Raw genomic sequence first — 144,179 nt, 5'->3', positions numbered from 1 at the left:
CGGGTGCTATTTGTGGCTTACGACCGGGATAGATCATAGGCTATTAATATGCTTTGATTTGAAGATATATTGTATATGAAACATTCTTAATCATTTTGTGACTATGTGAACATGATCACTACACTTGTTTTAGCCGTAGTAATTCTTTGTTTGTTAAATACCCATTCGCATTTTACTACTTTCATGCCGTTGTGCACCTTGTTGTTAAACTTTGGCATTATTGTCTTGTGATTATTATTGCATGCGTGGACATGTTGAGCGGATTATTTTGGGTATTGGCATGAGGTTTTTGTTGTGCGAGTGTCATTTATGTTGTGGCACGAGGTCTTTGTCGTGCGACTGTGATTTATATTACGGAACGAGGTCTTTGCCGTGTGAGTATGATTTATATGGCACGAGGTCTTTTCCGTATGAGTGTGATTTATATTATGGTACGAGGTCTTTGCTGTACAAGCCTGATTTATATAGTGGCACGATGTCTTTGCCGTACAAATGTGATTTATATTGAGACATGAGGTCTTTGTCGTGCGAGTGTGATTTTTATTGTGGTACGAGGTCTTCGCCATGTGAGTGTGATTTATGTTATGGCACGAGGCCTTTGCCGTGCGAGTGTGATTGACAATGTGGGCACGAGGTACCATATGTGTGCGTTTCAATTTAATGACTTGTTGTTGATGCGAAGCCTTTTTTCGCATTGAATTGTTATCACCTGTTCTGATGAAATTATTGTTGATGTTTTTTCTACTATACTTTCTTTTGCCAATCTTTTACATATTGCACAAGTTATTTTGACTAGTGAGTATTATATGACTTGAACCTCATTACTACTTCACCGAGTTTAGTCTTGATACTTACTGGGTACCGATCGTGGTGTACTCATACTATACTTTAGCACATTTTTATGTAGATTCGGGTATTGGAGGCAGCGGACCTAGGCAATGAGAGATTTCTTTGACTGCGAGGATTCAAGGTAGGCTGCATTGACCGTCGCAGTCCCTTAGAGACCCATCCTTACTTTGATACTGTCATTTTTATATCTGAACAATATTGTATCTCAAAATATTCTTATGTAATTAGTTAGAGATCATGCGTGACTCTGTACTGCCCATTTCTGGGGAGGTGTCATAGTATTGCAAATTTTGACTTATATTGATTCTATTTCCACTTTTATATTAAACTCTATTTTGTTATATCATGTTTTGTTGATTAAAATGTTGTTAAGTGATCGACTTACCTAGTTTTAGTGACTAAGTGCCATCACGACCCATATGGTGGGATTTGGGTCAAGACATACTTGAAAAGGGGATCATCGAGGATAGATTGGCCTAGCTACTTCCAGATTTCTATGGTCCTCTAGAGACCACAGGTTGGACGTGCTTCATGCCCACTCTATGTGATGCTAATGAGGCCTCGTGAGTTTTATACCAATATTGAGCGTAGAAACGTCGACAAACCAAAGCTCACCATAAGGGGCAAAACAATAAGATTTGGGCCTGAGCAGATCAATGATGTTTATGGGCTTCTGAATTATCCACTTGAGTCGATGCGAGAAAAGATACATGCTCCAGCGGATATTGGCTAGTGTCTAAACTTTATCCCGCAGGCAAGCGCGTGAAGTGCAACAAGAGGAAGGGCTTAAAATCCATTGATTTCACAACTGAGGCTAACATGTGGATGTACATCATCTGTAGCAGAATCTCACCTTGTGGGAATGTCTCTGATGTTCCATATGTTAGGGCCCTGATGATAGCATGCATATTTTATGGCATTCTTGTGAATGTCAGTTATTACATCATTCAAGAGTTTAAAGAGTACTTGCCACAAGACAGTCCAGGCTTGATGTTCCTTGTTTTAAAAACATAGTTGTTCCTGCGGGCGAATATTAATGTGCACATCACCTATCGTAGGATACCGACCGACAAACCCTCGCATCTATTGAAAGTGACAGGAGAGGGTAGTGTAGTAAAGAGTATGAAGAGAAAAATCACAAAAGTTGCCAGAAAAGAGTACTCCAAGGCTACACAACCCGAGGGACCATTTGGGTTGCTTAACTCCTACCTTGACTCCATTCGTGACTTAGTGTAACAACTCCCTATTGAAACCTCGCAAGCCCAGCCCATGCTTGACTACTGTACCAAAGAGGAAATGAAAACATACTTGGAAGCTCGGATGAAACAGATGAAGTCGCATTAGAAATTAGCAGCTTTTGTTAGCAAGCTTGAGGCATCATATGGGAAGATGGCTAAGGCACATGTCAATATTCAGGCAGACTTCATAGCATAGTAAAAGAAAAACAAAAAGACGAGCAGGGGAGATGGTTGGATTTGCTAAAGAACTATGATATTACTATTAAGTACCATCCCGGGAAAGTCAATGTGGTGGCCGATGCCTTGAGTAGGAAGAAGGTGAGTATGGGTAGCCTTGCATTCATTCCTGTTGGTGAGAGACCGCTTGCAGTTAATGTTCAGGCCTTGGCCAACCAGTTCGTTAGATTAGATATTTCGAAGCCCAATCGGGTTCTAGCTTGTGCGATTTCTCGGTCTTCCTTATTTGATCGCATCAGAGAGTGCCAGTATGATGATCCTCATTTTCTTGTCCTCAACGATACGGTTCAGCATGGTGATGCCAGGGATGTTACTATTAGGGATGATGGGGTGTTAAGGATGCAGGGTCGGATTTGTGTGCCCAATGTAGATGGGTTACGTGAGTTGATTCTTGAGAAGGCCCATAGTTCGCGGTATTCCATTTATCAGGGATGCCGCGAAGATGTACCAAAACTTGAGGTAGCACTATCAGTGGAAAAGAATGAAGAAGGATATAGTGGGGTTTGTAGCTTGGTGCCTAAATTACCAGCAGGTGAAGTATGGGAAATAGAGACCGGGCGGATTGCTTCAGAGGATGGAGATTCCAAAGTGGAAATATGAGCGTATCACCATGGATTTTGTAGTTGGGCTCCCATGGACTTCGAGGAAGTTCATTGCTATTTGGGTGATTATGGATCAGCTGACCAAGTCCGCGCACTTCATTCCAACTAGGACTACTTATTCTTCGGAGCGGTTGGCTGCTATTTACATCCGCGAGATTGTTCGCCTTCACGGTGTGCCGGTGTCCATTATTTCAGATCGGGGCACACAATTTACTTCGCAGTTTTGGAGGGCAGTGCAGCGTGCGTTGGGGACTCGGGTGGAGATGAGTACAGCATTTCACCCTCAGACGGACGGACAGTCAGAGCACAATATTCAGATATTGGAGGATATACTACGCGCGTGTGTCATTGATTTCGGGGGTTCTTGGGATCTGTTTCTACCGCTTGCGGAGTTTGCCTACATCAACAACTACCAGTTGAGCATTCAGATGGCTCCGTTTGAGGCTTTGTATGGTAGACGGTGTCGATCTCCGTTGGGTTGGTTTGAGCCCGACGAGGCTAGGCTATTGGGTACTGACTTGGTTCAGGATGCTTTGGACAAGGTTTAATTGATTCAAGAATGTCTTCGCACGGCACAACCAAGACAGAAGAGTTACGCCGAGAGGAAGGTTCGTGGTGTTGCTTTTATGGTTGGTGAGAAGGTACTGCTCAAGGTGTCACCCATGAAAAGGTGTTATGAGGTTCGGGGAAGAAGGGCAAGTTGACCCCTCGGTATATTAGGCCGTTTGAGGTACTTCAGAGGATTGGAGAGGTGGCTTACAAGCTTGCCTTGCCACCTAGGTTTATCCAGTATTTCATGTATCTATGCTTCGTAAGTATGTCGTCGATCCGTCTTATGTTTTGGATTTCATCATGATTCAGTTGGATGGTGATTTGTCTTATGACATTGAGCTGGTGGCCATTTTGGATCGGCAAGTTCGAAAGTTGAGGTCAAAGGACATAGCTTCAGTGATGGTGCAGTGGAGAGGTCAGCCAGTTGAGGAGGGATGCGGAGCAGATATCAATGCCTATTTGAGACTCCAGGTACGTTTCTAGACCCGTTCGAGGACGAACGTTTGTTTAAGAGAGGGAGAATGTAACGACCCGGCCGGTAGTTTCTAGAGTTTTAGCCCTGTTCCCCTATTTACTGCTCCTTTTAATGCTTTGCAGTTGTTATGTGACTTGCCGGGGTAGTTTGTTTGGGACTGGAGAGGTTTCGGAATGAATTGAGACACTCAGTCTCAAGGAAGAAAACTTAAGTTGGAAAGGTTAACGTGATGTGGACTTATATGTAGACGACTCCGGAATGGAGTTTTGATGGTTTTGTTAGCTCCGTTGGGTGATTTTGGACTTAGGACCGTGTCCGGATTGTGATTTGGAGGTCCGTAGTGGAATTAGTCTTGAAATGGCAAAAGTTGGAATTTGTCCTGTGGTTTCATTTGTAACTTGTGTGCAAACTTTGAGGTCAATCGGACGTGGTTTAATAGGTTTCGGCATCGTTTGTAGAAGTTGGAATTCCTTCATTTTTATTAGGCTTGAATTGGGGTGCGATTCATATTTTTGATGTTGTTTGATTTGATTTGAGGGCTCGGCTAAGTTCTTATCGTGTTTTAGGACTTGTTGGAGTATTTGGTTGAGGTCCCGGGGGCCTCAGGTTGATTTCGGATGGTTATCGGATCGAAAATGAGACTTAGTGCATTGCTGAACTGGGAGCCTTCTGCTGTGATCGCACCTGCGAAGGTCTTGGCCGCAGGTGCGATGCCGCAGGAGCGGCTAATGTTGTGCAGGTATGGAGCTGGGCTGGCATGGGGTGGGACGCTGGTGCGAGGAGTAATCCGCATCTGTGAGCCCGCAGAAGCACTTCCGCAGGTGTGGAACCTAGAGCATAGTTGCGAACCGTGTGGACTTAAGTGACTTCTGCAGAAGCGGAGGAGTTTCCACAAAAGCGATTCCACGGGTGCGTATATTTGGCCGCAGGTGCGAAAGCACTAGGCAGTGTTTAAATTCGAGGGTTTTCGAGATTTTCTTCATTTTTGGTCATTTCAAGCTCGGGCTTGGGCAATTGTTTGAGAGGGATTTCGAAGGGATTCTTGAGGTAAGTAACTTGTGGTTTAATTTATTCAATAATTATGTTTCCCCATTGAATTTCCCACCTAGATTGTGTGGTTTTGAGGTGTAATTTTGGAGTTTGAGGCTAGTGATTTGGAGAGTTTGATTTGGGGATTTGAGTGACGATTTGGTGTCGGAGTTTGGTAAAATTTATATGGTTGGACTCGTGGTTGAATGGGCTTTCAGATTTTTTGACTTTTATCGGATTTCTGGACATGGTCTTGGGAGCCGACTTTTGAGTCAACTTTTGACCTTTGATTAATAACTTAGTATTTTCTTATGGAATTGATTCCTTTAGATCATGTTGATTGTATTGAACTGTTTGTGGATAGATTCGGGGCATTTAAAAGTCGATTCGCGAGGCAAGGGCATTTTGTTAGTATGGATTTGCACGGATTGAGGTAAGTAACAGCTCTAAATTTGGTTATGAGGGTATGAAACCCCGTATTATGTGTCATGTGATTGGTTTTGAGGTGATGCACATGCTAGGCAACGGGCGTATGGGCGTGCACCGTAGTAATTGTGACTTGGTCAATATTATGGAACTGTGTAGTTGAATACCATGTTGGTGTCCGTATATTCTCCATGTGTTATAGAAATTGAACTGCAAATCATGTTAGAAATCATGCTTAGGCTATGTGTTGGTACTGTAGGGACCCACAAAGGTCGTGTTACATGTTGAATTATATGCTAAATTGCTGTTTTGTACTCAGTCATAGTTTTACTTGCATATTATATCTCAGTCTCTATTGTTCTTTATTGATATATTATATCATCGTTGTTTGGGCTGATTATCATGATTATTGAGAGCCCGAGAGACTGGAGAGATTAATGACTGAGTGAGGCCGAGGGACTGATTGTGAGGATATTTATGGGAGCGGGCTGAAGGAGCCCCTTCGGTGTCTGTACACCCCTAGTGAGCGCAGGTATCTACTGAGTGCGAGTATGAGTGCCGAGTGTCTGAGAGAAATGAGAGATTGTGAGGAATGAGTGATTGTGAAGTTAGAGTGAGTGGGAGGACTAAGTGGCTGTCACTCTGAGAATATGCACTTGATTTCATTACTGTTGTACTTCAACTGGCATATATAACTATCATGAAATTTCTGAGAGATACTATATCTTGTTTCAATTGAACTTGGCATGAATTGACTGTTTTAGCTTTAACTGTCAAACTTGAAACCATGCCTATTTTTCTATATTGTATTTTCTGTAATTGAATTGTATCTGTGAAGCTCGTCACTACTTTCATTCCAATAGTTAGTCTTGTTATTTACTGAATTGATTGTACTCACGCTACACCCTGCACTTCGTGTGCATATCCAGGTGTTTCCGAACATGGTGGGTGTTGATTAACTGAGCAACTTGACCATTTTGGAGATTTCAAGGTAGCTGCCCGGCGTTCGCAAACGTTGACTCTCCCTCCCTATCTTTCAGCTTTATGTATTTAGTTTCAGTTTTTCATAGACAGTATTTTCAGATTTGGGTTGTATAGATGCTCATGCACTCAGTGACACCCTAGTTTTTGGGAACTTCTGCATTAAGTTTTGACTTTCTATTCAGTTTATGAGAGCTTTAATTATTTAAACCTGTGTTATTTCATTCTTCATTTAAAAGTGTGGGAAATGTTTTGAGGTGTTAGCTTGCCTAGTACCACGTTAGGCACCATCACGACAGGCTATGTTTTGGGTCATGACAAGAGGAAGGTCAGGCATATGAGAATTGAGATCAACAAATTGACATAAAAATAGTGTCTAGTTGTACTCCAACATGTAATAGCAAAAAACAAACTAAACTTTTCATTACACAAAATTACTAAATTATCCTTGTTCATCCAATCATTCCTTGCGCAAAGCACAAATTTTAGTGTTGTGTTCCTTCCATCAATTCCCATTTATATATAGAAGTAATTTCATAAGATTACTACAGAACATGTTTTTTGAAGATTATGAGTTTATTTTCATACTTTATTCTCTTTAAGGATGTTTGTTGGAAGATAGTTAGTTATTTTTAAAATATATATATCACCGTCGTCGTCAAAAAATCCACATCAAACGAGCATTCCCTTGGAATTTGTTTCCTTGATATTAATTAAAATTGTATGGGGTAAAATTGATAAACGCCAGTGGATGCTCGACGAGTTGGTATGTGGAAGTAAAGACATGTAAGATATGAGTCAGCAAATAGTTGGCACCGGATACAAACATGTGATCGATGCTGAATAAGTTTCGAAGGCATTGGAAGCGAGAATGGAGATTTGAAAGAAAAACATCGGTTGGAAAAGACAACATTCAATGAGAAATCATTACAAAGAATCTCGGTACTAATGATTAACCGTTATGCAACCATCAAGAGGGTTTTATTCGTATTAAAGAAGAGCTTGATTTGGGGATCTTGTCTCACTAGATAGAGCTACAAATAGGAGAATTTGTATTCATTATTGGACATAAAATATTCTGTATGCATAAAAGCCAACATTTGTTCTTATTATATTTAAAAGATTTCTTTCATTTTGCTTTAGATATCGTTCTTATTATCGCCTCCGTTAGATCACTTCTAGATATTCAAGAAAGGCGATAGGTTTATGCTCATTGTTGTTCTTGTTATTCTAAAGGGTCGGGTTTCACAATTTATCTTTTGTCTTTAACTGTTTACCAAAGGCGATTAGTTCTTCATTTAGCTAATTATTGTTGTTAGGATTCAACTTCAAGAATAGACTTCTTGAATTCAAGAAACTCTTTCTTGAATTTAGTCTATCTTTAATATATGTATTCTTTTTCATTTCCTTACTTTTTGTTCGCTTTTGCACGTTTCTTGATTTATTTTGTTGTCTTTTAGTAATTTTTGGACTCCTAACGTGTTGTTATCAAGTTGTATTAGATCATAGGCTAATCAAGATTTTAATCTTCATAATCTTGGAAAGTGCTTGAGGGAAAAATAAAATAAAATCAGCCAAAAACAATCAAAAGTGTTATTGCTCATTCTTATTTCAAAATTCAAGTGTTATTTTGGTTCCAAGTCAATAAAGGAGTTATAACCTTACTAGTATTATTTGAGAGATGCATATTTCTTCTAGTCATTATCCAATATGTCTCAAACAGGTAGTTAGTAAGAATGGAGGCGAGCTATGACTTAATAACTTGAAAAGTCGAACTTACGGTATGCCGAATGGAACGAAGACGATGCTAAAATTATTTTTCAAACTATTTATAAAGTGCTATCTAAGATTTGTGCCCTTAGAATTTACAAAGGGGTTGGCTATAACTCGATTATCACTTATATTGTTGATTAATCGAACTTGTCTTTTGTGGAGCATATTGAACCCTACATGTTGAAAGGAGTAAAGGTAGATAAAAGGGTGTTATTGTCATTCTCTATTGGAAGATATGAGGATGAAATCTGGTGTGATGTGATATCCATGGATAATTATCATATATTGTTGGGAAAGTCATGGTATGTCTATAGACGAGCTTCATATGGCATGGAAAAAAATACATACTCTTTTGATTTGAATGGAAATAAAATCATTTTTGGCCCTTTGACTCCCTCACAAAATTTGAAGATTAAAAGACTGTTAAAAGGAATATGGAAAAATATGATAGAGAAAAGAATGAGAGGAGTAAGGGAGTACATGTTGACATCCCAAGAGAGGAAAAAAGAGAGGTTGTATCGAGTGCAGAAAGTGGGATGTCAAGTGATGAAAAAAGTGAGTTTGGGAGAAAAGAAAACAAAGAAGACAATGAAATAAAAAAAAAAGGTTGTTAGGTAGAGAGAGAGAGAAATAAGAGGGTTTGAATGAAGAAAAATAAGAAACTATGGCAAGATAAAAGTGGCTAAGGGTGATAAAACAATTAGTCTTATGATAAAAGCCAAAGAGAGTATAAGTGAGAAAAATATTTGATTACTACCTAACCCACTAACTCTTCCTTATTTTAGTTCTTTGTGATTTTTGTAGCCAATTATTGAAAGACCTTTTGAAAGGGAGGTGAGTCGCAAGAGATGGTGGCAAAGGATCCAATTGGATACCAACATGAATTTGGCGATATCAATTCTTGTTGGACGGTGGAAGATAAAAGCTTGGTTAAATTCTCTGTTATTGAACCTTTTGACTATTTTGATTCTTATTTACAGGTTATGACATGATGGTATTTTCTAAAGCCATTGCTAAGTTGGAACCATTGCATAAACTAATACAAGGTGATGTTCCATTGGTAAATCAGTCCAAGTATGGCAAGTATAATTGGTTTACTCGAACTCTTGGGCATTCATAAACACCTAAGGTATATTTGGAGGTAATGAACAACACTCTTATTTCTTATGTTGGTGAATTTATTATTTGTGTGGATGGTGATATTTTGATGCATATCAATCATTAACTATAATATCTCAATTCAAGTGCAAGAATAATGTAACGACCCGGCCGGTCAGTTTGAGCATTTGCATTCAGTTCGGTGATTTGAAGTCTTCAATAGCTTCATATGATGTATTATGACTTGTGTTCATCATCGAATTTGGTTCTCGAGCGGTTCGGGATCGATTTGGAATAATCATTCTCAATTTGGAAGCTTTATGTTGGAAAAGTGGACCAGGTTTGAATTTTGTATATTTGACCTCGGATCGGAGTTTTGATTGTTCTATTAGGTCCGGATGGTGATTCTAGACTTGGATTTTTTCCCAAATTTTAATTCGGATATTCATAGAAGGTTTTGGTTCTATCTGGCGAAAGTTGGCAATTTGAAGATTTCGAAAGTTCATAGGTTAGACCGGGAGTTGAATTTGATTTTATCGTGTTTGGATTGTTATTCTGTGATTTGGAATAGGTTCATTATGTCATTTGGAACTTGTGTGCAAACTTTGAGGTGATTCTGAGTTGTTTAGATGTGTTCGACATAAGTTTGGAATTTTTTAAATCTGAAATAGTTCATTAAGCTTGATTTGAGGTGCGATTCATTGTTTTTATGTTGTTATATGTGATTTGTGGCCTCGAGTAGTTCCATTTTATATTTTGGGACTTTTTGGTATGTTCGGACGGGGTCCCGAGGGGCACCGGAGAGTTTCAGGGTAGTTTTGGACCATTTCGTCTCTATTTGGCATTGCTGGTTCTGTTGCTTCAGGTGTTCTTCGCGATCGCGAAGATGAGGATGGGACCGTGTAGTGCTTAGGGAGCTGCTTGTTGGTTATTAATTGCGTTCACGAGAGAAAGATGTAAAGACCCGAATGGTTTTGTATTATTCTGCCATGTTACCCCTTTTATTGCTTCACACTTGTGTGTTTATGTCTTTATGACTTGCGAGGTTGATTAGTTTCATTCTGGGAGGCTTTCGGGTTGATTTGGACCCTTGATTCTAGACTTAGAAGCTTTAATTTGAAAATGTTGACCAAACTTTGTCTTTTGTGAAAACGACCCCAGATCTGTGTTTTTATAACTCCAATAGCTTCGTATCGTGATTTTGGACTTTGGCGTATTCCCGAAATTAATTTTGGAAGTCCATAGACTGATTTGTGTTGATTCGCCAAAATTTGGCAATTTTAAGTTGAAAAGTTTGACTGTAGGTTGACTTTTAGCTATTAAGCCCGGAATTTGATTTTGGGACTTAGAATAGGTTCGTTATGGCATTTAGAACTTGACTACAAAATTTGGCATCATTCGGAGTTGCATTGATAGGAATCGGACGCGTAGTTATAGTTTTAAATCTCTTTGAAAATCATGCATTTTAGAGTTCAATTCGTAGTTTTAGATGTTATTTTCGTGTTTTGATCGCGCGAGCAAGTTTGTATGATGTTTTTAGACTTGTATGGATGTTTTGTTTGGAACCCCGAGGGCTCGAGTGAGTTTCAGACGTTTGGTTTTTAGACTTGATGGTTTCTGCACAGGCCTCAAATCTCGCAATTCGAGGTCTGAGTTCGCAATTGCGAAGTTGAGCCAAACCTGTTGGGTTCACATTTACGAACCCAGTGTTCGCATTTGCGAAAAAGGCTAGGAAGGGGTTAGTTCGCATTTGCTATCCATTTTGTCGCAGTTGCCAAAGTCCAAAGTTCGCAATTGTGAACTATTCATCGCAATAGCGATGATAGCAAAGGTGGGAAGGTCTTCGCATTTGCGAGTGATTCTTCACATTTGCGCGGTTCGCAATTGCAAAACCCAAGTCACAAATACGACATCTGCGACTGGACAAATAGCTGAGGGACGGGATTTTTGAGTTCATTCTCTCATTTTTGAACCCTAGACTCGTTAGGAAACGACTTGCAGAAGGGATTCTCACCTACAAACCTTGGGTAAGTGATTCTAAACTATTTCTAATCATATTCCATCAACTATTTCTAAACTACTTATCTTAGATTTTAACTTCAAAATCATGTGAATCAAAGTAGAAATTTATGAAACTTTGTCAAGTTTTTGAAAAATAAGAAATTTAGTTTTGAGAGTAGATTTGGACTCAGATTTTAAAACTAATCACATATATCAACTCGTGGGATCACAGGTAGACGGAATCTACCATTGGACCCGGGTTTTGACCGGGCGGGGCCCAATGATGACTTTTTTTGACTTTTTGGGAAAAGTGTAAAAATCTTAACTTTATCGATTGTAATAGAATTCCCTAGCATTGTTTGATGTTATTGAGTCGATTTTGGTTAGATTTGAGCCGTGTGGAGGGGGATTGTACGGCAAAAGCTATTTTCGGGTATTGAATTGGCCTAATTGAGGTAAGTGTCTTGCCTAACTTTGTGTGGGGGAACTACCCCTTAGGATTGGTATTATTTGATTTAATTGTGCTAAGTGAAATCTGTGTACGCAAGGTGACGAGTGGGTACACGAGTTGTACGTAGTATTTGAACGGTTTAGGCTACTTTGACTATTTCCATGCTTTAATTGAAATTCCATATTATGTTCTAAATTGTCATAGTTAAAGAATTCTTAATTGTGTTAGACTATCCTTAAATTCCTTAGTTGACTTTTTTAGTAATTGTTCTACATCCTACTTGCTAAACTGCTCCAATACTTTAATTGAACTTGCTGTCCCCTTTATTGTCACATGTTATCTGTTCATTGTTAATTATCATTGTTGAATTAATTGTTCATGTTGCCCTTTATTTGTAGACTTCCCTTATTTAATACTCATTTTTGAAGATTATTTCCTTTATTGTGAGTTCGTTTTATCTATTATCATGGTTACACGTTATTTTCTAATTGTTGAGTTATTTGATGTTGAGGTTGTGGAAGTTGTCAATACTTTGAGGCAATGTTGGTTATTGTTGAAACATCTATCCTATTGAGCATTTTCCATCCATTATTATTGTTGATATTCTCGTATACGTTGTGTTGGAGCCATGGCCTATTGTTGTGGAAACATTGATATTGTTGTTGTTGGCAAGTTGTGATATGTGGGTATTTGTGGTGCGAGTTGTTATTGTGATATGATATTGATGCGCATGCGGCGGTATAAGGTTTGGGTTGATGTTGTGCGGTAGTATAAGGTGGGACATATGTGCGTGTCGCTTGTAGGGGAACTACGTGAAACCACGGGGCGTCATAAGGTGGGTTAAAGTGCGTGTAGCTATTTAGACAAACCTGTTTGAAAAACCTATTTTCAAATGTAAGGCTGACACGGCGGCATAAGGAAGGATTGTGACTGAAATTGAGAAATGTGAATACGAGGCAATACCTAGGTTGTTATTCTTGATTATATGAGGCGGTACCTCGATTACGATTTCATTATACGCGAGGCGGTACCTTAATGTAATTCTTGCTGTTATTTCGCGTTGCATAGTGTTATGGTGGAAAATTATATCTGTTGTTTCATTCCTTAGTGTTCTATCAATCGTTGTCCATACATGATCATTGTAGTCCTTTACTTGCTTCTATTATACTATTCCTACTGTTGATTTTCCGGTAATAGATCATGCTATCATCCCGATCCGTATTGGTTATTACTTACTTTCCATTTTAAATCTGCATTTCATTTTATACTGTCTGTTTCATATCTTAGTAAGTGTCTTGACCTGGTCTCATCACTACTCTACTGAGGTTAGGCTTGATACTTGTTGGGCACCATTGTGGTGTACTTATACTATGCTTCTGCACATCGTTTTGTGGAGATTCTAGAACGTCTGCTCGAGTCGGTAGATAGAGATTTCTACTAGCTGTTGATCGGAGACATGCCTGCTCGGCGTCCGCAGGCCTAAGAGTCACCTTTCTTTATCCTAACTTACTGTTGTATTTACTTTGAGACAGTGATCTAGTAGTTACTCTTGTTACACTTTGTAGAGCTTATGACTCGATTCCACCGGTTGTTTGGTGTTTAGTGTGAGATTCAGTTTTCGGAAGGTTGTATCTATTGTTCAGCTATTTTACACAATTTGTTATTTCATATCTGTTCAGTTTTCACTATTGTTAGGCTTACCTAGTCATAGAGACTAGGTGCTATCACGACATCCTATGGAGGGAAATTGGGGTCATGACAAGTTGGTATTAGAGGCAGGTTCATAGGTGTTATGAGTCATAAACATGTCTAGTAGAGTCTTGCAGATCGGTACGGAGGCGTGTGTACTTATCTTCGAGAGGCTGAGAAATTATTAGGAAAACTTCACTTCTTTGATTCCTTATCATGCGAATTTATTGACTTCAAAACTCTAAATCTCTGTCTTTTTATTCTCTCAGATGGTGAGGACACACACAGATGGATCTGATGATCATACACCCACGCCCCCTGCTAGAGCCGCAAGATGCCGAAGCCGGGGCAGAGGCCGAGGACGGGCACGGGGTATAGCTAGAGCAACTACCTGAGCTGCGATAGAGGAGACACCAGTAGCTCCAGTCGGGGGTCAAGCACCTGAGGTGCCTATTGCCACCCCAGCACTTCAGGAGACCCTCGCACAATTCATGAGCATGTTAATCACCTTAGCTCAGGCGGGGTTGAACCCACTTGCACCATCCACATCTCGAACTAGGGGAGGAGCATAGATACCCGCAGCTCGTACCCCAAAACTCTGGGTCCAGATTGATCAGGTCCTAGAGGTCATACCGGTATAGCCTATTGCTCCAGTTCAGCCCGTGGTTAGGGAATCAAAATCTGAGGAGGAGCAGCTTAGGCTCGATTGTTTCAATAAGTACCACTGTCCTACTTTCAGTGCGTTGGCTATGGAGGATGCACACAGGTTTCATGAGGAGTGTCACCGCATTCTCCGCACTATGTGCATTGTGGAGACGAGTGGGGTTGCCTTTACTACCTTTCAGCTGAAGGAAGTGGCATATCAGTAGCCCAACCGAGGCAGCTTCACTTACATGGGATCATTTTTCAGAGGTTTTCTTGAGAAAGTTTATTCCTAAGATCATTCGAGATTCTTGGCACGTGGAGTTTGAGAGGCTGCGCCAGGGTACTATGTCAGTGCTGAAGTATGCCGTCTGATTCGGTGATTTGTCCAGGCATGCACCATCCTTGGTTACCACAGTTAGGGAGCAAGTCCATCGATTCATCGAGGGGCTCAACCAGAGTATTAGATACAACATGGTTAGGGCGTTGGAGTCAGACACTCCGTATCAGCAGGTGGTTGAGATTGCACGGATATTGAAGGGTATGCGAGACCGTGATAGAGATAATGGGGAGGCCAAAAGGACTCGTGGCACAGGGAGATTTAGTAGTGGTCACGCTGCAGCTTCAGCCCATCATGATAGGGGCTATGTGAGCCGCCTAGTTCATTCAGCACTTCAAGCTTCTAGTGGTGCTCTAGTTATATCGAGGCCCCAGGTTGCACACTTTGCTCAGCCACTTTCTAGTGCACCTATGGCACGGGGTGCCTTCAGCAGTCAGTCTATCGGCCAGGCCCGAGCCAATTCCAGCTATCACGCCCATTGAGATCTTATTTTGAGTGTGGTGATACCTGCCACATGTTCAGAGACTGCCCCAGACTCAGTAGGGGTGCATCTTCCCAGTATACTCAAGCTCCACGGATCCAGTCAGGTCCACAGACTTCTCAGGCTATGGTTGTTTCCCCAGTTGCCACTCCACCCGCACAATCAGCTAGGGGTAGGGGATGGGCGGTTAGAGGTCTTCCTAGAGGGGGAGGCCAGGATAGATTCTATGCTCTTCCGAGTAGGACATAGGCAGTTGCTTCAGACTCAGTCATTACAGGTATGGTTCCGGTTTTCCGTAGAGATGCATCAGTCTTATTTGATCCGGGTGTTACACCCCATGTTTTTGTATGTAAGTGTAACGACCCAGCCGGTCGTTTCCAGAGTTATAGCCCCGTTTCCCCCATTTCTGCTTCTTTATGTGTTATTTAGCTGTATTATGTTGTATCGGGTTAGTTGTTTCGGGTCCGAAGTGGTTTCGAAGTGGAATGAGACACTTAGTCTCTAAAGTAGAAGCTTAAGTTGGAAAAGTCAATCGAATGTTGACCTATGTGTAAATCATCTCGAAATTTAATTATGATGCTTCCATTAGCTTCATTAGGTGATTTTGGACTTAGGAGTTCGTCCGGAATGTGATTTAGAGGTCCATAGTAGAATTAGGCTTGAATTAGCAAAATTTGGAAATTTGGCAATTTTGATCGGCAGTGGAAAATTTGATATCGGGGTCGGAATGGAATTTCTGAAGTTGGAGTAGGTTCGTAGTGTCATTTGTGACGTGTGTGAAAAATTTGAGGTCATTCGGACGTGGTTTGGTTGGTTTCGGCATCGGTTGTCGAATTTGGAAGTTTAGAAGTTCTTAGGCTTGCATCCGAGGGTAATTTTGTGTTTTGATGTTGTTTTGAGTGATTCGAATGTTCAACTAAGTTTGTATGTTGATATATAACTTGTTGGTATTTTTGGTTGAGGTACCGAGGGCCTCGGGTTGATTTCGGGTGATTAACGCAACAAGTTTGGATATTGGAGGATTGCTGAAGTTGGAACTCAGCTATCATAATCGCATCTGCGGATGTTTCATCGCAGGTGCGAGCCCCGCAGAATCGAGCGGGATGTTGCAGATGCGAGGTTGGAGGAGTTGGACAGAAGGCACAGGTGCGATGAAGTTCCCGCACCTGCGAGGCTGCAGAAGTGCACAAGAGGTCGCAGGTGCGGAGAGTGTCGAGGTAGGCTGGGTCCGCAGGTGCGAGGTATTTTCCGCATCTGCGTGGTCGCAGATACGGAAATGGAGCACATGTGTGGAGTCTGGGTGTTTAAGTGACTTGCGCAGGTGTGGTTTTTTGGACCGCAGGTGCGGTGGCGCAGAAGCGAGAAATTGTCCGCAGGTGCGAAAAGCCTGGGCAGAAACCATAAATAGAACACTTCGCTAATTTGGTTCATTTCCACTATTTTCAAGTCGGTTTTTGGAGCTTTTGGAGTGATATTTGAAGGGTCATTCAAGGGATATTAGTGAGGTAATTTTCTTGAGCCCTAATACTCGTATATATGGTGATTTTCCGTTTTTTAATCATGTAATTAGTGAAAATGAGGGGTTAGGGCTTGGGATTTTGGAGAGTTTAATTTAAGGATTTGAGAGACCAAATGATGTTGGATTTTGATAAATTTCATATGTATGGACTCGTGAATGGATGAGCTTATTAGTTTTGTAAAACTCTATTGGATTTTGAGACGTGGGCCCGGGGGCCGGGTTGAGCTAATTTCGGGTTTGGGGCTAATTTGATAGTTTTTCTTGTGGAATTCGTTCCATTAGCGTATATAATGGTATTGTACTTATTGTGACTAGATTCAGAGCATTTGGAGGCCGAGTCGAGAGGCAAGAGCATCGTGCAGTAGGGATTTGATCGGTTTGAGGTAAGTAACGATTGTAAATCTAGTCCTGAGGGTATGAAACCCCGGATTTCATATCATTCTACTATTTCGATTTAAAATCTATACTTAGTCATGGTTATACATGTTTACTACATAACTCAGTTTTTCTTACTCTATTTTGATGCATATAAATGTTGTTTTGGGCTGAGTACCCTGTTTTTATTGAAATGCCCGAGTGGCTCGAGAGGTTTATGACTGAGTGAGGCCGAGGGCCTGATTTGTGAAGATATTTATAGGATTAGGCTGCACTCCGCAGCATGTTTGATATAGGGCGAGGGCCTGAGTTATTTACGCCATGATTTGGCTTGATATAACGCTTGGGCTGAAGGCGCCCCTCCGGAGTCTGTACGTACCCTTAGTGAGCGCAGGTACCTACTGAGCGCGAGTGCCGAGTGCTGAGTGACTGGGAGGCATTAGTGATTGTGAGGTATGCCCGAGTGGCATGATTGATTGTGAGGTATGCCCGAGAGGCATGAGTGATTGTGAGGTTTGCCCGAAGGGCTGTATACGAGTGACTGTGAGGTTTGCCCGAGGGGCTGTTTATGATTTCATCATTTTTGCTCATCTTTGCATTCAGCCTCTGTTTGAAAAACTGTTGAAAAATATCTTTAAATGATTTTAGTGGAACTGGGTTTAAACGAGATGTTTTGATTCAAACCCTGATTTTAAAAGCATGTGGTATTTTACTGAGATTTCATGATATGAACTTTATATGCTTTATTGCTCATCACTACTGCTCAGTCTTTATTTATTGTTGTTACTTACTGAGTTGGCGTACTCACGTTACTCCCTGCACCTTGTGTGCAGATCCAGGTGTAGCTGGACACGGTAGCAGTTGTTGATTATTCTGGTTGCAGATTGTTTTCTCGGGGATAGCAAGGTAGTTGTTTGGCGATCGCAGCCCTTGTTCTTCTCCCTCTTATCTTCCTTTAGTTGTGTTTATCTATTTTCCAAACTATGTTAGTCTCGATATTGTTAGACAAATTGTAGTAGATGCTCATGACTAGTGACACCCCGATGTCGGGCTTTTCTTTTTCCGCACTTTTGTTTTTATTTGAACTCCTTTATGAAGGTTTTATTGTTAAAAAGCCTTGAGATTATCTTTGAAATAAGAACAGCAGTTTGCTTTGGAAATAAATCAGTTTTCCTAGTTCCACGATAGGAGCCATCACGACAGGGTTAATTTGGGTCATGACAGTAAGAGTACGTCGTAAATCAATTGACATAAGCTCGTAAATGAGATCATCATTGAAAGTACATAAAGTAAGTTAATCATGTTACCATAGAGGTTACAAATATTTACGATCAGGAATAACAAGTACCAAGACGGTTGGAAGGTTTAGAAGCTAACCGAATTGAAGAAAATAAGTCTCGTCAAAAGTCGACCAGTTCGAAATGTTATAACATGTACTTTTTGGGTGAGACTAGGGTGATTAACTTGATAAGTAGGTTATGCTATGAGTTATTTTAGTAATATCATAGTTGTGTGTTATGTTTTGAAGTCAAGCGAGTTGTGGAACAAAAGTTTGCAAAGGTCATCACAATTGACAGTCATAAATGTGCTGAATATTAGGTCAAACGTAGCTGAGCGTTTCTACCAATATACTTGGAATTACGAAATTATCCACATATACAATTGGCGATCTATGAGTCTAGTTTCTAACGCTTAAACCGTTTGTCGATACGACATTGGAGTTTCGCGAGATTGCGCAGACTGCATATGTGACAAGTAGGTTTGTCACTGAAGCTTTTTGAACAATGCATTTCGAGCTCTACATGAGGTGTTTTTGGGACATATTATATACCAAATTGAAGGTCTTGGAATGTAATTTCTAACTCTCTTAACCGTTCATTCATACGACATCCAGATAGAAAGATATAAGCGTCGGAAGAAGGGAAAATGCTAGGGTGCCAAGCTAGCACCGCTTTGACTTTTCAAAAGTTGATATATATAAGTTTTAAATCGTCGCTCTGTTCATTTTTCATAGAAAACGACCAGAGAACCCCCATAAACTTACCCTTAAGCTCTCTACAAGGGTTCCAAAGAAGATTAACATCCCGGGTACGAAATCAAGAAGTGATAACATTAAAACGATTCCTACGACGTAAGTAACGATATATTGCCTCTCTTTTTCTTTGTAACTTGAGTTTTGGAACGTACATCATAGTTAAGAAAACGCATAATTTCTGTATTTAAGCTTTTAAATATAAAGGAATGTTGATAAATTAGTTTCCTTATAGTTAGAACTCACGAGACGGTGATCGGAAATCGTAAGTTCAATTTATTTCACTTTTAGTGGGCTGTTTTGTAGTCACTCGTGTTGGCCTATTGTGTTGCTAATTTTTTAAGTTTGGAAGGATAAAGGGCGTTGAGAAATGCCACATGTGGTAGGGTAGTGGGTTGGTCGCTCGTCGTTGCAATTTTAGGCTAATTAATAACTTGTTCATTGGGTGTGTTATGGTATGCTTGGGTTTTAGTTGTATTAAAGGTCCCGAATTGTAGTTAGGTTATTTTTGAGTTGTTGGTTGTATTGTGTTGTTGTCTCGCCTATAGTAGGCTTTAGGGAGCAGTAAAATCAGGGGAAATGCTGCCCATTTTATTTTAGAATCGAGTTATCGCTTGAGAAACGTGATATACTAGCGCCATCTAAGTTGTACATGTATTTCTTTGTTATAGGGTTCACGCGCTAGTTGTCGTAAGCTTATTTTTTAGTTGCACTGATGACTTAAGATATGTTAAGGCTTAAACTTTTCTTTATTTTGGCATGATCCCGTAACTACATGCGTTTGATAACTATACATAAAGAGAAGTTCGTATTCCTGACTTATGTACATCATCCTAATCTTATAAGTTACAGTATTCTCCCTTATCGGGACTTTATATTCACTTAAGAATTGTTTTCTTCCAGTCAAGAGAGTAGATAGTTTATATATATATATATATATATATATATATATATATATATATATATATATATATATACAGTATTACACTATTTTCACCACCATCGAGCTATAATCGGTGGGCAGGCCCCTATTGGGCAACCTCTGATCAGATGGTAAGTTATATATACCGAGCCTACTGTGGCCGAGCGCCTATGAGCGAGCCTACTACGGCCGAGCATTTACACGTACCGAGCCTTATAGGGCCGGACATTTATTTTACTTACTATATTGAAGGAGTTACACATACCGAGCCTTAAGGGGTAGGACAACTATTTTACTTAATATATTGAGAGACAGATGAGTCAGTATCAGCAAGTAAGCATATATTCAAATTATATTTGACTCCCATGTACTTTAAGTTATTATATTATCAGTTTAGTTTCAGCTTTCAGTTATTCTACTGCCTTACATAATCGAAATATTATTTCGTATTTACGTCCCTTTTTCTGGGGACGCTGCATTTCATGCCTGCAGGTCCTAATAGATAGCTGGATAGACTTTCCTAATAGACAAACTCAAAAATCAGCTTGGTTGGTAAGCCCCACTTCCTCGGAGTTACCAGGTCTATACCTTGGAGTCTATTTTATATATACAGGTTTGATGGTTAGGTCGAGTCCCAGTCCCGACCATGATACAGTTCAATTATCCCTACAGGCTTGTAGACGAGTAATGTAAATTTTATATATTAGTATTGTGGCTTTACCAGCCATATGTAGATGTTTAGTTTGGTGTTGGTGGTTGTAGACATTATTTTCAGATGATTCAGAATATGGCCTCATCGGCCTATATTGAGGGTTACCCCTCCAGAGTTCATAGTTATAGAGTGGTACGCTTAGACTGAGTATGGCACTAGGCGCCGGCCAAGCCTCTTCATGTTTGGGGCATGACAACTTGATATTAGAGCAGTTCTATCCTAGGGAGTCTACAAGCCGTGTCTAGTAGAGTCTTGTTTATGGGTGTGTGGTGCACCACACTTATAAGCAGGAGGCTACAGGGCATTTGGGATTGTCACTCTTTCTTCTTACTCTAGATCGTGTGGTAGAACTTAGTTCTAAGTATTCAAACTCCTAAATTTTATTTTATTCGTAATACAACGATATCTACATCCAGAAAGACAGTTGGTAAGAGATTGAATGTGGTTGTGGAAGAGTTGAGTCAGAAGAACTCAATTTTACATCATGCCTATGATGAGTAAATATGAGGTCTTCAGCAGATCATGTGTATACTAAGATGTGTAAACTTCTTGATAAGAAACCCTAAGGCACGAATATCTATCCATCTATATGGTAAAAAGCAATAAGAGAATCAAAAGGTAGACACAACTTTGAACAAGTAAAAGAAGCAAGGTGAAAAAGGGTGTGTGGTACCCAGTTAGTGAAGATTATAAGTATTTACAATTCAGGCAGAGAAATATAAGCATTCTGAGTTACCTTCCATTCTAATAGAGATATATACAATTGGCCACACCCATCTCAGTTATGCCCTATGGGAGCTAACATTTATAGTTTAAGAGAAATATGGGATATCAAGATCCAGCTGGGGTTAGAGTAACCCAAAATGGTGGATGGATTGTTTCCATTAGCTAACATTTCCGAAGGGTAGTGCAAATGTGGTAATAGATATCATTGTGAGACACCCAGATGGTGCGCTCTAGAATAGAACAGTCATATATGAATACTAGAATGTTCAAAATTTTCAGAAGATAGGTAGTGGAATCCTAGAAGGGATAAATATTTACCTTAATATGGCTCTCGTCCCTAGTCAAGATAGAATGTTAGGCGACACAAAGAGCAAGTAGATGGAGCAAGGGGAGCTAAAAGCAGAAGAATGTTTTGTTGAAGTTCTCAAAATAAGGTAATAGACAAACATATTAGCAGGAGAATAATAAGAGAGTAAATAAAGTATTATGAGTAAGATGTGATAAATTGGTGATAACGGTAAATTAAAATATAACAGGCTGACAGAGTCTATAGTCATGTGAAGGAAAAGACAAGAGGTGACAGACCTTGAGACCATAAAGAGTATAAGCCATAAAGTCATATCCTTATTTTGAGAAATGAGTTGGTGACTCCAACATGATTACTAGAAGGCTAAGTTAGTCCTCCAGATTAATAGAAATTAGTATGGGCTAGTAATTAAGAAAATAAAATCGAACATGATTTAGGGACCGAAGGATTTGATAATAGTCGGCATCGTGAGAATTTCAGAGATCGCGTTTCGGCAATAAGAGAATGGACAATGGAAGAATAACCTTTAAAGGTCATTCAGGAAGACGCTTCCCTAAAGAAAGCACTGTGAGCAGAGTTAAGTTTAAGGGATTAAGTGTGAATGGACACTTGATACATTAGGAGCCAGTGCAAAATGTATGTTAAGACAAAAAACATAACCCAATAGAGGTTACACAGAATATAGATATGAGCATGGACTAACGAGTAGTTAGTAGTTAATTCAGGAAGAGCCTAGTTATGGCTAGACAAGAGGTCTCAGATAAATCAGCATATCATACAAGATAAACGTAGTGAAACCCAGCACAAGAAATTCAATGTCACAGATATGACATCGTAATCCTTGAGAAGTATTCAGATAGGAGTTGGGGGTAGTGAAAGTTACCGTATAAGTATTATGGAAATAAAAGAGAGTGACACTGGGGAGATAGTCAAAATTTCAGTTCAGAAGTAACCCTACGAGCGTAAGGGTACAGAGGTAAGTAGCTAAGGATAATGATAGACGAGTAAGAACATCAGAAATTCCGTGGGGTATAAAATGTAATAAGATCACAGCATTACAAGAGTCAGAGGGTCTTCCCTAAGTACTGCAACGAAAGACTAGCTGAGAAAATAAGGAAGAAGGCTTCAAGCTAATCATAGTAACCTAAAGAGGAAATGATCTTATAACAACAGTCTCACTACAACATTGTATACACTCCATAAGAAAGTGGCACCTATCGTGCCTAATGAACGGAAAAAGAAGAAGTAATATTCGAGATCATATGAGTTGCACGAAATTCCAATAGGTGTGGGCACTAAGATAAGCCAAGTACTCATGCAACAAGTGGCAGAACGACCAGGAAAAGTAATTGCTTACTTTAAAAGTAAACTAAGAAGGCACGAAAGGAATTATTCGATCAATGACCTAGAGTTAGTTACATTATGATCGCATTTAAGATTTCAGGGTATTATCTACGCGGCATATATGTTGACATTCCTACAGCTATAGGAGACTCTGGTATAAGTTAAAATAAAGAATTGAGTCCACCTCACAGACAAGGGCTGAGAGAGAAGAGGAAACTAAAGAGTTATGTCAGCTAAGTGAATCAAGAGTCTTATTATTAGACCCAGATAAATAAAGAAATCTTGATTCAAAACACTGCAAAATAACTCTTAATATCAAAGGTACAAGAGAGATAGTATAACAACCATATTCTATAACGGCTCCACGATAAAGGCAGTTAGAAAAGTACCAGCCTCATAAGAAGTAAGTATGAATCTCCTACTGGATGTATATGCACCCCTATGAAAGAGATAGAAAATACGATGCTAGATTTAAAGGTAAGTAAGGTAAAGGTGAAGAAGGTACGAGATATTCAAGTGCATAAGGTTGTGAATAGTCCAGACTTCAAGAAGAGGGTTAGAAGCGTTGTGATTCAATATCCACAAATGATAGTTGTGTTGTCAGTGGCATATCTTCTAGACCAAGCTTTCTAGGTACCGAGAGGTCTAGTTAAGAGAGTAAAAAAGAGTTAGAGACAACGTGATGTCTCTCTTGAGGTTCCAGAATAACATAAGCAAATACGTGGTGCTATCAAGTTAAAGGAAGGATGCAAGTAGTATAAATTGATATGTGTAGGCCGTAAGGTAAAGTATGGTAGAGCGACAAGGTTTTAGTTAGACGGGAGTAAGGTTAAAAAAGGTAAGTGAGAAGGTGATGAGAATAGGTAAGTCCTGGGGATTAAACATATCAAAACAACAGAGTTGATGGTTTCCGTAAATTATTAAAAAAAACTCAGTACAGCCTGAATGAACTCGGAGAAGTTTAAGACTAGTAGCATTTAGAAAATAAGGAATGCTTCCTTGGTAGTAGAATAAGGGTGTAATTGTGATAAATGATAAGTGGATGACATTTTCGCCTTCGATTGAGTAATGATTTAGAGAGAAAGGGATTTCATGAATTGCACAAGATTAGAATGCCCCCATAAGATGAACCATGTTCGGATGCTATGAAATACGGTTAATGAAGTATTGTATCGTCCCTGGGTGGATCGGGAAAATAACTTCATATGTTACCCGATGAGATGTGAACCCTAACGACAATGTATTACCTAAGAGGTATCATGTTATCAATGGTAGATTATAGCTCAACATTGAGGTGAATCAACAATAGGTGGATAAAAGTTCCAAAGTATGAGATGAGATTAGGCCGTCATTCTTGAGATGAACAGTAGTGAGGAAGATTTAAAGGACTTAGATTTATACATATAGGATAAGCAGCGAGAGAGTAACGTAGAGTTGGGTAGCAAACCTCGGTAATAATAAACTGAAGTAAGTGTTATGGTATAGTATAACCTACATAGATGTTGTAAAGCCATAAGGATATATATATAAGACTACAAAAAAAGATATAGAAACAGTCGTAAGTTCGACAAAGTACCGAGCGAAGAACTTCAGTACACCTATATATACCAGGAGGAACAACTTATCATAGTTCTGTATATGTTCCCAAAGTGAGGCCTAGAGATTGGCTAAAAGCTAGAGGAAAAAGGACAGAAGAGTTGCATAGGTGTACATACAAGGACAAAGTCGTACAAGCTACATGACAGAAGGTCGCAACAGTTATTAGATTGGAAGAATTTCGACAACAAGTCATGATGTGAAAGAGGCCAAAAAGGGGAAATGCCCTGACCTTTGGATTTATTCACAGAACCGTTGCCTAGATGGCAAGGACAATATTAAAATATTCGGAACAACTATGGGTTATGAGACAGATAAGCGCATCAGCCAACATTCGAGGACAAATGTTTCAAAGGGGGGAATGAGGTTACACCCCACATTTTCGTACGTAAGAGTACGTCGTAAGTCAATTGATGTAAGCTAAAAAATGAGATCATCTTGAAAGTATATAAAGTAAGTTAATCATGTTACCATGGAGGTTACAAATATTTAAGATCATGAATAACAAGTACCAAGAGGGTTGGAGGGCTTAGAAGCTAAACGAATTGAAGAAAATAAGTATCGTCAAAAGTAGACCAGTTGGGAATGTTATAACATCTACTTTCGGGGTGAGACTAGGGTGATTAACTTGATAAGGAAGTTATTCTATGAGTTATTTTAGTCATATCATAGTCGTGTGTTATGTTTTGAAGTCAAGTGAATTCTGGAACAAAAGTTTGCAAATGTCATCACAAGTAACATTCAAATATGCTGAAAATTAGGTCAAATGTCCAATTGATGATCTACGAGTCTAGTTTCTAACGTATTAAACCATTCGTCGATATGACATAGGAGTAGAGAGATATTTGCAGTTTCGCGAGACTGTGCAGACTGCATATGTGACAAGTACGTGTATCACTGAAGCTTTTTGAGCAATACATTTTGTGCCTTATATGAGGTCTTTTTGGGACATATTATATAACAAATTTAAGGTCTTGGAATTTAGTTTCTAACGCTTTTAACCATTCATTCATACGACACCAGGATAAAAAGATATAAGCGTCAGAAGAAGGGCCAATGTTAGGGTGCCAAGCTAGCACCTCTTTGACTTTTCAAAAGTTGATATACATAGGTTTTAAGCTTACCCTTAATCTATCTACAAAGGTTCCAAAGAAGATTAACATGCCGGGTACGAAATCAAGAAGCGATAACATTAGATTGATCCCTTTTACTTAAGTAGCGCTATATTGCCTCTCTTTTTCTTTGTAGCTTGAGTTTTGGAAGGTACTTCATAGTAAAAAAAACACCTACTTTCTTTATTTAAGCTTTTAAATATCAAGGAAGGTTGATAAATTCATTTCCTAATAGTTAGAACTCACGGGACGGTGATCGGAAGCCGTGAGTTCGATTTATTTCACTTTTAATGGGCAGTTTTGTAGTCCACTCGTGTTGGCCTATAATGCTGATGATTCATGGAGTTTGAAAGGATAAAGAGGGTGGATAAATGCCATATGTGGTAGGGTAGTGGGATGGTCGCTCGTCGTTGCAATTTCAGGATAATTAATAACTTGTTGATTGGGTGTGGTATGGTATGCTTGGGGTTTTGTGGTATTAAAGGTCCCAAATTGTAGTTAGGTTGTTTTTGAGTTGCTGGTGGTATTGTGTTGTTCTCTCGCCTATAGTAGGCTTGAGGGAGCAGTAAAATCAGGGGAAATGCTGCCCGTTTTATTTTAGAATCAAGTTATCATTTGAGATACTCGATATACTAGCGCCATCTAAGTTGTACATGTATTTCTTTGTTATAGGGTTCGTGCGCTAGTTGTCGTGAGCTTGTTTTTTAGTTGCATTGACGACTTAAGGTATGTTAAGGCTTAACGTTTTCTTCATTTTGGCATGATCCCATAACTACATGCGTTTGATAACTACATAAAGAGAAGTTTGTATTCCTGACTTATGTACATTATCCTAATCTTATAGGTTACAGTATTCTCCCTTAACGGGACTTTATATTCACTTAAGTATTGTTTCCTTCCAGTCAAGAGAGAATATAGTTTATATATATATAATATTATAGTAGTTTCACCACCATCGAGCTATAATCGGTGGGCAGGCTCCTATTGGGCAACCTCTGATCAGATGGTAAGTTATATACCGAGCCTACTGTGGCCGAGCGCCTATGAGCGAGCCCAGAATGGCCGAGATACAGAGCCTAGTATGGCCGAGCTCCTATGAGCGAGCCTACTACGGCAGGGCAGTTACACATACCGAAGCTTTATAAGGCCGGACAACTATTTTACTGTTACACCCCATATTGTGTTTTTTGTACGTGAAAGTACGTCATAAATAAATTGATGAAAGCTTGGAAAGAAGATGTTACATTATGTATTTTCATACGTTAAAGTTTCATCGTAAGTTAATCGATGTAAGTTCGGGAATGAAATTTATTTTGCGATTATAAGTATTATGCTATTTCAAACAAGTGATAAGTAAATTCGTGAAGGTGAGAGGGTAAGCGAATCAAAGGAAATGAGTTTTCATTGAAGTTTGACATTTTGAGAAAAAATACGGTCCGAGCTATAATACCCGATATTTATGGACTAGTGCCATACAAGGTACCGCATGACCATAATAGTAAGGTGTACGAAGTCTTTTAAAGTGAGTAGTATTTTAAGTAATTTGAGATAATTCCTAATTATGTGGATAATTGGGTAATTATTGATTTTAATGGGAAATTATCAATTAATTAAGGTTTTGGTGGTAAGATTAACTAGGAAATTAAAGTCTTTGGATAAAGACTAAGGCACTAATGCTTACCTAGGAAATTAAAGTCTTTGGATAATGACTAAGGCACTAACGTGGCAGCCTTGCCTTAGGGGAAATGGTGACTCTTAAAGTTCATAAATAGGTGGACAAAATCAAGTTCTTATCATTTGTAGAAGACATGAGTTTGGAAGATTGATTGCCTTTAATATTGCTTAAACTTTGAAAAGTATGAAGATTGTAAATTGTATCAGTTTGTCTTCAAGGACAGCCAACAACTGTGCGCACGAATCATACAAAAGATTTGCATATATAGATTTGCAATTCTATACGGATGACGGTAACAGATGAAGCTTCAATACGGATTTGTAATTCAAAGAGATTTTCAATGAAGTTATAATGTATAATCACAACGGGATTTTGCGACTCTAAGAACGCACGGTACAATCTTTCTCAAGAATATCATACGAATTCTTCCCTACTTCGGTCCGCCATTATGTGATTTGTCTCAATTGACGTGTGTTAGAGGGATTGTCAAGAGAACCGACTCAGGTATGTTAAGGCTAAGCCCTTCCTTCATTTTGGCATGATCTCGTAATTACATGTGTTTGATAACGAGGAATAAATAGGAGTTCATACTCCCGAATTTATATACATTATCCTAGTCTCATAAATTACAGTATTCTCCTTGTCGGGACTTCATATTTAATTGAGTATTGTCTTCTTCCAGTCAAGAGAGCAGAGAGCCTATATATACAGTATTACAATATTGTCATTACCATCGAGCTATAATCGATGGGCAAGCCCCTATTGGGCAACCTCTGATGAGATGGTAAGTTATATCGAGCCTACTGTAGATGAGCGCCTATGAGCGAGCCTACTACGGCATAGCAGTTATATATATGACGGGCCTTATAAGGCCGGACAACTATTTTACTTACTATATTGAGAAAGTTGAGTCAGTATCAGCAAGTGAGTATATCTTCAGATTATCTTTGACTCCCAGTTACTTTCAGTTATTATATTATCAGTTTAGTTTCAGCTTTCAGTATATTGACTTACATACTCGGTACATTATTTCGTACTGACGTCCCTTTTCTGGGGGCGCTACATTTCATGCGTGCAGGTTCAGACAGACAGACGAGTAGACCTCCCCATTAGGTGTTGCCCGAGTTCAGCTTGATCGGTAAACTCCATGCCCTTCGGAGTTTTCGAGTCTAAAGCTTTATGTACATCTTGTGTATATATGTTATGAGTAGGTCGGGCCCCTTTTCCAATCACAATATATCCATCAGTAGAGGCTTGTAGACGTATCCTGTCAGTTAGTGCAGTATGTTGGGCTTGTCGGCCTTTTATGTATATTTTGTTGGTTTGCCAGCTGTAGTAGTTACGACGGCCTTGTCGGCCCAGCTTTATATTGATGTTTAGTCAGCATTCGCAATTATCTTGCAATGTGGCCCATGGCCAAAGTATGACATTGTATGTTCAGAGTCCCTTAGTCGCAAGTTGGTACGCGACTATAAGTGAGGCACCGGGTGCCGGTCTCACCCCCATGTTCGGGGCGTGACATTTACTTACTATATTGAGAGACAAATGAGTCAGTATCAGCAAGTAAGCAAATCTTCAAATTATATTTGACTCCCAGGTACTTTCAGTTATTATATTATCAGTTCAGTTTCATCTTTCAGTTATTTTGTTGCTTTACATACTTGGTCCATTATTTCGTACTGACGTCCATTTTGCTGAGGATGCTGCATTTCATGCCTGCAGGTCCAGATAGATAGCTAGATAGACCTTCCTAATAGACAAAGTCAAACATCAACTTGGTTGGTAAGCTCCACTTCCTCGGAGTTACCAAGTCTTTACCTTGGAACCCATTTTATATATACAGGTTTGATGGGTAGGTCGAGGCCCTGCCCCGACCATGATACATTTCAGTTATCCCTAGAGGCTTGTAGACGAGTCATGCAAATTTTATATATCAGTATTGTGGCTTTACCAGTCCTATGTAGATGTTTAGTTTGGTGTTTCTAGTTCTAGACGTTATTTTTAGATTATTCGGAAGACTCATCGGCCTAAGTTTAATGGTTACCCCTCCAGAGTTTGCAGTTGTAGAGTGGTATGCTCGGGCCGAGTATGGTGCCGTGTGCAGGCCACGCCTCTTCAAGTTTGGGGCATGACATCGGGATCCACTTATTCATATGTGTCATCTTTCTTTGCTCCGTATTTGGATGTGTCTCGTGATTCCTTGAGTTCTTCTATTTATGTATCTACACCCGTGGGAAATTCTATTATTGTGGATCGTGTGTATCGGTCATGTTTGGTTGTTATTAGTGGTTTTGAGACTAGAGTTGATCTGATGTTACTTAGTATGGTAGACTTTGATGTTATCTTGGGCATGGAGTGGTTCTTGCCCTATCATGATATTCTTGATTGTCACGTCAAGACTGTGACACTGGCTATGCCAGGTTTACTGCGGGTAGAGTGGATGGGTGCATTAGATTATGTTCCTAACACGGTTATCTCATTTCTAAAGGCTCAACGGATGGTTGAGAAAGGGTGTAATGCTTATCTAGCCTTTGTGCGAGATGTCAGTGGTGATAATCCTACCGTTGAGTCAGTTCCAGTAGTGAGGGACTTTCCAAATGTATTTCCAGCAAATTTTCCGGATATGCCGCCCGACAGGGTTATTGATTTTGGCATTAACTTATTGCCGGGCACTCAGCTCATTTCTATTCCACCATATTGTATGGCCCCAGTGGAGTTGAAGGAACAATTGCAAGAGTTTCTTGATAAGGGATTTATTCAGCCTAGTGTGTCACCGTGAGGTGCTCCAGTCTTGTTTGTGAAGAAGAAGGATAGATCTATGTGCATGTGTATTGATTATAGTTAGTTAGACAAGGTTACATTGAAGAACATGTATCCATTGCCACGCATTGATGACCTATTTGATCAGCTACATGGTGCCAGAGTGTTCTTCAAGATTGATTTGTGGTCAGGTTATCATTAGTTGAAGAATCGGGATCCAGATATTTCGAAGAGTGCCTTTAAGACTCGGAATGGTCACTACGAGTTCCTCGTGATGTCATTTGGGCTGACCAACGCCCTAGCAACATTTATGCACATGATGAACAGTGTATTCCAGCCTTATCTTGATTCATTCGTCATTGTGTTTACGACATCTTGGTATACTCCCACAGTCGAGAAGATCTTGAGCAGCATTTGAGGATTGTGCTCCAGACCTTAAGAGAGAAGAAGTTATACGCAAAGTTCTCAAAGTGTGAATTCCAGCTTGATTTGGTGGCGTTTTTGGGTCATGTGGTGTCGAGTGAGGGGATCGTTGTGGATCCAAAGAAGATTGAAGCAATGCAGAGTTGGCCCAAACCGTCTACAACTACTGAGATCCAGAGTTTTCTTGGTTTGCCGAGGACTTACCATCGATTTGTAGAGGGTTTCTCATCTATTGCTGCACTTATGACCAGAGTGACACAGAAGGGTGCTCCGTTCAGGTAGACCGGGGAGTGTGAGGAGAGCTTTCAAAAGCTCAAGACTGCTTTGACCATAACCCCAGTATTGGTGTTGCATAGGGGCTCGGGGTCTTATATTGTGTATTGTGGTGCGTCACATGTTGGCCTTGGCACGGTGATCATGCATGACAATAGGGTAATTGCCTACGCATCTCAACAGTTGAAGACTCATGAGAAGAATTATCTAGTCCACGATTTGGAGTTGGTAGCCATTGTTCATGCATTGAAGATCTGGCAGCACTATTTGTATGGTGTTCCTTGTGAGGTCTTTACCGACCACCGGGGTCTACAATATCTGTTCAAACAGAAGGATCTTAACTTGTGGAAGCAGAGATGGCTAGAGTTTCTTAAGGACTGTGATGTCACCATTCTATATCATTCCGGGAAGGCCAATATTGTGGCTGATGCCTTGATTCAAAAGGCGGAGAGTTTGTTTAGTTTAGCATATCTACCAGTAGCAGAGAGGCCATTAGCATTGGAAGTCCAGGCCGTAGCCAACCACATTGTTAGATTGGATGTTTTGGAGCCCAGTCGAGTTCTTGTATGTGTGGTTTTTCAGTCTTCTCTTTATGATCGTATTAGAGAGTGTCAGTATGACGACCCCCATCTACTTGTCCTCAAGGACATGGTTCAGCAAGGCGATGCCAATGAGGTCATTATTGGGGATGATAGTGTGTTACGGATGCAGGGCAGGCTATGTGTGGCCAATGTAGATGGTTTGCGTGAGTTGATTCTCTAGGAGGCTCAAAATTCATGGTACTCCATTCATCCGGGTGCTGCCAAGATGGATCAGTACTTGAGGCAGCACTATTGGTGAAGGAGAATGAAGAAGGACATATTGGAGTATGTAGCTTGGTGCCTAAATTGTCAACAGGTGAAGTATGAGCATCAGCAGCCAGGTGGATTGCTTCAAAGGCTAGAGATTCCAGAGTTTAAATGGGAGCGGGTTACTATGGATTTTATTGTTGGGCTCTCACGGACTCAAATGAAGTTCAATGTGGTATGGGTGATTCTGGATAGGTTGACCAAGTTGCCCCATTTCATTCCAGTGGTGACTACTTATTCTTCAGAGCAGCTGGCTTAGGTCTATATTCGCGAGATTGTCAGACTTCATGGCATGCCGGTATCCATCATCTTTGACCGGGGTACACAGTTTACATCGCGATTCTGGAGGGCCGTACAATGTGAGTTATGCACACAGGTTGAGTTGAGTACAACATTTCACCCTTAGACGGACGGACAGTTCGAGCGCACTATTCAGATATTTGAGGATATGCTTCGTGCGTGTGTGATGGAGTTTGGGGGTTCTTGGGATCAGTTCTTTCTGCTAGCGTAGTTTTCCTACAACAACAGCTACCAGTTGAGCATTCAAATGGCTCCGTATGAGGCCTTGTATGGGAGGTAGTGTCGGTCTTCGGTGGGTTGGTTTGAATCAGGAGAGGCTAGGCTATTCGGTACATACTAGGTTCAGGATGCTGTGGAAAAGGTTAAATTGATTCAAGATCGGCTTCGCACAACCTAATCTAGACAGAAGAGTTATGCGGATTGAAGGGTTCACGATGTTTCATTCATGGTTAGAGAGCGAGTCTTGCTCCAGGTTTCACCCATAAAGGGTGTGATGAGGTTGGGGAAGAAGGGCAAGTTGAGCCCTAGGTATATTGGACCTTGTGAGATCCTTGAGTGGGTTGGAGAGGTGGCCTACCAGCTTGCCTTGCCACCTAGTCTATCTGCGGTTCATCTGGTGTTCCATGTCTCTATGCTCCGGAAGTATTATGGTCATCCGCCTCATGTCCTAGACTTCAGTACAGTCTAGTTGGACGAGGATTTGACTTACATTGAGGAGCCTGTGGCTATCTTGGACCGGCATGTCTGGAAGTTGAGATCAAAGGATATTGCTTCAGTGAAGGTTCAATGGAGGGGTCATTCAGTCAAGGAAGCGACCTGGGAAACCGAGCACGGCATGCGGAATCGTTAGCCTCATCGATTCACCACTTCAGATACATCGTTATGCACATTCGAGGATGAATGTTTGTTTTAAGAGGGGGAAAATGTAACGACCTGATTGGTCATTTTGTACAATTGCGCCCCATTACCCCTTTTATTGCATCACACTTGTGTGTTTATGTCTTTATGACTTGCGGGGTTGATTAGTTTCTCTCAGGGAGGCTTTCGGGTTGATTTGAACTCTTGATTCTGGATTTAGAAGCTTTAATTTGAAAATGTTGACTAAACTTTGACTTTTGTGAAAACGACACCAGAACTATGTTTTTACGACTCCGATAGCTTCGTGTCATGATTTCGCACATGGGCGTATGCCCGAAATTGATTTTGGAAGTCTGTAGGTTGATTTATGTTGATTCGCCAAATTTTGACAAATTTAAGTTGAAAAGTTTGACTGTAGGTTGACGTTTAGCTATTGAGCTCGGAATTTGAGTTTGGGATTTGGAATAGGTCCTTTATGGCATTTAGACCTTGTATGCAAATTTTGGCGTCATTCAGAGTTGAATTGATAGGAATCAGACGCGAACTTGTAATTTTAAAAGTTCTAGAAAATCTTTTTGAAAATCATGCGTTTTTGAGTTCAATTCGTAGTTTTAGATGTTATTTTCATGTTTTGATCGGGCGAGCGAGTTTGTATGATGTTTTTAGACTTGTATGGATGTTTGGAGCCCCGAGGGCTCGGGTGAGTTTTAGACGCTTAGCGAAGTGTTGTTGAAAATGTTAAGATTGCTGGTTTCTGCACAGGCCTCAGATCTCGCAATTATGAGGTCTGAGTTCGCAATTGCGAAGTTTAGCCAAACCTGCTGGGTTCGCATTTTCGAACCCAGTGTTTGCATTTACGAATAAAAAATTGGGAAGGGGTTAGTTCACATTTGCGATCCATTTTGGCGCAATGGCCAAAGTCCAAAGTCCGCAATTACGAAGTATTCATCGCAAATGCGATGATAATAGAGGTGGGAAGGTCTTCGCATTTGCGAGTGATTCTTCGCATTTGCGGGGTTCGCAATTGCTAACCCCAGGTTGCAAATGTGACATCTACGACTGGGCAAATAGCTGAGGGTTGGGATTTTTGAATTTATTCTCTCATTTTTGAACCCTAGACTCGATAGAAGACGCCTTGGAGAGGGGATTTTCACCTACAAACCTTGGGTAAGTGATTCTAAACTATTACTAATTATATTCCATCAACATATCTTAGATTTTTACATCACAATCATGTGAATCAAAGTAGATATTTATGAAACTTTGTCAAGTTTTTGAAAATAAGAAATTGAGTTTTGAGATTCGATTTGGGCTCGAATTTTGAAACTAATCATATATATGAACTCGTGGGATCTTGGGTAGACGGAATCTACCATTGGACCTGGGTTTTGACCGGGTGGGCCCCGTGTTGACTTTTATTGACTTTTTGGGAAAAGTGCAAAAATCTTAACTTTATCGATTGCAATTATATTCCCTAGCATTGATTGATGTTATTGAGTCGATTTTCGTTAGATTTGATCCGTGTGGAGGGGGATTGAAAGGGAAAAGCTATTTCCGAGTATTAAATTGGCCTAATTGAGGTAAGTGTCTTGCCTAACTTCGTGTGGGGGAACTACCCCTTAGGTTTGGTATTGTTTGATTCATTAGTGCTAAGTGAAATCCGTATACGCAAAGTGACGAGTGGGTACACGGGTTGTACGTAGTATTTGACCGGTTTAGGCTACTTAGACTATTTCCATGCTTTAACTGAAATGCCATATTATGTTCTAAAAAATCATCCTTAATTGTGTTAGACTATCTTTAAATGCCTTAGTTGACTTGTTTAGTAATTGTTCTACATCTTACTTGCTAAATTTCTCCCATGCTTTAGTTGAATTTGTTGTCCCCTTTATTGTCACATGTTATCTCTTCATTGTTAATTATCATTGTTGAATTAATTGTTCATGTTGCCATTTATTTGAAGACTTCAATTTTTTTATACTCATTGTTGAAGATTATTTCCTTTATTGTGAGTTAGTTTTATCAAATATCATGGTTACACGTTGTTTTCTAATTTTTGAGTTATTTGATGTTGAGGTTGTGGAAGTTGTTAATACGTTGAGGCGATGTTGGTTATTGTTGAAACATCTATCTTATTGAGAATTTTCCATCCATTATTGTTGTTGATATTCTCATATACGTTATGTTGGAGCCATAGGCTATTGTTGTGGAAACAGTGATATTGTTGTTGCTGGCAAGTTGTGATATGTGAGCACTTGTGTCGCGAGTTGTTATTTTGATATGATATTGATGTGCATGTGGCGGTATAAGGCTTGGGTTGAAGTGCATGTTATATTTGTATTTCATTTTATACTGTCAATTTCATATCCTAGTAGGTGTCTTAACCTGGCCTCATCACTACTCTACTGAGGTTAGGCTTGATACTTGCTCTGTACCGTTATGATGTACTCATACTATGCTTCTACATATCCTTTTGTGCAGATCCTGGTACATCTGCTCGAGCCGGTAGATAGATATTTCGGCTAGTTGTTGATCGGAGAATTCAAGGTATGACTGTTTGGCATCCCCAGGCCTCGGAGTCACATTCCTTTATCCTCATTTACTGTTGTATTTACTTTCAGACAGTGATGCAGTAGTTACTCTTGTTACACTCTATAAAGCTTATGACTCGGTTCCACCGGTTTTGGGGTGTGTAGTGTGAGATTCGATTTTTAGAAGGTTTTATCTGTTGTTCAGTTATTTTCCGCAATTTATTAATTCAAATCTGTTCAATTTTCACTATTGTTAATCACGACATCCTACGGAGGGAAATTGGGGTCGTGACAGAAGAGCGTGTTCGCGAGGGGTTGAGAGGTTTGTTCTTCGCGTTCATAGGAGATTGTTCGCTATCGCAGTTAAGCGGGGATCTGGGGACTTCTTTCTTCGGGTTCGAGAGGTCGCGGATGCATTCGCATAGTTATGGTACCTGTGTTCATTGCGTTCTCGAGGGTAGTGCCGCGAACGCGAAGCATATTTTTGGCTGAGTTCATTTTTGTTCTTCGTGATCGCGAAGTGTGGCCTTCAACCGTGAAAGGTTTGCGTGGGCAGTGCATATAAGTAATCAATTTCGGACCTTGAGCTCATTTTATGTCACGACCCAAAATCCCACTCGTCGTGATGGCACCTAACACACTTGCTAGGCAAGAATAACAGAATTTAGAGAAAATAAAACTAATTTGAAATCTCAATATAACAAAATACCGCTAATACATGATAAATCCCCTAGAACTAGTACTATAGAGTCATGAGCTCTACTATGGAAATACAAGTGTAAAATGACCAAGTACAATATTGTTTGAAATAAAGGCAATAGTACATAAGGTAAGAGACGCCATGACTGCGGTCAAGAATGCAGTTCTACGTCGTCTATCAATAATCAACTCTGCTACTAGCCTCGGCTATTGATGACTGGGTCCGACACCTTGATCTGCACAATTAAGTGCAGAGTGTAGCATGAGTACAATCGACCCAATATACAGTGTAACTGGCACACACAGTTCCTTAAGCTTAACTTTGCTCACATTTCTTGCTTTAGTCAAGTGTCTGCCTGAATGACCATTCTCTGAATTATTCATGAATCTTCATCTATTGTCCATTCTATTAATGCCGGAACAAAATCTAAAATTCTCATAATGCCGACTATTATCAAATCACCCCATCCCTAATTCATGTTTAGCTTATGTTGTTCACTAATCCATACTGGTTTCTATTACTCTGGGGTCTAACTTTTCCTTTTGGTAATCGTGTTAGAGTTGCAAACTTATTTCTCGAAATGAGGATATGACTTTATGGCCTATATTCTTTTCTTGTCTCAAGGCATGTCACCTCTCATCTCTTCCTTCACTTGACTATAGATTCTGTAATACTGTCATCATTTGATCTACCGTTTGTCATCTATGTATCACATCTTACTCATAATGCTTCCTTATCTCTCTTCTTATTTCCCTGCTAATATTTCTGCCTATCCCTTTCTTTTGAAAACTTCAACAATACATTCTTTTGCTTTTAGCTCCCTTGATTCATTCATTGGCTCTTCGGTTTGCTCAACATTTTTGCTCTGCTAGGGACGGGAGCCACACTAAGGTAGTATTTATCCCTTCCAGGCCTTCAGTGCCTATCTTCTGAATTTTCTTGATCATGCTAGTATTCACATCTAATTGTAATGTTCTAGAGTGCACCATCAGGGTGTCTCACTAGGAGGTCTATTAGCACCTTTGTAATATCCTTCGAAAATGTCAACTAACTCAAACAATCCATCCATCATTTTGGGTTACTCTAACCTCAGCTGGATTCTGATATCATGTCCTTCTCTTAAACCATATCCTTTTGCTCCCATAGGGCATGACTGAGATAGGTGTGGCCGATTGTACATACATCTGTTACTATTGAAGGTAACTCAAAATGCTTATATCTCTCTTCCCGAATTGTAGATAATGTTCATCCTTACTAACTGGTACCTTGTACCCTTTTTCACCTTGCTTCTTGTACTTGTTGAAACTTGTACCTTTTGATTCTCTCATTACTTTTTACCATATGGGTGGATAGATATTCATGCCTTAGGGCTTCTTATCAAGAAGCTTACACATTTTAGTACACATATGATTTGCTGAATACCTCACATTTACTCATCATAAGCATCATGCAGAATTGTGTTCCTCTAACTTAACTCTTCCGTAGCCACATGTAATCTTTTACCAACCGTCTTACTGGATGTAGGCATCGTCGTATTATGAATAAGACAGAGTTTAGGAAATTGAGTTCTTATAGTTGAGCTCTACGACACGATCTTGAGTAAGAACATGTTTGCTTCATATTTGAATATGTCGTGCAATTCTATGGATACTCTTGTTTATGTGTCTATACCCGTTGGGGATTCTATTATGGTGGACCATGTCTATCGTTCTTGCCGGGTCACTAATGTAACACCCCGAAAAATTTTGAAGTATTTCAGTATAAAGTCCCATAATTTTCGCAAGTGAATTCATGGTTTCGTGGTGCCGGAGTAGGCTTACATGTTTGAGGATGAACAATGCACCGGAAAGTTAAGGAAAATTTTTGGCGGAAAAGCGCGTTTATGCGGCCCATTATGCGGCTGCATAATCACTCTGCAGACCGCATAATGGCAGCAGAGTGAAGCAGTAAGTTTTGCCAATTTGAGGTCAGTTTTGCGATAAATTATGCGATCGCATAATCGATATGCGGACCGCATATCGATCGCATAATCCGTCTTGAGTTTTTGCAGAGGGAGTTCTGCGGTGCATTATGTGACCGCAGAACGAGTATGCGGACCGCATACTGGTCGCATACCTGGGCCGTAAGTAGAGGCCCCTGAAGGCCATTTCTGCGGTCACTTTGCGGACCGCATAACCATTATGCGGTCGCATATGCGACCGCAGACCTGTGTCGGGGCACCCATTTTCTTAATTTAAAACCCGACCCCCATTCTGTTAAAATACCCCTTAGGTCTATTTTGAGCTCATTTTTAGATGTTTCTAGAGTGAGAGATAGAGGGTTCAAGAGGGAGGGTCTAAGTTTTCATCAAATTGATCTTCAATCATCACTCAAAGATTGGAAATATTCAAGTAGAGTACCAAATCCTTCCTCCAAAAAGGTAAGACTTCATCACCCCAGCTCTTAATTTCAAACATAGCTATAATGGGGTATTAATAAGATGGTTCATGGGTGTGAGGATTGTTTATCTTGCATGCATGTGATAAAGAGTGGGAAATATAAGAAGTGAACTAGAACCATGAACATTTTCCTAATTTTGGGTTCAATTTGTATATTTCTAAAATAGATTGAGGTTGCTAAGGGTTTCGGAAAATTGTTGAGTCTAAAGAAGCGCAATTGAGGTATGTTGGCTAAACATTCTCTATTGGAATTGAATTCCATAATGTTTCTGTAAGTTTCAAAGTGTGGGTTACGTATTAAAAGGTTACGGCTTTGAGTCGTGTTTCAATGAAAGATAGAATTGTCTAAAAGCTTTTGTACTAAATTCATGCCCATTAGTGGCTGCTTTAACTAATGCTTTAATTTATAAATATATCCAGTGTGATTCGAGTTCTATGTACTCATGTGTTGAAATTGTACATTGTCATTTCTGGGGGAGAGTATTGCAAGAGTAAATGGTGTATTGACTGTTTATGATTTTTCATGTGTGTTTCTTTTGTTGGTTGGTATGCTTCATTTTTTTGGGAAGAAACCATTTGTGTTTGAAGTTTCCATTTCAAATGGATTTGAAGTATATAATTTTTAAAATATCCTATATGTTGATACTTGATGGTGATCTTTGAAATTGAAAGAGGTGAAAGTGTGGAATATGAAATATGACCATCGTGCCAGGAATAAAGAATCTTGTGAATGGCCTAATGAGCCAAGGAAATATTGTCATTGTGAATGACTGGAAATACTAATGAGAATTCATACAATGTGAAAGATGTTGAGGTGAGTACAATTGTATTTATGCTATTTCTATTTGCAAATCAAATCAAAACTATTTTTGGGAGCATCATTAGCAATACCGAGGAAGGGTGGGGCATAAGGCCCACACCTGAAACTACATGTGCCGGTGTAGGGGTGGATTGTGATATTATTCCCCTTAATTGGGATGAAACTGGAACCTTTGTGGATTGGAAAAGTCAACCCGCACGACATATGTGGGAAGGCGGCCTAGCTGATCGGGTGGAGATCAGACGCCATATTACGCACATGGTGGTACTACTCTTGGTAACAACTTTCTTTTGCATCACATGTCAAACCACATTGTTCGTGGGGAGATGGCCTAGCCGATCGGGCGTGATCGGACTCCGTGCTAACAAAGACGGTGGTATATCGATGCTAATGATCTCCCAACCAAAATTATATATGAAGTTTGTATTTTGGAAATTATTATGTTTTAACTGGACGTTTGGATATTGTTGATTGTGACTTGTTGTTTCTATGTGTTGCCTTTTCTTATATGGGCATTCTATTTTGAAAGAGAATTTTTAGCTATACATACTAGTGCTATTCGGCAGTACTAACGTCCCTTTTGTCGGGGGCGCTGCATCTTTAATGGATGTAAGTGGTTCTTCAGCAGGCGGCATTGATTAGTGATAGCAGTACACTCTTTTTAGTACACTCAAATTTATCGTAGAAAGATTGTTTTCCTGTATGGTGTGCCTGTCTTTATTATCTCGGATCGAGGCACTTAGTTTATATCATATTTTTGGAGAGCCATGCAGCGTGAGTTGGGCACATAGTTCGAGTTGAGTACATCATTTCATCCCATATAGATGGACAGTCCTAGTGTACTATTCATATCTTCGAGGTCATGATGCGAGCCTTTGTCATTGATTTCGTGGGCTAGTGGGATCAGTTCTTACCATTAACAGAGTTCGCCTACAATAACAGCTACTAGTCGAGCATCAAGATGGCTCTGTGTAAGGCCATATATGGGAGGCGATGTCATTCTCCAGTTGGTTAGTTTGAGCCTGGGGAGGCTAGGTTGTTGGGCACTGACTTGGTTCGTGATGCTTTGGAGAAGGTGAAATTGATTCAGGAGCGTCTTCGTACAACACAGTCCAGGAAAAAACGTTATGATGATAGAAAGGCTCGTGATGTGGCATTCATGGTGGGTGAGAGGGTTCTACTCATAGTTTTGCCCATGAAGGGTGTGATGAGGTTCGGGAAGAAGGGCAAACTGATCCCTCGGTATATTTGTCCTTTTGAGGTTCTAGAGAGAGTTGGTAAGGTGTCCTAAAGACTTGCTTTGCCACCAGCTTACCGGGAGTTCATCCGGTATTTTATATTTTCATGCTTCAGAAGTATAATGAGGACCCGTCACATGTGTTAGATTTCAGCTTGATGCAATTCGACAAGGATTTGACTTATAATAAAGAGTCGGTGGCCATTTTGGATAAGCATGTTCGCTAGCTAAGATCAAAGAATATTTCTTTAGTGAAAGTTCAGTGGAGAGGTCAACCGGTTAAGAAGGCAACTTGGGAGACCGATCATGATATGCCAAGCAGATACCCTCATCTTTTTGATACCCAGGTATGATTCTAAACTATTTTGAGGACGAATGTTTGTTTAAGAGGGGGAGAATATAATGACTCAACTGGTCATTTTATATATTTGAGCCACGTTCCCCTATTTGATGCTTCTTATATTCTTCTTTGTTGTTTTATGGCTTGCGGGGATGGTTGGTTTTCTTTTGGGAAGGTTTTGGATTGAATTGGAACACTTAGTTCCTAGTTTGGAAGCTTATGTTGGAAATATTAACCAAATTTGACTTTTGTGTATTTGACATCGGATCAGAGTTTAGATAGTTCCGTTAGGTCCGGATAGTGAATTTGGACTTGGGTGCATGGCCGAATATGGATTTGAAGATTCCTAGGTTGATTTAGTTCTAATTGGCGAAAGTTGATAATATGAAGGTTTAGAAGTTCATAGGCTTGACTCATAGTTATCTTTTTGGTTATTGATGTCTGTTTGGAATTCCGAGCCTTGGATTAGGTTCATATGGTGATTTATAACTTGTGTGTAAAATTTGGGGTCATTTCGAGTTGTTTAGACATGTTCGGCGTATGTTTGGAATTCGAAAATTTGAGTTAATTCATTAAGCTTTAATTGAGGTGCGATTAGTGATTATGATATTATTCTGTGTGATTTGAGACCTTGAGCGAGGCTGTATTATATTTTGGGACTTGTTGGTGTGATGGACATGGTCTTGAAGGGCTCAAGCGGGTTTCGGACCACCCGAAGCATTTTGGAAAGTTGCAGATTTTGTTGATGTCAAGTTCCTTCACCGCGTTCGCGACATGGCAGTAACATTCACGGAGGGAAAGTGTGAGCTGGGCAGTCTCCCTTCATCACTTTTGTGGTTGGGGTTCGTATTCGCAAAGCAGCTAGGAGCTGGGGCTGTTGGCCTACGCGTTCGCAAGGTCCTGGTCGCGTTCGCGTAGTGTCAGGTGGATTCTTTATCGCGTTCGCGAGGTGGTGTCCGTGAACCAGAAGGTATATATTAAGGCTGTTATTTCTTGTACTTCACGAACACGAGGCACGTGCCGCATTTGCGAAGGGAACCCCTGGCAAACTTAAGTACTATATTTTCAAGGGTTTGAGTTATTTTATCATATTTTGAGATTGAGAGCTCGACTTTGGGAGATTTTAGAGGCAGTTTTTACGACTTGGATTGGGGTAAGTGTTCTTGACACGGATTTGATTACTATTCATGATTCTATCCTTAATTTTAGCATTTGATTGGTGAACCCCGATTCGAAGTTGGATTTTGATGAAACTTGTATGGTTGGACTCGTATTCGAATGGGTGTTTGGGATTTGTGATTTTTGTTAGGTTCTGGGAAGTGGGCTCGGGTTGACATTTTGGTTGGCTTTTTAATTATTGATAAAGATCTAGTCTTTATTACTTGGAATTGATTTCTATAGTCATGTTTGATATTATTGAGTTGTTTTAGGTAGATTTGACCCGTTCGGAGGTTGATTCGAGAGGTAAGGGCTTTATACAGTATTGATTTGGCTTGTTTGAGGTAAGTATTTTGCCTAACCTTATGTGGGGAAATACCCCTTAGGATTTGGCCTTAATTGCCTATTTATGTTATGTGAAAAGCGACGTGTACATGAGGTGACGAGCGTATACACAGGTGCTATTTGTGGCTTATGAACGGGCTAGACCTTAGGCTATTAATATGCCTTAATTTGAGGATACATTGTTTATGAAACATTCTTAATCACTTGGTGACTATGTGAACATGATCACTACACTTGTTTTAGCCGTAGTAATTCTTTGTTTGTTAAATACCCATTTGCATTTTACTTTTTTTCATGTCCTTGTACACCTTATTGATAAACTATGAACTCATAAACTTGTTAAACTTTGGCATTATTGTCTTGTGATTATTATGGCATGCGTGGATATGTTGAGCAGATTATTTTGGGTATTGGCATGAGGTTTTTGTCGTGCGAGTGTCATTTTTGTTGTGGCACGAGGTCTTTGTCATGCGACTGTGATTTATATTGTGGCATGAGGTCTTTCCCATGTGAGTGATTTATATGGCACGAGGTTTTTTTTCATACGAGTGTGATTTATATTATGGCACGAGGTCTTTGCTGGACGAGTGTGATTTATATTGTGGCGCGATGTCTTTGCTGTGCAGATGTGATTTATATTGAGGCATGAGGTCTTTGTCGTGTGAGTGTGATTTATATTGTGGTATGAGGTCTTCGCCATGTGAGTATGATTTATCTTGTGTCACGAGGTCTTTGCCATGTTAGTGTGATTGATAATGTGGGCACAAGGTGCCATATGTGTGCGTTTCTATTTAATGACTTGTTGTTGATGCAGAGCCTTTTCTTGCATTGAATTGTTATCACCTGTTCTAATGAGATTATTGTTGATGTTTTTTCTTCTATACTTTCTGTTGCCAGTCTTTGACATATTGCACAAGTTATTTTGACTAGTGAGTATCATATGACTTGAACCTCATCACTACTTCACCAAGTTTAGTCTTGATACTTACTGGGTACCGACCGTGGAGTACTCATACTACACTTTAGCACATTTTTATATAGATTCGGGTATTGGAGGCAGTGGACCTAGGCAATAAGTGATTTCTTTGACCGCGAGCATTCAAGGCAGGTTGCATTGACCATCGCAGTCCCTTGGAGACCCATCCTTACATTTATACTGTCATTTTTATATCTGAATAATATTGTATCTTCAAAATATTCTTATGTAATCAATTTGAGCTCGTGACTCTGTACTACCTAGTTCAGGGAGGTGTCATAGTATTGCAACTTTTGACTTGTATTGATTCTATTTCCACTTTAATATTAAACTTTATTTTGTTATATCATGTTTTGTTGATTTAAATGTTGTTAAGTGATCGACTTACCTAGTTTTAGTGACTTGGTGCCATCACGACCCCTATGGTGGGATTTGGGTCATGACATACTTGGAAAGGGGATCTTTGAGGATAGATTGGCCTAGCTACTTCCATATTTCTGTGGTCGTCTAGAAATCACAGACTGGACGTGCTTCATGCCCACTCTATGCGATGATAATGAGGAATGGGTTCGTGAGTTTTATGCCAATCTTGAGCGTAGAAACTTCGACAAACCAAAGCTCACCATAAGGGGCAAAATAGTAAAGTTTGGGCCTGAGCAGATCAATGATGTTTATGGGCTTCCGAATTATCAACTTGAGTCGATGCGAGAAAAGATACATGCTCCAACAGATATTGGCTAGTGTCTAAACTTTATCCCACAGGGAAGCGCGTGAAGTGCAACAAGAGGAAGGGCTTAAAATCCATTGATTTCACAACTAAGGCTAATATGTGGATGTACAACATCTGTAGTAGAGTCTCACCTTGTGGGAACGTCTTTGATGTTCCATATGTCAGGGCCCTGATGATAGCATGCATACTTGATGGCATTCTTGTGAATGTCGGTTATTACATCATTCAAGAGTTAAAAGATTACTTGCTACAAGATAGTCCAGGCTTGATGTTCCCTTTTTTAAACATAGGGTTGTGTCAGCGGGCGAATGTTAATGTGCACAGCATCGATCGTAGGATACCGACCGACAAACCCTTGCATCTATTGAAAGTGACAGGAGAGGGTAGTGTAGTAAAGAGTATGAAGAGAAAAATCACAAAAGTTTCCAGAGAAGAGTACTCCAATAGAAAGAGAAAAACAAAATGAAAAGCAGCGAAGATGGTTGAAGTTGCTAAAGGACTATGATATTACTATTCTGTATCATTCCGAGAAGGCTAATGTGGTTGTTGATGTCTTGAGTAGGAAGAGGGTGAGTATGGGTAGCCTTGATTTCATTCATGTTGGTGAGAGACCGCTTGCAGTTGATGTTCAGGCCGTGGCTAACAAGTTTGTGAGATTAGATGTTTCGGAGCCTAGCCGGGATCTAGCTTGTGTGGTTTCTCGGTCTTCCTTATTTGATCGCATCAGAGAGCGCCAATATGATGATCCTCATTTGCTTGTCCTCTAGGACATGGTTCAGCACAGTGATGCCAGGGATGTTACTATTGGGGACGATTGGGTGTTGAGGATGCAGGGTTGGATTTGTGTGCCCAACGTACAAGGGTTACGTGAGTTGATTCTTGAGGAAGCCCACCATTCGCGGTATTCCATTCATCCGGGTGCCGCGAAGATGTACCAGGACTTGAGGTAGCACTATCGGTGGAGGAAAATAAAGAAGTATATATTGGGGTTAGTAGCTCGGTGCCTAAATTGCCAACAGGTAAAGTATGAGCATCAGAGACTAGGCAGATTGCTTCAGAGGCTTGAGATTCCACAGTGGAAATGGGAGCATATCACCATGGATTTTGTAGTTGGGCTCCCACGGACATCGAGGAGTTTCGAAGCTATTTGGCTAATTGTGGATTAGCTGACCAAGTCCGCGCACTTCATTCCAGTTAGGACTACATATTCTTCGGAGTGGTTGGCTGAGATTTACATCCGCAAGATTGTTCGTCTTTACCGTGTGCCGGTGTCCATCATTTCAGATCCGGGTACGCAGTTTACATTGTAGTTTTGGAGGGCAGTGCAGCGTGAGTTGGGGACCCAAGTAGAGTTGAGTACAGCATTTCACCCTCAAACGGACAGACAGTCAGAGCGCACTATTCAAATATTGGAGGATATGATACGCACTTGTGTCATTGATTTTGGGGGTTCTTGGGATCAGTTTTTGCCACTCACGGAGTTTCCTTACAACAGCAGCTACCAGTCAAGCATTCAGATGGCTCCGTATGAGTCTTTGTATGGGAGACGGTGTCGATCTCCGGTGGGTTAGTTTGAGCCCGACGAGGCTAGGTTATTGGCTACTGAATTGGTTTAGGATGCTTTGGACAAGGTTAAATTGATTAAGGAATGGCTTCGCACGGCGCAGTCTACACAGAAAAGTTACGCCGATAATAAGGTTTGTGGTGTTGAGTTTATGGTTGGGGAGAAGGTACTGCTCAAGGTGTCACCCATGAAGGGTGTTATGAGGTTCGGGAAGAAAGACAAGTTGAACCCTCGGTATATTGGGCCGTTTGAGGTACTTCAGAGGATTGGTAAGGTGGATTACAAGCTTGTCTTGCCACCTAGTTTCATCCAGTATTTCATGTCTCTATGCTCTGGAAGTATGTCGACGATCCGTCTCATGTTTTGGATTTCAGCACGGTTCAGTTGGATGTTGATTTGACTTATGATGTGGAGCTGGTGGCCATTTTGGATCGGCAAGTTCGAAAGTTGAGGTCAAAGGACATAGCTTCAGTGAAGGTGCAGTGGAAAGGTCAGCCAGTTGAGGAGGCTACTTAGGAGACCGAGAAAGAGTTGCGGAGCAGATATCCACGCCTATTTGATACTCCAGGTACATTTCTAGACTCGTTCAAGGACGAACGTTTGTCTAATAAGGGGAGAATGTAACGAGCCGGCCGGTCATTTCGAGAGTTGTAGCCCTGTTTCCCTATTTGCTGCTCATTTTTATGCTTTGCAGTTGTTATGTGACTTGCTGGGGTAATTGGTTCGGGACCGGAGAGGTTTCGGAATGAATTGAGACACTTAGTCTCAAGGAAGAAAACTTAAGTTGTAAAGGTTGACGTGATATGAACTTATGTGTAAACAAATCTGAAATGGAGTTTTGATGGTTCCATTAGCTCCGTTGGGTGAATTTGGACTTAGGAGCGTGTCCGGATTGTGATTATGCGGCCTGTAGTGGAATTAGGCTTGAAATGGCGAAAGTTGGAAATTTGGAAGTTTAACCGAGGGTGGACTTTGTGGATATCGGGCTCATATTGGGGTTCTGGGAGTTGGAGTAGGCCCGTGGTTTCATTTGTGACTTGTGTGCAAAATGTGAGGTCAATCGGACGTGATTTGATAGGTTTCGGCATCGTTTGTAGAAGTTGGAATTCCTTAGTTTCCATTAGGCTTTAATTGGGGTATGATTCATGTTTTTGATGTTGTTTGATGTGATTTGAGGGCTCGACTAAGTTTCTAACGTAATTTAGGACTTGTTGGTTTGGTTGGTTGAGGTCCCGGGGGCCTCGGGTTGATTTCGGATTCTTATCGGATCGAAAATGAGACTTAGTGCATTGCTGAACTAGGAGCCTTCTGGTGTGATCGCACCTGCGAGGGTCGGCCGCAGGTGCGATGCTGCAGGAGCGAGTAAGGTTGTGCAGGTATGGAGCTGTGCTGGCCTGGGGTGGGACGCAGGTGTGAGGAGTAATCCTCATCTGCGTGCAAGGCTCCGCAGATGCGGATAAGAGGGGCATAGGCTACCTTCACAGAAGCGGATCATGGGCCGCAGAAGCACTTCCGCAGGTGCGGAACCTAGAGCGCAATTGCGAACCCTGTGGACTTAATTGACTTCCGCAGAAGCGGAGGATTTTTGCAAAAGCGATTCCGCAGGTGCGGATATTTGGCCGCACGTGCGAAAGCACTGGGCAGTGTTTAAGTTCGAGGGTTTCCGAGATTTTCTTCATTATTGGACATTTTAAGCTCGGGCTTAGGCAATATTTTGAGAGGGATTTCGAAGGGATTCTTGAAGTAAGTCACTTGTGGTTTAATTCATTCAATAATTATGTTTCCCCATTAATTTTCCCACCTAGATTGTGTGGTTTTGAAGGGTAATTTGGGAGTTTGAGGCTATGGATTTAGAGAGTTTGATTTGGGGATTTGAGTCACGATTTGGTGTCGAATTTTGAAAAATTTTGTATGGTTGGACTCGTGGTTGAATGGGCTTTTGGATTTTATGACTTTTATCGGATTTCTAGACGTGGGCTCGGGGGCCGACTTTTGAGTTGACTTTTGACCTTTGATTAATAACTTAGTATTTTTTGTGGAATTAATTCCTTTAGCTCGTGTTGATTGTATTGAACTATTTGTGGCTAGATTCGGGGCATTTAGAGGCCGATTCGCGAGAAAAGGGCGTGTTGGAGTAGGGATTTGCACGGATTGAGGTAAGTAACAGCTCTAAATTTGGTTCTGAGGGTATGAAACCTTGAATTATGTGTCATGTGATTGGTTTTGAGGTGACGCACATGCTAGGTGACGGGCGTGTGGGCGTGCACCGTAGGAATTGTGACTTGGTCAATTCCATGGAACTGTGTAGTTGAATAACCCTTTGTTATCCGTATATTCTCCATGTGTTATAGAATGGAACTGGAAATCATGTTAGAAATCATACTTAGGCTATGTGTTGGTATTGTAGGGACCCACAGAGGTCGTGTTACATATTGAATTATATGCTAAATTGTTGTTTTGTACTAAGTCACAGTTTTACTTGCATATTATATCTCAGTCTCTATTGTTCTTTATTGATACATTATTTTATCGCTATTTGGGCTGATTGTCATGGTTATTGAGAGCCCGAGAGACTGGAGAGATTAATGACTAAGTGGGGCTGAGGGACTGATTATGAGATTATTTATGGGAGTGGGCTGCACGCCGCAGCATGTTTTATTGATTTATGTCATGATTGGCTTGTTATAGCGCTTGGGATGAATGAGCCCCTCCGGAGTCTGTACACCCCTAGTGAGCACAGGTACATATTGAGTGCGAGTGCGAGTGCGAGCGCGAGTGCCGAGTGTCTGAGAGAAATGAGAGATTGTGAGGAATGAGTGACTGTGAGGTTGCAGTGAATGGGAGGACAGAGTGACTGTCACTTTGAGAATATGCACTTGATTTCATTACTGTTGTACTTCAGCTGGCATATATCACTGTCATGAAATTTCTGAGAGATACTATATCATGTTTCAATTGAACTTGGCATAAATTAACTGTTTTAGCTTTAACTGTCAAACTTGAAAGCATGCCTATTTTTTTGCATTGTATTTTCTATAATTGAACTGTATCCGTGAAGCTCGCCACAACTTTCAGTCCAATAGTTAGTCTTGTTACTTACTTAGTTGGTTGTACTCACGCTGCACCCTGCACTTCGTGTTCAGATCCAGTTATTTTCGAAAACGGTGGGTGTTGATTATTTGAGCAGCTTGACCATTTTGTAGATTTCAAAGTAGCTGCCCGGCGTTTGCAGACCTTGACTCTCCCTCCCTATCTTACAGCTTTATGTATTTAGTTTCAGTTTTTTCATAGACAGTATTTTCAGACTTGTGTTGTATAGATGCTCATGCACTCAGTGACACCCTAGTTTTTGGGAACTTCCACATTAAGTTTTGACTTTCTATTCAGTTTATGAGAGCTTTAATTATTTAAACATGTGTTATTTCATTCTTCCTTTAAAAGTGTGGGAAATATTTTGAGGTGTCGGCTTGCCTAGTACCATGTTAGGCACCATCATGACAGGCTAAGTTTTGGGTCGTGACAAGAGGAAGGTCAGGCATATGAGAATTGAGATCAACAAAAATGACATAGAAACAGTGTCCAGTTGTACTCCAAAGTGTAATAGCAAAAAACAAACTAAACTTGTCATTAACCAAAAAATTACTAAATTATCCTTGTTCATCCAATCATTCCTAGCGCAAAGCACAAGTTTTAGTGTTGTGTTCCTTTCATCAATTCCCATTTATATATAGAAGTAATTTCATAAGATTACTATTCAACATTTGTTTTGAAGATTATGATTTTTTTTCATACTTTATTCTCTTTAAGGAGGTTTGTTGGAAGAGAGTTAGTTATTTTTAAAATATATATATCACCATCGTCATCAAATTGGGGTCAAACGGGTATTCCCTTGGCTTTTGTTTTCTTGATATTAATTAAAACTGTATGGGATAAAATTGATAAATGCCAGGTGGATGCTCGACGAATTGACATGTGGAAGTAAAGATAGGTAAGATATGAGCCAGCAAATAGTTGGCACCAGATACAAACATGTGATCGAAACTGAATAGCTTTCGAAGGCATTGGAACCGAGAATGGAGATTTGAAAGAAAAATATCGGTTGGAAAAGACAACATTCAATGAGCAACCGTTACAAAGAATCTCGGTACTACTGATTAACCGTTATGCAGCCATCAATAGGGGTTTTATTCGTATTAAAGAAGAGCTTGATTTGGGGATTTTGTCTCACTGCATAGAGCTATAAATAGGAGAATTTGTATTCATTATTGGACATAAAATATTTTGTATACACAAAAGCCAACATCTGTTCTTATTATATTAAAAAACTTTCTTTCTTTTTGCTTTAGATATCGTTCTTATTATTGTTTCCGTTAGATCACTTCTAGGTATTCAAGAAAGGGGATAGGTTTATGCTTATTGTTGTTCTTGTTATTCTAAAGGGTCAGGATTCATAATTTATCTTTTGTCTTTAATTCTCTACCAAAGGCGATTAGTTCTTCATTTAGCTAATTGTTGTTGTTAGGATTCAACTTCAATAATAGACTTCTTGAATTCAAGAAACTCTTTCTTGAATTTAGTCTATCTTTAATTTCTGTATTCTTTTTCATTTCTCTACGTTTTTTTAGCTTATGCATGTTTCTTTATTTGTTTTGTTGTCTTTTTGTAATTCTTGGACTCGTAACGTGTTGTTATCAAGTGGTATTATAGCATAGGGTAATCAAGATTTGAATCTTGATAATCTTGGAAGGTTCTTGAGGGAAAAAACAAAAACAAATATCAGCCAAAAAAAGAAAATCAAAAGTGTTATTGCTCATTCTTATTTCAAAATTCAAGTGTTATTTTTGTTCCAAGTCAAGAAAGGAGTTATAACCTTACTAGTATAATTTGAGAGATGCATATTTCTTTTAATCATTGTTCAAGACGTCTCAAACAGGTAGTTATTAACAAAGGAGGTGAGCTACGACTCAATAACTTGAAAAGTCAAACTTACGGTATGCCGAATGGAACGAAGACGATGGTAAAATTATTTTTCAAACTATATCTAAAGTGCTATCTAATATTTGTGCCCATAGAATTGACAAAGGGTTTGGCTATAACTCGATTATCACTTAAATTGTTGAGAAATTGAACCTGTCTTGTGTGGAGCATATTGAACCCTACATGTTGAAAGGAGTAACGGTAGATAAAAGGGTGTTATTATGATTCTCTATTGGAAGATATGAAGATGAAATTTGGTGTGATGTTATATCCATGGATAATTATCATATATTGTTGGGAAAGACATGGTATATCTATAGGCGAGATTCATATGGCATGGAAAATAAAATACATACTCTTTTGAGTTGAATGGAAAGAAAATCATTTTTGGCCCTTTCACTCCCTCACAAAATTTGAAGATTAAAAGACTGTTAAAAGGAATATGGAAAAATATGATAGAGAAAAGAAGGAGAGGAGTAAGGGATTACATGTTGACATCCCAAGAGAGGAAAAAAGTGAGGTTGTATCAAGTGCAGAAAATGGGATGTCAAGTGATAAAAAGTGTGAGTTGGAGAGAAAAGAAAACAGATAAGGCAATGAAATAAAAAAGGTTGTGAGGTAGAGAGAGAGAAATAAGAGGGTTTGAATGAAGAAAAAGGAGAGAACTATGGCAAGAGAAAAGTGGCAAAGGGTGACAAAAAAATTAGTCTTATGATAAAAGCCAAAGAGAGTATAAGTGAGGAAAATATTTGATTACTACCTAACCCATTAACTGTTCCTTGTTTGCCATTTATTGAAAGACCTTTTGAAAGGGAGGTGAGTAGGAAGAGATGGTGGAAAATGATCCAATTGGATTCCAACATGAATTTGGTGATATCTATTATTGTTGGATGGTGGAAGTTAAAAGCTTGGTTAAATTCTCTGTTATTGAACCTTTTTGACTATTTTGATTCTTATTTACGGGTTATGGCATGATGGTATTTTCTAAAGCCATTGCTAAGTTGGAACCATTGCATAAAATAATACAAGGTGATGTTCCATTGGTAAATCAGTCCAAGTATGGCATGTATAATTAGGTTATTCGAATTCTTGGGATTTCAAAAACACCTAAGGTATATTTGGATGTAATGAACTACACTCTTATTTCTTATATTGGTGAATTTATTATTTGTGTGGATGATGATATTTTGATGCATATCAATCATTAACTATAATATCTCAGTTCAAGGGCAAGAATAATGTAACGACCCGACCGGTCGGTTTGAGCATTTGCATTCAGTTTGGGTGTTTGAAGTCTTGAATATCTTCATATGATATATTATGACTTGTGTGCATTGTCGAATTTTGTTCTTGAGTGGTTCAGGATCGATTTGGAACAATGGTTCTCAATTTGGAAGCTTTATGTTGGAAGTGTTGACCAGGTTTAACTTTTATATATTTGACCTCCGATCGGAGTTTTGATGATTCTATTAGGTCCGGATGGTGATTCTGGACTTCGATTTTTCCCCGGATTTTAATTTGGATGTTCATAGAAGGTTTTAGTTCTATTTGGCGAAAGTTATCAATTTGAAGGTTTGGAAAGTCATAGGTTAGACCGGGAGTTGAATTTGATTTTATCGGGTTTGGATTGTTATTTTGATGCTTGGAATAGGTTCATTATATCATTTGAAACTTGTGTACAAAATTTGAGGTGATTCTGAGTTGTTTAGATGTGTTTGACCCAAGTTTGGAATTTTGAAATTTGAAATAGTTCATTAAGCTCGATTTGAGGTGCGATTCATGATTTTGATGTTGTTATATGTGATTTGTGGCCTCGAGTAGGTTCGTTTTATATTTTGGGACTTGTTGGTATGTTCGGACGGGGTCCCAAGGGGCGCTGGAGAGTTTCGGGGTGGTTCTAGAGCATTTCGTCTCTATTTGGCATTCCTGGTTTTTTGCTGGTTTTGTTGCTTCGGGTCTTCTTCACGATTGAGAAGGTGACGATGCGACTGCGTAGTGTTTAGGGAGCTGCTTGTTGGTTATTAACCGCGTTCGCGAGAGGAAGATGTAACGACTCGGTCAGTCATTTTGTATAATTGGGCCATGTTACCCCTTTGATTGCTTCACTCTTGTGTGTTTATGTCTATATGACTTGCTTGGTTGATTAGTTTTATTTCGGAAAGCTTTCGGGTTAATTTGGACCCTTGATTCTAGACTTAGAAGCTTTAATTTGAAAATGTTGACCAAACTTTGACTTTTGTGAAAACAACCCGGGAACTGTGTTTTTATGACACCGATAGCTTCGTATCATGATTTCGCACTTGGGCGTATGCCCAGAATTGATTTTGGAAGTCCGTAGATTGATTTGTGTTGCTTTGCCGAAATTTGGCAATTTTAAGTTGAAAAGTTTGACCGTAGGTTGACTTTTAGATAATGAGCCCGAAATTTAATTTTTGCGACTTAGAATAGGTCCGTTATGACATTTAAAACTTGACTGCAAAATTTTACGTCATTCGGAGTTGAATTGATAGGAATCGGACGCGTAGTTGGAGTTTTAGAAGTTCTTGAAAAACTCTTTGAAAATCATGCATTTTAGAGTTCAATTCGTAGTTTTAGATTTTATTTTCATGTTTTGATCGCGCGAGCGAGTTTGTCTAATGTTTTTAGACTTGTATGGATGTTTGGTTTGGAGCCCCGAGGGCTCAGGTGAGTTTCGGACGCTTAGCAGAGTGTTATTGAAAATGTTAAGATTGCTGGTTTCTGCATAAACCTCAGATCTCGCAATTGCGAGGTCTGAGTTCGCAATTGCGAAGCTGAGCCAAACCTGATGGGTTCGCATTTGCGAAAGAGGAAAGGAAAGGGTTAGTTCGCATTTGCGATCCATTTTGTCGCAATTGCCAAAGTCCAAAGTTCGCAATTGCCAACTATCATAGCAAATTGCGATGATAGCAGAGGTGGGAAGGTATTCGCATTTGCAAGTGATTCTTCGCACTTGCGGGGTTTACAATTGCGAACCCTAAGTCGCAAATGCAACATCTGCGATTGGACAAATAGCTGAGGGACGGGATTTTTGAGTTCATTCTCTTATTTTTGAACCCTAGACTCGTTAGGAAATGACTTGCAGAGGGGATTTTTACCAACAAACCTTGGGTAAGTGATTCTAAACTATTTCTAATAATATTCCATCAACTTATCTTAGATTTTAATATCAAAATCATGTGAATCAAAGTAGAAATTTATGAAACTTTGTCAAGTTTATGAAAAATAAGAAATTGAGTTTTGAGAGTTGATTTGGACTCGAATTTTGAAACTAATCACATATATGAACTCGTGGGATCATGGGTAGACGGAATCTACCATTGGACCCGGGTTTTGACCGGGCGGGCCCAGTGATGACTTTTGTTGACTTATTGGGAAAAGTGTAAAAATTTTAACTTTATCGACTGTAATTGAATTCTCTAGCATTGTTTGATGTCCTTGAGTCGATTTTGGTTAGATTTGAGCTGTATAGAGGGGGATTGTAAGGGAAAAGCTATTTTCGAGTATTGAATTGGCCTAATTGAGGTAAGTGTCTTGCCTAACTTCCTATGGGGTGGTATTGTTTGATTTAATTATGCTAAGAGAAATGCGTCGCAAGGTGAGGAATGGGTACATTGGTTGTACGTAGTGTTTGAACGGTTTAGGCTACTTTGACTATTTCCATGCTTTAATTAAAATGCGATATTATGTTTTAAATTCTCATAGTTAAAGCATCCTTAATTGTGTTAGACTATCCTTAAATCCCTTAGTTGACTTTTTTAGTAATTGTTCTACATCGTACTTGCTAAACTGCTCCCATGCTTTAGTTGAACTTGTTGTCCCCTTTATTGTAACATGTTATCTCTTCATTGTTAATTATCATTGTTGAATTAATTGTTCATGTTGCCCTTTATTGGTAGACTTCCGTTATTTGATACTCAATGTTGAAGATTCTTTCCTTTATTGTGAGTTAGTTTTATCTATTATCATGGTTACACATTGTTTTCTAATTGTTGAGTTATTTGATGGTGAGGTTGTGGAAGTTGTCAATACGTTGAGCCGATGTTGGTTATTGTTGAAACCCCTATCCTATTGAGCATTTTTCATCCATTATTGTTGTTGATATTCTCGTATACGTTGTGTTGGAGCCATGGCCTATTGTTGTGGAAACATTGATATTGTTGTTGTTGGCATGTTGTGATATGTGGGCACTTGTGGTGAAATTTGTTATTGTGATATGATATTGATGCGCATGTGGCGGTATAAGGCTTGGGTTGATGTGCGTGCGGCGGTATAAGGTGGGACATATCTGCATGTTGCTTGTAGGGGAACTACGTGAAGCCACGCGAGATCATAAGGTGGGCTAAAGTGCATATAGCTATTTCGAGAAACCTTTTTTAAAAACCTATTTTCAAATGTAAGGCTCACGCGACGGCATAAGGAAGGATTGTGACTGAAATTGAGAAATGTGAATACGAAGCGGTACCTCAGTTATTATTCTTGATTATACAAGGCGGTACCTCGGTTACGATTTCATTATACACGAGGCGGTACCTCGATGTGATTCTTGCTATTATTTCGCGTTGCAAAGTGTTTTGGTGGAAAATTATATTAATGAAATTCGATTTTCGGAAGGTTGTCTCTATTGTTCAGTTATTTTACGTAATTTGTTAATTCATATCTGTTCAGTTTTCACTATTGTTAGGCTCACCTAGTCATAGAGACTTGGTGCCATCATGATATCCTACGAAGGAAAATTGGGGTCAAGACAAGTTGGTATCAGAGCTAGGTTCATAGATGTTATGAGTCAGGTTTAGTAGAGTCTTGTGGATCGGTACGGAGGCGTCTGTACTTATCTTCGAGAGGCTACGAAATTATAAGAAAAACTTCACTTCATTGATTCCTTATCGTGTGAACTTATTGACTTCAAATTCTAAATCTCAGTCTTTCTATTCTCTCACAAATGGTGAGGACACGCATGACTGGATCTGATGATCAAACACCCATGCCCCATGCTAGAGCCACGAGAGGCCGGAGCCGGGGTAGAGGTGGAGGACGGGCACATGGTATAGCTAGAGCACCTACCCGAGATGCGATAGATGAGACACCAGTAGCTCCAGTCGGGGGTCAAACACCCGAGGTGCCTATTGCCACCGCAGCACTTTATGAGACCCTCGCACAGTTCATGAGCATGTTAATCACCTTAGCTCAGGCGGGGTTGATCACACTTGCACTAGCCACATCTCATGCTAGGGAAAGAGCACAGACTCCCGCAGCCTGTACCCCAAAGCAGCGGGTCCAGATTGATCAGGTCCCAGTTGTCATACCGGTACAGCCTATTGCTCCAGTTCAGCCCGTGGTTAGGGAATCAACATCTGAGGAGGAGCAGCTTAGGCTCGAGAGTTTCAAGAAGTACCACCCTCCTGCTTTCAGTGGTTTGTCTTCGGAGGATGCGCAAAGGTTTCTTGAGGAGTGTCACCTCATTCTTCGCACTATGAGCATTGTGTAGACAAGTGGGGTAACGTTTACGACATTCCAGCTAAAGGGAGTGGCATTTCAGTGGAAGCGGGCGTACGAGGTGGGTAGCCCAGCCGAGGCAGCTTCACTTACATGGGATCGTTTTTCAAAGTTTTTCTTGAAAGAGTTTGTTCCTAAGACCGTTCGAGATTCTTGGCGCACGGAGTTTGAGCGGCTGCACCAGGGGTACTATGTCAGTGTCGAAGTATTCCATCTGATTCAGTGATTTGTCCAGGCATGCACCATCCATGGGTGCCACAGTCAAGGAGCGAGTCCGTCGATTCATCGAGGGGCTCAACCAGAGTATTAGATAGAGCATGGCCAGGGAGTTGGAGTCAGACACTCTGTATCAGCAGGTGGTTGAGATTGCACGGATATTGGAGGGTATGCGAGACTGTGACAGAGATGATAGGAAGGCTAAGAGGTCTCATGGCACAGGGGTATTTAATGGTGGTCACGCTGCAGCTTCAGCCCGTCATGGTAGGGGCTATGTGAGCCGCCCAGTTCATTTAGCACTTCCAGCTTCTAGTGGTGCTCCGGTTGTATCGAGGTCCCAGGTTGCTTAGTTTACTCAGCCACTTTCTAGTCCACCTCCAGCATGGTGTGCCTTCAACAGTCAATCCAGCCGGCCAGGCCCGAGCTAGTTCTAGCCACCACGCCCAATGAGAGCTTGTTTTGAGTGTTGGGATACCCAGCACATGATCAGAGACTGCCCCAGACTCAGTAGGGGTGCACCTTCCCAGTCTACTCAAGCTCCACGGATCTAGCCAGGTCCACAGACTTCTAAGGCTATGGTTACTACCCCAATTACCACTCCACCCGCACAACCATCTAGGGGTAGGGGACGGGCGGTTAGAGGTCTCCCTAGAGAGGGAGGCCAGGCCAGATTCTATGCTCTTCCGAGTAGGACAGAGGCAGTTTCTTCAGACTCAGTCATTACAGGTATGGTTCCGGATTGCCATAGAGATGCATCAGTCTTATTTGATCTGGGTATTACACCCCATATTTTCGTACGTCAGAGTGTGTCGTAAGTCAATTGATGCAAGCTCATAAATGAGATCATCTTTGAAAGTACATAGAGTAAGTTAATCATGTTACCATTGAGGTTAAAAATATTTAAAATCATGAATAACAAGTACCAAGAGGGTTAGACGGCTTAGAATCTAAGCGAATTGAAGAAAATAAGTCTCGTCAAAAGTCGACTAGTTGAGAATGTTATAACATGTACTTTTGGGGTGAGACTAGGGTGATTAACTTGATAAGGAGGTTATTCTATGAGTTATTTTAGTCATATCATAGTCGCGTGTTATGTTTTGAAGTTAAGCACATTGTGGAACAAAATTTTTCAAAGGTCATCACAAGTTACAATCATAAATATGCTAAAAATTAGGTCAAATGTAGCTGAGAGGTTCTACCAATATACTTGGAATTACTGGATTATCCATGTATCCAACTGACTTCTATGAGTCTAGTTTCAAACGCATTAAACCGTTCGTCGATACGACATTGGAGTAGAGCGATATTTGCGATTTCGCGAGACTACGAAGACTGCATAGGTGACAAGTAGGTGTGTCACTAAAGCTTTTTGAACAACATATTTCGTGCGTTATATAAGGTCTTTTTGGGACATATTATATACCAAATTGAAGGTATTGGAATTTTTTTCTAACGCTCTTAACCGTTCATTCATACGACAAAAAGATATAAGCGTCGGAAGAAGGGCCAATGCTAGGGTGCCAAGCTAGCACCTCTTTGACTTTTCAAAAGTTGATATATATAGGATTTAAATCGCCTCTCTCTTCATTTTTAATAGAACACGACCAGAGAACCCCCATAAACTTACCCTTGAGCTCTCTACAAGGTTTCCAAAGAAGATTAACATATCGGGTACGAAATTAAGAAGCGATAACATTAGAATGATCCCTACGTCGTAAGTAGCTCAATATTGCCTCTATTTTTCTTTGTTGCTTGAGTTTTGGAAGGTACTTCATAGTTAAGAAAATTTCTACTTTCTGTATTTAAGCTTCTAAATATCAAGGAAGGTTGATAAATCCGTTTCCTAATAGTTAGAACTCACGGGACGGCGATCGGAAACCATGAGTTCGATTTATTGCACTTTTAGTGGGCTATTTTGTAGTCCACTTGTGTTAGCCTATTGTGCTGCTGATTTATGGAGTTTGGAAGGATAAATGGCATGGAGAAATGCCACATGTGGTAGGGTAGTGGTCTATTCGCTCGTCGTTGCAATTTCAGGCTAATTAATAACTTGTTGATTGGCTGTGTTATGGTATGCTTAGGATTTTGTTGTATTAAAGGTCCCGAATTGTAGTTAGGTTGTTTCTGAGTTGCTGGTTGTATTGTGTTGTTGTCTCACCTACAGTAGGCTTGAGAGAGTAGTAAAATCAGAGGAAAAGCTGTATGTTTTATTTTAGAATCGAGTTATTGTTTGAGATACGTGATATGCTATCGCCATCTAAGTTTTACATGTATTTCTTTGTTATAGGGTTGGCGTGCTAGTTGTCGTAAGCTTGTTGTTGAGTTGCATTGACTACTTGAGGTATGTTAAAGCTTAACCTTTTCTTCATTTTGGCATGATCCCGTAACTACATGCATTTGATAACTAGACGGAAAGAGAAGTTCGTATTCCTGACTTATGTATATTATCCTAGTCTTATACGTTGCAGTATTCTCCCTTATAGGGACTTTATATTCACTTATGTATTGTTTCCTTACAGTCAAGAGAGTAGAGAGTTTATAGTATTACAATATTTTTACCACCGTCGAGCTATAATCGGTGGGCAAGCCCCTATTGGGCAAGCTCTAATCAGATGGTAAGTTATATATCGAGCCTACTGTGGTCGAGCGCCTATGAGCGAGCCCAGAATGGCTGAGATACAGAGCCTAGTATGGTAGAGCGGCTATGAGCAAGCCTACTACGGCAGAGAAGTTACACATACTGAGCCTTATATGGACGGACAACTATTTTACTTACTATATTGAGAGACAAATGAGTCAGTATCATCAAGTAAGCATATCTTCAAATTATATTTGAATCCCAGGTACTTTCAGTTATTATATTATCAGTTCGGTTTCAGCTTTCAGTTATTCTGTTGCCTTACATACTCGGTTCATTATTTCGTACTAATATCCCTTTTGTTGGGGACGCTGCATTTCATGCCTGCAGGTCCTGATAGACAGCTGGATAGACCTTCCCATTAGACAAAGTCAAACATCAACTTTGTTGGTAAGCTCCACTTCCTCGTAGTTACCAGGTCTAAACCTTGGACTACATTTAATATATACAGGTTTGATGGGTAGGTCGAGGCCCTGTCCTGACAATGATATAGTTCAGTTATCCCTAGAGGCTTGTAGACGAGTCATGTATATTTTATATATCAGTATTGTGGCTTTACCAGCCCTATGTAGATGTTTAATTTGATGTTGCTGATTGTAGGCCCTATATATTGCGGCTTTACCAGCCCTCATCGGCCTAAGTTGAGGGTTACCCCTCCATAGTTCACAGTTATAGAGTGGTACGCTCGAGCCAAGAATGGCATCGAGTGCCGGCCATGCCTCTTCAGGTTTGACTCTGAAGAACTCGATTTTGCATCATGCTTACGATGAGTAAATGTGAGGTCTTTAGCAAATCATGTGTATACTAAGACGTATAAGCTTCTTGATAAGAAACTCTAAGGTATGAATAATCCACCTATATGGTAAAAAGCAATAAGAGAATAAGAAGGTAGACACAACTTTCAACAAGTAAAAGAAGCAAGGTGAATAAAGGTGCGTGGAACCCAGTTAGTGAAGATTATCAGTATTTACAACTCAGGCAGAGAAATATAAGCATTCTGAATTACTTTCCACACTAACAAAGATATATACAATTGGGCACACCCATCTCTATTATGCCCTATGGGAGCTAACATTTATAGTTTAAGAGAAAGATGGGATATCAAGATCCAGCTGGGGTAAGAGTAACCCAAAATGGTCGATGGATTATTATCATTAGCTATCATTTCCGAAGGGTAGTGCAAACGTGGTAATAGATCTCATTGTAAGACACCCAGATGGTGCACTCTAGAATAGAATAGTTAGATTTGAATACTAGAATGTTTAAAAATTTCAGAAGATAGGCAGTGGAATCCTAGAAGGGATAAATATTCACCTTAGTATGGCTCCCGTCCCTAGTCAAGAGAGAATGTTAGGCGACCCGAAGAGCCAGTAGATGGAGCAAGGGGAGCTAAAAGCAGAAGAATGTTTTATTGTAGTATACAGAATAAGGTAATAGATAGATATATTAGCAGGAGAATAAGAAGAGAAAATGAAGTATTATGAATAAGATGTGATAAATTGGCGATAACGGTAAATCAAAATATGACAGGATGACAGAGTCTATAGTCATTGAAGGAAAAGACAAGAGGTGACGGGCCTTGAGACCATAGAGAGTATAAGCTATAAAGTCATATCCTTATTCCGAGAAATGAGTTGGCGACTCCAACATGATTACTAGAAGGCTAAGTAAGACCTCCGGAGTAATGGAACTTAGTATGGGCTAGTAAACAAGAAAATAAAATCGAACATGATTTAGGGACCGAAGGATTTGATAATAGTCGGCATCGTGAGAATTTCAGAGATCGCGTTTCGGCAATGTATAATGGACAAAAAAAGAATAACCTTTAAAGGTCATTCAGGAAGACGCTTCCCTAAAGCACGCACTGTGAGCAGAGTTAAACTTAAGGGATTAAGTATGAATGGACACTTGATACATTAGGAGCCAGTGCGAAAGGTAAGTTAAGACAAAAGACATAACCCAAGAGAGGTTACACAAAATATAGATACGAGCATGGACTAACGAGTAGTTAGTAGTTGATCCTGGAAGAGCCTAGTTATGGATAGACAAGAGGTCTCAGATAAATCAGCATATCATACAAGATAAACGTAGTGGAACCCAGCACAATAAATTCAGTGTCACAGATATGACATCGTAATACTTGAGAAATATTCAGATAGGAGTTGGGATAGTGAAAGGTACCATATAAGTATTACGGAAATAAAAGAGAGTGCCACTGGGGAGAAAGTCAAAATTTTAGTTCAGAAGTAACCCTATGAGCAGAAGGGCGCGGAGGTAAGTAACTAAGGATAATGATAGATGAGTAAGAACATCAGAAATTCCATGGGGTATAGAATGTAATAAGCTCGCAGCATTACAAGAGTCAAAGGGTCTTCCCTAAGTACTGCAATGAAAGACTAGCTGAGAAAATAAGGAAGAAGGCTTCAAGCTAATCATAGTGACCTAAGGAGGAAATGATCTTATAACAACAATCTCACTACAACATTGTATACACTCTATAAGAAAGTGGCACCTATCATGGCTAATGAACGGAAAAAAAGAAGTAATATTCGAGATCATATGAGTTGCAAGAAATTCCAATAGGTGTGGGTACTAAGATAAGCCAAGTACTTATACAACAAGTGGAAGAACGACCAGGAAAAGTAATTGCTTACTTTTAAAGTAAGCTGAGAAGGTACGTAAGGAATTATTCGATCAATGACCCAGAGTTAGTTACAATATGATCGCACTTAATATTTCTGAGTATTATCCATGCAGCATATATGTTGACATTCCTATAGCTATAGGAGACTCCGGTATAAGTTAAAATAAAGAATTGAGTCCACCTCACAGACAAAGGCTGAGAGAGAAGAGGAAACTAAAGAGTTACATTAGCTAAGTGAATATGGAGTCTTATTATTAGACCCAGATAAATATAGAAATCGTGATTCAAAACACTGTAAAATAAATCCTAATATCAAAGGTACAAGAGAGATAGTACAACAACCATATTCTATAATGGCTCCACGATAAAGCCAGTTAGAAAAGTACCAGCCTCGAAAGGAGTAAGTATGAAGCTCCTAATGGATCGGATATGCACCTCTATGAAAGAGACAGAAAATACGATGCTAGATTTAAAGGTAAGTAAGGTAAAGGTGAATAAGGTACGAGATACTCAAGTGCAGAAGGTTGTGAATAGTCCAGACTTTAAATATAGGGTTAGAAGCGGTGTGATTCAATATCCACAAATGATAGTTGTGTCGTCAGTGGAATATCTTCTAGCCTAAGGTTTCTAGGTACCAAGAGGTCTAATTAAGAGAGTAAAGAAGAGTTAGAGACGATGTGATATCTCGCTTGAGGTTCCAGAATAAGATAAGGAAATCTGTGGTGCTATCAAGTTAAAGGAAGGTTGCGAGTAGTATAAATAGATATGTGCAGGTCGCAAGCTAAAGTATGTTAGAGCGACAAGGTTTTAGGTAGACGGGAGTAAGGATAAGAAAAAGTAAGTGAGAAGGTGACGAGAATAGGTAAGTCCTGGGGATTAAACACATCAAAACAACAGAGTTGATGGTTTCCGTAAGTTATAAAAAAAAAACTCAGTACAGCCTGAATGAACTCGGAGCAGTTTAAGACTTGGAGCATTTAGAAAAGAAGGAATGCTACCCTGGTAGTAGAATAAGGGTGTAATTGGGATAGATAATAAGTGGATGACATTTAGGCCTTCGATTGAGTAATGATTTAGAGAAAAGTGGATTTCATGAATTGCACAGGATTAGAATGCCCCCATAAGATGAACCACGTTGGGATGCAATGAAATATGGTTAATGAAGTATTGTATCATCCCTAGGTGGATCAGGCAAATAACTTTAGCTATTCCCCGATGAGACGTGAGCCCTAATGACAATGTATTACGTAAGAGGTTTCAAGTTATCAGTGGTAGATTATAGATCAACATTAAGGTTAATCAACAATAGGCGGATAAAAGTTCCAAAGTATGAGATGAGATTAGGCTATCATTCTTAAGATGAACAGTAATGAGGAAGAACTAAAGGACTTAGATATATACATATAGGATAAGCAGCGAGAGAGTAACCTGGAGTTGGGTTGCAAACCTAGATAATAATAAACCGAAGTAAGTGTTATGGTATAGTACAATCTATATAGATGTAGTAAAGCCATAAGTATAGATACACAAGACTACAAAAAAGATATAGAAACAGTCATAAGTTCGACAAAGTACCGAGCGAAGAACTTTAGTACACCTATATATACCAGGAGGAATAACTTGTCATAGTTCTGTATATGTTCCCAAAGTGAGGCCTAAAGATTGGCTAACATATGGAGGAAAAAGTACAGAAGAGTCACATAGGTGCACATACAAGGACAAAGTCGTACAAGCTGCATGATAGAAGGTCACAACAATTACGAGATTGGAAGAATTCTGATTATAAGTCATGGTGTGAGAAAGAGGCCTAAAGGGAGAAATGCCCTAGCCATCGGATTTATTCACAGAACAGTTGCCTAGATGACAAGGACAATATTAAAATATTCGTAATAGCTATGGGTTATGAGACTGATAAGCGCATCAGCCAACATTCGAGGACGAATGTTTCAAAGGGGGGGAATGATGTTACACCCCATGTTTTCGTATGTAAGAGTACATTGTAAGTCAATTAATGTAAGCTCATCAATGAGATCATCTTTGAAAGTACATAAATTAAGTTAATCATGTTACCATGGAGGTTACAAATATTTAAGATCATGAATAACAAGTACCAAGAGGGTTGGAAGGCTTAGAAGCTAAACGAATTGAAGAAAATAAGTCTCGTCAAAAGTCGACCAGTTGGGAATGTTATAACATGTACTTTTAGGCTGAGACTATGGTGATTAAATCGATAATGAGGTTATGCTATGAGTTATTTTATTCATATCATAGTCGTGTGTTATGTTTTGAAGTCAAGCGAATTGTGGAACAAAAGTTTGCAAAGGTCGTCACAAGTTACATTCATAAATGTGCTGAATATTAGGTCAAATGTAGCTGAGATTTCTACCAATATACATGGAATTACTGGAATATCCACGTATCTAATTGACTATCTACGAGTCTTGTTTCTAACGCATTAAACCGTTCGTCGATACGAAGGGCCAATACTAGGTTGCCAAGCTAGCACCTCTTTGACTTTTCAAAAGTTGATATATATATATATAGGTTTTAAATCGTCTCTCTCTCTTCATTTTTCATAGAACACGACCAGAGAACCCCTATAAACTTACCCTTAAGCTCTCTACAAGGGTTCCAAAGAAGATTAACATCCCGGGTATAAAATCAAGAAGTCATTGCATTATAATGATCCCTATGACTTAAGTAGCGCTATATTGCCTCTCTTTTTCTTCGTAGCTTGAGTTTTGTAAGGTACTTCATAGTTAAGAAAATGCCTAATTTCTGTATTTAAGCTTTTGAATATCAAGGAAGGTTGATAAATTCGTTTTCTAATAGTTAGAACTCACGGGACGGTGATCGGAAGCAGTGAGTTCGATTTATTTCACTTTTAGTGGGCTGTTTTGTAGTCCACTTGTGTTGGCCTATTGTGCTGCTGATTTATGGAGTTTGGAAGGATAAAGGGTGTGTAAATATTCCACATGTGGTAGAGTAGTGGGCTGGTCACTCGTCATTGCAATTTCACGCTAATTAGTAACTGGTTGATTGGGTGTGTTATAGTATGCTTGGGTTTTTGTTGTATTAAAGGTCCCGAATTGTAGTTAGGTTGTTTTTGTGTTGCTGGTTGTATTGTGTTGTTGTGTAGCCTATAGTATGCTTAAGGGAGCAGTAAAATCAGGGGAAATGCTGCCCGTTTTATTTTAGAATCGAGTTATCGTTTGAACAATATGATATACTAGCGCCATCTAAGTTGTACATGTATTTCTTTGTTATAGGGTTGGCACACTAGTTGTTGAGTTGCATTCGCGACTTGAGGTATGTTAAGGCTTAATCTTTTCTTCATTTTTGCATGATCCCGTAACTACATGCCCTTGATAACTAGACATAAAGAGAAGTTCGTATTCCTGACTTATGGATATTATCCCAATCTTATAAGTTACAGTATTCTCCCTTATCGGGACTTTATATTCACTTAAGTATTGTTTCCTTCCAGTCAAGAGAGAAGAGAGTTTTTATATATATATATATATATATATATATATATATATATATATACAGTGTTATAGTATTTTCACCATCATCGAGCTATAATCGGTGTGCAGGCCCCTATTGGGCAACCTCTGATCAGATGGTAAGTTATATACCAAGCCTATTGTGGCCGAGCGCCTATGAGCGAGCCCATAATGACCGAGATACATTTCCTAATATGGCCGAGCGCCTATGAGCGAGCCTACTACGGTAGAGCAGTTACACATATCGAGCCTTATAGGGCCGGACAGCTATTTTACTTACTATATTGAGAGATAGATGAGTCAGTATCAGCAAGTAAGAATATCTTCAAATCATATTTGACTCCCAGGTACTTTCAGTTATTATATTATCAGTTCAGTTTAAGCTTTCAGTTATTCTACTGCCTTACATACCCAATACATTATTTCGTACAGACGTCACTTTTGCTGGGGACAGTGCATTTCATGCCTGCATGTCTTGATAGATAGGTAGATAGCCCTTCCTAGTAGACAATGTCAAACATCAGCTTGGTTGGTAAGCTCCACTTCCTCGGAGTTACCAGGTCTATACCTTGGAGTCCATTTTATATATACAGTTTTGATGGGTAGGTCGAGGCCCTGCCCCGACTATGATACAGTTCATTTATCCCTAGAGGCTTGTAGACTAGTCATGTACATTTTATATATCAGTATTGTGGCTTTACGAGCCTTATGTAGATGTTTAGTTTGGTGTTGCTGGTTGTAGACGTTATTTTCAGATGATTCAGAATATAGCCTCATCAGCCTAAGTTGAGAGTTACCCCTCTAGAGTTCACATTTACAGAGTGGTACGCTCGGGCCGAGTATGGCCCCGGGTGCCGACCATGCCTTTTCAGGTTTGGGGCGTGACATCGGGATCCACTTATTCATATGTGTCATCTTACTTTGCTCCGTATTTCGATGTGTCTCTTGATTCCTTGAGGTATTCTGTTTATGTATCTACAATTGTGGGAGATTATATTATTGTGGACCGTGTGTATCGGTCGTGTTTGGTTGTTATTAGTGGTTTTGAGACCAGAGTTGATCTATTGTTACTCAGTATGGTAGACTTTGATGTTATCTTGGGCATGTACTGGTTGTCGCCCTATCATGTTGTTCTTGATTGTCACGCCAAGACTGTGACGTTGGCTATGCCATGTTTACTGTGGTTATAGTGGAGGAGTGCATTAGATTATATTCCTAGAAGGGTTATCTCATTTCCAATGGCTCAACGGATGGTTGAGAAAGGGTGTAATGCGTATCTAGCCTTTGTGCGAGATGTCAGTGCTGATACTCCTACCTTTGAGTCAGTTCCAGTAGTGAGTGACTTTCCAGATATATTTCCAATAGATCTTTCAGGCATTCCGCCCGACAGGGTTATCGATTTTGGTATTGACTTATTGCAGGGCACTCAGCTCATTTCAATTTCACCATATTGTATGGCCCCAGCGGAGTTGAAGGATTTAAAGGAACTATAGCAAGAGTTGCTTGATAATGGATTTATTCGGCCTAGTGTGTTGCCGTGGGGTGCTCCGATCTTGTTTGTGAAGAGGAAGGATGGATCTATGCGCATGTTTATTGATTATCGTTAGTTGAACAAGGTTACAGTGAAAAACAGGTATTTGTTGCCACGCATTGATGACCTATTTGATCAGCTATAGGGTGTCAGAGTGTTCTCCAAGATTAATTTACGGTTAGGTTATCATTAGTTGAAGATTTTGGATCCAGATATTTTGGTGAGTGCCTTTAGGACTCGGTATGGTCACTACGAGTTCCTCATGATTTCATTTGGGCTGACCAACACCCTAGAAACATTTATGCACTTGATGAATAGTGTATTCCAGCCTTATCTTGATTCATTCATCATAGTGTTTATTGATGACATCTTGGTATACTCCCGCAGTCAGAAAGATCATGAGCAACATTTGAGGATTGTGATCCAGACCTTGAGAGAGAAGAAGTTATATGCAAAGTTCTCAAAGTGTGAATTCTAGCTTGATTCGGTGGCGTTTTTGGGTCATGTGGTGTTGAGTGAGGGGATCAAGGTGGATCCGAAGAAGATTGAAGCAGTCCAGAGTTGGCCCAGACCATCTTCAGCTACTAAGATTCGGAGTTTTCTTGGTTTGGCAGGGTCTTACCATCGATTCATAGAGGGTTTCTCATCTATTGATACACTTATGACCAGATAGACACATAAGGGTGCTCCGTTCAAGTGGACCGGGGAGTGTGAGGAGAGCTTTCAAAAGCTCAAGACTGCTTTGACCACAACCCCAGTATTGGTGTTGCCTAGGGGCTCGAGGTCTTATAATGTGTATTATGATGCGTCACGTATTGGCCTTGGCACGGTGTTCATGCAAGACAATAGGGTGATTGCCTACGCGTCTCGACAGTGGAAGACTCATGAGAAGAATTATCCAGTCCACGATTTGGAGTTGGCAGCCATTGTTCATGCATTAATGATCTGGTGGCACTATTTGTATAGTGTTCGTTTTGAGGTCCTTACCGACCACCGGAGTCTACATCATCTTCTCAAATAGAAGGATCTTAACTTGCGGCAGCGAAGATGGCTAGAGTTGCTTAAGGACTATGATGTCACCATTCTATATCATCCCAGGAAGGCCAATATGGTGGTCGATGCCTTGAGTCAAAAGGCAGAGAGTTTGGGTAGTTTAGCATATCTACCAGTAGCAGAGAGGCCATTAGCATTGGAAGTCGAGTTCTTGTCTGTGTGCTTTCTCGGCCTTCTCTTTATGATCGTATCAGAGAGCGTCAGTATGATGACCCCCATCTGTTTGTCCTCAAGGATAAGGTTCAGCACGGCGATGCCAAGGAGGTCACTATTGGGGATGACGATGTGTTACGGATGCAGGGCACACTATTTATGCCCAATGTAGATGGTTTGCGTGAGTTGATTCTTCAGGAGGTTCATAGTTTGCGGTACTCCATTCATCCGGGTGCCGCCAAGATGTAATCAGTACTTGAGGTAGCACTATTGGTGGAGAAGAATGAAGAAAGACATAGTGGAGTATGTAGCTCAATACCTAAATTGTCAACAAGTGAAGTATGAGCATCAGCGGCCAGGTGGATTGCTTCAAAGGCTAGATATTCCAGAGTGTAAATGGGAGCGGGTTACTATGGATTTTGTTGTTGGGCTCTCACGCACTCAGAGGAAGTTCGATGCGGTATGTGTGATTATGGATAGGTTGACCAAGTCACCCATTTCATTCCAGTAGTGACTACTTATTCTTCAAAGCAGCTGGCTCAGGTCTGTATTCGCGAGATTGTCAGACTTCATGGCATGCCGGTATACATCATCTCTAACCGGTGCATGCAGTTTACATCGTGATTTAGGCACGCATGTTGAGTTGAGTATAACATTTCACCCTCAAATGAACGGACAGTCCGAGCGCACTATTCAGATATTCGAGGATATGATCCGTGCGTGTGTGATGGAGTTTGGGGGTTATTGGGATCAGTTCTTGCCGCTTGTAGAGTTTTCCTACAATAACAGCTACTAGTCGAGCATTCACAGGGCTCCGTATGAGGCCTTGTATGGGAGGTAGTGTCGGTCTTCAGTGGGTTGGTTTGAGCCGGGCGAGGCTAGGCTATTGGATACAGACTAGGTTCAGGATACTTTGGAAAAGGTTAAATTGATTCAAGATCGGCTTCACACAACCTAATCTGGACAGAAGAGTTATGCGGATCGAAGGGTTCATGATGTTTCATTCATGGTTGGAGAGCGAGTCTTGCTCCGGGTTTCACCCATGAAGGGTGTGATGAGGTTCAGGAAGAGGGTTGGAGAGGTGGCCTACCAGATTGCCTTGCCACATAGTCTATCTGCGGTTCATCCGGTGTTCCATGTCTGTATTCTCCGGAAGTATTATGGCCATCCGCCTCATGTTCTAAACTTCAGCACAATCCTGTTGGACGAGGATTTTACTTACATTAAGGAGCCCGTCGCTATCTTGGATCGGCAGGTCCAAAAGTTGAGACCAAAGGATATTGCTTCAGTGAAGGTTCAATGGAGAGGACATCTAGTCAAGGAGGCGACCTGGAAGACCGAGCGCATGTATAGTCATTATCCTCATCTATTCACCACTTCAGGTACGTCCCTATGCACGTTCGAGGATGAATGTTTGTTTTAAGAGGAGGAGAATGTAACGACCCGATTGGTCATTTTGTATAATTGTACCCCATTACCCCTTTTATTGCTTCACACTTGTGTGTTTATGTCTTTATGACTTGCGGGGTTGACTAGTTCATTCTGGGAGGCTTTCTGGCTGATTTGGATCCTTGATTCTAGACTTAGAAGCTTTAATTTGAAAATATTGACTAAACTCTGACTTTTATGAAAATGACCTCGAAACTATGTTTTATGACTCCGATATCTTTGTATCGTGATTTTCCACTTGGGCGTATGCCCGATATTGATTTTGGAAGTCCGTAGGTTGATTTTTGTTGATTCGCCAAAATTTGGCAATTTTAAGTTGAAAAGTTTGACTGTAGGTTGACGTTTAGATATTGAGCTCGGAATTTAATTTTGGGATTTAGAATAGGGCCGTTATAGCATTTAGACCTTTTCTGCAAAATTTAGCATCATTCGGAGTTGAATTGATAGGAATCGGACGCATAGTTGTAATTTTAGAAGTTCTAGAAAATCTTTTTGAAAATCATGCATTTTAGAGTTCAATTCGTAGTTTTAGATGTTATTTTCGTGTTTTGATCACGCGAACGAGTTTGTATGATGTTTTTAGACTTGTATGGATGTTTAGTTTGGAGCCCCGAGGGCTCAGGTGAGTTTCAGATGCTTAGCGAACTATTCATCGCAATTGCGATAATAACAGAAGTGGGAAGGTCATCGCATTTTCGAGTGATTCTTCACATTTGCGGGGTTCGGAATTGCGAACCGCAGGTCGCAAATGTGACATCTGCGACTGGACAAATAGATGAGGGTTGGGATTTTGGAATTCATTCTCTCATTTTTGAACCCTAGACTCGTTAGGAGACGACTTGGAGAGGGGATTGTCACCTACAAACCTTGGGTAAGTGATTCTAAACTATTTCTAATCATATTCCATCAACATATCTTAGATTTTAACATCAAAATCATGTGAATCAAAGTAGACATTTATGAAACTTTGTCAATTTTTTGAAAATAAGAAATTGAGTTTTGAGATTCGATTTGGGCTCGGATTTTAAAACTAATCACGTATATGAACTCGTTGGGATCATGGGCAGACAGAATCTACCATTGGACCCGGGTTTTGACCGGGTGAGCACCGTGTTGACTTTTGTTGACTTTTTGGATAAAGTGTAAAAATCTTAACTTTATCGATTGCAATTGAATTCCCTAGCATTGTTTGATGTTATTGTGTCGATTTTGGTTAGATTTGAGCCGTGTTGAGGAGGATTGTAAGGGAAAAGCTATTTTTGAGTATTGAATTGGCCTAATTGAGGTAAGTGTTTTTCCTAACTTTGTGTGGGGAAACTATCCCTTAGGTTTGCTATTGTTTGATTCAATTGTGCTAAGTGAAATCAGTGTACGCAAGGTGACGAGTGGGTACACGGGTTGTACGTAGTATTTGACCTGTTTAGGCTACTTAGACTATTTCAATGCTTTAACTGAAATGCCATATTATGTTCTAAATTTTCAGAGTTAAATCATCCTTAATTGTGTTAAACTACCTTTAAATGCCTTAGTTGACTTGTTTAGTAATTGTTCTACATCCTACATGCTAAATTGCTCCCATGATTTAGTTGAACTTGTTGTCCCCTTTATTGTCATGTGTTATCTCTTTATTGTTAATTATCATTGTTGAATTAATTGATCATGTTTCCCTTCATTTGTAGACTTTCATTATTTGATACTCATTGTTGCAGATTATTTCCTTTATTGTGAGTTAGTTTTATCTAATATCATGATTACACGTTGTTTTCTAATTGTTGAGTTATTTGATGTTGAGGTTGTTGAAGTTAATACGTTGAGGCGATGTTGGTTATTGTTGAAGCATCTATCCTGTTGAGCATTTTCCATCTATTATTGTTGTTGATATTGTCGTATACGTTGTGTTGGAGCCATGGGCTATTGTTGTGGAAACATTGATATTGTTGTTATTGGCAAGTTATGATATGTGGGCACTTGTGGTGAGTTGTTATTGTGATATGATATTGATGTGCATGTGGTGGTATAAGGCTTGGGTTGATATGCATGCGGAGGTATAAGGTGGGACCTATGTGCGTGTTGCTTGTAGGGGAACTACGTGAAGCCACGCGGCGTCATAAGGTGGGCTAAAGGCATGTAGCTATTTCGGGAAAACTATTTTCAAAACCTATTTTCAAATGTAAGGCTCACGCGGCAGCATAAGGAAGGATAGTGACTAAAATTGAGAAATATAAATACGAGGTAGGACCTCGGTTTTGATTTCATTATACACTAGGCAGTACCTCGATGTGATTCTTGCTGTTATTTCGCGTTGCAAAGTGTTTTGGCTGAAAATTATATATGTTGTTTCATTCCTTAGTGTTCTATCAATTGTTGTCCGTACATGATCATTGTAGTCTTTTAGTTGCTTCTTTTATACCATTCCTACTGTTGATTTTCAGCTATTAGATCATGCTATCATCCTGATTCGTATTGGTTATTTACTTACTTTCCATTTTATATCTGCATTTCATTTTAGGTGTCTGGACCTGGCCTCGTCACTACTCTACTGAGGCTAGGCTAGATACTTGTTGCGTACCGTTGTGGTGTACTCATACTATGCTTCTGCACATCTTTTTGTGCAGATCCTAGTAAAGATGAAATGCAAATCCAAAACAAACATTTGCCACATTTTCCTCAACCTTTCCATTTCCATACAAAACCACTAATCAATTTTCCTCAATATCTGTGTGTACACCATCAATAGAGAAACATGATAGGGTGACCCTAGAGGAATGGATCCATATCCACACGCTACACGGATAACTCACGTGCTGCATACAGAATTCACGTGCTAATAATATCAACCGCATGGACAACTCACGTGCTAATATTACCAATATATGTATCTGCACAGACAACTCACGTACTGCACAGATACCTCACGTGCCAATAATATCAAACGCACGGATAACTCACGTGCCAATAATCATAATCTGCCCGCATGATCACATGCTACCAGTCCAGAGATTATAACACATAGAAAATAAATATACGAGAATACATGTACATGATGAATAATTATCATGTTTCATATTCCTGGACTGATATAAATAACATTCTATAGTGTAGGCATGTGCAATGTGTGTTATCGCATCTAGAACAAAAAAAATCATAATGCAATAGCAGTTTTTCATGTTCAATTGGAAGAATTACCTCAATGAAATCACAAATGTTGTACAAATAGTTCGCAGAGGTGTCATGACCCTAAATTCCCACCTTAGGATGTCGTGATGGAACCTAGTCCCTATGACTAGGTAAGCCTAACACATGCTGAGTTATTAACAGAATTGAACTATTTGATCATTAAATCATAAAACAGTAAATATCATACATAGCTGCAAACGGCCAATAGTTATACATTTCCTAAAGCCGGTAGTACGGAGTCATAAACTCCACTGAAATACACTAGAATTTCTAAATACAAAATTATTTTAAAATAAAGATAAACAGTAGTAAAGATATTGTTAGAAGGTGTCCCCGAGGCCTGTGAATATCAATCAGGTATACCTTGAAGTCTCCAGCTGCGCAGACTCAACTATAAAATAATCAACACGATCCAAAGTACCTGGATCTGCACAAAAATGTGCAGAAGCGTAGCATGAGTACACCCCAACGGTACCCAGTAAGTATCAAGTCTAACCTCGGTATAGTAGTGATGAGGCTAGGTCAAGACACCTACTAGACTTAAAAACATGTGCAAGATATACATGAAGCTAACAATGGGAAGAACATCAGTGTAAGGCTAATGGCAGAAAGATTATTGATTTACAACCAACAATGAAATAATAGAAACACTAGTGGCAACAAGTGGTGAACGGGTAATAAAGAAGCAACATAATCAGAAAACCGATGAGATATATATGAACCCAAATAAGGAAAATCAGATGGCAACTCAAATAACCAAATCGTCCCTAACACATGAACTTACAACTAGAATTACCCCGAGGTACCACACCTCGTAAATCACAAATCATGAACCAAAATTTTCAAATCTTACACGTATGACACCTCGTGCCCACAATAACAATTACCTTCGCACGACAAGTATAATAATAATCTTGAATAAAGTAACGTGTCAAATTAAATAATGAATTTATTTTAGAAATCAAGAAAAGTAAAATAAGATACAATTTATATGAAATAGAGAATCGGATGGGCTTAGTTAAAAATCAATAAACTTGAGTAAGAATATCATATTTAGACCAATCATAACATCAGTTAAATTAACGAATTAAATGTAGAATTTATTAAAAGAAAGCATGATAACAATTTTAAGTAAAAGTAACCATCAAACAGGGTGATGAGTATAATTTCAGAAACCAATTATAGAAAAAGTGCAATAACCATTTCAAAAAAAGGCACCGAGGGAGATAACAAGTTCTATCTTAAGAGACACATAGAATAAGGCATGTTAATAATTCTTTTTATTTAAACTATTATGTTAGCAACAACGCAACAGAAAATGATATAGTGACTCCACGCAATTAAATTCACATTGACAATCAATTTACCAAGTTATAATGGAGGTACAGATTGGCATGTTAAATTAATACAACAAATCACGTAGAATGCATGACTCACACAAGAAGCCACAATCGTTCCAACACCAAGATAACAACGAATAACAGTAACGACCCTGCCGGTCATTTTGAGTATTTTAGCCTTGTTCCCCTATTTATGTCACACCCATCCTCGGGAGGCGCGATCGACGCTCAACCGAGTGAACTCGGCCGAGCAAGCCTGTTAGATACTTTCTACCCAACTAACCCATGATTAAGAAAAGACGTGATTTCATTAATTATATAGTAGGAAGCTCATTCATACAATCCTAAATCATTTCATTAGTCATTGCGCCTTTAAGGCTCAAAATACACATTTCTTAAAGTCTGAGAGGAACAAGTGATCCACACAACATATACTTGGTTAACATTCCCAACACACATACACAACTCACATTGTGTCTACGGAGCCTCTAAAGATACAAAAGAGAGTAAAGATGGTGCTGGAAACAAGGCCCCAGATATACCTCAAAATGTGACCATAATATAAACAAAAGGTACAATACATGACCCCGGAATGAAATGGGGCTCACCGAGTCCGTTGAAAAGAGGATTCAGCACTATCTGTGATCAGCGTTGTCTGCTATGTAACCACCTGCAACCATTTAAAAATGTAGCGCCCCCAGCAATAGGAATGTTAGTACCGTCGAATAGCACTAGTATGTAAAGCTAAACACCAACTCAATAGAATGAATAATAATACAAGAGGAACAGTCAAGGATTCAATAAAGGCTTCAAATAATAGTAAAACAACAAGTTAAGGATCATATACGTTTTCAAGACAATTTCCATATTATTAGGTTGGGTGACCTTTGGTACCGATATTCCACAATTCATAATACCTCCGTATTCTTACAGAGTCCGATCTCGACTCGATCGGCTAGGCCATCTCATTTGAGACATTACCACAATTTCATTATAATTTCCAACACAGTGCCACCATGTGTGCAGCATGGCTTCCGATCACGACCCGATCGGCTAGGCCATCTCATTTGAGACATCAAACATTTTCACAATTTCATCTACAATACCATTGTGTTCTTACATGGAGTTCGATCTCGTCCTGATCGGCTAGGCCATCTCATTTGAGACATCACCCATATTCAATCAGTCATATCAATTCATATTTCTTTCCCATACTTTCAATACAATGGCACGAGTGGCCCCAATTATAAACTTATTCTTGGCGCTAGGCCGTATTTCATAATTCAACTTCTTTTCCACATTCCAACATTATTATTATCAACGACAATAAGGCTTCCCATTCAAGACATTAAATTCACATATGAGCAATTTGGGAGTCTTAGGCACATAGAGGCTTTTCATACAGTTTGGCATAACAACCTTTATTTTGATCTTGACATGAAGTCTTAACTTTGCTAGCACATATTCCACATTTTGAACACATCCTCACATAACAAGATAACATGATGAAGCATTTAGAATAAAGATTGAACTTACATCCTTCAACATAAACACATAGAAATCGCAAATTCTATAATGATCAAGGGCTTACTCCAATTACATGAACACCGTGGGGTTCGATTCTAAGAAGAAGGGGGTTTAGCCAACATATCTCAATTGAGCTTCTCAAACTCTAAAATGATCTAGAATTCTTAGCAACTTCAATCTATTTTAGAAATATAACAAGTTGGACCAAAATTAGGAAGATGATCATGGTTTAAGCTCATTTGAGCATATTATCAAACACTAGGTGTACATCAATATTGTAAGCCCATTTTTGTGGATTCCATCATTTCCCAACCCACTCTCTACTATTTTTAGCTCATAACCTTCCCACATAATTCAAGGATACATGCATGCAAGACAACAACCCACACACCCAATAATTGCCTCTCTAATTACACCATTTTTGCAAATTTTGAAATTGAGAGCTAGGAAATAGATTCTTACCTTTAGGGTGAAGACTCCCTTTGTTAATCCTTAATGATTGAGCAAGAATTGATGGATAATGGTTAAATATTTCTCCCCCTCTCTAAGAACTCTCCCTCTCACTCTAAAATAGCAGAAATGTGCTCAAAATGGTCTATATGGTGTGTTTTAATAGAATAGGGTCGGGTTTCAAAAACCCCAAAAATGAAGCTCCGGAACGGGTTCTGCGGTCGCATATGTGACCGCATAATGGTTATGCGGTCCGCGAAATGACCGCGAAAATGGGGGCCAGAACTGGAAAAGAACTGATCTGGTTTGCGGTCACTATGCGGCCTGCAGAACCTCCCTCTGAAAAATCCCAAGGCGGGATATGCGACAAGAATGCGCCCCACGAAATGGTTATGCGGTCGCATAATGGCCACGAAATTGGGCATCAAAAATGCCTCAAAAATCTGCCCTACTCTGCGACCAGTCCGCGGTTCGTAAAAGGGTTCTGCGACTGTAGAATGGGCAGCAGAAATGCGTACTTCTGCCCAACATTTTCCTTCAACTCCCAGTGCACTGTTCTATGCCTACTTTGGCATCATGGAACCCGGGTTTTTAGAAAAAGAATTTATGGGGCCTTACAATTTAGTGCCTCCTCTATGTTATATTGTGGTCATGTGACTTGCCGGGGTGGTTGGTTTTGGTTTCAAGTGCGTTTTAGAGTGAAATAGGACACTTAGTCCGAAAGGTTAAAAGATTAAGTAGAAATATATGACCGTAGTTTAACTTTTATGTAGACGACTCCGGAATATGGTTTTGATGGTTTCGATAGCTTTGTATGGTAATTTTGTACTTAGGAGTGTGTTCGGATATTGAATCAGAGGTCCGTAGGTCGTTTTGGCTTGAATTGGCGAAAGTTAGAAAGTTGAAGGTTTGGAAAGTTGAGAAGTTTGATCGAGAGTTGAATTTATTGGTATCGAGTCTGGATTTTGGTTCCGAAAGTTAGAATAGGTCCGTTTTGTCAACTATGAATTGTGTGCAAAATTTGAGGTCAATCGGAGTTAGTTTGGTATGTTTCGGCATTAGTTTTAGAAGTTAGAAGTTCATAAGTTCATTAGGCTTGAATCGATGTGCGATTTGTGGTTGTGGTGTTGTTTGATGTGATTTGAGGCTTCGAGCGAGTTCGTATCATTTTTTAGGACTCTTTGGTATATTCGGGCGGGGTCCCGGGGGCCCGGAGTGTGTATCGGATTGAGTTCGGACCATTCATTCTTGAATTGAGACTGCTGGTGTTTTCTATTCTGATTTCCTTCTTTGCCTTCGCGAATGTTCTCCCGCAATCACGTAGAGTCCTCTGTGACTGATGGAATCTTAGTCTTCGCATTCACTAAGTCGGGGATGTGATCTCTATGGATAGGGAGCTTATGCATCGCGAACGTGTGAGTTGGACCGCGTTTGCGTATAAGTAAGGCGAGGCAGTGGGGAGGCATGCGATGTTCTTCGCATCCGCGCAGCCTAAAGCGCGATCGCGTAAGCTGAGGAAGGCTGGTCACCCCATTCGCGATTGTGTTCACGTGATCGCGTAAGAGGTTTTGTGAGCAGGGAGAATTTGTTCTCCGCGATCGCGAGTGCTTTTCCGCGATCGCGTAAGGCAATAACTGGGCAACAGTATATTATTTCCAAATCGATGGTTTTGTTCTATTTTTCATCTTTTGAGCTAGAGAACTCGGATTTGGGAGATTGTGAAGAGATTTTCAAGGAGTTTATTGGGATAAGTTATCTTAACTCGGATTTGATTATTATACATGAATCCATCATTATTCTTACCATTTAATTTGTGTTTTGGGTTAGAAAAATTGGGAAAATTTGTGAAAACTTTATAAGATATATTTTGAGGATTTGAAAGGCGATTTGAGGTCGGAATTAAATAATTCTAGTATGGTTGAACTCGTTATTGAGTGGATGTTCGAATATTGTAAGTTTGGTCGGGTTCCGAGTCGCGTGCCCAGGTTTCACGTTTTTAGTTGACTTTTTGTTTTTCTTCAAAGATTGCAAATTTATTGTCCGGAATAGTTTCCTATGATTTGTATTTTTGGTATAAAGTTATTTTGGCTAGATTTGAGCCGTTCAGAGTTGGATATTCGCGAAAAGGCTTACTAGTGGATTGAGTTAGCGTGTTTTGAGGTAAGTGTATTGCATAACTTTGTATGGGGAATTTCCCCTTAGGATTGGTCTTGTTTTGTGTTATTGTGGTACGTGAAAGCCGTGTACGCAAGGTGCAAGTGGGTACACGAGCTAAATGTGGTAGTTGACCGGTTTAAGCTATGTAAATTCTTTTCATGCCTTTAATTGAGTTGTGATAACAAGTTAAATTCATCATCATTAATCTATCCTTACATGCTTGACTTTACATTGTTAATACTTGTCACATCTCTTACTTGTTATTGCCCTTACATGCTTAGTTGAAATTACTGCGTTCTCATTAAATATTCAACTTTTGAGTTACCTTACTTGAAGTTGTTATTTCTTGGAATATCTTATTGTTGAGTTTTGGTGTTGAAGTTGTAAAAGCCGTGATCACATTAAGGCAAAGTTGTAAAATGTTGAAATACCATTCTTATTGAAATATTCACTTTTGTTGCTATTGTTGAGAATCTTGTACACATCGTGGTTGAGCCATTGGCTATTTATTGTGAAAACAATGTTATTGTTGACTTCTTTGGGAAGTTGTGGTATTGGGCACTTGAGGTGTGATTTGTGATATATTGTGATATTGACACGCATGCGGTGGTATAAGAATAGGGGTTGATACAAATGCGGTTAGATACGGTGGGCTTGATACGTGTGTTGCTAGTAGGGGAACTAGTTGAAGCCATGTGGTGTGATAAGGTAGGCTAAAATGCTAATTTTTAAAACTAAATGCAAGGCTCCCGCGGTGATATAAGGAAAGATTGTGATTGTGATTGTGATTGTGAAATGAGATATGAGGCGGTACCTCGGACATGATTCTTGTTGTTATCTTTTATTTACATCACTTGTGTTTTGTTTGCATCGTTTCCTTACTGTTCTTATTATGTGTTTTTTTCACATTATGCCTTTGTTGCCTTAACTTTCTGTGTATCTTATCTTTTTGTAATTCTTCATTGTTTCATTCCTTATTTACATTATTATATTGTACCATACATGTTTAGCTTCTTTATTTATTCCGGTAGGTGTCTTGACCTGACCTCGTCACTACTCTACCGAGGTAAAGCTTGATACTTACTGGGTACCATTGTGGTGTACTCATACTACACTTCTGCACATCTTTTTGTGCACATCCAGGTACTTCATACCAGCCTAGGCATCCGTGAGTTGAGCTTGGATCAGAGACTTCAAGGTATACCTGTCGGCGTTCGCATGCCTCGGAGCCACCCTCTATCTTGTTTCTATTGCATACTTCTATTATAGATATTGATGTATTAGGGATGTTACAGTATACTCATAAAGAGCTTATGACTTGGTCTCGCTAGATTTTGGGCATTATTTTCAGTTGTATTGTGGAGGCCTTTTTATGATAGCTATTGGATTAATTGGAAATTTCATTTTTATTTTCGTTATTTCTTCATGTATGTTAGGCTTACCTAGTCTTAGACACTAGATGCCATCACGACATCCTACGGAGGGGGGTTGTGGTTTTGACAATAACCAAATACAATCAAAATGTGGATGAATGATTGAATTGAGAACAATAATAGTTCAAATCAACAAGTCGTTCCAACATAGAATGTATAATGAGAATCACAACCGAGGTAATGCCTCGAAATCATATTTCATAAGTCATAATCACAATATTTCCTTATATCACCATGTGAGCCTTGTATTTAGTTTAAAAAATCATTTTTCCAAAATAGTTACCACAACATGTAGCCCATGGCTCAACCACAATGTGTACAAGAATCTCAATAACAGAAAAAATGAATGAGAATTACTCAACAATAAATGATATCTCAATAACCAAGAACTTCAACCTCATTGTGATAATAGCTTTCATAGCTTCAACTTCAATTGAAAAAATAAAGGTATTCCCATGAAAAGACCACTTCCAATTCAATGGCATAACATAAACTTAACACGAAAAGCGATAGTGTGAAATAGCAACTACGTCTAAATGCATGAGAGTATTTCAACACGAAGAGACATTAAGAAGTAACAACTTCAATTAAGAATAACTCAAGAAATAAAATACAATAACAATAAAAGAGATAACAACATCAATTAAGGCATATAATAGCATGCCTGACAATAAAAGATAAAGCATGTGACAACAACATCAAGTAAAGAATGCAAGAGCAATTTAACAATGGAATAGATAACATGATATTACAATTTCCTATTAAATGCATAAAAGAGCTTAAGAGTCTAAACTGGTCATATTACCACATATAAGTTGTGCACATACTCGTCACCTCATGTACACGTCTCTCACATGATCAAATAGTACAATCAAAATCAATTCCTAAGGGGTAGTTCCCCCCCCCCCCACAAAGTTAGGCAAGATACCTACCTCAATTATGCCAAATCAACACTCAATAATAGGTTTCTCTTTGAAATTCACCTTTGCACGGCTCAAATCTAACAAAACCGACTTAATAACATCAAATAATGCAAGAGAAACTAATTACAATAGATAAAGCTATGATTTTTACACATTTCCTCAAAAGTAAACTCCGGGCTCGCCCGGTCGAAACCCGGGCCCAAGGGTAGATTCTGACTACCCATAACCCCACGAGTCTATACATGTGTTTTGTTTTCAAATCCGAGTCCAAATCGACTCTCAAAATCCAATTTTTCATTTTTCAAAATTATGACGAAAATCCCCAAATTTCCTCTTTGATTCTCATAGATTTGATGTTAAATCTAGTGTATTATCATGAAATATAGTTGGAAATTGATTAAAATCACTTACCCCAATAGTTATGTATGAAAAACTCTCCACAAAATCGCCTCCCACCAAGTTTAGAGCTCAAAGGGTGATAAAATGAGGCTAAACCCCGAAATACTCAGCTATAAATTGTAACACCCCGGAAAAAAAAAATTGAAGTATTTCAGTGTAAAGCCCCGTAATTTTAGCAAGTGAATTACGGGTTTCATGGTGCCGGAGTAGGCTTACATGTTTGAGGCTTATAGTAGGCTTAGAAGTTCAGACCTTTTGGGTTGAACAATGCACCGGAAAGTAAAGGATTTTTTTTGCGGAAAAGCACGTTTATGCGACCCATTATGCGGCCGCATAATCACTCTGCGGACCGCATAACGGCCGTAGAGTGAAGCAGTAAGTTTGGCCAACTTGAGGTCAGTTTTGCGGTCGATTATGCGACCGCATATCGATCGCATAATCCCTATTGAGTTTTTGCGGAGGGAGTACTGTTGTGCATTATGCGACCGCAGAACGAGTATGCGAACCGCATAGTGGTCGCATACCTGGGTCGTAAGTTCAGGCCCCTGAGGGCCACTTCTGCGGTCACTTTGCGGACCGCATAACCATTATGCGGTCGCATATGCAATCGCAGACCTGTGTCGGGGCACCCATTTTCTTAATTTAAAACCCGACCCCCATTCCGTTAAAATACCCGTTATGTCTATTTTGAGCTCATTTTTAGATGTTTCTAGAGTGAGAGAGAGAGGGTTCAAGAGGGAGGGTCTATGTTTTCATCAAATTGATCTTCAATCATTACTCAAAGCTTGGAAATATTCAAGTAGAGTACCAAATTCTTCCTCCAAAAAGGTAAGACTTCATCACCCCAGCTCTTAATTTCAAACATAGCTATAATGGGGTATTAATAAGGTGGTCCATGGGTGTGAGGGTTGTTTATCTTGCATGCATGTGATAAAGAGTGGGAAAAATAAGAAGTGAACTAGAACCATGAACATTTTCTTAATTTTGGGTTCAATTTGTATATTGCTAAAATAGATTGAGGTTGCTAAGGGTTCCGGAAAATTGTAGAGTCTAAAGAAGCGCAATTCAGGTATGTTGGCTAAACTTTCTCTCTTGGAATTGAATTCCATAATGTTTCTGTAAGTTTCAAAGTGTGGGTTACGTATTAAAAGGTTATGGCTTTGAGTCGTGTTTCAATGAAGGATAGAATTGTCTAAAAGCTTTTGTACTAAATTCATGCCCATTAGTAGCTGCTTTAACTAATGCTTTGATTTATAAATATATCCAGTGTGATTCGAGTTTTATATACTCATGTGTTGAAATTGTACATTGTCATTTCTAGGGGAGAGTATTGCAAGAGTAAATGGTGTATTGACTGTTTATGATTTTTCATGTGTGTTTCTATTGTTGGTTGGTATGCTTCATTTTTTTTGGGAAGAAACCATTTGTGTTTGAAGTTTCCATATCAAATGGATTTGAAGTATATGATTTTTAAAATATCTTATATGTTGGTACTTGATGGTGATCGTTGAAATTGAAAGAGGTGAAAGTGTGGAATATGAAATATGGTCATCGTTCCAGGAATAAAGAATCTTGTGAATGGCCTAATGAGCCAAGGAAATATTGTCGTTGTGAATGACTGGAAATACTAATAAGAATTCATACAATGTAAAAGATGTTTAGGTGAGTACAATTGTATTTATGATATTTCTGTTTGCAAATCAAATCAAAACTATTTTTGGGAGCATCATTAGCAATACCGAGAAAGGGTGGGTTATAAGGCCCATATATGAAACTACACGTGCCGGTGTAGGGGTGGATTGTGATACTATTCCCCTTAATTGGGATGAAACTGGAACCTTTATGGATTGGAAAAGTCAACCCGCATGGCATATATGGGAAGGCGGCCTAGTTGATCGGGTGGAGATCAGACGCCATATTGCGCATATGGTAGTACTACTCTTGGTAACAACTTTCTTTCGCATCACATGTCAAACAACATTGTTCGTGGGGAGATGGCCTAGCCGATCGGGTGTGATCGGACTCTGTGCTAACAAAGACGGTGGTATATCGGTGCTAATGATCTCCTAACCAAAATTATATATGAAGTTTGTATTTTGGAAATTATTATGTTTTAACTGGACATTTGGATATTGTTGATTGTGACTTGTTGTTTCTATGTGTTGCCTTTTCTTATATGGGTATTCTATTTTGAAAGAGGATTTTTAGCTATACATACTAGTGCTATTCGACAGTACTAACGTCCCTTTTGCCGGGGGCACTGCATCTTTAATGGATGCAGGTGGTTCTTTAGCAGGCGGCATTGATCAGTGATAACAGTACACTTTTTTCAGCTGATTTGGTAAGCCCCACTTTATTTCGGGGTCATGTATCTTTTGTTTCTCATGTACAGTGTTTTGAGGTATAGCCGGGGCCTTGTTGCCGGCATTTCCATATTACTCTTCTATTGTACTTAGAGGCTCCGTAGACAGGTTGTGGGTTATGGTTGATGTTGGTAATTGAACTAGAAATGTTGGTACTTAGAAATTATGTATTTCATTAATTCTATAAACTTGTAATGTTTTGGAAATTATGAATGAAGCTACTAATGGGAATGAAAAGGAAGTTGTTAATAAAATATTTTCAGTGATTGATTAATGGAGTACATCTCCTCTTTATTCATGGATGAGTTTGGGTAGAAGTAAGTCTAATAGGCTTGCTCGGCCGGGTTCTCTCGGTTGAGCGCCGGTCGTGCTCCCTGAGTTTGGGGCGTGACATAAACAAGCTACTGATCTGACCCAACCTGATGAAGTCGCAAATGCAAAACAAATCTCGCAAATGCGAGAATTGGGATTTTCGCAAAAGCAACATGAAATGTTGCAAATGCGGAACCTCTCCTTCCTAGGGGCCATCGCAAATGCGATGAAATTGTTAGCAAATGCAAACACCCCCTTTTCCCAGCCCAACATCGCAAAAGCGAGAAGGATCTTTCAAATGCGATAAAAACCTCGCAAATGTGAGAACAGAACACCTGAACCAGCTGAACCCTCTAAAAACTATCCGGAACGCGTCCGAAACTCACCCAAGCCCTCAATCTCCATACCAAACATGAACACAAGTCTAAAAACATAATACGAACTAGCTCACGCGATCAATCAATCAAAATAACATCCGAAACCATGATTCAGACCTCCAAAACACATGAAATTTACATGAAACTCAAGAACTTCTTAAACACAATTGCATCTGATTCCTATCAAATCAACTCGAAGTGATGCCAAATTTCCAGACAAGTTTCAAATAACATCAAAGACTTATTCCAAGTGCCAAAACTAAAATTCGAACCCGATAGCCATAAAGTCAAACCATGGTCAAACTTAAGAAAATTCGAAACCTTTAAATTTCCAACTTTCGATAAAATAAGTTAAATCAACCTAGGGACCTCAAAATTTGATTTTGAACATACGCCCAAGTCCAAAATCATGATGCAAACCTAGCAGAGCCATCAAAACACCGATCTGAGATCAAATATGAAAAAAGTCAAACTTGGTCAACTCTTTCAATCTTAAACCTTCTAAAATGAGAATTATTCTTTCGAATAAGCTCCTAATCACTCAAAAACCAAAACCAACAATACAAGTAAGTCGTAATACAACATAAGAAGCTACTCAAGACCTTAAACCACCGAATTGCATTCAAATGCTCAAAATTACCGGTCGGGTCGTTACATTCTCACTCACTTAAACATACATTCATCCTCGAATGTACCAAGAGTGGTTCCAACGTCATCAAATCATTGTATAACCTCCTCATGCACCTACCCGTGGGTCACCCCAATCCATATAAGCTGGATATCACGACCAAGCTGAAGATCCTTACTGCAACCTTATCCCATAAACCTTAGAGTAAGATTTTTCAAATATCTGGGATCCATTACAAGACCTGATTCTCGCATCTATACACTATATAAGTTTGAACAAGCCAAATCAAGACATAATCATAACCCAATGTAACCACATGATATACCACATAACTGAGATATTCGTGGAAATAACTTCCGACCGCAATAGCTGCTTAATAACAGACTTGGTATCGGTAACCAATTTCACACAGTGTCGATGATAAAAGAAACACGCAGAAACTCATAAACACTCATCAGGTCAATAAGTCGCAGAGCTCTCTCGCCTGATAAGTACCATTATTAAATTCTGAGCTGACTAATGATATTATTCTTCCAAACATACCGTAATCAAATCCGATAGCACTCGTTCCAGGTCCAGTAACCTTATCTCATCAAATACAAGCTGCTCTATAACAAGCCACACCAATACCACCTAAAGCTACACACCGTGCAATCCGTGCACCAACAAAAAACAACCCGGATGTACCCAAATGATGAAAAGAGAATCAAATGAGAGAAACTCCATATGGTTTATTAGATACCACCACAAAGAGCAATGCTATGAACCCATCTCACAAAGGAGAAACAAAAACATGTGAAATGAGCATAGAGGATCATATCCTAACATAATGCCGTTGCGATGCGCGAATAGATCCAAACAGCAGTCCACATGGACTTCCTCGAGGCATGGGTGTCACAATCAATAACCATATGCGTAATATTCAACAAACACGCAAGGCGCATGACCATATCCATGGATAAACGGGTATCACAATATGTATACCACAAACAAGAAGGCCAAACCCAAGGCGCAATCAATCATTCGACACCCCAGGAGCTATCTCGCTCGAATTCCACCACAAAGTCCAAACAATACCACTTAATATGTAAATAGTCAATAGTATCACAACCCGTCGTGTGGTAGAAGAGTAACACATAGAACACATCAGAACACAAATAAGGTCGACTCTAACCAATGACAACACCCACTACAATAGTTGTGCTAAGTAAAAAGGTCTTACTAGGTGTAGAATACACATTCTCATTAGGCCTACCAGTGTCCTCCATATCAATTCTGATCCTTCCAAAAGAGGTAGATAGACTCTGAAAAGCTAACAATAACATACTATAACACATATCATCAGTCGCCAACCTCTTAGCATACAAATACCACACGCAACCATGGAAAAAGCTGCCTTTGAGACTCTTCTTAGTCTTCTGATACTTAGAATGCCAGAATCTCCATATCCGATCCCAACTACGCTACTCAAATGACTAGCATATTCATCACATACGGTCAGCCTACGAGAAACACTTACATAATTCTTTCGTGTGACAAAGCAAAATCTAGACATCAAAAGTCAATCAACCAGGCGATTACAACAATATTAGTCAGGCATCTGCAAGTAGAAACACAGTACGCCTTCTGGAGTGCGCACCCTTCTTAGATGGTATCAAATAATGCTAGCATTATTCTAAACATCTGAAATCGTCAATGCTGTCTAGAACTCCTGACCCCATCCAAGTGAAAATTATAACATGCAACATGTTCCTTATGCAGGTAGTAGACATCTAGCTCAAGTCATGGTCGACACTATCAAGAACTCTTCGAGACCCGTCCGCACACCACCAAGTCAACGAAACTGAACTACCCCAACTCAACCAAGTCACGCAAGCTGTCAAACCCAAGAGTATTGCCACAAAATGCTGGTGAAGCATTACCACACCAAAAGAACTAGTTACCTTTGTTGCTATGCTAACCTAACACCATCGAGCTGACCCATTTCTTCGAATCCTCTTCAACTTGTCTTCAGGTCAACCCGTTCCCTTGTCGATACACAATGATCTCAAACCAAAGCTCACTAGAGGAGATCCTAGCACGAACCACGTCATCCGAAAGCCCATGAACCGCTATATTTCCTCTGTAGCACCCAATAATGTCGCAACCGAAATACCCGCTCTGAAGAGACCTTATGTGAATCTGAAGTTGTTTCTCTAACCTCTCTGATACTAAAATGTAGAATTAATAATGATACAGAAATACCGCAAGTCCCAACACTATCCAATGCAAATCTCATACCTTAGCCATATACAATTCCGGGGAACCCTTCAATACCATATATACACTAATCATAAAATACCTCAAATCATCTACTAAGTGCATGTCCAACACATGATCATGCAATTTGATCGTTGATAGAAGACTCCCCCACTTGGCGAGAAGCCATAGGACATATCATCCGAAGATGCACAATACAAACCTTCCTAGCTCGTACAACACCAACCATAAGATGCCAGAACCCGCTGCACCCCACACATGAACAACTGAGAGATCTATCAACACATCCCCATCCTCAGTCTGGACAACACATTGAGACAATGATTGAGCATCCATGGCCCCCTCGTAGCCCATCTGCAACATCACAAACCGTCAGCACATAGCTAATACGGAGTGCGCAATATCGTATGAGCGGATGAAGAAAATGTAATATATGTGCTTCAAGTTGTTCACACTCAATTTTGATCCTCCGTATTTAAAATTAATTTCTACAGGCTTCCTAATCAAAAAATGATAAAAAATAGTTTTATGCACATTATCTGCCTCTAATGCAATTTATTGATAATTATTCCAATTTTATAAAATATAGAAATTTTTAACATTTTATTGCAATTGGTACTACAATTTTTGTGCCTTTTTCTAAAAAATAAAATAATTTATTGATAATCGTCCTATTTTCCAATACTAGGATTTTTATCAATTTGTTATCCTTCAAAAATAAAAGTAATAATTACTACAATATTATTGTAGTAGTTAATATTTAATAAATATTACAAGTCATATTTTTCAATTGAATAATCATATTTTAATTCGTGGCAAAGTCTATTTAATTACATGGAAGTCAGTAGAGTTTATTTCAAAATACAGATCAAGTCTGGTCAAATTCAATATCGTGTCAACACCTGATGTGACAATATACCATGATGTGACAAGACATCATGATGTGACAAGTCAGTTGACGTGACTTGACGTGACCGATGTGACATGACCTTCTTTTAATTTTTTCCACATGTTTTCTTCCCTATTTTTACACTTATTTTTACTAAAAAAGGAGAACCACATATTTTAATTTGGGCATTTTACTTTTATATTTTGTCTTATAAAATCTTGTAATATAAATGTCCAAAACCCTAAATAACTATCTCTCCCCCCTCACTTTTAGACACTCAGTCGTCTCTCTCTTTTGGAAAAAGCTCTCAACTCTCTCGTTTTTAAGAGAGCAAATGGCCGTTTCATTCCATGTCATTTCCGCAGGTGGTGGACCTCCGGCAGGCTGGCATTGGCAAGCCACTCTCCTTATTTTTGCTACTGGCAGCCGTCCTTATGATGCCTCTATCTATATCTCCCCTTTTCCTCCTCGTTTTTGTTTATTGCAGGCGGATGACTGCCTCCTAGTGACCACAAGCCAGCCGCTTGTTATTGTCTTTGTCTTCCCTTCCCCGTTTTATCTAATTGTTTTGTCAGTTTTTGCAGGTTTTAGATCCGCCGAAAATAACTAGATCTGGCCGAAATAATTTTTCGGTTGCCTCTTGTGTTCGTCTCTTTCATTGTTGCTCCGGTGTGGCCATTTAATCAACTTTTTTTTGGCTTTTCTTCTATTACGTTGAGCTGACTATCCGCTGATGTTGCCTGTATTATCTGCCGGAGATTTCTTCGGTGACTACTATTTGTATCTCTGTTAGGCCGTTTTCTTGATCTGGGTTTACCTCTTTATTGTTTGTCTTGTTGTATATAGTTCAACACTGTTATGACCCCCTTTAAACTTTGATTGGTCTATGTGGGTTCGGTTGACTGTCATGAAATTTTGCTCCATCTTGGATGCCTTATTTGATTTTGCCTTTCTTGATCAGACGTTCCATCGTTTAGTTTTTGGACGTAACTGTTTTGTTCATAGAATTTTGAGTGCCCGCGTGAAAAGATAAAACCCAGACTGTGGTTTGTATAGATATACTGATTTGAATGAAATTGCACTGAAAGGCCGATGAGAATATTGTTTTTGAGGCCACAACGCCCCGAATGGCCCTCTTGACTGAGCCCTATAATAACGAAATGATGATGAAAACGTCGGAAAAGAAAAAGACGAGAACGAGATGAACCAACAACCATTGGAGGGCGACACGATTGGCCACCGGAGTCGAAATCGAGGCGGTTCTCGTTCTCATGTCTAGATGGATATCAAAAAAAAATATCTGAGCCTCCTATATTATTTCTAAACATATCTTCAAAAACATTTTCAAAAGAATTGTTTTCCAAAAACATATTTACTTTAGTTTAAATTTATATTACCTTATTTCACTAATATATTTGTCTTCTTTGTTTTGTGAGGTACCCTATTCGTAGTTGTACTTTGGAAGATGACATTCGAAGAAGAATATAAAGACGTACCCCCATCAAATCCATGCCTCGTGCTTCCCATTCTCGGATGTACTCGTACATAAAATATAGTAAAGCCATATTTGAAGTCATCGGTATATGTTATCTCTTTTAATGTGAGTTGTTCTTATTTAGTATTGTGGTTACACATTATCTTTCTCGTTATTAAGTTATTGGTGTTGAAGTTGTGAAAGGCGTTATCACGTTGAGGCGAAGGGTTAATTGTTGAGACATCTTTCTTGTTGAGAATTTACATTCATTGTTATTGTTGATATTCTTATACACGTTGTGGTGGAGCCATGGGCTATTTTTGTGTAAACATTGATATTGTCGATATTTGGCAAGTTGAGACATATGGGCATTTGTGGTGCGAGTTATTATTGTAATGTGATATTGACGCACATGCGGCGGTATAAGGATAGGGGCTAATGTGCATGCGGCGACATAAGGTGGGACTTATGTGCATGTTGCTTGTAAAGGAATTACGAGAAGCCACACAGTGTCATAAGGTTGGCTAAAGTGCGTGTGTCTATTTCGAAAAAAAATGTTTTCAAAACTATTTTAATGTAAGGCTCACACGGAGGTATAGAAAATGATTATGATTGAAATTGAGAAATGTGAATATGAGGCAGTACCTTGGTTGTGATTCTTGTTATATACTAGGCGGTACCTCAGTTGTGATTCTTATTGTGCACGAGGCAGTACGCCATTGTGATTCTTGTTGTTTATCTCATGCTACAATAAGTTATTTGGTGGGAACACTTCTTGTTGTTTTGTTCTTCCTTGTTCCATCAGTTATTGTCCGTATGTGAACATTGCGGTTCTTTTCAATTGCCTCCCTTATGTTATCTCTATGCTTACAATCCTTTCATTAGTCTATGTTATTAACTTGCTTCATATTACTTATTGCTCCGCTTTCCGTTACTTCTTATTATTACATTTCATTCTATTTTTTTATATCCTAGTAGGTGTCTTGAACTGGCATTGTCACTACTCTACCGAGGTTAGGCTTGATACTTACTGGGTACTGTTGTGGTGTACTTATTCTATAGTTCTGCACATCATTTTGTGCAGATCCAGGTACGTCTTCTTGTGCCGGACGTTAGCGAATGATTGTTAGCTACTTTCCTGAGACTTCCAGGTATACCTGCTCAATGTCCACAGGCCTCGGAGTCACCTTCCCTTATCATTACTTCTTATTGCATTTTCATTCAGACGGTGATATAGTAGAAATTCTAGTATTACTCTGTAGAGCTTATGAATCAGTTCCACCGATTATGGGAAGTATGTTGTTGAGATTCTATTCCAGAAGGTTATATCAGTTTGGCTTACTTTAGTATTTTTGTTAATTATTTCTGTCAAGTTATTATTAAATGTTAAGCTTATCTAGTCGTAGAGACTAAGTGTCATCACGACATCCTACGGAGGGAAATTGGGATCGTGATAAGTTGGTATCAGAGCACTAGGTTCATAGGTGTTATGAGTTATAAGCGGGTTTAGTAGAGTCTTGCAGATCGGTATGGAGACGTCTGTACTTATATTCGAGATGCTACATAATTGTTAGGAAACTTTACTTCATTGATTCCTTATTGTGCGAGATTGTTGACTTTGAAATCTTAATCTTTGGCTTTCTATTCTCTCACAAATGGTGAGGACACGCACTGCTGGATTCGACGATCAGACACCCATACTGCTAGCTAGAGCCGCGAGAGGCTGGGGCCGGAGCAGAGGCCGAGGAGGGGCATGTGGTGCAGCTAGAGCATCTGTCCGAGCTACGAGAGAGGAGCCACCCGTAGATCCAGTTTGGGGGAAAGTACTCGAGGTGCCTGATGCCACCCCTGCACTTTAGGATACACTCGCACAGTTCTTGAGCATGTTTGGTATTGTAGCTCAGGCAGAGTTGATTCCACTTGCACCAGCCACATCTCAGGCTAGGGGAGGAGCTCAGACTCCCGTGGGTCGTGCCCCTGTGCAGCGGCTCTATGTTGATCTGGTCCCAGAGGTTATACCAGTACAGCCTGTTGTTCCGATTTAGCCCAGGGTTAGGGCATCAGCATCTGAGGAGGAGAAGCTTACTTGAGAGGTTCAAGAAATATCACCCTCCTACTTACAGTGGTTTAGCTTCAAAGGATGCACATGGTTTTCTAGAGGAGTGCCACCGTTCTGGTTGCTTTTACTATACTCCAGTTGTCAGGAGCAGCGTATTAGTGGTAGCGGGTTTACGAGGAGTGTAGCCCAGCCTATGCAGCTTCACTTACATAGACTCGATTTTTGGAGTTGTTCCTGAGAGAGTTTGTTCCCCAGACCCTTCGGGATGCATGGCCCACGGAGTTTGAGCAGTTGCGCCAGGGTACTATGTAAGTGTCAGAGTATGTAGTCAGATTCAGTGATTTGTCCAGACATGCACCTGCATTGGTTTCTACAGTCAAAGAGCGAGTCTGACAGTTTATCGAGGGGCTCAACTATTGTATTAGATTCAGCATGGCTCGAGAGTTGAAGACAGATACCCCATATCAGCAGGTGGTAGAGATTGCACGGAGGTTGAGGGTATGCAAGGATGTGAGAGAGAGGATAGGGAGGCCAAAAGGCCTCGATGTACGGGAGGATTTAGTGGCGTCCACACTGCAGCTACAGCCCATCACGGTAGAGCTTGTGTGAGCCGTCTAGTTCACTCAGCACTTCCAGATTCTAGTTATGCTCCGATTATTCCAAGATCTAAGGTTGCACATGTTGCTCAGCCACTTTCTAGTGCACCTCCTGCACGAGGTGATACCTGTCATATGGTTAGAGACTGCCCTAAACTCAGGAGGGGTGCACCTACACATACTACTCGGGCTCCACGGATTCAGTCAGGTCCACAGACTTCCCAGGCCATGGTTGCTTCCCCAATTGCTGCTCCACCCGCACAGCCAGCTAGGGGTGGGGAATGGGCGGGTAGAGGTCACCCTAGAGGGGGAGGCCAGGCCAGATTCTATGCTTTTTCGGATAGGACGGAGGCAGTTCCTCCAGACGCAATCATTACATGTATGGTTATGGTTTACCATAGAGATGTATCAGTATTATTTGATCCGGGATCAACTTATTCATATGTGTCATTTTACTTTGCTCCGTATTTAGATATACCTCATGATTTTTTGAGTTCTCCTATTTATGTGTCCACGCCTGTAGGAGATTCTATTATTGTGGATCGTGTGTATTGGTCATGTTTAGTTGTTGGTGGTGGTTTTGATACCATAGTTGATTTATTGTTGCTTAGTATGGTAGGCTTTGATGTTATCTTGGCCATGTACTAGTTGTAGCCCTATCATGCCATTCTGGATTGTCACGCCAAGACTGTAACATTGGCTATGCCAGGGTTGCTATGGTTAGAGTGGAAGGGTGCATTGGATTATGTTCCTAGCAGGGATGTATCATTTCTAAATGCTCAACGGATGGTTGATAAGGGGTGTGATGCTTATCTAGCCTTTGCGAGAGATGTCAGTGTCGATACTTGATATATAGCTTAAATTATATATATTTATGTGTATATCCATTCATATGTTACTTGTGTTTCATGGATTTTTGATGTAAATGTATTGATTTATGTTACTTCGGGGTGTTTTTCTATATAGGAATCATCCGGAGGCAATATGGGGTGAAAGGTGCGAGATTAGAGCTAAAAAGGAGAAAAATGGGAAAAGGGCCATTTATAGCGCCACATGCAGCGTGGGGCGCTACCTGTGGTGCACTTTGTAGAATCTGAAATTAGCCAGCGCCAGGGCTAGCGCCCCATGCTACCCTGGGTGCTGGTGATAGGGAACCTCTCCTACTTTGCCCAGGACAAGGTTATTTCAGCTCAAGACCTACCCAACACGTATAAAAGCAAGACTAAGCCTATTTTGAAGGGAGGGATGACACTTTGAAGAAAACTACACACGAGGAACATCTGGGAGCGAGGATATCTCTATTTTCTTTATCTTTCTTAGTAATTTTCATTATTCAATACTTGTGAATTTGGTTTGATATTATCATGAGTGGCTAAAACCTCTAGTTATGGGGTTGCGATTTAGCCATGAATATTGTTGTTTAAAGTTGACTTAACCTTAATTTCAATTCACTAATATATGGTTGTTTCTTCAATGCAGTGATTAATTGCTTAATTGTCTGGCCAACAGTTAAGTTCTATTTATTATCTATGCTATGCTAGGAAAAGCCATGTTTAGATTAGAGAAGAATTGAAGAGAGCATGATCTTAACTCTAAGGGGGGTAGATTTATGGTTAGGGTAGGAATATACCTAGTCACCGTGCTTAATTAAATATCGTAATCTTAATGCGTTCGTAATAGATTGATTCCCCTAGGAATATAGGCTTTAATCTATTTTGAATAGTCGAGTAGGAATTCGGGAGAATACTATGAGAGCAATTGTTCGATTAATTATCGACCAAAGGTGAATTGTATGATAGGGAGAGTTAATTATAGCACAATAGGATTGGTGAATCGATCACAAACCATGGAATATTTGTCTCTACTGAATACACAACAACCATTTTGTTGTTTGATAAATTAGTTACTTGTTAGAATTATTGCTTAGTATAATCACACTATTGAACTCTGATTGACTTGACTGAATAATAATCTTGGTGAAACTAGTGGGTGGTTTACACAAGTATTTGTGGGTTCGACACTCAACTTATCATTTTATTACTTGTACGACCATGTATACTTGCGAGTGAGTTTAGGAGCAACAAGTTTTTGGCGTCATTGCCGGGGACTTGAATATTGACTACTTTCTAATGTTTGCTTTAATTTTTTATTTTGTCAAGTCTAACGTTTCTTATTGGTTGCTCTGCACTCTTAAACTTTGATAGAATGCGAAGGGACACAGATAATTGAATGAGAAGGGACACAGATAATCTTCAGGCACGTGTTCAATTTCTTATAGACATGACAGAGGAGCAACATATGGTTGTTCAGGAGCTGGCGATGCCCCGCATTGCTAATGTCACCACCAGCATCGTGAAGCCCAAAATCACTGGGCACTTTGAGCTGAATTAAAGATGATCCAGTTACTACGTGCGAATGGACAGTTTATGTGTCTTCCACGGGTGGATCCACAATAGCACATCCTAAACTTCCTGGAGATTAGTGATACTTATATCACTAACGGAGTCACTCCAGACTATGTGAGGCTCACACTATTCCCATTCTCTTTGTTGGGCGAAGCAAAGCGATGGTTGAAGGCATAACTAGCTAATTCTATTACATCATGGAATAATCTGGCGAGGAAATGTTTGGCAAGGTTCTTTCCTTCAGGCAAACTTGCAAAGAGCAGAAGTGAGATAGTCGCCTTCAAACAGAAATCGGGGGAGTCTTTATACTCAGCTTGGGAAAGGTTCAAGGGGTTGCTCAGAGACTGTCATCGTCACAATCAAACAAATGAAGTGTTAGCTCACACTTTCATATAGGGCTACATCCTAAGACAAAAATTATGGTGGATGCTGCAGCGGGAGGTCAAGTGTTGGAGAATAACTTCGATGAGATATATGCATTATTGAACAAATTCTCGAAAAGCAATCATGATCGGCAAGGAGAAATGGGCAGACACACAGTGCAAAAATCAGCAGGGGTTCTCGAGTTAGATGTCATCTCTACATTATCAGCATAGGTTGCCACATTGGCCAACCAAGTCAATAAGATAACCTTGGTTATTAACAAGCAACAAGCTCAGCCAGTGCAACAGGTTCAGCAACAAACTTGCTAGTTCACAAAATACTCGACCAGTTGGAGCTCTTCCAAGAGACACTCGACTTATCATTTTATTAGTTGTACAACCACGTATACTTGTATGTGCATTTGGGAGCAACAATTTTACCGTTGAGTCCATTTCGGTAGTGAGAGACTTCCTAGATGTATTTCCAGCGGATCTTACGAGCATGCCGCCCAATAGGGATATCGTCTTTGATATTGACTTATTGTCAGGCATTCAGCCCATTTCTATTCCACCATATCATATGGCCCCAGCAGAGTTGAAGGCATTAAAGGAGCAGTTGCAAGATTTGCTTGATAAGGGTTTTGTTCGGGCCAGTGTGTCACCTTGGGGTGCTCCGGTCTTGTTTGTGAAGAAGAAGGATGGTTCTATGCGCATGTGTATTGATTATCAGCAGTTGAACAAGGTTATAGTGAAGAACAGGTATCCATTGCCATGCATTGATGACTTATTTGATCAGCTACAGGGTGCCACAGTGTTCTCAAAAACTGATTTGCGGTCAGGTTATCTTCAGCTAAAGATTTGGGATTTGTATATTCCAAAGACTGCCTTTAGGACTCGGTATGATCACTACGAGTTCCTTGTGATGTCATTTGGGCTAACCAATGCCCCAGCAGCATTTATGCACCTTATGAACAGTGTATTGCAGCCATATCTTGATTCATTCGTCACTATTTTTATTGACGACATCTTGGTGTACTCCCACAGCCGGGAAGATCATGAGCAGCACCTGAGGATCGTGCTTCAGACCTTGAGAGAGAAGAAGTTGTATGCAAAATTCTCAAAGTTTTAACTCTAGCTTGATTCGGTGGCATTTTTGGGTCATGTGGTACTAAGTGAGGGGATCAAGGTAGATTAGAAGAAGATTGAAGCAGTTTAGAGTTGGCCCAGACCGTCTTCAGCTACTGAGATTTGGAGTTCCCTTGGTTTGGCCGGGCACTATCGTCGTTTCGTAGCGGGTTTCTCATCTATTGCTGCACATATGATAAGGTTGACCTAGAAGGGTGATCCTTTCGGATTGTCCGAGGAGTGTGAGTCAAGCATTCAAAAGCTCATGACTGCTTTGACTATAGCCCCAGTGTTGGTGTTGCCTACGGGTTCGGGGTCTTACACTGTGTATTGTGATGTGTCACGTGTTGGCCTTGGCGCGGTGTTGATGCAAGATGGTAGGGTGATTGCCTATGCGTCTCGGTAGTTGAAGACCCATGAGAATAATTATCTAGTCCACGACTTGGAATTGGCAGCTATTGTTCATGCCTTAAAGATTTGGCGGCACTATTTGTATAGTGTCTATTGTGAGGTCTTTACCAACCACCGGAGTCTAAAACATCTATTCAAACATAAAGATCTTAAATTGCGGCAGCGGAGATGGTTAGAGTTTCTTAAAGACTATGATATCACCATTCTATATCATCTTAGGAAGGCCAATGTGGTGGTCGATGCCTTGAGTCGAAAGGCGGGGAGCTTGGGCATTTTAGCATATCTACTGGCAGTATAGAGGACACTAGCCATGGATGTTAAAGCCTTGGCCAACCAGTTTGTTAGATTGGCTATTTCAGAGCCCCGTCGAGTTCTTGCTTGTGTAGTTTCTTGGTCTTCTCTATATGATCGCATCAGAGATCGTCAGTATGACCCCCATTTGCTTGTCCTTAAGGACACGATATAGCATGACGACACCAAGGAGGTTTCTATTGGAGATGACGGTGTGTTATGGATGCAGGGACGGTTATGTGTGCCAAATGTGGATGGTTTGCGTGAGTTGATCCGGGTGCCGCTAAGATGTATCAGGATTTGAGGCAGCACTATTATTGGAGGAGAATGAAGAAAGACGTAGTGGAGTATGTAGCTTGGTGCCTAAATTGCCAGCAGATGAAGTATGAGCATCAGAGGTCGGGAGATTTCCAAAGAGACTTGAGATTTCCGAGTTGAAATGGGAATGTGTCACCATGGATTTTAGTGTTGGGCTCCCACAAACTCAGAAGAAATTTGACGTGGTATGGGTGATTATGGAAAGGTTGACCAAGTCAGCTTATTTCATTCCAGTAGTGACTACCTATTCTTCATAGCAGCTCGCTCATATCTATTTCCGCAAGACGGAGTGTCGGTATCTATCATCTCTGACTGGGGTACGCAGTTCATCTCGCATTTCTGGAGAGCTATACAGCATGAGTTAGGCACACGGGTTGAGTTGATTACAACATTTCATCTCTATACAGACGGACATTTCGAGCGCACCATTCAGATATTGAAGGTTATGCTTCGTGCCTGTGTTATGGATTTTGGGGGTTCTTGGGATCAGTTCTTGCCGCTTGCGGAGTTTGCCTACAACAACAGCTACCATTCGAGTATTCAGAAGGCTCCTTATGAGGCCCTATATGGGAGACGGTTTCATTCTCCAGTTGGTCGGTTTGAGATGGGAGAGGCTAAGTTATTAGGCACAAATTTGGTTCGAGATGCCTTGGAGAAGGTCAAGTTGATCTAAGATTGGTTTCGTACAGCCCAATCTAGACAGAAGCGTTATGCGGATCGGAAGGTTGATGATGTTGCGTTAATGGTTGGAGAGCGAGTCTTGCTCCGGGCTTCACCCATGAAAGGTGTGATGAGGTTCGGGAAGAAGGGCAAGTTGAGCCTTAGGTACTTTAAGATCCTTGAGAGGATCAATGAGGTGGCCTACAAACTTGCAATTGTCACGACCCAAATCGGAGGGCCGCGACGGGCAACCTATGCCTTATTCGACCGAGTACCAATGTAACGTATATTTCTTATCACACCATCATGGCTAAATGGGCCAGAAGAGCCGTTGTGAGATAACCAGAATAAAACATAAGGGAATGTTAGACATAGGACGACCCAACATGATGTATAAGCTTATACATGTGACCTACGGGCCTCTAAGGCCGACATGATCATTTGTACACTCAAAACATAGGCCGACAAGGCCGACAATGCCATAAAAGTATCCATATACATGACATCTGTCTATAAGCCTCTAAGAGTACATAAACGTCATAAAGGTCAGGACAAGGCCCCGCCATACCAATCAATACATGTCCAAATCATACTGACCAAATAGGCAACTCCGGAGCAAGTGGAGTGCACCAACACCTTCTGCTGAGCTGATAGCCTACTAGGAGGACTGTCAACCTATCTATCGGGACCTACGGGCATGAAACACAGCGTCCCCAGGAAAAAGGGATGTCATTACAAATAAAGTACCGAGTATGTATGGCATGAAAATTAGTATATAAAAGACATGAAAGAAACATGGAGTAAAGGACTCAACCTGTAATTCTGAATAGCTCTGTAAATTGTGAAACATTTATAATGTCATGCAAATGCGTATAAATGTCATATCATGCATAGGTATATGCGTACATAACATCATCAAGCCTTTGAGGGCATCCAATCATATCATCTCGGCCTCCGTGGGCGAAATCATCAACGTATACCAACTGATCATGTGGTGGTGCATATATAACGCCATAACCTTTCCCCATACCCCATATACATATAATATACGTGAATATAATGCCATCAGGTCATGGATCAATGTACATGTATAAATGAATGCAATGCATAAGAAGTAAGTCAATAAGATCTCTTGGGATGTCATAAGATCAATATGTCTTATCATCAACGTATACCAATTGATCATCAGGTGGTGGTGCATATATAACGCCATAACCTTTTCCCAAATCCCATATACATATAATATACACGTATATAACGACATCTGGTCATAGGTCAATGTACATGTATAAATGAATGCAATGAATAAGGAAGTGAGTCGATAAGATCTCTCGGAATGTCATAAGATCAATATGCCTTTGATTAATATCATGAAATAAACGTAACTTACATATTTTCTGAGACCCATGAACTGACGATATAATAATAGGACACATGGGAGATCAAGAACACAGGCAACCCTAGTACTTCTAAGAATAGAGTCACTTATGAAAGTTGCGTGCTTGCTCGTTTCGTTGTATCATATGGATCATTCCAAAAGGAAAGAAGGGATAGCTTGAACATACCTTTGCAATCTTCTCTCAAATCGTCAACCAAGCTCAATATGATCTTCTTACGTCAATAATGAGTAAACTGACTTCATCTTCATCATATAAGCGTTGTAACTCTCATATTTCAAAACCAATATTCTACAAGAAAACAGACAACACCTCACTTATTTTTACTACATCCCATAAGTTACTAAAAGTAACCAAACAGCCCAAACAACAACAATACAATTCACAATAAGCTCTCTGAATTCAACAACCATTTTGAGCGACAAGCTCGGTTTGTGACTAAACAACTATAGTTTGAAACCTCTTCTTCCTTCCAGAATTTATCAACAACATTAACTACCACATATTCAATTATACCTACTAATTTTAAGCCTCAATATAACTTTAAAAGGACCCCATAATAGTCTCACAATTTCAGCAACTCAAAACTTATTTTTATGATTACTAAAACATGTTTCCGACTCGTCTTTTCTTTCAAATCAAGAAACACAACCAATAATATATAATTAATCCTATTCTCATATAAAACAGCCATGAATTCAACTTAAAATTAACTTCACAACCAGCCAACAGTGATGCCACAACAAACAACACACTACTCTTTCAAAATTCGCAAGTTCTAGTCTTTACGATCGAGCTACAACTCGTAGAAGCTTAGATAAGGGAAAGAGAAGCATAAACTTACCTTGTAATAAGTATAACCCAATAAACCTAGTCCCTCTTCATCTAAAATTAGTCCCCCAATGCACCTACAAGAAGGAGAAAGGTAAATTAGCAAGTTTTCCAGGTTTTTCTGTACTAGAATCGCTTTGTATCACCCGAAATCACCTAGGGATTGGGTGGGATTGTTTGGGGATGAATTACAGGGGTTTTCTCCTATGTTTTGCTCATGAGATTATATTGAAAATGTTAGATATTCATCCCATATAAAGGGCCCCGGGCCCCTTGGCCGCCCTCAATCTGCCCCTTTTTGGGGCTTTATTTTGTCCCTTCATTTAAGCAAGTAGGTGATGCACGTGTCACATACCAATATGCGCAGTCTCGCAAAAATACAAATATCTCTCTACTCCAATGTCATATCAATGAACGGTTTAATGAGTTAGAAATTAGACTCATATATATTCAATTTGGTAGGTGGATCACCCCATAATTCAAAGTACATTGAGAGAAAAGCTCAGCTACATTTGACCTAATATTCAGTACATTTATGAATGTAACTTGTGATGACCTTTGATAATTTTTGTTCCACAACTTGTTTGAATTCAATACATAAAAAACTACTATCATATGACTAATATAGATCATAATATAACCTCATGTTAAGAACCCTAGTATCACCCCCAAAGGTACATGTTATAACATTCCTAATTTGTCGACATTCGACGAAACTTATTTTCTTCAATTCGTTTAGCTTCTAAGCCTTCCAACACTCTTAGTTCTTGTTATTCATGATCTTAAATATTTGTAACGTCCAAGGTAACATGATTAACTTACTTTATGTATTTTTAATGATGATCTTATTTCTGAGCTTAAATCAATTAACTTACGACGTACTCTTACGTACGAAAGTATGGGGTGTAACTTCTTGCCGCATAGTTTATCTATGGTTCATTCGGTGTACCATGTTTTTATGCTCCTGAAGTATCACGGTGATCCTTCTCATGTTTTAGACTTCAGCTCAGTCCAATTGGATAAAGATTTGACTTATATTGAGGAGTCGGTGGCTTCTCGGACAGACAAGTGCGGAAGTTGAGATCAAAGAACATTGCTTCAGTGAAGGTTCAATGTAGGGGTCATACGATCAAGGAGGAGACCTGGGCGATAGAGCACGATAGACAAGTGCGGATGTGTGGTTTGGAGTCTCGGATAATTTTCGGACATGTTTCGGAAGGTTTTGAACTAAAAATGAAAAATCTGGTGTTTGGTGCCTCTGGTGTTGCATTTGCGAACACCAAGTTCGGAATTGCGAGCTTAGAAGGAAGGGCTCGGGTATCGTAATTGCGATACCTAGCTAGAAAACAGAAGGGATAGTTCGCATTTGCTACAAAACAGTCGTATTTGCGATGGAGACAGGCTTCACAAATGCGAAGCCAGCATCGCAATTGTGACCTCCTCATAGGACAAACATTAGCCGCATTTGCGATGAATACTTCTCAATTGCGAACCCATGTCGCAATTTCGACATTAGCAGCTGATCAAAATGGCTGGAACTCGGGATTTCATCTCATATTCTCTCATTTTAGAACCCTAGACTTAGGAGGAGATTTGGAGAGGAGATTTTCATCTACAAACTTTGGGTAAGTGATTCTAATCTATTTCCAACCATATTCCATCAATATATCTTAAATTTTAACATCAAAATCATGTGAATCAAAGTGAAAATTTGTAAAACTTTGTCAACTTTTTGAAAAATAAGAATTTGAGTTTTGAGAGTCGATTTGGACTCAGATTTTGAAACTAATCACATATATGAACTCGTGGGGTCATGGGTAGTCAGAATCTACCATTGGACCCGGGGTTTGACCGGGCGAGCCCTAGGTTGACTTTTGTTGACTTTTTGGTAAATGTGTAAAGATCATAGTTTTATCTATTGTAATTGATTTCCCTTGCGTTTTTTGATGATATTATGTCGAGTTTGGTTAGATTTGAGCCGTCTGGAGGAAAATATTTGGGAAAAGAGCTATTTTCGAGGGGTGAATAGGCCTAGTTGAGGTAAGTATCTTGCCTAACTTTGTGTGAGGGATCTACCCTGTAGGATTTGAGATTTATTATGTCATTTGTGTTATGTGAAAGATGTGTACGCAAGGTGACGAGTGGGTACACGTGTTATATGTGGTATTTGACCGGTTTAGTCAATTAGACTCTTTCGATGCGTTAATTGAATTGTCATCTCATATTCTAAATTCTCGAGTCAACCTATTCTTACTTGTGTTAGTCTATCCTTACATGCCTTAAATGACATTTTTAACACTTGTTCACATCTTACTTGATATTTGTCTCTTATGCTTTAGTTGAACTTGTTGCCTTTTTCATTGTTACATGTTATCTCTTTCATTGTCGATTTATCATTATTTGAAGTTATTGTTGCATCTTATCTCTTTCATTGTTGATTATCATTACCTGAAGTTATTGTTACATGTTATCTCATTCATAGTTGATTAGTGCTACTTGAAGTCATTGTTACATGTTATCTCTTTCATGGTTGATTATCCTTATTTGAAGTCATTGGTATATTTTATCTCTTTTATTGTGAGTTATTCTTATTTAGTATCGTGGCTACACATTATCTTTGTAAGGCCCCGTAAAAATTTTGCCAAGGAATTTAAGGTTTCGTGGTGCCGAGGTAGGCTTATGTGTTTGAGGATTGTAGAAATTCTTCGCGGCAAGCAAGCTCACCGCGGTACGGACATTTTGGGTTGAAGAATGCACTGAGGGGTTGATGGAAAATTTTGGCAAAAGAAGGCGATTCTGCGGTCGGTTTCATGACTGCAGAACCACTTCGCGGGCCGCATACCCGTCACAGAGTTGAGCAAAAAAATGGTTGAATTTTAAAGGTCATTTTGCGACCCATTCTACGATCGCATATCCATTTCGCGGTCCCCATTTTCCATCGTAGTTTTGGCATGAATAATTTCGTTGGGCGATTCTGCGGTCCTCTGTGGCCGCATAAGTGGTTTGTGGACCGCAGACCGGTCCAGACCAGCCCAGTTCTTGGCATCATTTTTGCAGCCTATTTTGTGGGCCGCATATCTGTTATGCGGTCCATTCAGCAACCGCAGACCTGAGTTTGGAGGGTCCATTTTCCTATATTTATAACCCGACCCCATTTTGATAAATAGCCTTAGGGGCTCATTTTGAAGCAAATGTCTGATGATTTTAGAGAGAGAAGGAGGAAACCTAGCATTCTAATCACCCATTCTTGCACCAGTGTTCAAGAATCAAGGAAGCCACTCACTAGATTATCATCTATACGAGTAAGTCCTACCCCTAAGTTTTCATGCAATAGGTTATGAGTTTAAGTATATTGTGGGGGTTGGAAATAGGCCATGCATGTGCCAATAGGTTGTAGTATGTAGGATTAATGAACCATTTTGGTTAGTTTCTTGTGGAAATTGGTTGAGGGAGGAAGGGATTACCATTTTAGAGCTTTATAGTCTATTTTGCATACTATGTGTTTGACAAAATTCTTAAAAGAGTTACACCATGTGAATCCTTCTAATTACTATACGATTTTCGCTATCTTCCTATAGATTGTTATTGCTAGAAGTGTTGGGACGTTGTAGTAATTTAAGGAAAGCTCAAACAAGGTATGTTAGCTAGACTACTCGCTTAGAATTGAATTCCATGTTGTTCCCGTAAGTTTCAAGTATGGTTGGCTCAAGTTCCTTATTCCCATTTTCTGAGTGTTCCCAATAAATTCGATTGTCCCGAGTAAATGAGTGTCGAGAATTATGTATTCAAAATGCATTTTGAATGCTCCTATCACATTATGTTATCTTTCGAGAATGTGTTCAAGAATGATATGTGTATCAAAATGTTATGGCTTGGGTTGTGTTTCAAATGGAAGTCCATTATGCTTAACTTGCAAAGAATACTCCATGCGTCTAAAACTCCAATTGCTTACATGTGTACCTAATGTCTTGATTTGAAATGCCTTGTTGTTGATAATCTATAAGGATGCATGAAAGTGAAGGAAGTGGGTTGGAGATATAAAGTGTGGCCAACGTCCAAGAATGAAAGTTATACTTGTGGTCAATGGTGCCGAGAAAATGAAATGATGTGAGAAAGGTTATGAAATAGGCCATGATTCAACTGTTCCGAACTGACTTCAAAAATAGATTTGCCTAAAAGCTTATGTACCCAAGTCATGCCCAAATGTGACTGTTTTAACTAATGATATGCTTTGTAAGTATTTCCAATGTGTTTTGAGCTCTTATATCTTCATGAGTTGAAATTGTGTATTGCCCTTTTGGGAAAAGGTATTTCAAGAATAAATGATGTGTGAATCGTTTATGAATTTAACATGTGCTTCGATTGCCAATTATTTTACTCCATTTCTTGGAAAGAAATCTATTGTGTTTAAAGTCTTCGTTACTAATAAACCTAAAGTTGTGATTTCCGGAATATTCTATTTTTTGATATTTATGATGATGATCCATGAAAGTAAAGAAATGAAAATGGAATATGAAATACTGCCAACGTGCCATGGATGAAGAATCATAAGTATGGCCAAGAGAGCCAAGAAAATAATGATGTCGTGAATGGTTGAAAAGTACTAACAAAGCTATATATATATATATATATATATATATATATATATATAGGATGAAAGGTTAAGAGGTGAATATAGAATATATTTGTACTTTTGTTTCCCTTGTGCGCAAAACAAGTATTTTCTTGGGAGTATCATTAGCAAATCAAGGAAGGGTGGGTCATAAGGCCCACACCCAAAATTAGACGTGCCATTGTAAGGGTGTATTGTGATTATTTTCCTTATTTGGGATGAGAATGAAATTTTGAGGTGATTGTGATTATTCCCATTAATTGGGATGAGATTTATATTAGCTGTGAATTGGAAAGTCAACCCACACGACATATGTGGGAAGGCAACCTAGCCGATCTGGTGGAGATCGGACTCCATGTTACGCATATGGTGGTACTACTCTTAGTAACACTTTTTTTTTCGCATCACATGTCAAACCACATTGTTCATGGGGATATGGCTTAGCCGATCGGGCGTGATCGGACTCTGAGCTAAAAACACTGTGGTATATCGGTGCTAATGATCTCCCAACCAAAAATATATATTACTTTCGTATTTTGAAAATTGTTATGTTTTAACTGGGCATTTGGATATTGTTGATTATGACTTGTTGTTTCTATGGTTTTCCCTTTCTTATATTGGCATTCTATTTTGAAAGAGGACATTTAGCTTTACATACTAGTACTATTCCATATGTACTAACATCCTTTTGCCGGGGGCGCTGCATCTTCAATGGATACAGGTGGTTCGTCAGCGGGCGGTTTTGATCCTCGTTAGCGGTTACTCTCTGTTCAGAAAATTTTGGTGAGCCCTACTATGTTCCGGAATTCATGTCATTTGACGTTGTACTTTATGTTTTGAGGTATAGCCAGAGACTTATCGCCGGCACTTCCATACTACTGTTATGTTGTACTTAGAGGCTCCGTAGACAGGTTGTGGGTGGTGTTTGATGTTTGGAATTAAACTAGTAAGTGTTGGTATTTGGGCAAATATGTTTCTCATCATATCTATAAACTTGTAATATTTTGGACGTCATAGATGAATATCCTTTAGTAATGTAAAAGATTGTGGAACACTTGACTCTTGTCATTTCTATCACTTGTACTGGTTCTTATATTATTTTCGGGAATATGAGCTTGCCCACATAAATCTTGAATCCTGACATGATTGAAGCAATTAAGATCGCCTTTTCTATGCTGATGTCGGTTTCATTTTTTGTTTGTTGTATGCGAGAACAAAACAAATGTAGCCAATACCAGCCTTCTTGGGTAAGGTCTTTCTTTTGTATTTTCTGACCCAGCTCAATCTAGGCTAGAGTTCCTTGAGCCCTAACAGAAGCTACCCAACTGCGCTCATCTTCTGTTCGCACCATCTTTGCGTCAAATTCTGTCATGCCTCTATCCCAATTTTCGAAGTAGAAATAATTGAAGGTTGTAGGTACACAAGATACCTCAACCCCTCTGACTGTGATTGATGACAAGTAAGCACGGCGCCTTGCTTGCTCCTTAGTAAATGAGGCAGCATAGGTAGCATAGAATTCCCTGACAAGTACCTCGTTCTATTCCCCCTGAGGCTCAGTAAAGAACTCCCATTTTCTCTTCCTGATGTTATTAAGCATATGAGGGTAGTTCTCTTTAAGTCCATTAACACTTAGCCGCTTCTCTTCGAGGATGTTCCTTTTTCCAATGTGGATCTGTACTTATTCCATGATCTGACGATACAGAACTTGATTTTATCCTAATAATTCTTCCTTCGTATTTTAGTAAGACGATCGATTGGTGGCACTGGGTCAAGTGGTACCCTTTCCTCTCCAGACTTGGATAAGGATTCGAATGATGTGACCAATGTGCATGGCTTTTTAGGTTGGGACTTATTTGATTTCGAATCTGTAACTCTAACCCGTTTCTTTCCTCTTATGGTGGGTACGGTGGATGGTTCTGTTTTCTTCTAGGCCATTCCTTCCAATGAGAGTTAAGTTAGCATATGGTAAAAACATTCATTAAAAATTACAAGGAAATGTAGGGGAAACACATTTTGTGGTCCGCATATCCGATTGCAGAATAAATCTGCGGATCGCAAAAATCACCGTAGAATGAACAATGCTATGGCCAATATATTATGTGGACCGCATAATAGGTCATAGAAGGAATCCACAATCGCGAAATTAACAAAAATTTAACCCCAGAATTACCTAGGTCATGTTAACGTGTGCGATGAATTCGCGTCTCGTATACTAATTTCGCGACCACAGAATCCACTGCAGAGTTAACACACCAAAGGCAAACACTTTTCCTTAGAAGTCTTCGTCTTCACTGAGACACTACACACAAGCAACACTAGAATTTTAGTTCTACCCTATACTACATGGACGCTATTGAAACCGACGAAATCAACCCAATTTTGAGCAATTTCAATGGCAACACACAAATACCAAATTGGCATTATCAACAGTCAAACAACAAGTAACCCTTACCTTAACCCGGATTTCAACCTATTAATCATGCCCTACAATCACTCATTGCACTTCAAAACATAAAAGAAACTCCGACATAGTTTTTTAGAAAGTACAAAATTTAGGGACAAATAAAATAAGGGTCATGGAAGAGGGGGAAATTGTGCGAATCCCGTGAAATGCAAAAGGAAAAAAAGGAGAGAAATTCTTACCAGATATTTTGAAATGAGTTGAAGATTTGGTGATTAAACTCTAGGTAGATCGAAATCTCTACGTGGAATGCGTTGTGTGTTCAAGCCCTCTTTATTTTTATTTTTAAAATATCTTCTTTTATTTAAACTTAGAGTAGGGGAAGTCAAAATTGGGAAATTAGTATAAGAACAAGATTTAAATACCTGTGAATTATGCGATGACTCTGCTATAGCGAAATAGCTTTTGGAGTCGCATAAGCATTTCGTGGTGAACCTTTACCTAGTATGTGCTTGACCAATGTGCTATCGCATTTGTAGTCGCAGAACCATTATGCGATTCGCAAAATTGGCCTTTGACCGTATTTTTAAGCGACTTGTTTTCAGGAGCTTCTGACATTTTCTGCAACCAATATGTGATCCGCGAAACCATTGCTGTCGCATTTGTGGCCACAAAAAATATGTGAATCTCAGCTAATCTAAAACTATTTTAACACATGGGTTGCCTCCCAATAAGCACTTGATTTAACATCGCGGCTCGACGATTTTACCACTTCATTGCAAATCATTCATGGATGTTGGTACGTTACCATCTTTCAATTTGAAATGATCCACCAACTTCCTTTCTCCAATAGTCCCGACGTACTGCTTCACCCTTTGGCCATTTACTTTGAAGGTTCGAGTCCCATCTTCGGACTCTAATTCAATGGCGCCATAAGGAGACACACTAACAACTTTGAATGGGCCGGACCATTTAGACTTGAGTTTGCCCGGAAATAACTTCAACATTAAGTTGAAGAGTAAGACTAAATCGCCAGATTGGAATTACCACTTCAAGATCCTCTTATCATAAACAAATTTCATCCTTTATTTATACATGGATGCACCCTCATATTCTTGGAAACAGAACTCATCCATCTCGTTGACTTAGGTCATCCTTGGATTCGCAGCTTCAGCCCAGTCAAGATTTAAATTTTCTAACGCCCACATGGCTTTGTGTTCTAGTTCTACCGCCATGTGACATGCCTTCCAAAAAACCAATTGGTAAGGCGAGGTTACAATGGGTGTATTCAATGCCGTACGATAAGCCTAAAGAGCATCATCTAGCTTTCTTGACCAATCGGTCCTGTTTGCATAAACAGTTTTTGCTAGAATATTCTTGATTTCTCGGTTGGAGACTTAAACATGACCACTTGATTTAGGATAGTACGTAGTGGAAATATTGTTCTTAACTCCATAATTCTCAAGCAACCCTGCAAAGGATTTGTTGCAAAAGTGAGATCCACCATCACTAAAAATGGCCCTTGGGGTTCTAAATTGAGTAAATACATTCTTCTTCAAGAAGATGGTTACACTCCTTGTCTCATTATTTGTCAAGGCAGCTGCTTCGAACCACTTTGAGACATAGTCCACTGCTACCAAGATATACATCATGCCATATGAGTTCACAAAGGGACCCATGAAATCGATCCCCCCACAAATCAAAGATCTCTACCTCTATCACAAAAATCATAGGCATCTCATGCCTTCTAGAAATTGATCCTTGTCTCTGACATTGGTCACATGCCTTGATCATTAAATTTATTTCTTAGTATATTGTTGGCCAATAGTAGCCACATAAAAACACATTCGCCGATGTACGATTTCACCCATGGTGAACCCCAATTGGAATATCATGACATGCCAGCGTCACCTCATCTTCCAGAATACAACGCCTAATGATGTTGTCGGCTCATATCCATAATAAAAAGGGTTCCTTCCAATAGTATTTCCTACAATCCTTCAAGAATTGTTTCTTTTGATAAGCTTCCAAATCGTCGAGAATAAGGTCACTAACTAAGAAGTTAGCAAATCTCCCTTTGGTCTTCCTGCCTCTTCAAGCATAGATAGGTGGTCCGTAACTTCATTTTCCATTCCTTTCCGATATTTGTCTTCTAAGTCAAATTCTTGCAATAATAGGACCCACCTAATCAACCTCGGTTTGGCATCTTTCTTCGCCGTATGGTAGTGGAGAGCAGCGTGATCGGTAAAGACTATCACCTTAGATCCCAACAAATAGGTCAGAAACCTTTCAAAAGGATAGACAATGGCAAGCAACTCTTGCTCAATAGCCATCATTGAGTGTCTTGCTTGCGTACTAGTCAGGGTGTAGAATCTTATTATGCCTTTGACCAAGCACAGTCCCAATAGCCACACCGCTGGCATCACATAAGTTCAAATAGAAGACACCAATCGGGTGTGACAATAATAGGTGACGTAGTGAGATTTGTTTGCAATTCCTCAAATGCTTTCAGGCATTTCTCTTCTAGCACAAATTTAGCCTCCTTTTCAAGAAGCTTGCACATGGGACTCGCAATCTTTGAGAAGTCTTTGATAAATTGACCATAGAAACCGGCATGCGCAAAAAAGCTTCGAACACCCTTGACCGAAGGCGAGTAATAATCCTTTATCGACCTCGGGGATCATGGCCGGTGTGAAATCAGCTACGAAGTCGGCCAATATCTGGGACTTTACAGCTATTCGAGGTTTGTATTCAATATCGTACCCACTAATCTATACGACCCACTTTGCTAGCCGCCCTGAGAGTTCGGGTTTATGCATTTCTTAATGGGTACAAGGTCACGACACATATTGGATGACATTGAAGATATGATTTTAGTTTCCTAGATGTGCTTAACAAAGCAAGCGCCATTTTTTCTAGGTGTGGATAACTCGCTTTGGAATGACCTACGGTTCTACTTACATAAAATAAAGAAAATTGCGTACCTTCTTCTTCCCGAATCAGGACGCCACTTACTGCTATCTCAGACACTGCTAAGTAAAGGTATATCTGCTCGTTTGCCTTTGGGTGTGCAGCAATTGAGGGATTGATAAGTATTGTTTGAGTTCTTCCAAAGCTTGCATTCCGGGGACCAGGTCAAGTCTCTCTTTTTCCTTAGTAGCGAGAAAAATCGGTGGCTTTTATCCGACGACCTGGAAATGAATCAGTCCAATGCGGCTATTCGGTCGGTCAATTTTTTGTACTGCCTTGACGTCATTAACCACAATGATATCTTCTATAGACTTTCTCTTTTTTCGGGTTGAGCTCTATTCTCAGGTTAGATGCCATGAAACCAAGGAACTTTCTTGAGTCGACTCCGAAGGCACACTTCTCTAGGTTCAACTTCATATTGTATCCCCTTAGTATGTTGAAGGTTTCCTACAAATGCCTCAAATTGTCCTCTGCTCGCATGGACTTAACTTACATGTCATCAATATAAACCTCCATTGATTTCCCTATTTGTTCCTCGAACATTTGGTTAACTAAGCGTTGGTATGTGGAACCAACATTTTTTAACCCAAATGGCATCACGTTATAACAATAAGTGTTGACGACCAATTTTGACCTTCCTTTTGAAAATTAATTTTCTTACACTTATTAATTTTTAATAAAATTTGTTAAAGATTTTCTAAATAATAATACCAATATTTTAAGTAATTAATGGTGTTAATTAGTAATTTAATAATTATATAATTATAAACATATTATCTTTAGTATCTTACTATTTTTGAAACTATCAAAATAATTTCCATATTCATCAAATAAGTTTGTAATTAATTTAATAAAGTTTTTTCTCAAGTATTGGCAACATAGCCCATTATTTCAAAATAATTTGAAATTAGTGTAGTAAATAGGAAAATAAGGTATTTAGTAACTAAATAATGTATTACAGTAATTAGTAGTGTATTTGATTATTACAATTCTGATTGGATTTTATTGGAATTATTTAAGTTCAACTAAATTAATATTTTTAAAAGGATAAAGACCAAATGGCTACATTTGCAATTATGCAATTAAATACGAAATGGCTATTCATTAAATTGAAAACAATTCAAATCAAAATCTGACCCAGTCGAAACACCCCTCTCTTTCAACTGTGGCAATACATGTCACTCCTCTTGAGCCGATCAAAACTTGCCACGTCACCTCTCCACAATACTCACAAAAGAAACACAATGGATCTAAGTTGTCCATCCCTCAGATCAATGGCCCACGATTTATCTCTGTTTTCTCTTTAATTTAAACACCTATCAGATTTAATCATAGTCGTTGGATTACAAGAATCCAACGGCTACCAATATTCCCTCACTAAAATCCTTTAATGACCAAAATTATCAGGGCCGTTGATTGGTAGATCTAACGACCCATCTCCCATCTCCCCATCTTAACCTAAAGACCGAACCCCAACTATCCCCAAACCATAATCATTTCACACCGGAATCGGACGCCCCCCTTTCCCCTTCCTCTCTCATTTCTCTTAACTCCCAGACCAAATCAGTCACATAAACCTTGCACCAAATCGTTCAAGGTCGTGAATCATGGCTCAAAAATCATCTCTTTTGTCTTCTGACCCCGCGAATCTTGCTGGTTTCTCCCCGTTTCATCATACAAATTCAAAAGTCTCAATTTCAAGACATATACTCAAAGATCAAACTACAAATCTTCACATTTCCTTATGTTGCGGCCAAATCAGAGCATGCATGAGTATCCCATTATGTTATTCGAAGACCATAGGTGAAATTAAATTACCTCTGGCTTTCTGGTCTTTGTCCGATGATTTTCTCGCCTGCAACGGTTGTCTCCTACTCATGTAAATTTCCTTATGATTTTCCCCTTTGATCTCTTGAATTTGCACTCATTTTGCACGCATAATCAATCTCTCTGTCACTTTCCACTATCGATTTTGAATTTTGTTGAACCCTAGAGGCATTGAATGCTATTGAAAAAGGATCATTCAATGCTCTCATCTAAAAAAACAAAAGATACACAGGAAATCACTTAACAAAACACAGATATATCAACTTTTAGTCTTGAGTAGCAAAATCAAGCTAGGGTTTTCTAACTAGCTTCTGATTTTTTTCGATTTTAAGCTCTACTATGGTAGGAGTCTGAGTTCTTGGTTCCTAAACGGCTAAGAAAGAGTCTTTGGTTTGTTTTGATTCTCAAAGGAAGGTTAGTGTACTTTGACCCTTCCTTTCTTTTAATCGTTTTGGTTAAAATCATGTCTACCCTCTTGTTCTTTGATGATAGTTTTTGTTCATGATGTATTGTTATTAACATATGTTTGATAATCATGCTTTGCATATGAACCAACTGTTTCTCTTAATATCCTAAAAATAAGTTAACACTAATGGACTACTCTTTCAAGCTTAATGAATGCTCTTTAAGTTAAGCAGTATGTGTGTTAACTAAAACTTATATAACCAGCAAAAGAGGCTTAATGATTCTTTACACGTGTTCTAACTTTAGATTTTTCTGATGGTTTTGCTATGGCTCTTATGTTTGCTCTACTGATCTTTCCTTAGTGTTACTTGTTAATTTGTATCATGCACTTAAGGTTATTTGTCTGATATACCAAAACAAAAAAAAAAATCGATATAAACACTTAAGGTTAAACACATGGATGTCATTAGTTAAAGCATATCGGTTTAAGTGTTTGGGTTGCTTTCTCTTTTCCAATGTGCTTCTGTGATTTTGAGACCTCTTAAAAAATCATTGTAAATGGTTTTCTGTCAACTTCCTTGATTATGTGATCATACATGTGAGCCTCACCCAAAGGTAAATATGTTCGAAAATGAAACTGGATTAAGTTCTAATGAATTTACGTAGTTAATCTTATATGAACTCTGACTGCTACTGTTAACCTAGACCAAGCATGTTTAGAATTGTCTTCAAGGATCTGCTTAAGAAACAGAATTTCGTTAAGAGCTATAGGATTTGTACATGTGTATCATCTCTTGCACTGACCATACTAAGCTAAACTTCAGCATGCTTTGACTAATGCATTCAGCTATTTAACTACACAAATTGTCTTACTGTTAGAACAATTCTTATTTCATGCAAAACATTCCTTGTTCTAAACTACTGTACTGAACTTGATGATTTGATCCTATGTTGTTTGACACTCTACCATTTTGTAGTCTTGCATTCCTTATGGATATTTCTTGCATGTGCTTGATTGTCTTCTCCTAGGATTCTGTACTAATTGTTGTTATCAAACAAACTCCATGCTTATCTTTCATACTCATGCCTATGTTGTCATATTACACTATCACATAATGGAAACTAAGCCTTGCAAAGCTTACATAAGTTAAGTACGACTCACTTATAGATTTAAGGGAAGCTCTTGATGCATACCTGCCATGTCATAACATTACCTTGTGTTTATATGAATTTCTTAACTCCTAATGAGCCTAGTATGAATGTGATATTATTAATATTTAAAGAACATGTCATATGCTTAAGGGAAGATGTTTGTTTGCTTAAGTATCCTTGTTAATACTCCTCAGATATTCTAAATGAAGCTGTTAACCCATACATCTAAAAGAAGTTAAGATTTAGTCTCAGTATGAACTCCTGGTTAACTCAAACATAGTCTAATAAGTTGTCAAGGTATTATGAGGATGGACTCTTGTAAACTTGAACATATTAGTAGATGTATGTGTCACCTTATGACTTAATGTTGGATTCCTAAAATAACCTGTTGGTGTTCCCTCTCTTTGGTTGTACATGTGATTGGTTTCTATAAGAATTTTTGAGTATGTTGAAGATGTGGACAATGTATTACATACACACTTGTGGTTGGATTGTGATCCCTATGGTTTCATCTGTCATCTCTTATTCATAGTAGTATTTTGTATAATCCCTGTGAGAATTATATATACCTTTGTGTTATTGTTACTATTTTCGAGCTACAGTGAGTGCCTCATTGGCACTTAGTGTGAGTTGGTTAAGGGTACTTAGGAGTAAGGTTTAGTTTGTGATTGAGATGCCCTCCCTGGCATAAGCACTGCTCGGGGTCCCTGAGACCCTTGTGAACTCTGAAGTGTCACGGATCCAAAGGATGTTTTTGCAATAAATGAGACTTTACCTTAAGCCCTTAATCACTAAAATTTGTTAATCCCTTTAGGGTTAGTGCTCAATGAAATAAAGGGTTCACTGAGGATTTGTTTACTCAATTTGACTTCATATTAATTGCATTATTAATCACCAGCACTTGTTACAATTTTTCTTTTTAGTGGGGCCTTACGTTGGTCTTATTTTTATTTAAGTGTTACACTGGGCCTTATCACTAATGTCTTCCTTTCTATTTTTTGCACATGTGATCGAACTAGGCCTACTGAGTTCTCAAGAACTCAGGCCCAAGTTCTAGTCTTGAGTCGGAAGTCACTGAAGTTGCTGCTATTATTCGTTGTCCTCTTGGACTAACATTCTTCAGGCCCAAACCATGAGTTAAATTCCCTTTCCTTTACTACTTTACATAATTAGTTGTTGCCTCTATGTATATATAACACTAACAATATCGAGTAAATATTTCTTTCCTTGTTATCTTTGAATCACTTTAGAAAACTAAGCAAGCAATAAACCATAAGTAAAATTAAAGAAATTGCTGTCTTTTACATTAGTTGAGTAACTTTAACATACTTAATTATTTCTGCTATATAGCTTTCATTTTAACTTACACTAACCATTTCAATGGAATTCTTTGAAGTTAAAAAAAACAGATTCAAAAGTCAACAATCCTTTTCTATAAAAGCGAAAATCGAGCAAACGATTTCAATGTCAAGTTTTTTCTACAAACCAAAACGAATACCGTTGCAGTCAAGGATACCTCAAACAATTTCCTTCTAAACTTGGCTATAAGATTTGTAAATGATCTTAATGTATTTCTTCAACTAGCCTTACATTACTAAAGTCACACAAATAGCCGTTTTATTTCAAAGATAAAGTATTTTAATACCTAGCCGTGTTTACAAGTTTACCAACGTAGACATTATAAATACACTTCCAAAACTCTTTCAATTATGTAGACATTTTTGTGGACTTTTATAAGAAAAACCTATACTCTCATTATCAAAGATCATATAATATCTTCCTTTCAAAATAATAAGTTTTAAACCTGGCATATTGTAGGCTATACACTTTTAAGAACTAACCAAGTAGAATATAGACATTTAAATCCCTGAACCTAGTCTAAGTCCTATGGAACTACCTCAGGTAGATTCTAGGGGGTTCCTAACACCTCCCCCTTAGAAGAACAAGAACCTTTACCCAAATCTCACTGGTTATAAGACTAATAGGATGATGATCTTAATAATTAAAGATACCCTACTATACCTTTAAATATGAGGTGGAAACTCTCTTTTATCATCAATAGGGAAACCACTATTTGAATCTTGTTTTGAGTCGTACAAAATAGGGTGCAACAACATGGCGACTCTGGTGGGGATTACACTTAGGTTCTAACCTTAGCATACTTAGACTAGACGTGGAATTTAGGAATGTTTATACACTGTTTTAACAGTGCTTAATTTGAAAATATATGCTTACCTGCATTACTTGTTCATTATGTACTTATCTGTTTCTTCTAATGTTATTACTGATATCCCATCATCTGTTACAGCTTTATATACACTGTCATCACAGTCATTGCTATCCAGTCATGGCCGTACACTATCACACACAATGGTACCAGAGGGTTGTCTTTTACACCCCTCCGAACCTTCTTTCAAAAATTCTTTAGTTTGAGAGAATGGCTTTGTCAGGTCAACTGACATAACTTCTCGCAGTATTCAGCCCAACTCAAAATTAGGAAATAATCTACTCTAGCAAACATAGGTCATACTGCATAGACCTTAGGTTAGTCGGTCCTTGGCATCGACACACAATTGGGAAACCCACCCTAATGTCAACGGGTCATGCACCCAACGACATGACTTTTGTGGAACGACGAACCAATCATGTTAAGACGCTAAAGATCTGGAGCAAAACATTTATCAAACCCTTTTATGCCCTCTTCAAAAATGGAAATCAATCATAACATCCCCGAAATAAATTTGGTCATGGGAGAACAGTACAAGCTAAATCAATGGTGGAAGAATCTTCGCCGAGAGCATGGAGACAAAATTAGGATGCACCTACGAGCATAGACTGTCTTACTGAATATCCGGACCGAAAGGGTGCGTACTCCTTTACTGATAGAATTCTGGGATCCAGACAAAGTGGTTTTCAAGTTTTCTGGCTGTGAATTGGTGCCATCATTGGAAGAAGTTACCACCTTCACAAAGCTTCCATTTACTTGGAGAAAGCTGATATCACCAGTTACCATGCCCGACTACAGGTTTCTCAATGCTTTCGACTTTGGCAAGCAATCGGAGTTTAAGGAACATCGAATATGGATGGGTAAGCCTGGACCAATTGTTTTACAGGTTTGGACGTCGAGAGAGCTACGAATGTTACTTGGGAGAGTTCCAATGTGATCATGCAACTTGGGAAAGTCTCTATCCCATAACCTTCTTTTTGGCGCTGCTAGGATTGCTGGTTTTCCCATAAAGGAGAAGACGAATCAACATCAACTTGCTACTTGTGGTCTTGGAAACATTCTGGGATAACCTCTAAGCAACCTCGGTGCCTATGGTATTGGCAAAAATTCTCAGAGCATTGTCTGCATGTTCCCGGGGTACAATTTCTTCAAAGGTTGCAACTTGTTACTCCAAATATTGGCCATAGAGCACTTCTTTCAATGAGAGGCCACAATTGGTTACTTTGTGGGTGTTAGCAATATGATTTGGAGTCACAATGAGAGAATGAGGAATTGGGTCTCCCCGCAAGGACAAGAAGAATGGAGGGAAATGCTGACCACTTTGAGTGGAGAATGAATAAACTCGATGTTTTTGTGGCTAAGAGGCCGGGCAATTCTAAGGACTACACAGAAGTATTTCATCGAGCTGATAGGACTCAAAGGCATTCAGCCTTATGCACCCATACGAGTTCTCGGGAAATTTGGTTTGATTCAGGATGTACCTCTCTAGACAAGGACGACTCTGTATGAAGACGAGTATAATAGGCAGATCTCGATACCGGATAAAGAGACCTCGGGACGAGTAAGTCAGAATTTATGGTGGACTCTACAATACTATATCTGGATCAATGAAGAGGATGAGCTGGCTCGAACAAGCAGAGAAGGAATATCCTGGCTTTATGATGCAGTGGCAGCCTTATAAATCTATATGAGATTTTACTGCATTGCCTTGTGACTACCTCCATGTACCGTCCAGTGGTCCCAGGGTTAGTTGATCATATGCTACAACCTCTAGAAAATGATGATCAAGTGGTCGAGTGTATATCAATTGAATTTGAGACACAACCAGAAGAAGATCCCAAAGAGGAGCGCGAGTACAATGCTGAAGAAGAGGAATTTGAATAAGACCTAAAAAAGGAACCAGAAGAGGAAGAAGATATGGGAGATTATTCCGGGGATAGATACTAGTGGCTGGTTGATTTCCCTTTTTCCCAAGCTCGCACCCATTATCCTGTACCCTTTTTATTTCCCTTAGGGCAATGTGTAGGCCCATGTAATTTTGTGAATGTTGAAAAACAATGTTGCAATCCTTGCTCCCGCCTACTATAATCCAAGTATTATTAATGAAAACCTAAAGTTGTTTCGGATCTTGATGTGTCAAATTTAATTTTTTGTCAAATATTCGCGACCTAGGACCACCTCTGGCAAAGAGAAGTCCCTTGCACAATAGGAAACGTGCTTACCTGAATACATGAGCTAACTGCTCTATGTGCTCATATTTGTGCAAACATCTAAACTAACTTATATTATTCTTTTTTCCTTTCTTTTCTTGCATTACATTATTATTATCCCCCCAAAACAGATGTTGGTTTTTTTTGACCCGAAAAGCTGGCTAAACCACCATACAACTTGAGATTAAAAGGGAAGATGTCTGCGACAGATAACCCGACTGAACACGCTTTGGTACTAGCTGATAGCCCTTGGCAATTGGGATAAAAGAATGATACTTAGAATGACGAACATGTTGCTAAGATGGCACAAGAGATGGAATTGCTGAGGAAGGAAGTATAACACATTCAGGAACTGACACATGTGGTCGGGACGACGCTCCTAGTAACCACCCCGTTTTCCTTCTCTGGATTCGATCCCTAATCACTTTCCTTCAACTACTCGCCAAGCAAACAATATCCCGACATCAGTCACTATAACCCAGATTATAACCCCTGCAAACCCACCAAATCCTTCAATACATACCCCTTATGTACCAAATTAGGTTCAGAAACCACAAAATGCACCACTTGTTACCAATACAGTTCAAACCCTCCTAGAGACAACGTCACCTACCACATACCTGCGGCACATATCACTGCACACGAGCGATATGTTCCACCCGCATATGACATTTCAGAATCCACTTTCACAGTGCCTGTCACGGTCAGGTTTCCTTATGAAGTTTATCAATATGCTAAAATGGAAAGCGAAGCAAGGTATAAAGAGGAAGAGTCGGTATCCGAAGAGATGGGGACATTGAGGAAACAAATGAAGAACCTTCAGGTCGCTCGAGGGAGCGAAAGTCTAGATAACGAGGACTTGTGCATACACTCTGATATGGACATGCCAGTAAGGAACAAGCCTCCAAGATAGGTGATCCCCATGCACATTTAAGAGCCTATTGTGATAAGCTGGTTCGAGTAGGAAGGAACTAGAAATTGAGGATGAAGCTATACATAAGGAGTTTGATATTAGAGGCACTCACTTAGTACACCTACCAGGATCCCAGAATCTGGAGAGAGTGGAAAGATATGGCAGAAGATTTCATGAACCATTTCCGGTTCAACACGAAAATTACTCCAAATAGGTTCGTCATGGTAAACTTGCAAAAGAAGCCCTTAGAATCATTTCAAGAATATGCACGTCGATGGAGGTCAAAAGCCGCTAGAGCACAACCCCCGTTAGATGACAATGAGCTGACCAAGTACATCATCAAGGCTTAGAAAGGAATCTACTTTGAAAAATTGATTGTCATGATGGGGCAGAAGTTCCCCAAACTTGTTAAGATCGGAGACTTTCTAGTAGAAGGCATAAAGTCCAACGAGATAGAATCTATGGCCGCATTGCAAGCAGCTAGCAAAGTAATTCAATCCGGTTCGATAGGCAGCGAAAAGAAGAAAATCGAAGAGGTATTAGTGATCATTCCCTATTACCAGTCCAATCCACCCCATGGAAACAACTCTTATCTACGAGCATCCATTCCCCACAACCACCTACTTATGCTCCAGTATTCAACACACAACCATACTATAATTCCCAGCCTCAATATAACCCACCTCGCGCCCATACAAATCCAAATCCACTAAGACCTTACGCTCCAGTTCAGACCACCACTCATCAAGATCGACCCACCTATGCTCCTAACCTCGCCCAAGTTTTGAAGAAAGAGGTCCCAGAAATTACACCCCCATTGTTGTACCTTTGGATCAACTATTTGAAAGGCTATGAAGAGTTGGTTTGATATATCATGTAGAAGGAAGGATTCCTGAACACCTTTCTAAATACTTTGATGCAACTAAACGATGCGTCTACCATTCAGGCATGTGGGGATATGATATTGAAGATTGCTTAAGACTAAAAATAAAATTGAGTCACTGGTCAAAAGTGGAGATATTCAGTGCACCCAATCTCCACCAAATGTCAACCGTAACCCACTACCAAATCACAGAAACCAAGGAGCTAATATGATCACCCTGAACGGAGAGTATGGCTTGAAAGGGTCCATTGTCACAATAGGAAATATTGAGGCTACAAAGGTTCCACCCCGAAGAACTCCGATAATCATCATACAATTAAAACTTCCAGTGATGGTCTAGACATTGAGGTGTACCAGCTCGAATTGGCATTTGGAGACTCGAGGTAGATCTATTGGCGTCTGCAGACCTTGAAGTCCCCTTCCATTTCCCCTACTTACTGTTCTTTTCATTCGAGACAGTTGTATTTTTTTCAAACCCTATTTTGTAGAGATTCTAGAAGCTCGTGAACTTGTGACTCCAAATCCGCGTTGTACTTAGATATTATTGGTTTTATGTCATTTGTACACCATTTTAGTTTCTTTTCGGCTTAATTGGTTTTACTTTATTGAGTTGATTAAAAATTGGCTTAAATATCCTCTACCGTTAGCTTACCTAGCAAGTGAAATGTTAGGTGTCATACTGGCCCCAAAGGTGGAAATTTTAGGTCATGATAAAAACCTTCCTTGTTCTAGACTTCTGTACTGAACTTGTTTATCTGGTCCAATTTTGTTTGACACTCTACCATATTGTAGTCTTGCACTCCTTAAGGATATTTCTTGTATGAGCTTGATTGTCTTCTCCAGGGTTTCTGTACTCATTCATGTTATCAAGCAAAATCCCTGCTTATCTTTCATACTCATGCCTATGTTCTCATATTACACTATCACATAATGGAAACTAAGCCTTGCTAAGCTTACATAAGTTAACTATGACTCACTTATAGATTTAAGGGAAGCTCTTGATGTATACCTGCCCTATCAGAACATTACCTTATGTTTATATGAATACCTTAACTCCCAATGAGCCTAGTATGAATGTGAGATTAGTAATCTTTAAAGATCATGTCATCTTCTTAAGGGAAGATCAATTTGTATGCTTAAGTATCCTTGTTAATACTCCTTAGAGATTCTAAATGAAGCTGTTAACCCATACATCTAATAGAAGTTAAGATTTAGTCTCTGTATGAACTCTTGATTAATTAAAACATAGTCTAATAAGCTGTCAAGGTATTATGTGTAAGGACTCTTGTAAACATTAACTTATCAGTGGATGTTTGTGTCTCCTTACTCCTTGATCATATGAATTAATGTTGGATTCGTAAAATAATCTGATAGTGTTCCCTTTCTTTGGTTGTACCTGTGAATGGTTTCATTGAGCATTCCTGAGTATGTTGAAGATGATTATAGTGTACTACGCACTAATGGTTGGATTGTGATCCTTATGATGTTATCTGTCATCTCATATTCATAGTAATATTCTGTATAAACCCTGTGAGAATTGTATATACCTTTGTGTTATTATTACTGTTTTGGAGTTACAGAGAGTGCCTCATTGGCACTGAAACCTATAGGGAAGAGTAAGTGTGAGCTGGTCAAGGTTATTTAGGAGTAAGGTTTAGTTTGTGGTTGAGATGCCCGCCTTAACACAAGCACTGCTCAGGGTCCTTGAGATCCTTGTAAACTATAAAGTGCCAGGAATCCATAGGGTGTTTTGGCCATAAATGAGACTTCACCTTAAGCTTTTAATCATTGACATTTGTTAATCCCTTTGGGGTTAGTGCTCAATGAAAGAAAGGCTTTGTTTACTCAATTTGACTTCATATTAATTGCATTATTAATCACCAACACTTGTTATATTATTTTTTTGTCACGAACCCAAAATTCAGCTAGTCTTGATGGCACCTAACCCAACCCACTAGGTAAGCCAATTAGCAACAATCCAACTTAAATGAGATATGCTGAGGGAAATAATGATAATATAAAAGAACTTTTATATAAAAAATCCCCAAGGACTGGCAGTACGAATCATGAGCTTCTAAGATTTAGAGTTTACAAAGCTAGTATGAAATAAATACATCATCTGTTTGAAATGTACATAAACTGATTTTTATATATCTAAAGCTTCCATGAATAAGAGGCAACTACAACCGGAATGCCTGTTCGTCTTTAAAGCCAGCTCCCGCCATACACAGCAATATCAACTACAAAATCTACACGCAAGGTGCATAAGTGTAGTATGAGTACAACCGACTCCATGTACTCAATAAGTAACAAACCTAACCCTAGGTTGAAAGTAGTGATGAGCTTGGACAACGGTTAGAGTCCAATACCAACAGCCAAGAACAACTCGTAACAATATAATGAAAACAGACAAGATGTTCCATTTTCGGATATCATGAGGAAAGTATATATCTATGCCTACATGTCAATGTATATGAAAATTCATGAATGTCACCATACCGTATAGCGTGAGGAAATGCATCTCTATGCCTACATGCTCAGTATACATATCAAATGTAATGCACCACAGTGTTAAACTCATGTACTCACACTCTCAGAGTACTCAATCTTACTGTCTCACACTCAATCACTCGGCACTCAGTATCTGTGCTCACTAGGTATGGCAGACTCCAGAGTGGCGGATGCTGCCCAAGCGCTAATATAAGCCAACATGGTATGTTGCGGCGTGCAGCCCGATCCCATCATGAATCAATAAAACATGTTGCGATGTGCAACTTGATCCTATCATGAATCAGTAAAGCCTGTTGCGGCGTGCAACCCGATCCCATAAATATCACTCACAATCAGGTCCTCGGCCTCAACTCAGTCAATCTCTCCAGTCTCTCGGGCTCACAAATCTCATGCCAATCAGCCAAACAATGATACATGATATAATAATAAATGATAACAGAGACTGAGATATGATATTCAAATGAATTATTATGACTAAGTATGAAATTACAATTTAAGCGAATGACGCAACAACAGAAATGACCTCAGTAGGTCCCAACAAAATATGCATATAGCCTAAACATGGTTTCTAGCATGGATCACATCTCAATTACTCTAGCACGTAGAAATTTCATGGATAGAAAAAAGATTAGTTAACTACAGAGTACCACGAAATCAACCGAGTCCTCATTCAGACGGTGCACACCCACACGCCCGTCACATAGCATGTGCATCACCTCAACACCTATACATAATACGTATATTCAGGTATTCATACCCTCAACACCAAGTTTAGAAGTGTTACTTACCTCGAATAAGTCAAATCCAATACCGAGCAAGCCAAACAATACTCTACAATTGCCATCACATGCGTACTAATCTCAGAACGGCTCGAAACTAGCCAAAAGCAACTCAAGAACATCAAATAATGCAAAATGAAACAAAATAAATCGATAAAGGTTGATTCTTTAATCAAAAGCCCAAAGTCAACCAAAAAGTCAAACTCGAGCTCGCACCTCTAAACCGGACAAAACTCACAAACTCCAACAACCCATTCAATTACGGGTCCAACCATACTAGTTTCACTCAAATCTGACTCCGAATCTATGTTCAAAACTCAGAAATTCAATTTAGGAAATTCTAGACACAAATCCCCAATTTCTCTTTCAAAATCACTAATCAATTGCCAAACACGAAGATGGGTTCATGAAATAAATCAAAACCGAGTATAGAACACTTACCCTAATCAATGTGGTGAAAATCGCCTCCAAATAAACAAACCCTCGATATTATATGCTTATGCCTAATTATTTCACATCTACGAAATATAGCCGCTTCTGCGGCATCGCTTTTGCGACAATTCCTTTGCTTCTGCGAAAATCACAAAATGTCCGACCTCTCGCACCTGCGGACAAAGTTCCGCTTCCACGATAACGCAGGTGGGAGTCCTCCTCACTTTTGCGGAAAACACAATCAAGCAGCCCTTTCCGCTCCTATGAAAATGATCCCGCTTCTGCACGCACGCAGGTGCACTTCACACTCTGCATCTGCGATGGTCTCCCCAGCGTAGCCTTCTTCGCAGGTGCGCCAATGACCTCTCTTCTGCGACTACCGCACCTATGTAAAACCAACCGCAGGTGTGCAACATTAGTACCAACAGCTACCATCAACCACACATGAAGGGAAAATGGTTTGAAACACGTTTGAAACTCTAGAGCCTCTCGGGACACCGTCCGAATATACCAACAAGTCCCAAAACATAACCCAGACCTACTCAATGCCTCAAATCTCGCATAACAACTTCAAAACCACGAATCGCACCTCAAATCGAACTTAATGAACTTTTGAATTTTTTTAACTTCCAAAACTCGTGTCGAACCATATCAAATCAACCCGTAATGACTCCAAATTTTGCACACTATTCCCAAATGAAATAACGAAGCTATTTCGATTCTCGGAACCACAATTCGAACCCGATATCATCAAAGTCAACCCCGATCAACCTTATGAACATTCCAAACCTTCAATTTGCCAACTTTGGCAAATAGTGCCCAAACCTTCTAGATACATCCAAATGCAAATCTGGACATACGCCCAAGTCCAAAATCACCATCCGGACCTAAAAAAACTATCAAAACTCTAATATGGGGTCAAATACACAAAAGTAAAAGTTGGTCAACTCTTCCAATTTAAAGCTTCCTAGTTGAAAATCATTCTTCCAAATGAATTTCGAATAACCTGAAAACCAAAAGCGACGATTCACACAAGTCATAATGCATCATACAAAACTTCTCATGACTTCAAATAGCTGAACAGAATGACAAAACGACCGGTCGGGTCGTTACATTCTCCCCTACTTAAATATACGTTCGTTCTTGAACGTGCCAAGAGTCGTTCCAAGGCCGTCAAATCACTGTGTAACCTTACCATGCACATACCCGGGGGTGATCCCACGTCACTCCAATCCATATAAGCCTGACAACATAACCTAACTTAAGATCCATAATTCAAACTTAGCCCATAAGCCTTGAACCCAATTTCCAACATCCGAAATTCCTTACAAGACCTGAATCCCGCACCTACACATTGTACAAGTCTGAACAAGCTGTATCAAACCATAATTATAACCCAATATGTAATCATATGATATACCAAATAACTCGCATACTCGTAGCAAAAACTCCCGATCACAGTAGCTGCTCAAAACAAACCTGGTACTGGTAACAAACCACATATCAATTAAAACCATGTTCTAAACCTTCGTACACTGCCAATGATTAATGAAACACGCAGAAACTCATAACCACTCATCAACTCAAAAAGGCATGGAGATCTCGCTCCTTCGACAAGAACCATAGCCAATTTCTAAGTCGATCAGAGACATTATCCTTCCAAATATACCACAATCAAATCTGATAACACCCATTCTAGGTCCAACAACCTCGTCTCATCAAATATAACCACTCTACAAATATGCCACACAAATACAACCATAAGCCACAAACCGTGCAATCTGTGCACCAATATGCAACAATTACAATGCACCCAAAAATGGAAAATGACTCAAATGAGAGAACCGTATCGCAAGCTCAACAAGTAGCACCACAACCGCAATGATATGAACCCATCATACATAGTAGAACCTATAACACGAATCTAACACAAAGAATCATATCTCAACATAACTCTGTAATGCACAAGCCGATCCAAACGTCGGTCCTATGAAATACCTCAAGCAACAATGCTCAAAATCAACAACCACATGCAATTCGACATCAAGTACATGAAGTGCATGACCATAACCACAGAGAAGTGAATAACACAATATACCAAACCCCTAAAGGACCATAACCATGGCACAATCAACCATTCAATACCCCAATAAACATTTCGCTCGAATTCTGGCACAAAGCCCAAACAGAATCGCATCGGTTGTGCATATAACCAACAAATCACAACCCCTCGTAGAATAGCAGAGTAACACATAGAACATATCGGAACCCAAACAAGCTCAACTCCAACCAAATAACACACCTTTCTGCAATAACGGTGTTGAGTCAACAAATCTGACACGGTGTAGAATATACATCAACGTTGGGCCTACTAATGGGCCCTCAAATCAACTCCGGTCATCCCCAAATGGATAAATGTCCCTCCAAAAGTCCACAATGACCTAACCATAGCACGTACTACCATCTAGCTAACTTTGGCCACATCTTCATAGTCCACAACCCCGAATCAATCTGCTTGTGAGAACTCCCAGTCTCCAAATCCATAGAAGACATGAATCACCATAGATGATCCCAACTCCACCACTCGAATGACTATCATATCTCTCATACACAATCATCCCATAAGAAATACTTCTATAATTCTCTCGCGCCACATGGCAAAATCTGAATATAAGTTGATGATCAACCACACGAGTGCCGTAATACCAATGAAGCATCCGAAGTCAGAACACAGTACGCCTTCTAAAATGCGCACCCTTCTCAGGCAATACCATGTAGTAATAGCATTCATCTAAACATCTAAAACCGTCCATGTTGTCCAAAATTCATGACCTTCCCTCCAAAACTGAACTGCCACCTTGTACATGCAACTCTAAATCCCACAGGACGTACCGCATCTATCATGCCATCATATGACAAGCGCTAGAATCTCATTATGAACTCTGAATCACAAGCAGAATACATACTCAAATAGCTAGAAATCTTCCACTTGATCCCATCCAGGAGAAAATCGCAATGCACTACAATCTCCCCATATTATAGAAAATATCCATCCGAAGTCGTGGTAAAAATCATCGAGAACTCTACGAAACCCATTCACACATAACCAAAACATTAGAAATGAATTCCTCTAACTCAACCAAGTCACGCAGGTTGCCAAACCCAAGAGTATTACCACAAAACATATGTAAAGCCTCATCACATCGTAAGAACCAAAAGAACCGAGCATACCATTATCATACTGATCCAACCTACTACCAAGCTGTCTTATTTCCTTTGAGTTTCTTCTGAATTGCCTTCAAGCTAACACTTCTCTTTGCTAGCACACTCTGACCCTTAACTTAATGCCCACCACAACAGATCCTAGCATAAAACCACATCGCATTAAGGCCCATAAGTCATTGTATTCCCATTTAAACACTCAAAATACCGCATCCGAGATAGCAACTATAAAGAGACCTTATGTGAATCTAAAATTGTTTCCTTTACCTTTGTGATACTGAAATGTAGAATCAATTAAGATATAGGAATACCGCTAGTCTCGACACCATACAATGCAAATCTCAGATTCTAGACATATACAAATCCAAAAAATTCTCAATTGCCACATATATATCTTGAATCTATTAAAACATTCTCGAGCGTCATCCACTCTGCTGAAATCTCAATTGCACCACCTGAGCGGGTTGAACGACTTGTGCACCATTAGCAAAACAACACCCAAATAAGTAACCCCGCCTTAACGCAACCGAGTAAATTCCTACTCCATGCGCACTACATCCGTCATGGATAACAACTCAAATCATTCCATGATTTTCATATACCCATAAAGTCTAATATAACCCGTATACAGAAATTTCCTAACTCGAGTCATCCTCGATCTCAACTTCTGCAAGTCATAACTGATTCACAAGCATGCATCAAACCGAAACCAGTACAACACATAACCATACAATTAAATCATCATTAGCAGACTCCCCCACTTGGTTCAACACTATAGAACAAAACATTTTCTAGCTCACAATACCCATACTCTACTACTGCCATAATACCGCAGTGAGATTCAACTAAATTCTTCACAAGCTCATGCAACATAAACCATTATATACCTCAAACCATCTGCTAAGCTTGCATTCATCCTCGTGACAGTCAGGTCAACTTTTTCAATCAATCCAAATTCAAATCAAAACACATATAACACACAAATAGAAAGAAACTATCCACACAACATCATAGGGATCACACATCCGTAGACCATCCCGCAGAAGATAACCCACCTGCTTAGCCTCAAACTGACATCTCTCTATACCCTTTTCACAGCCACAACTACTACACAATCACTTAATCTTTCCGAGTATGAACTCATCAACAAGTCATAAAAATCTACTTCATTCCACAAATAAACAACATGAAAGAATCCCTCAAAACCCTCATAACTCCAGACGGTATAGCACATCCACTGAAAACGAGCATCCAGTAGTCCTTTTCACATCTCAAGCAAACTTTTCTCGTCACATTCAAACCATTTGAACACATCACAAAGTCACATCATACTCATCATATAGCCATCTAACCTCTCACCGAGCAATAAATTCCACTCATAGGGACACACTACCTAACATATAAGTCCAAAAGCATATGCTCACACAATTGAAACTATACAACTTAATATGCGGTCTAAACCTGGCCTCGAGTCCTCCAGACTGGCGCATGACCAAAAAACATAAAACACATCTCGCACCTCATCCAGAGAATCACAAGTCGTCGATGAAAAGCTAATATCGGGCGCTCACATACGCATACGAGTGAGTGGAAGGAATTCAAAGAGTTGCGCTTCAAGTTGAATCAATGATGCACGATGAGGAAAGAAAGATGGAAAGTTTATCCTTGATGCCCTGTAGCCTCTCGAAGATATGTATGGACGTTATCATACCGATCCGCAACACTCTAATAGACACTTCACCATGACTCATAGAACCTATGAACCTAGAGCTATGATACCAATTTGTCACGACCCTAAAATTCAACTAGTCATGATGGCACCTTACCCAACCCACTAGGTAAGCCAATTAGCAGCAATCCAAATTAAATGAGATCTACTGAGGGAAACAATGATAATATAACTTAACTTTTACACAAAGAATCCCGAAGGACTGGTAGTACAAATCATGAGCTTCTATGATTTAGAGTATACAAAGCTAGTATGAAATAAATATATCATCTGTTTGAAATCTACATAAACAGATTTTTATAAATCTATAGCTACCATGAACAAGAGGCAGCTACAACCGGAATGCAAGTTCATCTTCAAAGCCAGCTCCCGCCATACACAGTAATATCAGCTCCAAAATCTGCATGCAAGGTGTAGAAGTGTAGTATGAGTACAACTTACCCCATGTACTCAATAAGTAACAAACGTAACCTTAGGTTGAAAGTAGTGACGAGCTTGGACAATGGTCAGAGTCCAATACCAACAGCCAAGAATAACTCGTAACAATATAATGAAAACAATACAAGTAATACTCAAAGATATGATGCTCAGCTCGTTCATAGTTACAGAAAATAGGCATATTTTCAGGTATTACAGTAAAATCCAAATCATTCATCAAAATCACCAAAATGTGAGTATGTCAGAAAACTAAGATTTTTCCCAAAAACGTTCAACAATAGATAGGATGTTTCATTATCAGATAGCATGAGAAAGTATATCTCTATGCCTCTATGTCAATGTGTATGAGAAGTCATGAATGTTGATGGTAGGCTATAATCTCATATTTTAGTCGCTTATCACACTCTAATTTACTGCACTTTAATTGAGTTGGAGCTTTAATCGCTAGTGTTTTATTCCTTGTAGGAGTGATGCCGATCTATGTAGATGTTGCAGAACGAATTCAAGATATTCGGGAGCTTTGAAGTCTGAGTAAAATCCCAGGGATCAAGTCGGGATCATGTTAGGGGATCAACGGAAAATAGTGGAACAAAACGAAGAATCGAGCAGGCATGTTGCGCAGTGTCCAGTAAAATGCACATAACGTTTCGCTCGGAAATTCGTTTGGGCTACACAATATATTGTTGGAAAGCTATTTAAAAGGGCTACAACATTTACGTTTTATGTTTTCCGAAATTCCAAAAAGAACGCCATCCACGTTCGTGGCCGCGCACTGGGTGCGCATTGGGCGCTCATATGAGGTAGAACAGGGTGAAAAGTGCGCGGTCAAGTGTGCGAGCACATTTCCAGGTGCGCGGCTGCGCACGTCCAACTTCGAAAAAGTGTCCTATTTTGCGTAGGAGAAGGTGCATTTGTTTGGGGCCGACCCCACTTGGTATATATACATGGAAAATGGTATTTTGAGGACTTTTGACATAATTTAGACCTAAGGAAGCTAAGGAGAAGAGGGAGAAGCAAGAGCACAAGGATTTCACCATTCATCCTTACTTAAGCCAAGGGTTTGGATGTTTTATGTTTTCCTTTGACTTAAACTTAATTATGATGAATTTCTCCATATCCATGGAGTAATTCTTCCTTAGGGGTTGATGGATTTGGTGTTTTGAGAATTGTTTGTGGATATTAACTCTAGTTTTATGCATTGAAGCATTTTGTTGTTTTTATTATTGCATATATATTCACTTGTTTATGTAATCGAAAGAGGCATAATTTGTGATGTTTTGCATTATCTTATTGGTTGAATTCATTGATTCTTGTTAGTAATCGAAATTGGCTAGTTGAAATGTTTAGACCTAGTTAGGAGGATAATCAAAAGAGGTTCTCCTAAGGATCAATCCAATACGAATTCTTGCATATCTTTACCAAGCTTAACTTAGTTCATATAGTAAGGTTGAGACTTAATCGAGAGAGGACTTTCTACTGAATGTTTGAACATAATAGAGTGAATTCGAGAGACTCATTTGAACCATAGAAGCGAAGTAATTAGAGTTAGTTCTCAAACAAGTATCTTACACCTATCCAATAAACCAATATTTTCTCCCTTTGATATATTCTTGCTTACTCTTGTTGTGATTGTCATTAGCCAATAGTTTAGATTTTTAGTAAATTTTAGTTTTAAATCACACAACTCTAAATTGTTGATCATCTTGGATAGCAATTAAAACTAGAAGCTACGAAAATACTGTTTAAATCCAATCCCTATGGATACAATATTTTCTATACTATATTTGACTAGTAGCATAATTTTGTGTTGTGTTTTTAGCTTGTTAAATTTTGGCGCCGTTGCCACAGATTGGCAATCAATAGTGTTGGAAATAGTTTTTAGTGCTAATTTAAGAATTTTTCTTTTTATTTTGTTTTTCTCTTTTTACATTTTGTATTCCTTGACTGTGCGCAGGCTACAGGTTAGATTGGTGCATGATCCGATCTTCTGGGAAGGAATTTCTACCATACGAGCCGGAAATGTAAAAGCAGCTACGACAGCTGAGGAAAGAAAGAAATCTCCCTGTGAATACAGAGAAGGTTGGGCAATCCTCAACCAAAGAAGTTATGGAGGGAGATGAGGATAATTTTTATTTGGTTGCAAGAGAGGCAGCCCAGCAAAGAGAAAAAGCTGTACCGGATGCGGAGGAGACAGCTCTTCAAAATGAACAACTTGTCTATGAGGAGGAGAGGGCTCCAAGAATTGAATATAATCGACTTGTGGGTGCAGACCAATTCAGAAATATAGCTCCTGATGCCGAAAGACCACTTGGTAATTATGCTAGACCGGTCTACAACCAAGGCTTATCGAGTGTGAGACCACCTCCTGTTGCAGCTAATAATTTTGAGTTAAAGTAGTGGTTACTTCAAACCCTCCAAAACAGTTGCGTCTTTAGAGGAAAGATGAACGAAGATCCGAACAATCATCTGATAGACTTCGAGGAGATTATGAACACCTTCCAATATAATGGTGTGTCACAAGATGCAGTCTACTTAAGGGCATTCCCCTTCACTCTCAAAGACGATGCAAAGCACTGTCTTCGAAGCTTGCCTAATGGATCTATTAGAACATGGGACCGTTTAGAAGGGAAATCCACAACTTCTGTCAGAATGAGACTGAAACGGTGTTTGAAGCTTTGGAGAGGTTCAAAGAAATAGTGTGTAAGTGTCAGCATAGTGGAATAGAACTCTGGATGCAACTCCAGGATTTTTGGGATGGATTGACACCAACTTCACATAGAACACTGAGCAACGCAGCTAGAGGTCCGTTGATGAAAAAGACTCCAGAGGAGATAGTTACTTTTCTAGATGAGTTGTCTTAGGATGCAAATCAGTGGCCCTCTAAAGTTGCTGAAAGAAGAAGAACGACTGGTGTTCACCAAGTTGACGCTAACATATCTGAGCAGGTACAACTTGATTCCATGGCAAATGAAATGAGGAAGCTAACTTTAGCTTCAATACATAGTGAGTCTCCTACAGCATGTGACATATATGGAAAAGGATACCCTACTCATAAGTGTCAAGCCTCGATCGAGGAAGTTAATGTTGTTGGTGATTACAACTTTAATGCAATGGGTCAGAAGCACCTCGGTTTTTCAAGGAGTTCACCCGGGGGTACAGCAACTGCATGGCAACAAAGCAACTACAGATTTTAAGGAGCTCCTGATTTTGTGAATCAACAGAGGCCGCAGTTTTAGCCTCAACAGCCAATTCAGTCTGGGTTAGAAGATCTGATGAAATCCTTCATTGTCAAGACAGATGAGAGGTTAGATGCTCATAGTGCAGCTATCAAAGAACTTGGGACAGGTTTGCGTAACTTGGAGAGGCAAGTGGGACAAATTACAACTATATTATCTGAGAGAATACCAGGTACTCTTCCAGGTGATATTGAAAAGAATCCAAAACAAACGATAAATGATGTGACCTTAAGAAGTGGACAAGTGTTGAAAGATCCCACTCCAGTTAAAAACGAAGCTACGCCTGAAAAAGAAAGTAGGAAGGAGCTGAAAATTGAAGATGATGATAAAAAGATTGAGAAGAAGAAAGGCAAGAATAGAGCTGAGAAAAAGAAAAAGAAGGAAACTTCAAGAAGGGAGGAATCCAATGAAGAGAGCAAGCACATGCATGCTTTACCTTTTCCCCAAAATCTCTATAGAGGAAAGCTGGATAAGCAGTTTGAGAGATTTCTAGATATGCTGAGATGGGTTAATGTAAATTTTCCATTCACGGAAGTTCTCTCACAAATGCCAGCTTAAGCAAAGTTCTTGAAAGAGATCCTTACAAAGAAGAGGAAGATATAACTGACCTCAGTGGTCAAACTTACAGAGCATTGCAGTGCAATACTGCAAAACAAACTCCCACAAAAGTGTGGAGATCCAGGGAGTTTTACGATACCTTGCTCTTTAGGCACTCTTAACTTTGATAAATCTTTATGTGGCTCTGGTGCCTCAATTAATCTAATGCCATTTGTCTATTTACAGGAAACTGGAGAAGGAGATTGGAGAGATATGGTCGGTGCCAATATCTTTGCAGATGGCAGACCAAACGACTATAACACCCGAGGGGATAGTAGAAGATGTTTTGGTACGGGTGGATAGGTTCGTATTTCCTGTAGATTTCATAGTGGTGAATATGGAGAACAAGGAGGTCCCCCTCATCCTAGGAAGACCATTTTCAGCAATGGGTAGAGCTATACTAGATATACATGATAGAAAACTCATGCTTAGAATGGGTGAGGAGATGGTGACTATTAAGATGAATGTAGCAACTGGAGTGAAACAGGAGAAGCCAGCTGCAAGTGTTGAGTGGAAGCTAAAGAGTTTGAAAGATAAGGTCCCAATGATTGAGAAAGACAAGTGCGGGGGTGTACCCCAATAAGGCTGAGAAGAAGTTGTCTGCGTGGATGTGTGCACTAGTTTGGGCGAGAAGAATGGAGCCCGACTTCGACTCAGACCTCGACTGAAAATTCAGGGAAGTTTCCTTTACCTTATACTTTTTAATTGTGTGTCATGGGGACATGCCACAACTTAAAGTGTTTGGTAGGGGGATATTTGTATGTTTTATGTATATGTATTTTAGTTTTTGTTAATTTTAGTAGTTAAAGATAGAAAAAATTGAAAAAAAAAATTAAATTTTTTTATTTTTCTCGACGATGGATATCATTCGATGGGTTTCTTCAGGGAATTAAGTCGAAAGAAAAAGACAAAAAGATATTCTTTTTGTAGTTAGTGTATTAATTCCCCCTTGATTTTTCTTTATGCCGTGGTTCTTTTTCAAGGATTTTGTTTGAACCGGGTGTAGTTAGATTTTTGTTTTTAGAAATAGGAAAAACTTGTGCTATGATTTGAAATGGAAGCAATATCTCTTGACTTGATCATGCCTTGTGAATAGTGAGTGATTTGGTTGTATGAGTGCCTTAAATTGTATGTTCTTTACTTTGCTTAACTGCTTTGACTAGCGTTTCTTGATTATCCAATATTGAGTGAGTTATGTGCCATGTGTGTGTGGGGTTTGGTCTATTGTGTTCATTGCATTTGATGTCTAGAACTTGCCTCGTGTGTTTGCAAAGCGAAATAGTAGTTTTGTTCAGTCTTGGAAGTGATATAGGCATTTCTTTATTGAGCCAGCTATATAGTTTACCCACTAACTTGTTATGTATCGTAGTTAACCCCGTTGAGCCTGTAATCATGTTTCTTTGGCAATCACATTACAATCCTTACCCATTTGTTTGAATTGACCATTTATTTGAACCATTTACCTCTCTTGAGCACTAGAAATTGTATGAACTTTGAAAAAGTTAAAGTTTGGGGTGGTTGGTTTGGCTTTTGACTGGAACTAATGAAATAAAGAGGAGGTGCATTGTTTTAAAAAAGTAAGAGCCACTTGAATTGAAAAATAAAAATAAAAATTTATGTAGTTGTATGATTATGAAAAATGATCTTTGATAAGTGGTAACTCTTGATGTAAATGTGCTTAAAGAAGAAAGGAGTTAATGCATATTGATGTGAAGGTGGAGTATGAGTTTGACATAAGTGTGGGGTGTTGAATATAATTGTATGTATTAAAGTACTTAGGGAGGTGTAGTCACTCTTATATCTAAATGTATCCTACCCGTCCCGCAACCTACATTACAACCAATTAAAGTCCTACTTGATTCTTGACTTAATGAGCTTGAAGTAGTAGAGTAATACACCACAGGCAAGCTTATAGTTCATCTTCTGTGGTATATGAATGTTGTTTCTGAGAGTGAGTGAATTTGTTCTATCTTTAGTTCCTGATTGTTCTAAATTTGTATGGTGTGTGGAACTATTCTCTTTTTTTTATGTGGGGGCACTTGATTCATGAATATTGTGCAGTGTACAGTAAACTACACATACCTTTTCGCTCGGAACTCTGTTTGGGCTCCACAATATATCGTTGGAAAGCTATTTAAAATTTCTACAACTTCATGCTTTACATTATCCCAAGTTTCAAACAGAACGCCACCCATGTTCGCATCCGCGCACTGGGCACGCATTGGGCGCTCATATGAGGCAGAACAGGGTGAAAAGTGCGCGGCCAAGTGCGCGAGCACACTTCCAGGTGCGCGGCCGCGCACGTCCAACTCCGGAAAAGTGTCCTATTTTGCGTAGGAGAAGGTGCATTTGTTTGGGGCCGACCCCACTTGGTATATATACATGGAAAAATAGTATTTTGAGGACTTTTGACATAATTTATACCTAAGGAAGCTAAGGAGAAGAGGGAGAAGCAAGAGCACAAGGATTTCACCATTCATCCTTACTCAAGCCAAGGGTTTGGATGTTTTATGTTTTCCTTTGACTTAAACTTAATTGTGATGAATTTCTCCATATCCATGGAGTAATTCTTCCTTAGGGATTTATGGATTTGGTGTTTTGAGAATTGTTTGTGGATATTAACTCTAGTTTTATGCATTGAAGCATTTTGTTGTTTTTATTATTGCATATATATTCACTTGTTTATGTAATCAAAAGAGGCATAATTTGTGATGTTTTGCATTATCTTATTGGTTGAATTCATTGATTCTTGTTAGTAATCGAAAGAGGCTAGTTGAAATGTTTAGACCTAGTTAGGAGGATAATCAAAAGAGGTTCTCCTAAGGATCAATCCAATACGAATTCTTGCATATCTCTACCAAGCTTAACTTAGTTCATATAGTAAGGTTGAGACTTAATCGAGAGAGGACTTTTGACATAGTTCATATAGTAAGGTTGAGACTTACCCCTCATGGAAAAACGGTATTTTGAGGAGTTTTGACATAATTTAGACCTAAGGAAGCTAAGGAGAAGATGGAGAAGCAAGAGCACAAGGATTTCACCATTCATCCTCACTCAAGATAAGGGTTTGGATGTTTTATATTTTTCTTTGACTTAAACTTAATTGTGATGAATTTCTCCATATCCATGGAGTAATTCTTCCTTAGGGATTGATGAATTTGGTGTTTTGAGAATTGTTTGTGGATATTAACTCTAGTTTTATGTATTGAAGCATTTTGGGTGTTTTTATTATTGCATATATATTCACTTGTTTATGTAATCGAAAGAGGCATAATTTGTGATGTTTTGCATTATCGTATTGGTTGAAGTCATTGATTCTTGTTATTAATCAAAACATGCTAGTTGAAATATTTAGACCTAGTTAGGAGGATAATCAAAAGAAGTTCTCCTAAAGACTAATCCACTACGAATTCTTGCATATCTTCACCAAGCTTAACTTAGTTCATATCGTAAGGTTGAGACTTAATCGAGAGAGGAGTTTCTACTGATTGTTTGAACATAATAGAGTGAATTCGAGAGACTCACTTGAACCATAGAAGTGAAGAAACTATAGTTAATTCCCAAACAAGTATCTTACACCTATCCAATCAACTCCTATTTTCTCCCTTTGATATATTCTTGCTTACTCTTGTTGCGATTGTCATTAGCCAATAGATTAGACTTTTAGTAAATTTTAGTTTTAAATTACACAACTCTAAATTGTTGATCATCTTGAATAGCAATTAAAACTCGAAGCTACGAAAACACTATTTAAATCCAATCCCTGTGGATACGATATTTTCTATACTATATTCTACTAGCAAGCATAATTCTGTATTGTGTTTTTAGCTCGTCAAATGTCACCATATTATATAGCATGAGGAAATGCATCTATATGTATACATGCCCAATATGCACGATAAATGTAATGCACCACAGTGATAAACTTATGTACTCACACTCTCAGAGTATTCAATCTCACTGTCTCAGACTCTATCACTCGGTACTCTCAATCGCTCGATACACTACATCACTCGGCACTCGGTGCCTGCGCTCAGTGCTGTTATATCAGACTCAGGAGGAGCGGATCCAGCCCAAGCACTAATATAAGCCAACATGGCCTGCTATGGTGTGCAGCCCGATCCCATCATGAATTAATAAAACTTGATACGGCATGTAGATCGTTCCCATCATGAATCAATAAAGTCTGATGTGGCGTGCAGCCCGATCCCATAAATATCACTAATAATCAAGCCCTCGACCTCAACACAGTCATCAATCTCTCCAGTCTCTCGGGCTCACAAATCTCATGCTAATCAGCCCAAAAATGTTACATGATGTAACAATAAATGATAACAGAGACTAAGATATGACATGCAAATGAATGAATATGACTGAGTATGAAATTGCAATTTAAGCGAATGACTCAACAACAGAAATGACCTCAGTGGGTCCCAACAAATATGCATATAGCCTAAACATGGTTTCTAACATGGATCAAAGCTCAATTACTCTAGCACGTAGAAATTTCATGGATAGAAACAAGATTAGGTAACTACACAGTACCACGGAATCAACTGAGTCATAATTCACACGGTGCATGCCCACACGCCCGTCACCTAGTGCGTCACCTCAACACCAACACATAACACATATATTTAGGGATTCTTACCCTCAGCACCAAGTTTATAAGTATTACTTACCTCGAACAAGTCAAATCCAATACCGAGCAAGCCAAACAATACTCTAGAACTGCCATCCCGCGCGTACCAATCTCCGAATGGCTCGAAACTAGCCAAAAGCAACTCAAGAACATCAAATAATGCCAAAAGAAACAAACTCAATCAAAGATATTGAATCATTAATCAAAATCCCAAAGTAAACCAAAAGGTCAAACCCGAGCCCGCACCTCAGAACCCGAAAAAACTCAAAAAACCTGACAACTCATTCAATTTCGAATCCAACCATACTAGTTTCACTCAAATCCGACTCCGTATTGATGTTCAAAACTCAGACATTTACTTTAAAACCATTTAGACAAAAACCCCCAATTTCTCTTTCAATATCACAAATGTTACACCCCATATTTTCATACGTGAAAGTACGCCATAAATAAATTGATGAAAGCTCGAAAATGAGATGTTATATCCCGCATTCTTTATACGTTAAAAATTTTGTCGTAAGTTAATCGACATAAGTTCAGGAATGAGATTATTTTGAGATTATAAGCATTATTATATTTTAAACAAGTGATGAGTAAATTCGTGAAGGTGAGAAGGTAAGCAAATCAAAAAAAATGAATTTTCATCAAAGTTTGACGTGTTGGGATAAAATACGGCCCGAGCTAAAATACCCGGTATTTATGGACTAGTGCCATACAAGGAACCACATGACTATGATAGTAAGGTGTATAACGTATGTTAAGTGAGTAGTACTATATGTAATTTGAGATAATTTTTAATTATGTGGGTAATTGGTTAGTTATTGGACAGTGGGAGATTATTAAGTTAATCAAGAGATTAGTTGTTAATTAATTATAATATTTGGATAAGATTAATTAAGCCAATGTGGCAGCAATTGGAACAAGGATCAAGACCCAAATTATGACTCTTATATTACATATCAAGGTGGCACTTTTTAAGAGAATTTAGTGGCCAAATCATCTTGCCATGTGGGGCCCACACCTAAAGGCTTAAAAAACCTTTCTAAACTCACTTTTGTATCTCTACAAGGTGATGAAGGATGCTTCAGCAAGTTCACATAAGAACTTATGTAATAGTAACGTGAGTTATCCAACTTCATACGAGATTTTGTCTTAAGTAACATGAGGTTTTGCGATTCTAAGGGAGTACAGTGCAACCTTTCCCAAGAATATCATACGGATGTTTCTCTACTCCAAGTATGTTAAGGCTAAGCCCTCCTTTCTTTTTGGCATGATCTATACGACACGAACGAAACGAGCAAATACATAATTTTCATAAATGACTATTCATAGAAATATTAGGGGTGTCTATATTCTTGATTCCCTATGTGACATATTATTATATCTTATGTTCATGGGTCGCAGAAAATTATGTATTTGATAAAGTTTATCCGACATGCATATTAGTTTTATGACATTCCGAGAAATTTTATTAACGCATTTCTTATGCATTTTATGCATTTATACATGTACCTTGACCCATGACCAGATGACGTTATATACACGTATATATATATGTATATGGGATATGGGAAAAGGTTACGGCGTTATATACGCACCACCACCTGATCAGCTGGTATACGTTGATGATTTGCCCACAGTGGCCGAAATGATATGATGGGATGCCCTCAGGGGCTTGATGATGTTATGAACACATATACCTATGCATGGTATGACATTTATACGCATATGCATGACGTTTTAAAAATGAAGTGATTCACAGAGCTATGCAGACATGCATGTCGAGTCTTTTACTCCATGTTTCTCTCATTTCTATTATTTACTGATTTTCATTCCTTACATACTCGGTATATTATTTGTACTGACATCCCTTTTGCCTGGGAACACTGCGTTTCATGCCCGCAGGTCTCGATAGACAGGTCGAGAAAACTCTAAGTAGGCGATTAGCTCAGCGGAAGATGTTAGTGCACTCCATTTGCTCCGGAGTTACTTGTTTGGTCAGTATGATTTAGTTGTGTATTGTTTGATATGGCGGGGCTCTGTCCCGACCTTTATGATAATTATGCATTCTTAGAGTCTTGTAGACAGATGTCATGTACGTAAAATATTGTATGGCCTTGTCGGCCTATATTCAGTGTACGAGTGGTTATTTTGGTCTTAGAGGCCCATATGTCTTATGTATAAGTTGGTATTACTTGTTATATTCTACCTATCTCACAGAAGCCTCTCCGGCTCAGTTATCTATGATAGTATAATACGAAAAGATACGTTATGTTGGTACTCAGTTGAGTAAGGTACCGGGTGCCCGTCGCGGCCCATCGGGTTGGGTCATTACAAAAGTGGTATCAGAGCAGTTCTATACTAGGGAGACTACAAGCCGTGTCTAGTAGAGTCTTGTTTATGGGTATGTCGTGCACTACACTTATAAGTAGGAGGCTATAGGGCATTTAAGACTGTCACACTTTTTTCTTACTCTAGATCGTGTGGTAGAGCTCAGTTGTAGGAATTCAATTTCCTAAACTCTATCTTATTCATAATACGGTGATGCCTACATCTAGAAAGATGATTGGTAAGGGATTGAATGCGGCTGTGGAAGAGTTGAGTCAGAGAAACTCGATTTTGCATCATACTTATGATGGATAAATATGAGGTATTCAACAGATCATATGTGTACTAATATGTGTAAGCCTTTTGATAAGGAGCCTTATGGTAGGAATATCTATCCACCCCTTATGGTGAAAGGCAATGAGAGATGCAGAAGATTGATACAAGTTTCAACAAGTAAAAGAAGCAAGATGAAGAGAGGTACGAGGTACCCAACTAGTAAAGATTACCATTATTTACCATTCAGAAAGGGAGATATAAGCATTTTGATTTACCTTCAACAGTAGCAGAGGTATGTACAATCAGCCACACCTATCTTAGTTATGCCCTGTAGAAGCTAACAGATATAGTTTAAGAGAAGGACGGGATATCAGGATCTGGCTGGGGTTAGAGTAACCCAAAATGGTAAATTGATTGTTTGTGTTATTTGACATTTCCGAAGGATATTACAAAGGTGCTAATAGATCTCCTTGTGAGGCACCCAGATGGTTCACTCTAGAATGTTACAATTAGATGTGAATATTAGCATGAAAAAAAATCAGAAGATAGGCACGGAAGGCCTGGAAGGGATAAATATTACCTTAGTGTGGCTCGAGTACCTAGTGGAGCGAGAACATTAAGCAACCCAAAGAGCCACTGGATGGAGCAAAGGGGAGCTAAAAGCAAAAGAATGTCTTGTTCAAGTTTTCAGAATAAAGTGATAGACATAAATGTTAGCGGGAAATAAGAAAATAGTTAATGACGTATTATGAGTAAGCACCCCTCTGGGTCTTCGGTAGATCAAAAAGTGACAGTATTACAGAGTCTATAGTCAATTGAAGGAAAAGACGAGAGGTGACAGGCCTTGATAAAACAAAAGAGTATAGGCCATAAAGTCATATCCTCATTTCAAGAAATAAGTTCGAGCCTCCAACGTGACTGCCGGAAGGAAAGGTTAGACCCTAGAACAATAGAAATCAGTATGGGATGGTGAACCAGATAAACTAAACATGAATTATGGACTAAGTGATTGGATAATAGTCAGCATCCTGATAAATTCAGATTTCGTTCCGGCCATAATAGAATGGACAACAGAAGAAGATTCATGAGAAATTCAGAGAATGGTCATTCTGGAAGACACTTTCCTAAAGCAAGCTATGTGAGTAAAATTAAGCTTAAGGGACTGTATGTGCCAGTTATACTAAGTGTCACCCTCGCGAATAAGGAATTTTATTATCCTTGATACAGAAGGATTACCGCAAGGCGAGTAAGGGTCATCGATGATTTGAAAAGACGCCAAAGATGAAGAGGTAAAAAAAAGCTATACGTAGATCATCGTGGCTCTATTTCGTAGTGCTCCCCTAAAGGGGAGAATATGGAGTGATGTGGCATTAAGTCATAATTAAGTGGTTCTAGTAACTATGGATTAATATAGGAAGAATGTGATAAGAATGAGAAAGGGATAAGATTGCACTTATTCAAATCCTACAAATATGCTACGATTCCAGAACATTATGCAAACACGACGTCAAAGAGAGGAGGTAAGGGTAACTGCCTAAAATGTTATTGATAGATAAGGAGCCACTGCGGGGCATAAGTTAAGATAAAGGAGATGACCCATGAAAGATTGGGCAGAATATTGATATGAGAATGAGCCAATAAGTAGTTAGTAGTTGATTCAAGAAGAGCCTAGTTATGGTTAGACAAGAGGATACAGACAAATGAACAGATCGTGCAAGATAAACATGGTGAACCCTAACATGGGGAGTTCAGTCTCGCAGATATGACATTGTAATACTTGAGAAATATTCAGATTGTAGTCGGGGTATTTAAAGGTACCGTATGAATATTATGAAAATAAAAGATTGTATCACTAGGAAGACAGTCAGAACATCAATTCAGGAGCAACCGTACAAGCACAAGGGGGTGGAAATAAGTAACTACGGATAATTATAGGCAAGGTAGAACATCCAAAAAAAATTCCGTAAGAATACGATATAATAAGCTCGCAGCTTTACAAGTGCCAGAAGGTCTCCTTAAGTACTACAATGAAAGACTAGTTGAGGGAATAAGGAAGAAGGCTTTAACCTAAGCACAATGAGGAAATGGTCATGTAAAAACAGTCTCACTATAACATTGTATGCACTCCATGGTAAAGTGGCACCTACCGTGGCTAAGGAAGGAGAATCAAGAGTAATATTCGAGATCATATGAGTTGCACGAAAATTTTGGCATGCGTGCGAACTAAGATAAGATAAGTAAGCACGCAACAAGGGGGAAGAAAGACCAGGAAAAGTAATAGCTTACGCTTTAAGAAAGTTGAGATGGAACGATAGGAATTATTTGATTAATGATCAGCCGTAGAAGACTCATGTATAAGTTAAAAAAAGGAAGTGGGTCCAGGTCATAGACAAAGGATTAAATCATTAGAACATTGTATCATGGTTTTCCATAGCGTCCATGAAAGGCTAGAAGCACGGGGATTTAGTATCCATGAATGATAGCGGCATCGTCAGTAGAATATCTTCCAGCCTATGGTTTCTAGGTACCGAAAGATCCAGCCAAATGAGTAAAGAAGAGTTAGAGACGATGTAATATCTGGCTTGATGTTTCAGAATAACATAAGGAAATCTATGGTGCAATCAAGTTAAAGTAAGGTTGCGAGTAGTATAAATAGACATGTATAGGTCGCAAGCTAAAGTATAGTAAAGCTATAAGGTCTTATGACAGGAGTAAGGATAAGAAAGGGCGAGTGAAGAGGTGACAAGAAATGTATAAGTCCTCAGGATTAAGCCCATGAAAACAAGAGAGATAATGGTTTCTCTATGTTATAAAAAGCTCAGTATAGCCTGAATGAACTCAAAAGAGTTTAAGACTAATAGCATTTAAAAGAGATGAAATGTTGCCCTGGTCGTAAAATGAGGGTATACTTGTGATAAATGAAGGATGATGTTTGGACCTTCAATTGAGTGACGATTTGAAGAGGATTTCATGAATTGTACAGGATTAAAATACCCACGTAAGTGAGTCACATTGAGATGCTATAAAGTACGGTTATTGAAGTACAATATCGCCGCTAAATGGATAAGGAAAAGCACTTCGAATATTCCTTGATGCAACGTAAGCCCTAGTGGTATTGTTTTACGTAAGAAGTTTCAAGATATCAGTGGTAGATTGTAGATCAACATTGAGGTAAATCAACAATGGATGGATAGAAGTTACAAAGTACGAAATGAGATATGGCAATATTCGTAAGTTCGACAAAGTACCGACCGAAGAACTTCAATACACCTATAGATACCCAGAGGGACATCTTATCAAGTTCTGTATATGTTCCCAAAGTGAGGCCTAAAGATTGGCTAAAAGATGAAGGGAAGAGTCGCATAGGAGAACATACAAGGAAAAAGTCCTACAGGCTGCACGGCAGAAGGTAGCAAGAGTTACGAGATTGGAAGAATTTCGACCACAGACCGTGGTGTGAGAAAGAGGCCTAAAGGGGTTTGGAATTATTCACGGAATAGTTGCCTAGATGGCAAGTACAGTACTGAAGTATTCGGAAGACAAAAGTCATGAAAATGATATGTGCATCAGTCAACATTTTCGTACGTGAAAGTACGCCATAAATAAATTGATGAAATCTCGGAAATGAGATGTTACATCCCACATTTTTTGTACTTTAAAAATTTCGTCGTAAGTTAATCGACGTAAGTTCGGAAATAAGATTATTTTGAGATTCTAAGCATTATTGTATTTCAAACAAATGATGAGTAAATTCGTGAAGGTGAGAAGTAAGCAAATCAAAGAAAATGAATTTTCGGCAAAGTTGGACATGTTGGGATAAAATACGGCCTGAGCTAAAATACCCCGTATTTATGAACTACTGCCATACAAGGTACCACATGACTATGATAGTATGGTGTATAAAGTATGTTAAAAGTGAGTAGTACTATAAGTAATTTGAGATAATTCTTAATTATGTAGGCAATTGGTTAGTTATTGGATAGTGGAAGATTATTAAGTTAATCAAGAGTTAGTGGTTAATTAATTATAATATTTGGATAACAGTAATTAAGCCAATGTGACAACAATTGGAACAAGGATCAAGACCCAAATTATGACTCTTATATTATATAGCAAGGTGGTACTTTTTAAGAGAATTTAGTGGCCAAATCATCATTCCATGTGGGGCCCACACCTAAAGGCTTAAAAAAACTTTCTAAACTCACTTTGTATCTATACAAGGTGATGAAGGATGCTTCAGCAAGTTCATATAAGAACTGATGTAATAGTAACGTGAGTTATCCAACAATTCAGACGAGATTGTGTCTTAAGCAACATGAGGTTTTGTGATTCTAAGGGAGTACAGTGCAACCTTTCCCAAGAATATCATACGGATGTTTCTCTACTCCAAGTATGTTAAGGCTAAGCCCTCCTTTCTTTTTGGCATGATCTATACGACACGAACGAAACGAGCAAATACACAATTTTCATAAATGACTATTCATAGAAATAGTAGGGGTGTCTATATTCTTGATTCCCTATGTGAATTATTATTATATCTTATGTCCATGGGTCGCAGAAAATTACGTATTTGATAAAGTTTATCCGACATGCATATTATTTTTATGACATTCCGAGAAATTTTATTAACGTATTTCTTATGCATTTAATGCATTTATACATGTACATTGACCCATGACTAGATGGCTAGATGACGTTATATACACGTATATATGTATATTATATGTATATGGGATATGGGAAAAGGTTACGGCGTTATATACGCACCACCACCTAATCAGCTGGTATACGTTGATGATTTGCCCACAGTGGCCGAAATGATATGATGGGATGCCCTCAGAGGCTTGATGATGTTATGAACACATATACCTATGCATGGTATGACATTTAAACGCATATGCATGACGTTATAAAAATGAAGTGATTCACAGAGCTATTATTTACTGATTTTAATTCCTTACATACTCGGTACATTATTTGAACTGACGTCCCTTTTGCCTGGGGACACTGCTTTTCATGCCCGCAGGTCTCGATAGACAGGTCGAGAAAACTCCAAGTAG

Source organism: Nicotiana tabacum, chromosome 12 (assembly GCF_000715075.1).
Source record: "Nicotiana tabacum cultivar K326 chromosome 12, ASM71507v2, whole genome shotgun sequence".
Lineage (NCBI taxonomy): Eukaryota > Viridiplantae > Streptophyta > Magnoliopsida > Solanales > Solanaceae > Nicotiana > Nicotiana tabacum.
The sequence above is the reverse complement of the archived record's forward strand: the minus strand, read 5'-3'. Positions refer to the sequence as shown.